This window comes from Medicago sativa, chromosome 4 (assembly GCF_051527215.1).
Source record: "Medicago sativa cultivar Bolivia chromosome 4, Bolivia_mono, whole genome shotgun sequence".
Taxonomy (NCBI): Eukaryota; Viridiplantae; Streptophyta; class Magnoliopsida; order Fabales; family Fabaceae; genus Medicago; species Medicago sativa.
In genome coordinates this window covers 18,201,465-18,307,756 of record NC_140752.1, presented here as the reverse complement: position 1 = coordinate 18,307,756, position 106,292 = coordinate 18,201,465, and the positions used below count along the sequence as shown (strand labels likewise).

Sequence of the window (106,292 nt, the reverse complement as noted above, 5' to 3'; positions counted from 1 at the left end):
AGTGTTGTGTGCGAGCATGATTGGGTGGTCCCCCGAGTTCCCCTCAGTGACCCAACAGTGGTATCAGAGCCTGGTACGACAAAGGGTACGACCGAGGCAGCCGGTCCGTTGCGCATAATGCAGCAATGGCAGTACAAGCTCTTTGCAACGGTCCGTTTGCGAAGAAAGCAGCAACGGCGATACAAGCAAGTAATAGCTTTCGCTTGAAGGAGGAGCATGATGAATTGATGGACTCACACTTGAGGGGAAGTGTTGTGTGCAAGTGTGAGTTATATGTCCCACATCAGATAGAAAAATAACATTCGATAGAGAAATCTATGAAAAAAATTATAAATTTTTAGTTGTCTTGTTGCTCTGTTTTCTACAAACTTTTTTTAAATATATCTCTTATTAATTCGTAATAAGAGAATGTGTTTCTTTTAAATATAAGTTTTGTTCATATATACACCCTCCAGTCACAATTATAAAAAAAAAAATCAACATTTTAGATTCATTCCATTAAATTATGTATGTGGTCTATAATAAAGATCATATACATCATTAATTGAATGAATCTAAAATGTTGATTTTTGCTTATAATAGTTACCAGAGGGTGTACTCCATCTGTCTCACAATAAATGTTCTCTTTTCTATTTTTTCTCAAATTATTTGTTCTTTTTATAATATCAGTACAACATTTACTATATTTTTCCACCAACATACTCTTGTTTATTGTTTTTCAATCATTTATAACCACTCCACTAATTATAATTAATAAGGCTTTTTTAATAAATGATACATACATATTTTGCCATTAATTAACATTATTAATCATTTTTTTAATAATCATGTAAAACTCAAATGAGACATCTAATGTGATAGGAGTGAGTAATAATATTTGTTGAAATAAACACACTTTCATGTGTTTTTCATGATAATTATCATAAGAATTTTTGTACAATGATTTCAAAAGCTACTTTAGAATAAGTCCATATGGATTTTAAGGAGAATAAAAAAGTAATTTCTTTATCTGTTTAAAGCTTTTTATTATGATCACGATTAAAGCAACCGAATATACAAATGCTTATGTGGAGAAGCTGCTATATTTTTAATGCTTCTAACTTTAGTTTCTTGTGGGGTTCAAGTCACTTTAGTTGATGTTAAGCAAGTGCACGCAATAAAGTAAGGAAAAGAGATTGCAATTACATGTTACATCTTCTTCACTTATGTCCACATAATTTCGTAGAACATTACCATCATAACACATGGTCAATATTCAACTCCTTGAATATTTCAATATACATTTACATTGTAGAATATTAGTGGAAAAATGAGATTTTACGACCGTTTTTTATGTTGATTCGTTTCCCAAGTGATGTAAAGTAAAATATTGTGGCATATATTTGTATATTTGTTGGGTCAGATAGCGATTATTATTATTTTTTAAAATATTTGACAATATTTTTCACATCGGTTGCCAATTTAACCTTTCACATCGGTTGCCAATTTAACCAATTTGAAAAGGAACTAATTTTCTTAGGATCTTCGACCCCTAAGTACCTAAGATACCAATATAACTTAGGACCTTTAGGCTCGTTATGAGGTTAAATCTCAATGGGGAACATCTGATTTTTACTTTTTAATCAGAGATCAGTTATCTTCTAAATGAACGACTTTAAAAATTGAATCAAGATTCTTTTTTTTAATGGAGAGTTTTGTTATCAATTCTCCAGACACCATGTTAGTTAGGTGTAAAAGCGATATTTTACATATGTTATAAATCTATGCAGTGAAATTAAATGTAACAACATTAAACTTTTTAATTAAGTTGTTAATGTGATCTAACCGACTTAAAATATTAATCTTTATAATTGTGCGTGAAAGTTGATACTTTTTTCTTATGTCTTAAACTCCATTTTTTAGAGGTGACTTTGATTTTCTAGAGTTCAAATTTGCCTGAATTATTACAACTCGGATCCAAATTGAAATTTTCTTTTGAAAGATCTAGTCATTAACTAAAATTAATTATTTATTTAAGCTAAATCACTTGATTGATTCTATTTTGATACTTGACTAAAAAAATATTAATACTAATTGTAGCATGCCCCTATAATAAATAGAACATAGAAGTAACTTTCTCTTTCAACACAAGTGGAAGCCACCTATGTGTTGACAAGGTGGAACAACAATCTTAAACAAAAATAACAATCTTTTTAAAATATTTTAAACTATACATATATATGATTTAATATACCCTTTTGCGTGTAGAACTTCTACAATGCCAAAAAAAAAAAAGTGTTGTGAAATGAATAAAGGATGCTATACAAAACCAAGTCGTATACAGCTCAATATAACATGAAATGAACTTGGTTAAAATGTATACTCATTATTTTTGGATTTTTCGTCAAAATGGTTACATGGCAATGATTTTTTGGGATATTTTTATCTAAAGAAAAATATTGTACTGGTTCCATGAATCATGATATTCGTTAACGTTAAGGACACATGTACGTATATATGCAGGCCAGGCCAAGATCTATGTCACTAGAGTAAGTTTTTCTTATGCCACAAATTTTTATTTACTATTATTGAACGTCATTTTTTCTAAAAAAATAAAAAGAAATATTCTCTTGCAGCAATGAAATCTATCATAAACTTGCATTTAGAGAAAAATGAACTTTTCTTAAAATATGTTTCAACTATTTGCATAATACGGGGTTAACTATCCATTTTGAATCGGTTGTAAAAAACCACTTTAAAAAAGTAAACACATTGTTCTTTTTGCTACAACTAAGCTAAAATATCACAATGATGTTGATATATTACTATGTAAATTGGTTATTCTCACAATTGATCTAAAAACACTAATTCTAAATGATTTTTTAGGACAGACAGTTCAAAATGTTTTTTTTACCTATGACGACTAAAATATTATCCAGAATCAGAGTGATAACATGTGGTTGCTAAATCAAACAATTACTTTAAAAAAATGAAGAAGATAATTGTGGTTGCTAAATCAAACAATTAATTTCAATATGGACGAAGAGATAACATGTTGATAAGGGCAATAATCACACCATAGGAGAAAATATTTCATCACTTAATCATAAACATTTTGAAGAAATGTTTCACACATTCAAAAATACATATTCTTTAATTATTTCAAAAATACATATTATTTTTCTATCACTTAATCATAAACATTTTGAAGAAATGTTTAATACATATTATTTTTCTATCACTTAATCATCAACATTTTGAAGAAATGTTTAACATTCCAACATGATTTACATACATATACAAAAATACATATCAATTAATTATTTTAAAAATAAATATTATTTAATTCATTTCTATTTAATTCATTTCTCTTATATATGTGTGTGTGTGTGTGTGTGTGTGTGTGTGAGTGTGTGAAAATCATTTTTATTTAGAATTATGACCATACAAATATTTCTCTAAAAGATAAAAGCACAAGAGCGACCACATAAAAAAAAAAAGAAAAAGAGCGACCACATAAACAACAATGGCAGCCAATTATATATTTATTTATTACTATGATATTGATACGATGTTTCATTGTCGCTTAGCAGTGACTACTCTTTGTCGTAGAACTTGTGGGACATATAAGGTGAGTTTTCACCTTTCAACTGAATTTTTTCATACGTATGAGTCAGAAATCGAACCCTTGACCACACACTTAAGGGGTCTAAAAACCTTTACCCCTTGGATCAAACGATAGCCTTTCCGAAACCAAATATAATTTTTAACGGGTTTAAACATGAACCAAAAATAAATGTCAGCAATATTTACATTATGAGACTTACATAAAATAATAAAGAAAATATTTTAAGAGTTAATCTAATACAGTAAAATAATTTAAAATATCGTAGAGCATGTTTTCCTTTTCTTTAAAAAAATTATGATAAAGATCAATTTTTCATCTAACCATTTTGTTGTTTTCTGAATACGTGATACGTCTACAATAAATGCCATGGGAATGCTTGTATGGTTGGTCCATGCAAGAGGACTATTGACAAACAGATTACAGCTAATATTAGCTCCACTTTTGATATCCTAAAGGACAAAAGTTACTTACTAATAGTGATGATCTTTTGTATTTTTCGTAGTACAAAAGATGTACTATATTAAACAGAAACCATGCACATGCCTTAATGTGTTTTTTTAATCTTGGTACACCTTTTGTGACTAGATTAAAAAAAAAAATATAGGGCAGGTAAATTTTGTTAATTCCCCGATTGTAACGATCAAGATTCATGCATGGGCCATATGATTAGATTTTGGTTTTCAAACGGTTTCATGATCCTTCTAAGAAACATACCTAGTCATTGGAGGCTTTAATTATTTGATGTAATTAATTATTTGATTTTGATCTTTGAATCATAGTTTCGAATGTTCTTGAACATTACTTAGTGTAAGTTATCTATGTCTCATTTTTTTTTAAGGAAGTAAGGTATCTATGTCATTACCATCTGCAATTGTTTCTTTGGCCGAAATTAGTTAGACACATTTTAGGCAATTAGGCATTTGTCGTGTAGATATAAAATGCAAGAAAATTGTTAGATACTCATGACAAAAATGTGAATCGGTATGCATAAGAAGAGATAATGCAAAATGACTAACCGGAGTTAGATCTGCACCTGACAACCGATCAATTCAAGAGGATGTCTATTTATATTAGTAGCTACTTTTGATTAAGAAGGCCTATCCTTGAACTGTCATTCTCTTGAGTTAATATGTTGTTAGACGTTTAGATCCAACTCCGGTTAGTAATTTTATATAAATCTTATCTTATACATATCGATCGATTGACATTTTTTCATGAGTATTTTCCTCTATTTTTTTCATGTAAAAACAATTTATTACTTATTGACTCAATCAGAGTAGTCTATCCGTGTTCATCATTCGTATATTATTTGGAAAAATGTTGTGCTTCTTAAAGTATTATTATTTGTGTAAAAATTATTGAATACGGGAATTCCGATGAAAGACAACTTATTTAATCATTAATCATCTTTTCTTTTAATGTGATTTTCTAGGCGCAACGACGTGTTGAGGAGGGCGTGGAAGGGAGAAATCTAGTAATCATCTTTTCTTTGAATGTGATTTTCGAGTAGAATTTGACTTTGTGTTTCGCAATGGTTGGAAATTTGTAGTGTGTTACCTTCTGATGTTTTGCAATTTGGTGGTTCACATTTATCTCGGAAAGACATTTGTCATTAAGTGATTTGATCGTCATGTATTTGAGTTATCTAGAAGAAGCGTCATTCTTAAATTTTTTTTCAACATTAATTTATTATTATTATTATTATTATTATTATTATTATTATTATTATTATTATCATTATCATTATTATTATTATTATTATTATTATTATTATTATTATTATTATTATTATTATTATTATTATTATTATTATTATTATTATTATTATTATTTTGGGTGGTAGCTAGGGAGGGAGAGTTGGAGCAGATCAAATTATGAATCTCCAACTGTCTTGTTAGTGGTATTTCACAAAACTTCCAAACTCGAAAAGATTAGTGTCATCTACTACCATATATATAACTTCTTTTTTACTCAACCATATATATAATTTGAGCAACCATTATTTGTGTAACAAGCCCCACAATGCAGTGCATACACGTATACAATACAAAAGCCAAAACCATAAAATAATTGTTGTAACTATCCAATATAATTCTGCCAAGCAATTATAACAGGATGTCATCAGCAATCTAATTGATTGCATAATTATCCTTAGAATTTTAGATTAAGCTAGGCCTGATCTATCATTGAAGGATTGTGAATGTTGATATGAACATAATAACGGCGTTTTCAATCAATAATTGAGAGTTCTTTTATTATGAAACACCTTTTCTATATTGACCATAGGAATAGCTATCCTAAGTTTCTAAATCAAGATATGCCGTATTACTTCCACCCATTGAATATATGATCCAACAAATTCCCCCCACACAATATTGTGAATGCCTGATTTAGTTGTTATTATAATTGTTACGAACGGATAATTTAGTTATAAAAAATCTTAAATGTACCAACAAAGATGAGTCTTAATGGAAGGAGTGAGACTCTCAAAACGCGGCGAATCAAAATTTGAATCTTTAAGTAAGAGGTAATCAATACCCTTCAAATATGATTACCTCTAGTTAAAAAAAAATCGATAAAATTTTTTAAATGAACTTTCGATCCTTTATTTGGATCATCTCCTTTTCCTTTAGCCTTTTCTTTATCATGTTACAAGAGAAATAAAGATAACAATCAATTTTAATTTTTGTGTAGGGTTTATCAAAATTGAAATAAATATGATTGTGTTTCTATATCTCTCCTAACATGAAGAAGGAAGGAGAATGAAATGGAAGAGGATTCAAATTCATACTTTAGTCACATAAAAATAAAATAATCTACATATGTATTGTTGCATCCTTTGACATGTAGTCTAATTATTCAACTAGACACTTCTAAAAAAATAAAGTTCAAATTCAGTGCCAGAGAAAATTTCTTAAGTTTTTAAAATGTGAATTATACTTTTGATTTTAGAAATGGGTAATCAATGTAAATAGAAGATCAAAAGTACAATTAAGTATTTTCAAAATTATGAAATTTTAAAATAATTCCTAAACTTGAAACTTCTTGATTATGTTTGTCTATTTTGATTGACCAAGTGATCATTATGCGTAATGGTTGATGCATTTAAGATAAAATCAAATAAGTTCATACAAAAAACAAAGAATTTAATCCATTTGCACATTTATTAAATCAAATAAGTTCATACAAAAAACAAAGAATTTAATCCATTTGCACAAAATTGACGAACTAAAAGAACTAATGTGAACAAAACTTTAAATTTAATCCTCCAAAAAAAAACTTTAAATTTAAGTATTTATTTTAAAATTCTGTTAATTATATAAAATAAAATAATAATTATTTATAAAAAAAATTAAGAATGTTGGTATATCAAGTGTAAGTATGAGTCTCACATTCGACGGAAAAGTGGATAACAATGTGCGTGTGAAATGAACTCATATGTTTAATGTCTTAAGATTTTAGGTTAAGATGTGATGTTCAATTTCACTTGTTTGGTTGTACTAAGTCCAAATATGAAATCTCATGAGCTCCCTTCACAACCCCACCAACGGTATCAGGGTCGATGGCTAGACCGACTTCTTGTATCGTAAGTCTTCTTAACAATGTGGTGGGCGGGCGGTGTGCTCTACTAACGACGAGTGTCAGTCAACAGTGGTGCAAATGTATGTGCACAAAAAAAAATTATTTGCTTGAGGGGCAACATGTCAGATGAATGACTCACATGAGATGAGAGTGGGTGATATTGGAGTCTCATATTGAATGAAACATCTGATGTTGAGTAATATGTAAGTAAGTAAACGCTTATATCTAATGGTTAATTTTTTTTTTTGATTAAAATATGATGTTCTATTTTATTTGTGCGGTTGCACTAAATTCAATATGATGATCCATCATGTGTCTTCACAATCCAAAAAAGAGTTGGATATCACATAATAGCTCACTAGAAAATGACTTATAGATTACTCATCAACTATGACCTCACATCAACAATGGAATTTAAACCACACTTTATAGAATATAAATCAACTCCCTATCAATTAAACGAGTTTCCTTTGGTTATGTAATCAAATTATACAATTCTTATATTTGAAGAACTAAATATTGATTAAAGTCGTAGTTTTCCTAAGTTAGGGGGTGGTTGAGAACTTGGACCCTATGACAGCTATGGACATGTAATAAAATAAACAAAGACTGTGCCGTTAATAATTGGTGAAAATGACCATGTAGATCTTGTGTGCTTCTGCTTCCATTATCTAATTCATTCATTGGAATCAAATACTTGGAACCAAAAATTACATGCCATGGAAAAGTACAACCAACCCAAGTAGATGAAAAAAGCTGGAAAGTGAGAAATAGGGTTTTTGTTTATTGATTATTTCTGTGTCACACAATGCATAAAATAAAGAGAGGATGGTTACGTATTTGTCAAAACCTTAGCAATTGAGGTGTCTATAATGTGCTACTCTTCTTTGTTGTGTGTCTTTGAAAGCTACTTTTCATACCCCCAATAATTCCAACCACCTGGGCTGGCTTTGATTGTGACATTTCATTTAAATTTTCTCATTATTGTTACTTAAATATAGATTATTAATTTTGCTAAGTTTGTTTGTGTTCAATATATTCATTTGTTACATTTTTGTAGCAGCCTACATTTTTTTAGGGAACTTAATAAAATAATTATATACTATTGATGTCAGTTTTTATTTATTTATTAAACACAAATTCAACAACAACTTGAAATGATGCATATACAAATACGAAAATGGCGACATTATAAGTCATAGAAAAATTGGTGACATGTATATCACGCTAGTAGGACAATTGGATCCTGTATTTTGTTTCACTTCAATAGAATTTGATTTCACCTTTTGACAAGAAAAAAAGTTTGATTTCACCTAGGTGCGAAACGATTATGTCTTGTTCCACTCTTAAAGGATCAAAATTGATTTTTGAGATGTATAATTGATTCCGATATGTTTGATTGCTTTTAAGTAGATTGAATTTTTCCATTAAATTTGAGTGTATGGTTCCACTTCTAAAGATGCGAAATTCATTCTAAAGGTGTATATTTGATTACGACAAGTTTGGTTGATTTTGAGTAAAATTAATTTTGTTTTTAGAATTGATTCTATTTAAAGTTAGGATTTGTAGCTTTTGATTCTGGAATTGAATTTGTACACATAAATTTAAAGTCCATCTCACTTTTACATGAATGTATTTAAACATAAATCACTGTCTTCAATTCATTTTTAGTTATAATCAATTCATTCAGAATCATTTTTGTCACCACATAACCAAACATACACTGATTCTTTGTTTTTTTTTTTTTTGAAGAAACTAAAATGAAATTATATAACCAAACCAAAAAGCGGTTCCCAAGCACAAGGTGTGCCTAGGAAACCACTACAGAGTTACATAGTTTGTACACAAAAGCAGAGAACAGAAAAGTTAGCCAATGCCCGGACAAGCTAAAGGGCTTGACCACCACCTCTGAGTACCAAACACAAACATGGCATTTTTTGCTTTCAGCCTAGAGATAACAATTTGACCTTATCTAACAGACGGGGAACAAAAGTTACAACATTATTGAACAGACGGTTGTTACGTTCATTCCACACAACCTCAAGTACACAATAGCCAAATAAGTTGCATGAACGAGCGTTTAACTTTACCGCCACCTGTCATGTACATAAACTGCACCAAATGATCGGAAATATTATTACAGTCCACCCCAACGAATCCAATCCACTCGCGCACCTGCTACCATAATGATGCAAACACTGTGCACGAAAGAAAAAGATGCTCTGCTGTCTCCACGTTACCGCAACCTGAAACACACAAAAAGTCATCCGCTGCAATAATGCCACGCATAGCCAGATTAGCTTTTGTAGGTAAGCGGTCTCGAATGAGTCTCCAAGCAAATATTGTGACCTTCAACGGAACCTGTTTATGCCACACTAATTCCAAAGCCTTGTCCATCTGAGAAGTATCACAATTGAGTAACAAATCATAGGCACCTCGCACAGAATATCAGTCAGCAATGTCTGGAAGCCAAACCCATTTATCTGCAACATACACTGATTCTACTTAAAGCTAGTATTTGTAATGTTTGATTCTAAAATTAATATATTCGAAGCAAAAATTAAAGCCACTTTTCAATTTTTAAAGATTTTAAAAATAAAATTATAAGCTTGAACTTTAGATATAAATTTTTAGAGATTTTATTTTTTAAAATATATGCCCTATTTTATGGTTCTTTACTATAATTAAAACCACTTCTTTTTAATCAATTACTACATAAAAAATGATTTTATTGAGAAACTATTCGAAACAACATCTTAATTAAAACAACATTTAGATATTTTTTTCTCCATATTTTTTTTTAAGAAACTAAATTAACCCACCCAAATTAACCCCAGAGGGAATCGAACCTGAGACTTTATTGAGAAACTATTCGAAACAACATTTTAATTAAAACAACATTTAGATATTTTTTTCTCCATAAATTTTTTTAAGAAACTAAATTAACCCACCCAAATTAACCCCAGAGGGAATCGAACCTGAGACCTTAAGGAACAACACACTCCCAAGTCCTAAGCCAATACCACTAGGTCAATCCAAATGAGTTTTTTTCCCTCCATATTCTACTTTTTAATTTTAAATATAAAACAACCAGATGAAGAATTTTAAAAGTTGTTATTATACTTTTATAAAATCGATTTTTTTTCTTCACAAAAATGTGTTTTAAATGTTGAATTTCATCTAATGGTTGAGATGGTGATGAATAAAGATGTATATGGTAGAAAATCCATTTTCCACTTTTTTTATCCACAAAAAATGTGATCAAATTTGCCAACTCCATTAGCCATTAAGCTCAATCATTTTCCACTTCAACATAGTTATATGTGCATATAATTGGAGCTTTTCATCTTCCATTAGGGATTCTTAGTTAGAAAGAATAATAAAAGTTAAAAGGGGGTGTAGGTGAAGTTTGTTGACTAAGAAAGCTACAACATGTGATGTGGAAAGAAATTAAGTATAGACACATAATAGAAAAAGCCATAAACCCAAAAATATTTTATTTTGCTTTTGGCTTTGAGCATGGGAAGTTCTTAGATTTTGATAGATTACACCTCGATCGAGCATAGGATTCTGTGGATTTTGTTTCTAACTTTATTGTGCATAATTCATATTAATCGGATCAAGATTCTCACCATTAAAAAAACATGATAAAACAATTTGGTAAAGATTAATAGTAAATCTCAACCATTGATGATATGGGTATTAGTGGTTAAGATATCCACATTAATTTTTTTTTAAAAGAGAAAGTATATTTTCATACTCATCAGTTATCACCTTCTTCCCCTTCTCTTCGCTTCCCCTTCATTAAAATATCGTCTCTTCCTTTCTCTTTGTCAAACCAAACAGATCATTAGTTAATATACAATAATTTTTTTATTAAAGATTAAACTTGCATTTGGTTCCAATACATAAAAACAAAATCTACATTGTGTGGAAGTAAATGCTAAATTTATTAAAGATTGCAATAGTGGAGCTAAAGTAAATTAATTAATACAAATTCAATTTTAATCAAAATCAAACATAAAAATTGATAAATGCAACGGTGACGTGCGATATTCCGGCATGGTGGAGTGAAAGGTGCCTGCAAGCACGTTAGCACTCCAACACTCATGTTAGTATAGGAAATGAGGTTGACGCTTAGTCGTCACCCTTATATAGGAGAAGGAAGCGCTAACGACTTTCGTGAAATACAATGCCTTATCAGGGAACCGTTGGAGACCATGTGTACAGTGCAGGAAGCGCAGGGGCATGTTTCAGTGTGATGGTTTGTACCATGTTTCGCTGTTATGGTTTGTACCGAAACTAGCGTGCTCACTCAGGTCGTTATGTCTTATTTCAAGGATTAATCCACGTGGCTTTATGGGATTGGACGTTGTAACTGGTCTAGAACAAAAATAAATCAACTTTAATCCATAATCACGTTTCAAGTACCAAAAGTGGTTTAACGTTTTCAATTTCCGTAGTACCAAAGAGATGTGGCTAGTCTAGACACTAAAACTTCATTAGGTGATATATCCAGACATTGATACTTCATTAGGTGATAGGAACACTCAAAAATATAACTAAAGTTAAAAAAGCATTTTGCTTTTTTACTTTCTATATCTTTAAGTAAATTAATAGTAGCTTTCAACACACTACCAAAAAAAAAATAGTAGCTTTCAACAGTTATAGTATACATAAAATAATAATCATTTGACACAGAGAGCACTTTCAACCGTGCTCATTCCTTGCCAAGCCAACCCTAAAAAAAGTGACATGTTGTAATTATAAATAAAAAATATAAATAGATATTGATTTATTGTTCTAAGAAAAATATATAAGGTTGACACACTAGTGATAGTGACACATGTTTTTTATGACTAGAAATAATTCAACTTCGTTTCTAATTTGTTATTTAAATAATGTGCTCGAATCAAAATTGATATAATATAATTGGGTACTTTTCTATGGTAGAAGAGTTGTGTGTCCTACGACAAAATATTCTACCGAGAATAAATTTTAAAAGAGAGCAATTATTTTAACTATTTTAAAAACTTTTTTTGTTGTATGTTTGTAAGAGGTATTACTTCTAGTTTAGTGTTCAATGTGTTATGGAAGACTTACTTCAAATAGGAATTTTTTTGTCAAAAATCTAACTTTAAAAATATGTTTTTTTTATTAAAACACAATAAAATATGTTTTTTTTTTATTAAAACACAATAATTGAAATTTTAGTTGAACATTACAATTTTTTAAAATGATTGTTCACGAACTATCTTGAATTAAATTAAAAATGATTACATCATGGAAAATACTATGGATATTAAGATGTAAGCATACAATAATTTGTATAATTTATGTTTGTAAAATAAATAATTATGGATATTTTCAAACGAAGATAATGATTCTAGGAAATTCGGAAGGATGCAAACTCTTCAAATAAGGTGACATCGAAGATACTCTCAAGTATCCAAAACTCTTGAGAATATCTTTATGTGATCCAAGCAACGTAGCATTCATCTTGATCCTCGGGAACATGCTCTGTTGACCAAATATCGAGAACATGCTCCTCACTTCGTCGTCGTTCGTGAGCATCATCCAGTTGTAACTGAGTCAAAGGATGGACGTTCATACCAAACATCTTCCACCATTCTTGTGTCTCTGTGATTGAGTCGTTAGTTGATTTCATTCAGTTGATTCTTTAGATCTTTTAATGTGATATCGTTCCGAACCCTTAAAAAATTGACTTTCCACCGTTGAGGCATACTTCAGCGTTGAACATTGTGTTCGGATCTTCTAGATAATTGTCCATTGCTTCAGATCTACACCTTAAGAAATTAATAACAATCAACGAAAAACTCATTCAAATATTTCATCAAACACTTGGAGTGCAAATTATACATAAAGCCTAAAACTAAAACATAAACATGCAAACGTCTAAACATTTAATCAACTTAAATATAGTCTAACAAGGATTCATAAATACTTTACATGTAAACATTGAACCATTTCTTACAAAAAAAAAATCAAAATTTAAATAAACCCTAAAACTAAAATTATATAAAAAAAAACACTGTACATATTACATTGTATGTTAATAACACTAGGATTACTTGTAATTTTGTTGCAGAAATTTGGATAAATTTCGTGAAAATGAGATTGATTTTGGTTTAGATTTTGAGAGTTTGAAAATTGAGAGTATGATTTTTCTTTCGGCAATTGTACCAAAATCGTAACGGTAGTTAACTACCGTCGAAAAATAAGAGAACGGTAGTTAACTACCTCCAATTTATCCCAATGGTAGTTAACTACTATTGAGGGTATTTGCGTCATTTCAATGTGTTTTTAAGAATTTTTGAATATGAGAAAAGCAATTTTTGTACCTCACAATACAACGTTTCTACATCATACAAGTGGGCCTAAATTGAAATAAATAGGCCCATGAGAAAGTGTGGCCTGCAGAACAAAGTATCAACAACAAAATAAGCTTAAATATTTGAAAAATACAGTAATGTAAAATGTTGCATTTTAGGGAGGTTGGATTCACAGTCATCAATTATTTATTTTGTTGTTAAGTAGTCTAGAGACTAGACTCACTATAAGTGTGGAGAAGTGAGAAATTTAGGATTCGAACCCTGACCCTTTAGAAGGATAAGTATGCCTCGGTATCATCCAATGGGGGTGATTAAGGATTGGATGGAAAACAAACATCAGTAATGTATGGATGAAGCTATTCAACCTATCTTTGTATCTTTCTTGTCAATTGTATATAATGTTAATGTTAATGTTTTAGAACATTCATTGAGCATATTTGGAAATGCTTGACATGTTAAAGAGTTACTCATGTAACAAGCAACCAAGTACACCACAATCTCTTATTTGTAAGTTATAGTTTACCTTTAATGAGCTGACACTTTCTAAAATAAAAATAATAGATATCCTAACTAGCATCAGCAAGTATTTAAACAAGTTCTTGTTACCGAGTGCCCTAAGTGTACTCTTTAAGCATTTCAAATTAAAAAAACTATTCATTAGTCAAATACTTCAATTTTCATGCATCAGCAATGAGACTAACAAAATCACAGTTACCCACCACATTTTTGACAAAAGCCACACTTAATTTCATTTTCCACCAAATTCAAATCTAAATATGCCTCATTTTGTGATATAAATACAGTCAAGGGATTAAAAACCAATTCATTTTCTTCTCACGTGGCACAAACTAGATGACAAAAATTACAAAGAATAACAGCACAACTCTTTTCTTCTATTTTTTGACAGAATAATAGCACTACTATCAACAATAGAAATTGTAATATAACTATGTTAATATTTCATCCAATTACAAGATACATAAAATACAGTTCTAAAATACAACTTTTCACAATGGTTAAGCAAAATCCCTTGACAGCACATTTCATCCAATTACAAGATACATAAAATACAGTTCTAAGATACAACTTTTCACAATGGTTAAGCAATCCCTTTACAGCACCTTGATGAGCCGTTTTTCTTTTTGTACATTAGGTTTATAAACAGAACTCTACAGCTGTAACCCCACATCATCCAAAACCTAACAAGACTGGAAGATGGGGAAAGGATGAAAAGAAGCCTAATCTATGTCTAACAAATGGGTTAAAAAAAAGGAGAAAGAAAAACTTGTATGTTATACACTAGTGTGTTGCCCGTGCGATGCACGGGTAGAATTAACGTTGGTTACAGATGGGTGGGTGAAATTACAATCGGACACAGATTACACGATGACGAACATGTATAATTACAGTCGGCCACAGACATATGGTTGGAATTACAATCGGTCAATGATTACACGACGACGCACAAGTGGAATTACAGTCGGCCACAGACGACACGACACCACCACAACACAACAACAAAAACTAAAACTATAATAGTTATAATTTTATTCAATAAATTTCTTGAGTAATTCTTTTGGAATAACAATTACATTCTCTTAAATATATAAAAATTATAAACTTCTTTAATAATTTCTATTCCCGATTCTTATGGAAATAAATAACAATCGGTGGGGTGTAAATATCATCTCTTTGATTAGTTTATTGTGGCAAATTATTTAATTATTTTTTTTTTTGAAAAATTATTTGGCACTCTAATTTTGTTGAAAATAAATTATACTTTTTTTATTTTAAAATAAATTATTTTGATTTTTGTCAAGTAGCTTAGCGTTAGAATTTCACCTATTGAATGTTTGGGGTTTAATGCATCTGTTACCAAACACTATAATTCAAGTAAAACGAAAAAAAATATCAAAAAGTTCAAATTAATTTACTAAAAGAAGGCACAACATGATTAAATTGTTATCAACTATCGATTCTTACCAAGATAGCACATGCTGATCGTTTAATGTATTTCATGGCGAAAAACAAAATCAAATAAAAAAATAGATAAACACAAGATAGAAAATGTTTGACGACATCAACATCAGAAATTCGCGTCATCGCAATCAATAAAAATAAAATGATTAAAAAATTGAATTATAAATAAGCAAAATTAGATTCGTATTCGGTGCGTTCATCCATGCCATGTCCAATTTTTTTCTACTCACGAATGCAAGATTCGAATACAACAATTTAAGATGTCACAAATACCATAGCATAATATTATACAAATCAAACATAAACATGAACGCCTTTTTTTTTTTATCAATAGTAGCTCTTATTATACAAAAATTGACATTTCAAACTATGTAATAGACATAATATATAAATACATACTCTATCTGCAATATATCTATTTAACTACGTGAGCACATATAACATTTATTCCAATAATAGTGGCGACGGTCTAGACAGAGATAAATCTAAAGTACAATTTCAAAAACATGAACCAATTGTCTGTTATCAACAGAAGCAAACTTAAAACGAATGAAATCACCACAATGGTAATCATTATCAACACAAAAATTAAACTACCCATATTCAATACAAATGCAAGGACTAGTAAAGTAATCATTCTCTAATTAATAAATAGTCTTTGATCCATTATAACTCGAGAAACTCAAAATCTTTCCTTATGATATAATCCGCAAAAGCATCTAAAAATCTACCAAAACACCAAAAGAAAACCATTTTGAGTCCATCTACTGGGATGATAACATCAAAATACTTTGTCATTTCAATCATAGTACTACAACTATGAAAGAAATGGATTTAATCGCCATAATAAATACAGTTTCTAAATTTTAGGTAAAAATATCATTTTCAAATTAGATAAGATGAATTTCAATAAAAACCAACAATATTGTAAAACTTCTAAGTTTCTCCTATCTATCCTTCATCCAGGGATGACTATAATCATCACTAAATATAGCGCTGTGAACATTTCCATGACCATCCACGAAAGCCCATTTAGTCCCAATTTTGAAATCAAACTTGTGCATAAATTTGAGCAACACACTCAACCCTCATACATAGAACAACACGTTCAAGCATTTCCACGAGTGTATATATGTTTAAAGTTTGAGCCAATTTTTTTAAATCACACAAAACGGTGTAAACATCATTAGATACCAAAAGGAATATAAAAAAAAACATAACTTTATTTATTGCACAAATCAAACCATGTTTGAGCACCGTATCATGATTGAACAAATCAAACAATATTTGAGCAGATGTATTCAAATCATTTAAAACAACTTAAACGCTATTACAGACTAAAATACTCGGCCAAAACAAAACACACTGACAAACTTTAAGAAAATGACTATACATGTGGTGAAAAAAATACAACTCATGCACTATAATATTTATAAATAAAAATATAGTTAATAATTGTTTTATTTCAAAAAAAAATTATAAATAGAATATTTTTTAATATTATATATTAAAATTTTGAAAAAAGTTATTCAAATATAGTTGAATTACAACGATATGTATAACAAACTTTAGAAAAGTGACAACACATGTAGTTTATTTTGTAATAACTTTTTAATTTGTTTTTAATAACCTATAAGAAACAATAATATGAAGTAATATCAGAAGTGTAATTAATAAACAATACAATTAAATTACGATCAGGCAAAAATCGAATGAAGTATGAGCAAGTTAAAATTCAAAAATAAATTGAACTTCAATAATAACAATCGGTATTCAATTATTTTTATTATTTTGAATTTGAAAAAAAATTTGAACAATTTTTTGGAGATGAATTTGAGGATGCATTGACTTTGAAATTTAAATAATATAGAATTTGAAAAAAAATTTGAACAATTTTTTGGAGATGAATTTGAGGATGCATTGACTTTGAAATTTAAATAATATAAAATCTAGGTTTTTTTTTTGGTTTTTTTTTGTGATGGTCGGGGTTTGAACCCCGAACCTTACATATATTATGCATTGTCTCTACCAACTGGCTAAGCTCACGAGGACATAAGATCTAGGTTTGAATGTATATTTGTTTTTTAATTACTTTAAGTTCAATTTTATACATACTTTTATTCACACCACAATTTTATACATACACCTCCCCTAGTAAACAGAATTGAGGTAAGCCCAATTAAGAAAAAATTCTACCCTCATTTTTCATTCTCATCCTTACTCTGACACGTTTCCATTATGAAACTATAACACAAAAGTGGTTCCACCTCTCCCACACCACCGGCCGCCAGCTATTTCTCCACCCCCATCTGACCTTTCTTGACTCAAACGACCTTGTATTCTTCATCTTCTCAACCTCATCTACCTTTCTCACCAAACAAAATCTCCAAAAATCATAGATAAAAAATGGGTCCTTTTTCGATGGTGTTTTCAACCAACTACGGCATCTTTTCATCAGCTAAGCCTTTCTCGGTTACAAAATCCATGGAAAAATCGAACCAAAATGGGTATTCAATTCTGTTTCAATTTTATTGCAATAGACAGTTCTGCATGTCTTCTATTTTTGTTTTATTGTTTCTTCTCATATATGTTCTAGGTTATTATTCTTCTGTATATGTTGAATTTGGTTATGATTTCAGTTTTTTACCTCTTTCATTTCATAGCAATGTTTTAACTATCATTTTTGATCTATAGTGTGAGTTACTTTGCTACTGTAGATCTGTAAACAAATTTGTTTTTCAAAATTTTGTTTATACTTGGTTTATAATTTCGATTATTGGGTTATTTCAGAGACATTAGAAAAATTTATTTAATCTTTAATTTTTTTTTTTATTTTTAATTTTAATAAATCTGTGTAATAAAAATAACCGTAGGTGGAAAATTGAGTTAATTTCTTAATGCATATCATACTTCTCGTCTTTTTTGTTGAGGAAATGTTCTTGGTTATACTTGATTCAAATCTAGTCATGTAGTTAGTGTTGAATTTTATACTCAACTAACTGGCTTGTGATCATTTTTGAATCCCTTGGATATATATATCAGGGTGAGTGGCTTCCACACGCCAGTTTGCAAGCTTGGAAACATATCGGAATGTGCCATCTCTCTTTGCTAGGAAGTTCATCAATTTGTAAACCGTGTCATTCATGTAGCGTGTGAGGCATGATGGATTAATTTATAAATATGGACGTGGTGGCTCTGTTCATGTATAGGAGGATATGATCTCAGGCTCTCAGCTTGCTAGCTCATTTGTGTTTGTTCTAAATTGTAAGTACCATACAATATTTTAATAGTCATAACTGTTAGTTATTGCATTGTAGCTTGCAGTAGAACACCATTTGCTAGATGGGCTTGTCATGCTATTTTTTTTTTTTTTTGACCTTGACAATTTAAGTCAAGTACTTTCTTGAGGTAAAAATCATGTTGTTATTTTCAATTATTTTTAGCTAAAAAATTTACAAAAACTTGTCCAAGAGTATTTCTAAATTGTCTTTTGTGAAACTTTTGGAAGGTTTGCAAGCAACAAATACACATGAAGACAAATAATAAGATAAGGTTATCAAAGTTAAAGAGGTGTGTGTCTTTGTGGAAGTAGTCCTGGGAGGAAGGGTAGCTATCAAAATGTAAATGCTGCCATTGAACTTGGAAATGAATTTGGTATATATTTATAATTCAATACTATTGAATTTACTTTTTTTAACTGTTTCTTGTGGATGAGGTGGAAATGGTTAATCTTTATGATATGACATATTGAAACCTTTTAGGCTTAGAAATAGTGTACTTCTCTTTTTTGCATTAACATGTGTATCTAAGTTGTACATGATTTAAGTAAAAATTGTTTTATCAATTGAGTTTTTTGGACTTCAAGAAAATTATAAAGACAAAAATGGAACATGTGAGTAGAGCTCTCATCATTTTTTTTTTTTTTAAAAGTCTTGTTAATACTTTGAGTGTTGTTAGTGCATGGCCAGATGTAGCAAATCATCCCTTTACAACACTGCTTCCGAATCTGGTTGTTGTTTCCTTTGACTATGACTCAAATTCTTGGTTTTACGTGACTTGTTCTCATTGAATACAATTTTAACTAACATACTCACTTGTTATGATCCTTTTCATAATCACAAGTTTTCAAAAGATGGTTAAGTAGAATATTTGCTAGTGAAACACATGCAATACAAATGTGATTAACAATTATAATGGAATTGCAAGTCAATAATTCTTTTGTCATGCCTTTTAATCGGCTCTCCTAGTCAAATTGTGGACATGAATTCCATTGCATACCTCAAGGACTCATAATAATGTTAATAATAATAATATAGGAATAAATTACTGAAACAAAAATTAGTAAATGACAACATCAAATGTTTTAATTCCTTGTTGAAGATTATATCTTATTGCTCATGCTGCTTTCTTAATCTACACAAATATGCAGGTGATTATGTTCCTGTTGACGTGCTTGCTCGACTTCTATCCAAACACTTTGAGAAACTGTGGGACGAAGGAGCTGTCAAAGTGTCTAATGAGGACTTGTTTACATGCTTGCTTGCTGCTGTCCAAATGCAAATTATCACTGTAAGTTAAAAAACATGAAAACAATTGTGTAGAACTTGTTTTAATGAATCTCTTGTTTATATAAACAAAGCATTGGCCTTCCACTTTTGAGTTCTTTCTCATTCATTCACTTTATTATTCAACTGTAAGCTGTTACGAATTTGAAGAAAGTTTATTATTTTTAGCTTACATCTGGTTTTTGATTGTTTTTGTGCAGTACATGACTATGCATATCATGTTTTTGCACTTAATAATATACACACACACACACACACATTTAGGCATATAACTCTGTTTGTACCAAGAATGTTATGAATGATGAGACTCTGCATGAGACAATAAAGGGTTAAAAGTATAATTATAAATATAATTGTTAGGGATAAAATAAATGTAGCTGTCCATGTAGAAAAGATGGTAGAGTGTTCTCTTTGGTGATTTGGTTAATGCGGGGGGAGGAAATTTGTCGAAGAAAATAGAGAAATGAGAAAACAAATCATTAAGAGACTTAACAGTATCAGGCCAAAAAGAAGGAGTCAAGAGTTAAAGTCTACCCTTATACTTTATATGTGACAGAACATTGTGCTTATGTTTGATTCAACAAAAATAACATTTTTTTAATAAAGCCTTACACGTGCCTCTTCATCAAGATGTTATACCTTAAACTTGTCTATTTAGAGAAGATCTATCATTTGCTTTCATATTAAGGGCTTTCAACTGAAAAATAAAGAGGATAATAGAAATTTACTGAGTACCAAGAAAAGATGTATCACTGAAATTTGATGAATACCTATGAATATGTGAAAATCATTAAAATGGAGATGTTAAATAGTGTAGTTGGCTAGTAAACAATCTCACCATGAGTTTTGTGAACTAAAAATCAATTTTTCTTCCACACACTAGTATTTCCTTTCAAAATAAAATCTAACTTTTGTGAAAAATTCTAATTATTGTGTTCTTTTGACTTGTCTTCATGTTGTGTTGCTGGTGTGGTTCCTTCAAGAATTCCATGAGTTGGCTGTCGAAACCAATGGATGGGAGACAAAGAAGAGGCAAAAAGTTGCATGTTGAATATACAAATGGAGAATGATAAAAAGACGGCCATGTACTACTTGTTTTAAAAAGAAAGAATAAAAAAGAATGCATATCAATGAGATAAGCTGCTGGTTTTATCATCTAATATACCACCTGCATCATCAATTGTAGAGTATGTTAATGTAAATTTATCAAACATATGAAAATGCATAATATAGTACAACACGAAGGAAAAAGGAAAGCATAGATTTACTTGGCTATCAAAATTTATGAAGGATTTTAGCATGTTAGAGATGAGTAAATGAGATGGCAATGCAATGGTTTAAATACTACTTGACGCAAGAGAAAGGGGAGAGGAGCGTGAGAGAGAGAAAGAAAAGAAGGATGAATGAAAAGTGCAAGTGGAGGAAGAGAAAGAAATAAGTTGCGTGGAAGAGAGAAAGAAGGGGGAATTTTGACACTGACGCCTGCGCTGCTTTTTCTGATACTGGCACAACTGCACTGCATTTGACGCTGCACTGCATTTTTCTGACAACTACTGGAAAATTCCGCCAAACCCGGAGAAGTACAGATAAAGTCTCTCAAGTAGTATTTCTCCAATATTAATATATTAATTAATATATTAAACAAAATAAAATAAGCAATGAACAGTAGCTGAGGGTAGAAACCATCACATCGACATTTAATGCAAGCATCTATAAGCAATTTGAGCATTTGTGAACAGTGCTCCAAAAGTTAGAAAATATATAATTACAAGAAAATATTAGAGAATGTAACACTAGAAACTTGAATTTGATGGAAATTAATTGCATGCAACTTAGTTTTGATTAATTTTGTTTACATTAAGTCATTAACACACCTGAACATGGTAATTGGTATCTGAATGAACATGTGAGTCCTATCTTAATTCGTACAAAACCAAACTCAATCAAGGTGAACCCCTACGTGTATAACAATTCATTCTTATAATTCACTGCATGAACTTAGTATCGTCTGCTACTTTAGTCTTGCCAACTTTGAATGGTAAGCCACTTTTCTTTTGTCATTTGATTTAGGACTTGTATATGATATATTAGCTTATATTTTTGCTATGTCGCTTGCTTTTACATGACATATTTTTATTGATTGTGTATCTTATAATCCATAATAATAGGTCTTCTGATTTATAATCCATAATATTTTTATTAATTGTGTGTCTTCTAAATATTTAGAATATTGATGTGTCATTTGCTTGTAGAATTCTTTATTCCTTTGTAGATATTAATCCATTGTCTTGTTTTTCGTTGAAACTTTTGCAGGGCCTCCAGAAACCAAACTGTCCATGGCTGGAATCCTTGGTGAGCTGGTTTTGGACAATGACGTTAAAGTCCTTGTTGCCAGAACTGTGGGCTCATCTTTGATCGATATCATGAAAAGTGGCAATATGCAGTCAAGAGAAGCTGCACTAAAGGCACTAAACCAGATATCATCGTGTGAGCCAAGCGCAAAGGTTTTAATAGAGGCTGGAATACTTTCCCCACTTGTCAACGACCTTTTTGCGGTGGGCCCTCATCTGCTTCCCACACGACTAAAAGAGGTCTCTGCTACAATTCTTGCCAGTGTTGTGAATTCGGGAGAAGACTTCGATTCAATTCCACTTGGACCTGATCACCAAACTCTGGTCTCAGAGGATATAGTTCATAAGCTACTCCATCTTATAAGCAACACTGGTCCAGCAATTGAGTGCAAACTTCTCCAAGTTCTTGTTGGACTTGCTAGTTCTCCAACTACAGTGCTGAGTCTGGTTTCTGCTATCAAAAGCTCTGGTGCCACTATCAGTCTAGTTCAATTCATTGAGGCACCGCAGAAAGATCTTCGTTTAGCTTCCATAAAACTTCTTCAAAATTTGTCTCCACACATGGGCCCGGAATTAGCCGATGCGCTTCGTGGTTCGGTGGGACAGCTTAGTAGTCTAGTTAAAGTCATATCAGAAAATATCGGAATCACTGAAGAGCAGGCGCCTGCTGTTGGCCTCTTAGCAGATCTACCCGAGAGAGATTTAGGCCTCACGAGACAGCTACTGGATGAAGGCGCTTTTTTTATGGCGATATCGAAAGTGATTGCCATCAGGCAAGGAGAGATTAGAGGCACTCGGTTTGTGACACCATTTCTTGAAGGGCTTATGAAGATTGTTGCAAGGATTACATATGTCTTGGCTGATGAGCCTGATGCTGTCGCGCTTTGCCGTGATCAAAATCTTGCTGCACTCTTCATTGAACTGCTTCAGACCAATGGACTTGATAATGTACAGATGGTTTCTGCTATAGCTTTGGAGAATTTATCACTAGAATCAAAGAATTTAACCAAATTGCCTGAGATGCCAGAACCGGCTTTTTGTGCTTCATTCTTTTCGTGTTTCAGCAAACCACCGGTGATTACCGGATTATGTAGGATCCACCGAGGGAAGTGTTCTTTAAAAGAAACATTTTGTCTCTACGAAGGACAGGCAGTCCTTAAATTAGTAGCTCTACTGGACCACACAAATGTGAATGTGGTCGAGGCAGCACTTGCAGCCTTATGTACTGTAATAGATGATGGAGTAGATATTGAGCAAGGTGTAATGGTTTTGTGTGAGGCCGAAGGAGTGAAGCCAATACTTGATGTGTTGCTCGAGAAACGGACAGACAATTTGAGGAGGAGGGCAGTTTGGGCAGTGGAGAGACTGTTGCGAACAGACGATATAGCCTACGAAGTTTCTGGAGATCAAAATGTGAGTACTGCACTTGTGGACGCTTTCCAACACGGTGATTATCGAACTAGGCAGATTGCTGAGCGTGCCCTCAAGCATGTTGATAAGATACCAAACTTCTCAGGAATCTTTCCAAACATGGGATGAGTGTAGGTTTGTTGTAAATGCTTCACTGTGATGTTTATGATAACAAAAATTTGTATGTAATTTGTATGCTTTTAAAAATCAGTTTTGGATTGTATCTATATTGTATGCTATTGTCTTGTATGCATTTATTTATCCAACTGTAGCCCCTGGGATTATTGTATACAAAATTACCCATTCTTTTAGGAGGTCTTCATTTGCTTTTATTGCTTTTTTAATTCTATTAAATGATCAGATTTTTGTTTCCTATAATCCAGCTATTTGACCTCTTGTTTGTACCTTTAGTTTCTTATTTGACTTCACAGGGACCGGAACTTTTTTCTATTCAGAGAAACATTTTATACCGAAAAATAAAATGTAATAAATTTGTAACAAATGTAAGAATAACATATTTTCTATCATTTTGTTTTCATGAATCTATAAAGATAATTTGAAACAAAAATCAGTGACTTTCCGCCAATAAAGTCATTCGATCTAGATCATTTTTCGTAGTACTTTTCTCTTACCAAATAAATAAATAAAATCGTCTCAATTTATTATTATTATTCTTTTTAATTTTACTTCCTTAGATTGATAGGCAACAGTGTGATTAAAAAAAAAAAAGGAAAGGAAAGAGGGAGAGAATAAGTTTTAGCTTTAATTTTAGATTTGATCTCATTTTTATTTTGGTGATTCACAAGTATAAATAAGGAGAAGAAATTATTGTGATTGAATACTGTCTGTGTAACGCCCAAGTACTATAAAAAAGACCAAACAACAATCAAAAGATCGATCATCTAATTCAGGTCGGTCAAAGTTTGCAATGTTGTTTCTCTTCTCTTCTAGTACATTATTTATCACACCTTCCCCCCAACACTTTTATTTTCTTACAGAATTCTTGTATCTGTGCATTGGATTTATGCATATGCTCTAGCTCTACTAATCGTTACATTATTGATGATTCATGCCTTGGTTGTATACTTCGTTGTAGTAAAGCTTTTTAGAATAGATCATTTTGTTAACATTCAACAAAATTTATGTTTTTTTAGGATCATAAAAAAATTGAGGTTGATAAACATTTGCATTTGACACTTTTCCTACAGGAAGATGGAAGAAGGAAAAAGGAGCCGTACGAGTTTCCAGAAAGAATGGCCATTGCTTAAGAAAGGTGTGAACAAATTCATAGACCTAATAGAAAGAGGTGTTGAGATTGACAACTCAAGTTTCACCGTTCAGGATTACATGTCCATTTACACGTATCCTTAATTGCAAATCTCACCAATTTTGATTTACGGTAGTCGGAGATCTTATACATTCACACTATCATCACATAATGTTCTTTAGATCAAGATTGGATATAGTCTTACATTAGTGCAAATTTTGATTATTTTTATGTATGAACTGTCTGGACTGTTTGAACTCGATTCAACGGTCACCAATGTGGTGCTCATGAATGTGTGGAATATGATTGCAAAATTCATATCTCATATGTTAAACATCTACAACCATTTCCTTTTCCATACGATTTTATTATGTATTATATGGTCTTAACTTGTATCTAGATCTGTTTATAAGTTGAGGGCAGATGTGGATGACATAAATTCTGAGCTACTATGTGACAATTATAAGAAGGTCTTTGCTAAATACATTAATTCCAAGGTACGTCTAATTTCTTACACAAATGTAAGTATAAAATCTCAGTAGTTGTTAATTTAATCACATGCGTAAAATTAACTAAAACATTTTCTCGTCATGAATTAGGTTTTGCCATCTCTGCAAGCAAAGGAAAATGAAGTTTTGTTGAGAGAATTACTCAAAAGATGGTCAAATTACAAAATAATCACCTTGTGCCTCTCAAGACTCTTTCGATCTCTTGAAACATATGACATGAGAAAATCCATGGATCATTCCCTTGAAGAAATTGGCTTCTTATCCTTTTATGATTTGGTTGGTCATGAGAATATTCCTTTGAAAACTTACACTGCTTTTTCAAATTTTCCTCTCATAATGGTAATCATGTTTTGTGTATTATAGTCATTATGATGTTATATATGTGTCCTAGGTATATTTGGAAGTGAATACTCAAGTAATGAATGCTATATTAGCTATGGTACGATATTCTCTGATTTTCTTCTACTATTCATCTGTGATTTTATCATTCCACTCTTGTTTATGATTTTTTTTTCTTTCTATAATGTTGATTTTTTATTTTCTACTTTCAGATTGTTGAGGATCATGCTGGAAAGCAAATTGATCGAAAATTGATTAACAATGTTTTGACTTTCTACTCGGAGATTGGGGATAAGACTGGAAAACTTGATCCAAAATATGTTGCAGAAAAAATGATTGAAGAGAATGTAACATTATACTCTAATGACGAGGCTTCAAAGTGGATGGCGAATCTTTCCCTCACAGAGAACACTCTAAAGGTGAATTTCAGCTAGTTTTCAAACAAAAGTGATTGCTGCTATATTTTATTGATTTAATTAAATTGATCCATATTTTTATTTGAAACATGATTTTGGTGAGTATTGTTAAATATGATCACTTTTTTTTTTATATATCATGCACATCAAATGTGTAACCCTGAAGAAATAATGCATCCAATTAATATAAAAAAATGTTAAAGTTGCAGGAAGAGAAATTGAAGGACTCGTCAAAGAAAATCAAGTTGAAGAGTATTGATGGTGATGTGTTTGAAGTTGACTATGATGTAGCAGTTATGTCAAAAACAATACAAGATGTTATTGAGACTTATCCTAATATCGGTCATACGGAAGATTGCATTCCTCTGTCTGCCTCTGTCGTAGGAAGCAAAATCCTGGCTAAGATCATTGAATATTGCAAGAAGCACAATGAGGAATTTGACATGTCTGAATCAGATGATGAATATCTTATCGAGGATTGGGATGCTGAATTCGTTGAGTTAGACCGTGAAACTCTCTATGATCTTCTTTTGTCTTCAATGTACTTGAACATCAAGAGCCTGCAGGACCTGGTATGTGATAAAATTGCAAACATGATCAAAGGCAAGAATGTTGGGGAAATACACCAGATCTTTGGATTACCTGAGATCTATAGTTAAAAAAATGTTTTATTTGGATTTTTCTATGTCATTTTGCTTCTTCGAGATATTGTATTTGTTTGGATTAAAGTTTCCAAACACACTTTTGATTAACAAGACTTCAGATTCTTCTTAGTTTCATCATGTTTAGTTTATAATTTCAATTTTTATGTCACTTTGCTTCTTAGCAAGAATCTGCCTTATAAAATTATTAGTATCTATTCTAAGACCTATACTTTAAAAAAATGTTTCATTTGGACTTTTCTATGTCACTTTGATTCTTGAAGATATTCTGTGTTTGGATTAAAGTTTGCAACACACTTTTTATGTCAAACTGAGTTAGTGAGACTCCTCTCGTTGACAATCTAATCCTTATTTTTCTCATCATTCCACACTTTTAAGCCAAAAAGATTGGAGGGAGTACTAATTAGAGTCAAATGCATTTCTTTATCTATATTGGAGGGAGCACATTTAATTCGTAACTCATCAAACAAGAAGTCAAAGAAACAATATTTGTCATTACTATCAATTTATTACCAAGTGGAATTCTAAGTTGTAACTCCTCAAATTTATGAATTCATTACTATCAATTTTTTTCCTTCACACTCTTTAATTATGGTCAATATTACATTGACTCCTTAATTAAATTTGCGGTTTTTTTTTTTATGGGATGCGGTTTCATTTATTTTGTTGCTATCTCTTTCTCTTAAAGTATTGAAGAGGGAATAACAAAAAAAATTGTAGAAGAAAAGAGAAATATGTAATTCAAGTTAAATGTAAGGGTGAGGGTACATATGTCGGGGTAGAGGAAAATTTCCCAACCGCTTATGATCACTACATCCGGTAGCGCCGATGAGGATTATCTATGTAGAGTTAAGGTTTAAATTCTTTCAACCCTTCAAAAAAATTATTTGTTTTTAGTTTAATTCTTCCAAATTTAAAATTCTAAAATGTTTTTCATGTTTCCAATTTTTTATGTATTGAATCATCAATGGAAGGGCTGACAAGCAACTCCTAATTTTGTGGAAATGAGGTCCTATGGTTCTATTTTTTTTCTTCTTCTCTTTAGTCTTTATTTATAGTAATTTAACTTGTATTTTTTTTATATTATGTGATTATCCTCTAAAAAAATTACAAAAACGAAAATAAATAAAGTTTTTTTTATGTGAAAAGAGATGATGCTTTAATTGGATCACATAAAAAGGGCTCTAGATAAATTTATTAAAACGAACCAAAAAAAAAAAGTAAATATGAAATTGAAAATAAAGATGATTGTTTTTTGTAAAATGAAAATATATAGTCAATATTTTTTGAACAAGCATATATAGTCAATATCATTAACAAAGAAACAATAATGTTATTATTATCAAACGAAATTGTAACTCGTCAAATTTATTAACTCATTATTACTATCAATTCTTTCCTTCACAGTTATGGTCAATATTGCATTGACTCCCTAGTTAAATTTGCTGTTTCTTTTATTTGCTGTTGCTATCTCTTTCTCTCAAATATATTGAAGAGGGAATAACAAAATTTTGTATAAGAAAAGAGAAAGATACTCCTTAACTCATTCTCTCTCTCCAATCTCAATATCTCTTTTAGATCTCTCTTAAAATATAAGATTGAATAGTAACAAAATTTTGCATTGAAATTCACTCGCTGAGCTTCACCACATGCCATTGAAGGACTCGAAGCCTCATTCACGCCTATGAAAATAAAATACGGCTTCAGCACACCAAAGTGAAGGTAAAAAATACGCATATCTCATAACTTATTTTTAGTGATATTAATATTTTGAAAGCTAATTGAAATGTTTATTTTTTTGTACCAAAAAAAAAAAAGAAATGTTTATTTTTAGGAACAAATATATAGGCTATTTTATCAAGCAAAAAAATATACAGACAAAACACATACGCTCTTCTAATATTATGTTCTCTCATCCAAAATATTTATTTCCATCTCCTGTTATCCGAAATTATAATTCATCCAAATTATTTTTCATGTTTCCAATTTTTTAGGTATTGAATCATCAAATTAAGGGCAGACAAGCAACACCTAATTTTGTGGAAATCAGGTCCTATTGTTCTAAACTATTCTCTTAAGTCTTTATTTTTTATAGTAATTTAATTTCTATGTTTTAAATTTACTTATCGTAATTTTTTTTTTGGGTAAAGAATTTATATTAATTTAACTTCTATTTTTTATATATTGTAAATTATTATGTGAAAAAAAGATATACCGTGATTTATTTATTTTTTTGGTTTTTGTAATGTCAACCCGAAAACGTGAATCAAGTTATTCAAACGTCAAAACTACCAAAAAAAAAAAAACAGAGAGAAATGAAGCTTTAATTGCATCACATAAAATGGTTCTTCATAAATTTATTAAAACAAAAAAAAAAACTAAATATGAAATTGAAAATAGAGGTGATTGTTTTTTTTATTTAAAAAAAAATAGAGGTATTTGTTTATTGAATGAACAAAATTCACTACGTAAACATGGATGAAAATAGTTTTAATTAACAAAATTATACTGATTCTCATAGTCACAATGAAACAAAAATAGAGAATCTACGGTTAAAAATATATATGATCAAGTCAATAGCCAATATTGATACATGTTTGTAGGATTTATTCATAGAAAAAAGATCTCTTAAAATGACTGATTTAGATTTTTGGGTTAAGTATGTTTTTAGCCCTACAAAATTACAAGCTTTTAAATTTATAGTCCCTACAAAAATTTTATTCACTTTTAGTCCTTATTTGTATTTTATAGAGACTTTTTTGAAAGGACTAAAAATATCCATTTTTCTAAAAAGATTTTAAAATAGGGATTATTCTTACAAACTAGTACAATATTATGGAGGATTAAAATTACCATCAAAATTTTATATTGACTAAACTTAAAAACTCCTGATTTTGTTAGATAAAAACATATTTAACTCTAAATTTTCCTAATGATGAATTGTCAAGACTATTTGAGATGAGGTGTTGTTTGCAATAAATTCATTTAAGTAAAAATTTACAATCTTTTTTTGGTAGTGGTCGGGGTTCGAACCCCGGACCTTGCATTGTGCCATAGAACAATTGAATTATCTAGTTTCTTTCATTATTTTTTTTATTATTTTTTTTGGTGGTGTCTGGGATTCGAACCCCAGACCTTGCATATGTTATGCATTGTCCTTACCAACTGAGCTAAACTCACGGGACAATTTCTTTCGTTATTTTTAAATACAGGAAACATGCTTTAAAACTCCATTAATTTATACTAAAGAAATTGCTTTTAAAAAAGAAATAAAATTCGAAATCCGTGAAAAATAAACTATTTGTAAAAAGAAACAATTTGATGAGGTTATTGTTAATGGGGTTGTTCTAACATCTTCTGAAAAATTATTTGAAATTGATTATATTTTATATATAATAGATAAGAAATTACTTCATTTTCAAATAGGTCTGAACAATTTAAAATGTATAGTAATATTTTTAGATTTCTATTTAGCATTGAAAAATTAGGGTCATAAGATGAAAAAAAAAAGTTAAAAGAATAGTATATTAATCTTAAACGTTCAGTAACACATAAACATCTTAAGAGAAATTATGCAAGATATTCAAGTGATAGATTTTAAATCTTTGTAGTATAGTTAAGATGTAGGTAAAAAGTTGTTATAATAAAAAATTACGATCTTTGAGATAGGGTTGTAAATAAATAAAATGAATAACAATGTTGTTCCGTATTCACTGATCTCATCCTATCTACTATATATACTAAAGTAAAGTTATTTTTATCATGACAATTTACAAGTGACACCATCTTATGAATCCAATTTCTCTTCTATTTTATTTTGCATATATATATATATCTACTATCTACTATATATATTAAAGTAAGGTTATTTTTACTAGGACAATTTACACTTGACATCATCTTATGAATTCAATTTCCCTCCTATTTTATTTTACATATATATCTCAACAAACCAAATCTAATTTTTATTTTATTTTATTTTTGCATAAATATCTCAACAAATTCATCCAATTAACTATTCAAATCATTTTTTGTTTAAAAAAAAACTATTCAAATCTTTTTCATATTAACATAATTCACCAAATTACATATTAGTGTTATGCTTTAATATATATAAGATTTATTTTTTAATAATCATCGTAATGATATATCATCATTTCTTTGTTGCCCTCTGGTCTGCATGATGCTGAGCCACCTTGACAATTAGCTCATTTCTTGTCAGCTTCAATTTCTCTGCTTTCTTCTTTCCATCCTCCTTCGATGTGCTTTTTTCATTCATCATATGTTCATTTTCTTTTGTTTCTCTTTCGATCACATGCAACTTCACTCCAACGTTAATGTTTGACATATTCCCTTTATTTTTCTTCTTCGCTTTGATTTTTTTTATGTTATACTTATAGGTACATCCACAATGAAGTTTTTAATTCTTTGATATTTCTTGCGCATATTGTACCTCCTATTTTGTTATTTTCTTCATTACACACATAATTCATTTGATACAGATAATAAAAATAATATCATATCTTTTATTTTTCAAACCCGTATCAAATGAATTATATGTGTAATGAAGAAAATAACAAAATAAGAGGTACAATATGCGCAAGAAATATCAAAGAATAAAAAACTTCATTGTGGATGTACCTATAAGTATAACATAAAAAAATCAAAGCAAAGAAGAAAAATAATGGGAATATGTCAAACATTAACGTTGGAGTGAAGTTGCATGTGATCGAAAGAGAAACAAAAGAAAATGAACATATGATGAATGAAAAAAGCATATCGAAGGAGGATGGAAAGAAGAAAGAAGAGAAATTGAAGCTGACAAATGGAAGCTACATTGCGGATGTATCGATAAATATAACGTAAAAAAGTTATCAAAGAGAAGAAAAAACAAATAAAGAGAAGATATCAAACATTAACATTGGAGTGAAGTTGTATGAGAATGAAAGAGGGACGGAAGAAAATGAACGTAAGAACAATGAACAAAAAACACCTTAAAGGAGGATGGAAAGAAAATAAAATGTCAATTGAAACTCACAAGAAATAAGTTGATTGTTAAGGTGACTCAACATGATGCAGACCAAAGGGCAGCAAAGAAACGATGCTATAAAACATTATGATGGTTATTATGAAATAAGTGTTCATATTTTGACATATATAACGCCCATATTATTTTTTAATATAATAATACTAATAATGATAAATATATAACACTTATTTCATAATAACCATCATAATGTTTTATAGCATCGTTTCTTTGCTGCCCTTTGGTCTGCATCATGTTGAGTCACCTTAACAATCAACTTATTTCTTGTGAGTTTCAATTGACATTTTATTTTCTTTCCATCCTCCTTTAAGGTGTTTTTTGTTCATTGTTCTTACGTTCATTTTCTTCCGTCCCTCTTTCATTCTCATACAACTTCACTCCAATGTTAATGTTTGATATCTTCTCTTTATTTGTTTTTTCTTCTCTTTGATAACTTTTTTACGTTATATTTATCGATACATCCGCAATGTAGCTTCCATTTGTCAGCTTCAATTTCTCTTCTTTCTTCTTTCCATCCTCCTTCGATATGCTTTTTTCATTCATCATATGTTCATTTTCTTTTGTTTCTCTTTCGATCACATGCAACTTCACTCCAACGTTAATGTTTGACATATTCCCATTATTTTTCTTCTTTGCTTTGATTTTTTTATGTTATACTTATAGGTACATCCACAATGAAGTTTTTTATTCTTTGATATTTCTTGCGCATATTGTACCTCTTATTTTGTTATTTTCTTCATTACACATATAATTCATTTGATACGGGTTTGAAAAATAAAAGATATGATATTATTTTTATTATCTGTATCAAATGAATTATGTGTGTAATGAAGAAAATAACAAAATAGGAGGTACAATATGCGCAAGAAATATCAAAGAATTAAAAACTTCATTGTGGATGTACCTATAAGTATAACATAAAAAAATCAAAGCGAAGAAGAAAAATAAAGGGAATATGTCAAACATTAACGTTGGAGTGAAGTTGCATGTGATCGAAAGAGAAACAAAAGAAAATGAACATATGATGAATGAAAAAAGCACATCGAAGGAGGATGGAAAGAAGAAAGCAGAGAAATTGAAGCTGACAAGAAATGAGCTAATTGTCAAGGTGGCTCAGCATCATGCAGACCAGAGGGCAACAAAGAAATGATGATATATCATTACGATGATTATTAAAAAATAAATCTTATATATATTAAAGCATAACACTAATATGTAATTTGGTGAATTATGTTAATATGAAAAAGATTTGAATAGTTTTTTTTTAAACAAAAAATGATTTGAATAGTTAATTGGATGAATTTGTTGAGATATTTATGCAAAAATAAAATAAAATAAAAATTAGATTTGGTTTGTTGAGATATATATGTAAAATAAAATAGGAGGGAAATTGAATTCATAAGATGATGTCAAGTGTAAATTGTCCTAGTAAAAATAACCTTACTTTAATATATATAGTAGATAGTAGATATATATATATGCAAAATAAAATAGAAGAGAAATTGGATTCATAAGATGGTGTCACTTGTAAATTGTCATGATAAAAATAACTTTACTTTAGTATATATAGTAGATAGGATGAGATCAGTGAATACGGAACAACATTGTTATTCATTTTATTTATTTACAACCCTATCTCAAAGATCGTAATTTTTTATTATAACAACTTTTTACCTACATCTTAACTATACTACAAAGATTTAAAATCTATCACTTGAATATCTTGCATAATTTCTCTTAAGATGTTTATGTGTTACTGAACGTTTAAGATTAATATACTATTCTTTTAACTTTTTTTTTTTCATCTTATGACCCTAATTTTTCAATGCTAAATAGAAATCTAAAAATATTACTATACATTTTAAATTGTTCAGACCTATTTGAAAATGAAGTAATTTCTTATCTATTATATATAAAATATAATCAATTTCAAATAATTTTTCAGAAGATGTTAGAACAACCCCATTAACAATAACCTCATCAAATTGTTTCTTTTTACAAATAGTTTATTTTTCACGGATTTCGAATTTTATTTCTTTTTTAAAAGCAATTTCTTTAGTATAAATTAATGGAGTTTTAAAGCATGTTTCCTGTATTTAAAAATAACGAAAGAAATTGTCCCGTGAGTTTAGCTCAGTTGGTAAGGACAATGCATAACATATGCAAGGTCTGGGGTTCGAATCCCAGACACCACCAAAAAAAATAATAAAAAAAATAATGAAAGAAACTAGATAATTCAATTGTTCTATGGCACAATGCAAGGTCCGGGGTTCGAACCCCGACCACTACCAAAAAAAAATTGTTCTATGGCACAATGCAAGGTCCGGGGTTCGAACCCCGACCACTACCAAAAAAAGATTGTAAATTTTTACTTAAATGAATTTATTGCAAACAACACCTCATCTCAAATAGTCTTGACAATTCATCATTAGGAAAATTTAGAGTTAAATATGTTTTTATCTAACAAAATCAGGAGTTTTTAAGTTTAGTCAATATAAAATTTTGATGGTAATTTTAATCCTCCATAATATTGTACTAGTTTGTAAGAATAATCCCTATTTTAAAATCTTTTTAGAAAAATGGATATTTTTAGTCCTTTCAAAAAAGTCTCTATAAAATACAAATAAGGACTAAAAGTGAATAAAATTTTTGTAGGGACTATAAATTTAAAAGCTTGTAATTTTGTAGGGCTAAAAACATACTTAACCCAAAAATCTAAATCAGTCATTTTAAGAGATCTTTTTTCTATGAATAAATCCTACAAACATGTATCAATATTGGCTATTGACTTGATCATATATATTTTTAACCGTAGATTCTCTATTTTTGTTTCATTGTGACTATGAGAATCAGTATAATTTTGTTAATTAAAACTATTTTCATCCATGTTTACGTAGTGAATTTTGTTCATTCAATAAACAAATACCTCTATTTTTTTTTAAATAAAAAAAACAATCACCTCTATTTTCAATTTCATATTTAGTTTTTTTTTTTGTTTTAATAAATTTATGAAGAACCATTTTATGTGATGCAATTAAAGCTTCATTTCTCTCTGTTTTTTTTTTTGGTAGTTTTGACGTTTGAATAACTTGATTCACGTTTTCGGGTTGACATTACAAAAACCAAAAAAATAAATAAATCACGGTATATCTTTTTTTCACATAATAATTTACAATATATAAAAAATAGAAGTTAAATTAATATAAATTCTTTACCCAAAAAAAAAATTACGATAAGTAAATTTAAAACATAGAAATTAAATTACTATAAAAAATAAAGACTTAAGAGAATAGTTTAGAACAATAGGACCTGATTTCCACAAAATTAGGTGTTGCTTGTCTGCCCTTAATTTGATGATTCAATACCTAAAAAATTGGAAACATGAAAAATAATTTGGATGAATTATAATTTCGGATAACAGGAGATGGAAATAAATATTTTGGATGAGAGAACATAATATTAGAAGAGCGTGTGTGTTTTGTCTGTATATTTTTTTGCTTGATAAAATAGCCTATATATTTGTTCCTAAAAATAAACATTTCTTTTTTTTTTTTGGTACAAAAAAATAAACATTTCAATTAGCTTTCAAAATATTAATATCACTAAAAATAAGTTATGAGATATGCGTATTTTTTACCTTCACTTTGGTGTGCTGAAGCCGTATTTTATTTTCATAGGCGTGAATGAGGCTTCGAGTCCTTCAATGGCATGTGGTGAAGCTCAGCGAGTGAATTTCAATGCAAAATTTTGTTACTATTCAATCTTATATTTTAAGAGAGATCTAAAAGAGATATTGAGATTGGAGAGAGAGAATGAGTTAAGGAGTATCTTTCTCTTTTCTTATACAAAATTTTGTTATTCCCTCTTCAATATATTTGAGAGAAAGAGATAGCAACAGCAAATAAAAGAAACAGCAAATTTAACTAGGGAGTCAATGCAATATTGACCATAACTGTGAAGGAAAGAATTGATAGTAATAATGAGTTAATAAATTTGACGAGTTACAATTTCGTTTGATAATAATAACATTATTGTTTCTTTGTTAATGATATTGACTATATATGCTTGTTCAAAAAATATTGACTATATATTTTCATTTTACAAAAAACAATCATCTTTATTTTCAATTTCATATTTACTTTTTTTTTTTGGTTCGTTTTAATAAATTTATCTAGAGCCCTTTTTATGTGATCCAATTAAAGCATCATCTCTTTTCACATAAAAAAAACTTTATTTATTTTCGTTTTTGTAATTTTTTTAGAGGATAATCACATAATATAAAAAAAATACAAGTTAAATTACTATAAATAAAGACTAAAGAGAAGAAGAAAAAAAATAGAACCATAGGACCTCATTTCCACAAAATTAGGAGTTGCTTGTCAGCCCTTCCATTGATGATTCAATACATAAAAAATTGGAAACATGAAAAACATTTTAGAATTTTAAATTTGGAAGAATTAAACTAAAAACAAATAATTTTTTTGAAGGGTTGAAAGAATTTAAACCTTAACTCTACATAGATAATCCTCATCGGCGCTACCGGATGTAGTGATCATAAGCGGTTGGGAAATTTTCCTCTACCCCGACATATGTACCCTCACCCTTACATTTAACTTGAATTACATATTTCTCTTTTCTTCTACAATTTTTTTTGTTATTCCCTCTTCAATACTTTAAGAGAAAGAGATAGCAACAAAATAAATGAAACCGCATCCCATAAAAAAAAAACCGCAAATTTAATTAAGGAGTCAATGTAATATTGACCATAATTAAAGAGTGTGAAGGAAAAAAATTGATAGTAATGAATTCATAAATTTGAGGAGTTACAACTTAGAATTCCACTTGGTAATAAATTGATAGTAATGACAAATATTGTTTCTTTGACTTCTTGTTTGATGAGTTACGAATTAAGTGTGCTCCCTCCAATATAGATAAAGAAATGCATTTGACTCTAATTAGTACTCCCTCCAATCTTTTTGGCTTAAAAGTGTGGAATGATGAGAAAAATAAGGATTAGATTGTCAACGAGAGGAGTCTCACTAACTCAGTTTGACATAAAAAGTGTGTTGCAAACTTTAATCCAAACACAGAATATCTTCAAGAATCAAAGTGACATAGAAAAGTCCAAATGAAACATTTTTTTAAAGTATAGGTCTTAGAATAGATACTAATAATTTTATAAGGCAGATTCTTGCTAAGAAGCAAAGTGACATAAAAATTGAAATTATAAACTAAACATGATGAAACTAAGAAGAATCTGAAGTCTTGTTAATCAAAAGTGTGTTTGGAAACTTTAATCCAAACAAATACAATATCTCGAAGAAGCAAAATGACATAGAAAAATCCAAATAAAACATTTTTTTAACTATAGATCTCAGGTAATCCAAAGATCTGGTGTATTTCCCCAACATTCTTGCCTTTGATCATGTTTGCAATTTTATCACATACCAGGTCCTGCAGGCTCTTGATGTTCAAGTACATTGAAGACAAAAGAAGATCATAGAGAGTTTCACGGTCTAACTCAACGAATTCAGCATCCCAATCCTCGATAAGATATTCATCATCTGATTCAGACATGTCAAATTCCTCATTGTGCTTCTTGCAATATTCAATGATCTTAGCCAGGATTTTGCTTCCTACGACAGAGGCAGACAGAGGAATGCAATCTTCCGTATGACCGATATTAGGATAAGTCTCAATAACATCTTGTATTGTTTTTGACATAACTGCTACATCATAGTCAACTTCAAACACATCACCATCAATACTCTTCAACTTGATTTTCTTTGACGAGTCCTTCAATTTCTCTTCCTGCAACTTTAACATTTTTTTATATTAATTGGATGCATTATTTCTTCAGGGTTACACATTTGATGTGCATGATATATAAAAAAAAAAGTGATCATATTTAACAATACTCACCAAAATCATGTTTCAAATAAAAATATGGATCAATTTAATTAAATCAATAAAATATAGCAGCAATCACTTTTGTTTGAAAACTAGCTGAAATTCACCTTTAGAGTGTTCTCTGTGAGGGAAAGATTCGCCATCCACTTTGAAGCCTCGTCATTAGAGTATAATGTTACATTCTCTTCAATCATTTTTTCTGCAACATATTTTGGATCAAGTTTTCCAGTCTTATCCCCAATCTCCGAGTAGAAAGTCAAAACATTGTTAATCAAGCTGATATAATCAAGTTTTGACTTTCTACTCGGAGATTGGGGATAAGACTGGAAAACTTGATCCAAAATATGTTGCAGAAAAAATGATTGAAGAGAATGTAACATTATACTCTAATGACGAGGCTTCAAAGTGGATGGCGAATCTTTCCCTCACAGAGAACACTCTAAAGGTGAATTTCAGCTAGTTTTCAAACAAAAGTGATTGCTGCTATATTTTATTGATTTAATTAAATTGATCCATATTTTTATTTGAAACATGATTTTGGTGAGTATTGTTAAATATGATCACTTTTTTTTTTATATATCATGCACATCAAATGTGTAACCCTGAAGAAATAATGCATCCAATTAATATAAAAAAATGTTAAAGTTGCAGGAAGAGAAATTGAAGGACTCGTCAAAGAAAATCAAGTTGAAGAGTATTGATGGTGATGTGTTTGAAGTTGACTATGATGTAGCAGTTATGTCAAAAACAATACAAGATGTTATTGAGACTTATCCTAATATCGGTCATACGGAAGATTGCATTCCTCTGTCTGCCTCTGTCGTAGGAAGCAAAATCCTGGCTAAGATCATTGAATATTGCAAGAAGCACAATGAGGAATTTGACATGTCTGAATCAGATGATGAATATCTTATCGAGGATTGGGATGCTGAATTCGTTGAGTTAGACCGTGAAACTCTCTATGATCTTCTTTTGTCTTCAATGTACTTGAACATCAAGAGCCTGCAGGACCTGGTATGTGATAAAATTGCAAACATGATCAAAGGCAAGAATGTTGGGGAAATACACCAGATCTTTGGATTACCTGAGATCTATAGTTAAAAAAATGTTTTATTTGGATTTTTCTATGTCATTTTGCTTCTTCGAGATATTGTATTTGTTTGGATTAAAGTTTCCAAACACACTTTTGATTAACAAGACTTCAGATTCTTCTTAGTTTCATCATGTTTAGTTTATAATTTCAATTTTTATGTCACTTTGCTTCTTAGCAAGAATCTGCCTTATAAAATTATTAGTATCTATTCTAAGACCTATACTTTAAAAAAATGTTTCATTTGGACTTTTCTATGTCACTTTGATTCTTGAAGATATTCTGTGTTTGGATTAAAGTTTGCAACACACTTTTTATGTCAAACTGAGTTAGTGAGACTCCTCTCGTTGACAATCTAATCCTTATTTTTCTCATCATTCCACACTTTTAAGCCAAAAAGATTGGAGGGAGTACTAATTAGAGTCAAATGCATTTCTTTATCTATATTGGAGGGAGCACATTTAATTCGTAACTCATCAAACAAGAAGTCAAAGAAACAATATTTGTCATTACTATCAATTTATTACCAAGTGGAATTCTAAGTTGTAACTCCTCAAATTTATGAATTCATTACTATCAATTTTTTTCCTTCACACTCTTTAATTATGGTCAATATTACATTGACTCCTTAATTAAATTTGCGGTTTTTTTTTTATGGGATGCGGTTTCATTTATTTTGTTGCTATCTCTTTCTCTTAAAGTATTGAAGAGGGAATAACAAAAAAAATTGTAGAAGAAAAGAGAAATATGTAATTCAAGTTAAATGTAAGGGTGAGGGTACATATGTCGGGGTAGAGGAAAATTTCCCAACCGCTTATGATCACTACATCCGGTAGCGCCGATGAGGATTATCTATGTAGAGTTAAGGTTTAAATTCTTTCAACCCTTCAAAAAAATTATTTGTTTTTAGTTTAATTCTTCCAAATTTAAAATTCTAAAATGTTTTTCATGTTTCCAATTTTTTATGTATTGAATCATCAATGGAAGGGCTGACAAGCAACTCCTAATTTTGTGGAAATGAGGTCCTATGGTTCTATTTTTTTTCTTCTTCTCTTTAGTCTTTATTTATAGTAATTTAACTTGTATTTTTTTTATATTATGTGATTATCCTCTAAAAAAATTACAAAAACGAAAATAAATAAAGTTTTTTTTATGTGAAAAGAGATGATGCTTTAATTGGATCACATAAAAAGGGCTCTAGATAAATTTATTAAAACGAACCAAAAAAAAAAGTAAATATGAAATTGAAAATAAAGATGATTGTTTTTTGTAAAATGAAAATATATAGTCAATATTTTTTGAACAAGCATATATAGTCAATATCATTAACAAAGAAACAATAATGTTATTATTATCAAACGAAATTGTAACTCGTCAAATTTATTAACTCATTATTACTATCAATTCTTTCCTTCACAGTTATGGTCAATATTGCATTGACTCCCTAGTTAAATTTGCTGTTTCTTTTATTTGCTGTTGCTATCTCTTTCTCTCAAATATATTGAAGAGGGAATAACAAAATTTTGTATAAGAAAAGAGAAAGATACTCCTTAACTCATTCTCTCTCTCCAATCTCAATATCTCTTTTAGATCTCTCTTAAAATATAAGATTGAATAGTAACAAAATTTTGCATTGAAATTCACTCGCTGAGCTTCACCACATGCCATTGAAGGACTCGAAGCCTCATTCACGCCTATGAAAATAAAATACGGCTTCAGCACACCAAAGTGAAGGTAAAAAATACGCATATCTCATAACTTATTTTTAGTGATATTAATATTTTGAAAGCTAATTGAAATGTTTATTTTTTTGTACCAAAAAAAAAAAGAAATGTTTATTTTTAGGAACAAATATATAGGCTATTTTATCAAGCAAAAAAATATACAGACAAAACACACACGCTCTTCTAATATTATGTTCTCTCATCCAAAATATTTATTTCCATCTCCTGTTATCCGAAATTATAATTCATCCAAATTATTTTTCATGTTTCCAATTTTTTAGGTATTGAATCATCAAATTAAGGGCAGACAAGCAACACCTAATTTTGTGGAAATCAGGTCCTATTGTTCTAAACTATTCTCTTAAGTCTTTATTTTTTATAGTAATTTAATTTCTATGTTTTAAATTTACTTATCGTAATTTTTTTTTTGGGTAAAGAATTTATATTAATTTAACTTCTATTTTTTATATATTGTAAATTATTATGTGAAAAAAAGATATACCGTGATTTATTTATTTTTTTGGTTTTTGTAATGTCAACCCGAAAACGTGAATCAAGTTATTCAAACGTCAAAACTACCAAAAAAAAAAAACAGAGAGAAATGAAGCTTTAATTGCATCACATAAAATGGTTCTTCATAAATTTATTAAAACAAAAAAAAAACTAAATATGAAATTGAAAATAGAGGTGATTGTTTTTTTTATTTAAAAAAAAATAGAGGTATTTGTTTATTGAATGAACAAAATTCACTACGTAAACATGGATGAAAATAGTTTTAATTAACAAAATTATACTGATTCTCATAGTCACAATGAAACAAAAATAGAGAATCTACGGTTAAAAATATATATGATCAAGTCAATAGCCAATATTGATACATGTTTGTAGGATTTATTCATAGAAAAAAGATCTCTTAAAATGACTGATTTAGATTTTTGGGTTAAGTATGTTTTTAGCCCTACAAAATTACAAGCTTTTAAATTTATAGTCCCTACAAAAATTTTATTCACTTTTAGTCCTTATTTGTATTTTATAGAGACTTTTTTGAAAGGACTAAAAATATCCATTTTTCTAAAAAGATTTTAAAATAGGGATTATTCTTACAAACTAGTACAATATTATGGAGGATTAAAATTACCATCAAAATTTTATATTGACTAAACTTAAAAACTCCTGATTTTGTTAGATAAAAACATATTTAACTCTAAATTTTCCTAATGATGAATTGTCAAGACTATTTGAGATGAGGTGTTGTTTGCAATAAATTCATTTAAGTAAAAATTTACAATCTTTTTTTGGTAGTGGTCGGGGTTCGAACCCCGGACCTTGCATTGTGCCATAGAACAATTGAATTATCTAGTTTCTTTCATTATTTTTTTTATTATTTTTTTTGGTGGTGTCTGGGATTCGAACCCCAGACCTTGCATATGTTATGCATTGTCCTTACCAACTGAGCTAAACTCACGGGACAATTTCTTTCGTTATTTTTAAATACAGGAAACATGCTTTAAAACTCCATTAATTTATACTAAAGAAATTGCTTTTAAAAAAGAAATAAAATTCGAAATCCGTGAAAAATAAACTATTTGTAAAAAGAAACAATTTGATGAGGTTATTGTTAATGGGGTTGTTCTAACATCTTCTGAAAAATTATTTGAAATTGATTATATTTTATATATAATAGATAAGAAATTACTTCATTTTCAAATAGGTCTGAACAATTTAAAATGTATAGTAATATTTTTAGATTTCTATTTAGCATTGAAAAATTAGGGTCATAAGATGAAAAAAAAAAGTTAAAAGAATAGTATATTAATCTTAAACGTTCAGTAACACATAAACATCTTAAGAGAAATTATGCAAGATATTCAAGTGATAGATTTTAAATCTTTGTAGTATAGTTAAGATGTAGGTAAAAAGTTGTTATAATAAAAAATTTCGATCTTTGAGATAGGGTTGTAAATAAATAAAATGAATAACAATGTTGTTCCGTATTCACTGATCTCATCCTATCTACTATATATACTAAAGTAAAGTTATTTTTATCATGACAATTTACAAGTGACACCATCTTATGAATCCAATTTCTCTTCTATTTTATTTTGCATATATATATATATCTACTATCTACTATATATATTAAAGTAAGGTTATTTTTACTAGGACAATTTACACTTGACATCATCTTATGAATTCAATTTCCCTCCTATTTTATTTTACATATATATCTCAACAAACCAAATCTAATTTTTATTTTATTTTATTTTTGCATAAATATCTCAACAAATTCATCCAATTAACTATTCAAATCATTTTTTGTTTAAAAAAAAACTATTCAAATCTTTTTCATATTAACATAATTCACCAAATTACATATTAGTGTTATGCTTTAATATATATAAGATTTATTTTTTAATAATCATCGTAATGATATATCATCATTTCTTTGTTGCCCTCTGGTCTGCATGATGCTGAGCCACCTTGACAATTAGCTCATTTCTTGTCAGCTTCAATTTCTCTGCTTTCTTCTTTCCATCCTCCTTCGATGTGCTTTTTTCATTCATCATATGTTCATTTTCTTTTGTTTCTCTTTCGATCACATGCAACTTCACTCCAACGTTAATGTTTGACATATTCCCTTTATTTTTCTTCTTCGCTTTGATTTTTTTATGTTATACTTATAGGTACATCCACAATGAAGTTTTTAATTCTTTGATATTTCTTGCGCATATTGTACCTCCTATTTTGTTATTTTCTTCATTACACACATAATTCATTTGATACAGATAATAAAAATAATATCATATCTTTTATTTTTCAAACCCGTATCAAATGAATTATATGTGTAATGAAGAAAATAACAAAATAAGAGGTACAATATGCGCAAGAAATATCAAAGAATAAAAAACTTCATTGTGGATGTACCTATAAGTATAACATAAAAAAATCAAAGCAAAGAAGAAAAATAATGGGAATATGTCAAACATTAACGTTGGAGTGAAGTTGCATGTGATCGAAAGAGAAACAAAAGAAAATGAACATATGATGAATGAAAAAAGCATATCGAAGGAGGATGGAAAGAAGAAAGAAGAGAAATTGAAGCTGACAAATGGAAGCTACATTGCGGATGTATCGATAAATATAACGTAAAAAAGTTATCAAAGAGAAGAAAAAACAAATAAAGAGAAGATATCAAACATTAACATTGGAGTGAAGTTGTATGAGAATGAAAGAGGGACGGAAGAAAATGAACGTAAGAACAATGAACAAAAAACACCTTAAAGGAGGATGGAAAGAAAATAAAATGTCAATTGAAACTCACAAGAAATAAGTTGATTGTTAAGGTGACTCAACATGATGCAGACCAAAGGGCAGCAAAGAAACGATGCTATAAAACATTATGATGGTTATTATGAAATAAGTGTTATATATTTATCATTATTAGTATTATTATATTAAAAAATAATATGGGCGTTATATATGTCAAAATATGAACACTTATTTCATAATAACCATCATAATGTTTTATAGCATCGTTTCTTTGCTGCCCTTTGGTCTGCATCATGTTGAGTCACCTTAACAATCAACTTATTTCTTGTGAGTTTCAATTGACATTTTATTTTCTTTCCATCCTCCTTTAAGGTGTTTTTTGTTCATTGTTCTTACGTTCATTTTCTTCCGTCCCTCTTTCATTCTCATACAACTTCACTCCAATGTTAATGTTTGATATCTTCTCTTTATTTGTTTTTTCTTCTCTTTGATAACTTTTTTACGTTATATTTATCGATACATCCGCAATGTAGCTTCCATTTGTCAGCTTCAATTTCTCTTCTTTCTTCTTTCCATCCTCCTTCGATATGCTTTTTTCATTCATCATATGTTCATTTTCTTTTGTTTCTCTTTCGATCACATGCAACTTCACTCCAACGTTAATGTTTGACATATTCCCATTATTTTTCTTCTTTGCTTTGATTTTTTTATGTTATACTTATAGGTACATCCACAATGAAGTTTTTTATTCTTTGATATTTCTTGCGCATATTGTACCTCTTATTTTGTTATTTTCTTCATTACACATATAATTCATTTGATACGGGTTTGAAAAATAAAAGATATGATATTATTTTTATTATCTGTATCAAATGAATTATGTGTGTAATGAAGAAAATAACAAAATAGGAGGTACAATATGCGCAAGAAATATCAAAGAATTAAAAACTTCATTGTGGATGTACCTATAAGTATAACATAAAAAAATCAAAGCGAAGAAGAAAAATAAAGGGAATATGTCAAACATTAACGTTGGAGTGAAGTTGCATGTGATCGAAAGAGAAACAAAAGAAAATGAACATATGATGAATGAAAAAAGCACATCGAAGGAGGATGGAAAGAAGAAAGCAGAGAAATTGAAGCTGACAAGAAATGAGCTAATTGTCAAGGTGGCTCAGCATCATGCAGACCAGAGGGCAACAAAGAAATGATGATATATCATTACGATGATTATTAAAAAATAAATCTTATATATATTAAAGCATAACACTAATATGTAATTTGGTGAATTATGTTAATATGAAAAAGATTTGAATAGTTTTTTTTTAAACAAAAAATGATTTGAATAGTTAATTGGATGAATTTGTTGAGATATTTATGCAAAAATAAAATAAAATAAAAATTAGATTTGGTTTGTTGAGATATATATGTAAAATAAAATAGGAGGGAAATTGAATTCATAAGATGATGTCAAGTGTAAATTGTCCTAGTAAAAATAACCTTACTTTAATATATATAGTAGATAGTAGATATATATATATGCAAAATAAAATAGAAGAGAAATTGGATTCATAAGATGGTGTCACTTGTAAATTGTCATGATAAAAATAACTTTACTTTAGTATATATAGTAGATAGGATGAGATCAGTGAATACGGAACAACATTGTTATTCATTTTATTTATTTACAACCCTATCTCAAAGATCGTAATTTTTTATTATAACAACTTTTTACCTACATCTTAACTATACTACAAAGATTTAAAATCTATCACTTGAATATCTTGCATAATTTCTCTTAAGATGTTTATGTGTTACTGAACGTTTAAGATTAATATACTATTCTTTTAACTTTTTTTTTTCATCTTATGACCCTAATTTTTCAATGCTAAATAGAAATCTAAAAATATTACTATACATTTTAAATTGTTCAGACCTATTTGAAAATGAAGTAATTTCTTATCTATTATATATAAAATATAATCAATTTCAAATAATTTTTCAGAAGATGTTAGAACAACCCCATTAACAATAACCTCATCAAATTGTTTCTTTTTACAAATAGTTTATTTTTCACGGATTTCGAATTTTATTTCTTTTTTAAAAGCAATTTCTTTAGTATAAATTAATGGAGTTTTAAAGCATGTTTCCTGTATTTAAAAATAACGAAAGAAATTGTCCCGTGAGTTTAGCTCAGTTGGTAAGGACAATGCATAACATATGCAAGGTCTGGGGTTCGAATCCCAGACACCACCAAAAAAAATAATAAAAAAAATAATGAAAGAAACTAGATAATTCAATTGTTCTATGGCACAATGCAAGGTCCGGGGTTCGAACCCCGACCACTACCAAAAAAAGATTGTAAATTTTTACTTAAATGAATTTATTGCAAACAACACCTCATCTCAAATAGTCTTGACAATTCATCATTAGGAAAATTTAGAGTTAAATATGTTTTTATCTAACAAAATCAGGAGTTTTTAAGTTTAGTCAATATAAAATTTTGATGGTAATTTTAATCCTCCATAATATTGTACTAGTTTGTAAGAATAATCCCTATTTTAAAATCTTTTTAGAAAAATGGATATTTTTAGTCCTTTCAAAAAAGTCTCTATAAAATACAAATAAGGACTAAAAGTGAATAAAATTTTTGTAGGGACTATAAATTTAAAAGCTTGTAATTTTGTAGGGCTAAAAACATACTTAACCCAAAAATCTAAATCAGTCATTTTAAGAGATCTTTTTTCTATGAATAAATCCTACAAACATGTATCAATATTGGCTATTGACTTGATCATATATATTTTTAACCGTAGATTCTCTATTTTTGTTTCATTGTGACTATGAGAATCAGTATAATTTTGTTAATTAAAACTATTTTCATCCATGTTTACGTAGTGAATTTTGTTCATTCAATAAACAAATACCTCTATTTTTTTTTAAATAAAAAAAACAATCACCTCTATTTTCAATTTCATATTTAGTTTTTTTTTTTGTTTTAATAAATTTATGAAGAACCATTTTATGTGATGCAATTAAAGCTTCATTTCTCTCTGTTTTTTTTTTTGGTAGTTTTGACGTTTGAATAACTTGATTCACGTTTTCGGGTTGACATTACAAAAACCAAAAAAATAAATAAATCACGGTATATCTTTTTTTCACATAATAATTTACAATATATAAAAAATAGAAGTTAAATTAATATAAATTCTTTACCCAAAAAAAAAATTACGATAAGTAAATTTAAAACATAGAAATTAAATTACTATAAAAAATAAAGACTTAAGAGAATAGTTTAGAACAATAGGACCTGATTTCCACAAAATTAGGTGTTGCTTGTCTGCCCTTAATTTGATGATTCAATACCTAAAAAATTGGAAACATGAAAAATAATTTGGATGAATTATAATTTCGGATAACAGGAGATGGAAATAAATATTTTGGATGAGAGAACATAATATTAGAAGAGCGTGTGTGTTTTGTCTGTATATTTTTTTGCTTGATAAAATAGCCTATATATTTGTTCCTAAAAATAAACATTTCTTTTTTTTTTTTGGTACAAAAAAATAAACATTTCAATTAGCTTTCAAAATATTAATATCACTAAAAATAAGTTATGAGATATGCGTATTTTTTACCTTCACTTTGGTGTGCTGAAGCCGTATTTTATTTTCATAGGCGTGAATGAGGCTTCGAGTCCTTCAATGGCATGTGGTGAAGCTCAGCGAGTGAATTTCAATGCAAAATTTTGTTACTATTCAATCTTATATTTTAAGAGAGATCTAAAAGAGATATTGAGATTGGAGAGAGAGAATGAGTTAAGGAGTATCTTTCTCTTTTCTTATACAAAATTTTGTTATTCCCTCTTCAATATATTTGAGAGAAAGAGATAGCAACAGCAAATAAAAGAAACAGCAAATTTAACTAGGGAGTCAATGCAATATTGACCATAACTGTGAAGGAAAGAATTGATAGTAATAATGAGTTAATAAATTTGACGAGTTACAATTTCGTTTGATAATAATAACATTATTGTTTCTTTGTTAATGATATTGACTATATATGCTTGTTCAAAAAATATTGACTATATATTTTCATTTTACAAAAAACAATCATCTTTATTTTCAATTTCATATTTACTTTTTTTTTTTGGTTCGTTTTAATAAATTTATCTAGAGCCCTTTTTATGTGATCCAATTAAAGCATCATCTCTTTTCACATAAAAAAAACTTTATTTATTTTCGTTTTTGTAATTTTTTTAGAGGATAATCACATAATATAAAAAAAATACAAGTTAAATTACTATAAATAAAGACTAAAGAGAAGAAGAAAAAAAATAGAACCATAGGACCTCATTTCCACAAAATTAGGAGTTGCTTGTCAGCCCTTCCATTGATGATTCAATACATAAAAAATTGGAAACATGAAAAACATTTTAGAATTTTAAATTTGGAAGAATTAAACTAAAAACAAATAATTTTTTTGAAGGGTTGAAAGAATTTAAACCTTAACTCTACATAGATAATCCTCATCGGCGCTACCGGATGTAGTGATCATAAGCGGTTGGGAAATTTTCCTCTACCCCGACATATGTACCCTCACCCTTACATTTAACTTGAATTACATATTTCTCTTTTCTTCTACAATTTTTTTTGTTATTCCCTCTTCAATACTTTAAGAGAAAGAGATAGCAACAAAATAAATGAAACCGCATCCCATAAAAAAAAAACCGCAAATTTAATTAAGGAGTCAATGTAATATTGACCATAATTAAAGAGTGTGAAGGAAAAAAATTGATAGTAATGAATTCATAAATTTGAGGAGTTACAACTTAGAATTCCACTTGGTAATAAATTGATAGTAATGACAAATATTGTTTCTTTGACTTCTTGTTTGATGAGTTACGAATTAAATGTGCTCCCTCCAATATAGATAAAGAAATGCATTTGACTCTAATTAGTACTCCCTCCAATCTTTTTGGCTTAAAAGTGTGGAATGATGAGAAAAATAAGGATTAGATTGTCAACGAGAGGAGTCTCACTAACTCAGTTTGACATAAAAAGTGTGTTGCAAACTTTAATCCAAACACAGAATATCTTCAAGAATCAAAGTGACATAGAAAAGTCCAAATGAAACATTTTTTTAAAGTATAGGTCTTAGAATAGATACTAATAATTTTATAAGGCAGATTCTTGCTAAGAAGCAAAGTGACATAAAAATTGAAATTATAAACTAAACATGATGAAACTAAGAAGAATCTGAAGTCTTGTTAATCAAAAGTGTGTTTGGAAACTTTAATCCAAACAAATACAATATCTCGAAGAAGCAAAATGACATAGAAAAATCCAAATAAAACATTTTTTTAACTATAGATCTCAGGTAATCCAAAGATCTGGTGTATTTCCCCAACATTCTTGCCTTTGATCATGTTTGCAATTTTATCACATACCAGGTCCTGCAGGCTCTTGATGTTCAAGTACATTGAAGACAAAAGAAGATCATAGAGAGTTTCACGGTCTAACTCAACGAATTCAGCATCCCAATCCTCGATAAGATATTCATCATCTGATTCAGACATGTCAAATTCCTCATTGTGCTTCTTGCAATATTCAATGATCTTAGCCAGGATTTTGCTTCCTACGACAGAGGCAGACAGAGGAATGCAATCTTCCGTATGACCGATATTAGGATAAGTCTCAATAACATCTTGTATTGTTTTTGACATAACTGCTACATCATAGTCAACTTCAAACACATCACCATCAATACTCTTCAACTTGATTTTCTTTGACGAGTCCTTCAATTTCTCTTCCTGCAACTTTAACATTTTTTTATATTAATTGGATGCATTATTTCTTCAGGGTTACACATTTGATGTGCATGATATATAAAAAAAAAAGTGATCATATTTAACAATACTCACCAAAATCATGTTTCAAATAAAAATATGGATCAATTTAATTAAATCAATAAAATATAGCAGCAATCACTTTTGTTTGAAAACTAGCTGAAATTCACCTTTAGAGTGTTCTCTGTGAGGGAAAGATTCGCCATCCACTTTGAAGCCTCGTCATTAGAGTATAATGTTACATTCTCTTCAATCATTTTTTCTGCAACATATTTTGGATCAAGTTTTCCAGTCTTATCCCCAATCTCCGAGTAGAAAGTCAAAACATTGTTAATCAATTTTCGATCAATTTGCTTTCCAGCATGATCCTCAACAATCTGAAAGTAGAAAATAAAAAATCAACATTATAGAAAGAAAAAAAAATCATAAACAAGAGTGGAATGATAAAATCACAGATGAATAGTAGAAGAAAATCAGAGAATATCGTACCATAGCTAATATAGCATTCATTACTTGAGTATTCACTTCCAAATATACCTAGGACACATATATAACATCATAATGACTATAATACACAAAACATGATTACCATTATGAGAGGAAAATTTGAAAAAGCAGTGTAAGTTTTCAAAGGAATATTCTCATGACCAACCAAATCATAAAAGGATAAGAAGCCAATTTCTTCAAGGGAATGATCCATGGATTTTCTCATGTCATATGTTTCAAGAGATCGAAAGAGTCTTGAGAGGCACAAGGTGATTATTTTGTAATTTGACCATCTTTTGAGTAATTCTCTCAACAAAACTTCATTTTCCTTTGCTTGCAGAGATGGCAAAACCTAATTCATGACGAGAAAATGTTTTAGTTAATTTTACGCATGTGATTAAATTAACAACTACTGAGATTTTATACTTACATTTGTGTAAGAAATTAGACGTACCTTGGAATTAATGTATTTAGCAAAGACCTTCTTATAATTGTCACATAGTAGCTCAGAATTTATGTCATCCACATCTGCCCTCAACTTATAAACAGATCTAGATACAAGTTAAGACCATATAATACATAATAAAATCGTATGGAAAAGGAAATGGTTGTAGATGTTTAACATATGAGATATGAATTTTGCAATCATATTCCACACATTCATGAGCACCACATTGGTGACCGTTGAATCGAGTTCAAACAGTCCAGACAGTTCATACATAAAAATAATCAAAATTTGCACTAATGTAAGACTATATCCAATCTTGATCTAAAGAACATTATGTGATGATAGTGTGAATGTATAAGATCTCCGACTACCGTAAATCAAAATTGGTGAGATTTGCAATTAAGGATACGTGTAAATGGACATGTAATCCTGAACGGTGAAACTTGAGTTGTCAATCTCAACACCTCTTTCTATTAGGTCTATGAATTTGTTCACACCTTTCTTAAGCAATGGCCATTCTTTCTGGAAACTCGTACGGCTCCTTTTTCCTTCTTCCATCTTCCTGTAGGAAAAGTGTCAAATGCAAATGTTTATCAACCTCAATTTTTTTATGATCCTAAAAAAACATAAATTTTGTTGAATGTTAACAAAATGATCTATTCTAAAAAGCTTTACTACAACGAAGTATACAACCAAGGCATGAATCATCAATAATGTAACGATTAGTAGAGCTAGAGCATATGCATAAATCCAATGCACAGATACAAGAATTCTGTAAGAAAATAAAAGTGTTGGGGGGAAGGTGTGATAAATAATGTACTAGAAGAGAAGAGAAACAACATTGCAAACTTTGACCGACCTGAATTAGATGATCGATCTTTTGATTGTTGTTTGGTCTTTTTTATAGTACTTGGGCGTTACACAGACAGTATTCAATCACAATAATTTCTTCTCCTTATTTATACTTGTGAATCACCAAAATAAAAATGAGATCAAATCTAAAATTAAAGCTAAAACTTATTCTCTCCCTCTTTCCTTTCCTTTTTTTTTTTTAATCACACTGTTGCCTATCAATCTAAGGAAGTAAAATTAAAAAGAATAATAATAATAAATTGAGACGATTTTATTTATTTATTTGGTAAGAGAAAAGTACTACGAAAAATGATCTAGATCGAATGACTTTATTGGCGGAAAGTCACTGATTTTTGTTTCAAATTATCTTTATAGATTCATGAAAACAAAATGATAGAAAATATGTTATTCTTACATTTGTTACAAATTTATTACATTTTATTTTTCGGTATAAAATGTTTCTCTGAATAGAAAAAAGTTCCGGTCCCTGTGAAGTCAAATAAGAAACTAAAGGTACAAACAAGAGGTCAAATAGCTGGATTATAGGAAACAAAAATCTGATCATTTAATAGAATTAAAAAAGCAATAAAAGCAAATGAAGACCTCCTAAAAGAATGGGTAATTTTGTATACAATAATCCCAGGGGCTACAGTTGGATAAATAAATGCATACAAGACAATAGCATACAATATAGATACAATCCAAAACTGATTTTTAAAAGCATACAAATTACATACAAATTTTTGTTATCATAAACATCACAGTGAAGCATTTACAACAAACCTACACTCATCCCATGTTTGGAAAGATTCCTGAGAAGTTTGGTATCTTATCAACATGCTTGAGGGCACGCTCAGCAATCTGCCTAGTTCGATAATCACCGTGTTGGAAAGCGTCCACAAGTGCAGTACTCACATTTTGATCTCCAGAAACTTCGTAGGCTATATCGTCTGTTCGCAACAGTCTCTCCACTGCCCAAACTGCCCTCCTCCTCAAATTGTCTGTCCGTTTCTCGAGCAACACATCAAGTATTGGCTTCACTCCTTCGGCCTCACACAAAACCATTACACCTTGCTCAATATCTACTCCATCATCTATTACAGTACATAAGGCTGCAAGTGCTGCCTCGACCACATTCACATTTGTGTGGTCCAGTAGAGCTACTAATTTAAGGACTGCCTGTCCTTCGTAGAGACAAAATGTTTCTTTTAAAGAACACTTCCCTCGGTGGATCCTACATAATCCGGTAATCACCGGTGGTTTGCTGAAACACGAAAAGAATGAAGCACAAAAAGCCGGTTCTGGCATCTCAGGCAATTTGGTTAAATTCTTTGATTCTAGTGATAAATTCTCCAAAGCTATAGCAGAAACCATCTGTACATTATCAAGTCCATTGGTCTGAAGCAGTTCAATGAAGAGTGCAGCAAGATTTTGATCACGGCAAAGCGCGACAGCATCAGGCTCATCAGCCAAGACATATGTAATCCTTGCAACAATCTTCATAAGCCCTTCAAGAAATGGTGTCACAAACCGAGTGCCTCTAATCTCTCCTTGCCTGATGGCAATCACTTTCGATATCGCCATAAAAAAAGCGCCTTCATCCAGTAGCTGTCTCGTGAGGCCTAAATCTCTCTCGGGTAGATCTGCTAAGAGGCCAACAGCAGGCGCCTGCTCTTCAGTGATTCCGATATTTTCTGATATGACTTTAACTAGACTACTAAGCTGTCCCACCGAACCACGAAGCGCATCGGCTAATTCCGGGCCCATGTGTGGAGACAAATTTTGAAGAAGTTTTATGGAAGCTAAACGAAGATCTTTCTGCGGTGCCTCAATGAATTGAACTAGACTGATAGTGGCACCAGAGCTTTTGATAGCAGAAACCAGACTCAGCACTGTAGTTGGAGAACTAGCAAGTCCAACAAGAACTTGGAGAAGTTTGCACTCAATTGCTGGACCAGTGTTGCTTATAAGATGGAGTAGCTTATGAACTATATCCTCTGAGACCAGAGTTTGGTGATCAGGTCCAAGTGGAATTGAATCGAAGTCTTCTCCCGAATTCACAACACTGGCAAGAATTGTAGCAGAGACCTCTTTTAGTCGTGTGGGAAGCAGATGAGGGCCCACCGCAAAAAGGTCGTTGACAAGTGGGGAAAGTATTCCAGCCTCTATTAAAACCTTTGCGCTTGGCTCACACGATGATATCTGGTTTAGTGCCTTTAGTGCAGCTTCTCTTGACTGCATATTGCCACTTTTCATGATATCGATCAAAGATGAGCCCACAGTTCTGGCAACAAGGACTTTAACGTCATTGTCCAAAACCAGCTCACCAAGGATTCCAGCCATGGACAGTTTGGTTTCTGGAGGCCCTGCAAAAGTTTCAACGAAAAACAAGACAATGGATTAATATCTACAAAGGAATAAAGAATTCTACAAGCAAATGACACATCAATATTCTAAATATTTAGAAGACACACAATTAATAAAAATATTATGGATTATAAATCAGAAGACCTATTATTATGGATTATAAGATACACAATCAATAAAAATATGTCATGTAAAAGCAAGCGACATAGCAAAAATATAAGCTAATATATCATATACAAGTCCTAAATCAAATGACAAAAGAAAAGTGGCTTACCATTCAAAGTTGGCAAGACTAAAGTAGCAGACGATACTAAGTTCATGCAGTGAATTATAAGAATGAATTGTTATACACGTAGGGGTTCACCTTGATTGAGTTTGGTTTTGTACGAATTAAGATAGGACTCACATGTTCATTCAGATACCAATTACCATGTTCAGGTGTGTTAATGACTTAATGTAAACAAAATTAATCAAAACTAAGTTGCATGCAATTAATTTCCATCAAATTCAAGTTTCTAGTGTTACATTCTCTAATATTTTCTTGTAATTATATATTTTCTAACTTTTGGTGATCGTATATTTTCTAATTGCTTGTGATATCAACTATTTCTGATTTTTAGGGACGAAGATATTTTCCAGATAACACTTCTATATTGGTTGCAACAGGGAAATGTGTTGATCTGTTTTATGTGGTAATTGTTTAAAAAAATAATTTCTACCAATTATTTATTTTGTTGTTAAGTAGTCTAGAGACTAGACTCACTATAAGTGTGGAGAAGTGAGAAATTTAGGATTCGAACCCTGACCCTTTAGAAGGATAAGTATGCCTCAGTATCATCCAATGGGGGTGATTAAGGATTGGATGGAAAACAAACATCAGTAATGTATGGATGAAGCTATTCAACCTATCTTTGTATCTTTCTTGTCAATTGTATATAATGTTAATGTTAATGTTTTAGAACATTCATTGAGCATATTTGGAAATGCTTGACATGTTAAAGAGTTACTCATGTAACAAGCAACCAAGTACACCACAATCTCTTATTTGTAAGTTATAGTTTACCTTTAATGAGCTGACACTTTCTAAAATAAAAATAATAGATATCCTAACTAGCATCAGCAAGTATTTAAACAAGTTCTTGTTACCGAGTGCCCTAAGTGTACTCTTTAAGCATTTCAAATTAAAAAAACTATTCATTAGTCAAATACTTCAATTTTCATGCATCAGCAATGAGACTAACAAAATCACAGTTACCCACCACATTTTTGACAAAAGCCACACTTAATTTCATTTTCCACCAAATTCAAATCTAAATATGCCTCATTTTGTGATATAAATACAGTCAAGGGATTAAAAACCAATTCATTTTCTTCTCACGTGGCACAAACTAGATGACAAAAATTACAAAGAATAACAGCACAACTCTTTTCTTCTATTTTTTGACAGAATAATAGCACTACTATCAACAATAGAAATTGTAATATAACTATGTTAATATTTCATCCAATTACAAGATACATAAAATACAGTTCTAAAATACAACTTTTCACAATGGTTAAGCAAAATCCCTTGACAGCACATTTCATCCAATTACAAGATACATAAAATACAGTTCTAAGATACAACTTTTCACAATGGTTAAGCAATCCCTTTACAGCACCTTGATGAGCCGTTTTTCTTTTTGTACATTAGGTTTATAAACAGAACTCTACAGCTGTAACCCCACATCATCCAAAACCTAACAAGACTGGAAGATGGGGAAAGGATGAAAAGAAGCCTAATCTATGTCTAACAAATGGGTTAAAAAAAAGGAGAAAGAAAAACTTGTATGTTATACATTACATAATTGCCTCGGGTATATGCAGCAAACAGGTCTTGAACACCTACACTTCAGCAATTGTTGGTGATTTACGTTAAAAAGGCATTGAATTTGGGCAGTCATTTAGCATTGTCAGTACTCAATTATTCTTCTCAACAAATGTTAATATGAAATATATTACCAAAGTCCACTGCAAAGCACCGTGAAAACTTCACTTAGATGTTGATGCACCTTTAGTGAGATCATAGACGGTTCGGAACCTAAGTCCAGAACCTATATGGCTTGCTGTTGGCCACAGCCAGCTAAGGATATTTGGTCCCAAAACCTGCAAAAAAATAAACAAAACAGAAGCTTAAACTCACATTTTGTAGATGTAGCTTCTATGTTTGCTTCAGTAATAAAAAAGAAGTTGAAGAAAAGGGAGACCATTGAAAATTCTAATGATTGAATAGTTCAATCACAAAAACAAGCAAAACGTATATTTACATACATATGTTCCATCTGTCACCTTCACATCTGATTATAGTATCAGTAAGTCAAAATACGTAGTTTCACATAATCAGTTAAGCGGCGTAGATTTTAATACTATAGTAATGTGCTATTTGATTGGATGCACATGTAAAAAAATTACATCGTTGGTACATAGTAATTAATCTCAAATAATATGTTTCTTTATGCAAACATAAATGGCTTAACATTCTAATACTATACAGAGTAATCAATATATGAATATGTAGTTACAATGCTCTCCTGATTTCAGAATACAAAAGAACAACCGTCAATTATCACATCAATAAGATGGACCTCAGTTGAGTTGAATTATGTTTAACGCTTTCAAATAATAGCTAGGCTGATCAGTGAAAAAGTCATGGCTAAACTCAATCATTAAAGATGCCATATGATATGATCATGATGAACCAAATGTTTATTCAAAAAAGATGAACCAAATGAAAGAAGAAAGAAAAATGACCAAATGATTGCAGAAAGGAAAAAAGACCAAATGAATGAAGTTCAATGAGAAAAAAGCAGGGTGGGAGAAAAAACAGGAAAGATACAGAAAAAAAAGAAGCAGCAGCATAATCTTCAATACTTACAGATGTCAAATTCTCATACGGGCCAAGGTCATATGGATGTTTATAGATACTCCCACCCTTCTCTTGAAGCCACAAAGCTCTCACTCCTTCATAATACTGCCAACACAACTTCCTAATTGAGTAAATCGAAATCATTCTGGTCAAATAAAAGAACAGTTTTGAATTAAAAGCATGTCATAACCTCTATCGTGGTATTGTTATGTAGAATGAGATAGATATGCCATCCTAAAAGAACACATAATGATATAGTTAAAGGGACCAGTAAGAGCCCAGAAACAACCTGCAAAAAAGTTTATTTCATGAGAAAATAAAATTGTTTACTTTACTGAAGGGAGATGCATATTTGTATTTAGTAGAACTTACATATACAGTTCTGAAAGAGCCGCCATTTTTGTCTTCATCGTGTATACCATCATAAGCTAGACTACCAACAAGTAAAACCTACAAAGTTAAGCAACATTGAACGAAAAAGATTGTCAAACAAAAGAACCATCAAATCTAGCACAGACCATGAAAAATATCAAAAGGAAGAGAAAACTAAATCAGGCCACAGATTTCATTCACGCAAATACAACGTGGTAGGAAATTCATAACTATTATAAAAACTAAGTCATGCATATAATAAAATAAACAAACATACCATGGAGTAAATGCAGGCAATCACAGCATATGTGACAAAAATGAAGAAGATCTTGTAGTTTGCGTGACCGACACAGTTATTTATCCAAATGCAATGGTGATCCTTACAACCAATAAACAACACTTTTTGTCATTATCCAAAAAGCCCAAGATAAAACTTGATTGATGATTTAGATCATGCATACCATTCGTAGAACACATCTTTTACAACCCCGGCAATGATGTGCACGGGGAGGCTTATAGTGAGAGCACTTTTGGCAATACCTCAAATCTCCACCCTGCTCACAGTTCCAAAAAAAAAACATCACTGGAAAGTTAATTTTCATGGTATTCAGAATTGATACACAATCACATGTTTATGGGAATCTTTGCAAGATCAGAAATATTTCCTTTTTCTGCCACGTGAATGGTTCAACGAAGTAGAATGTTATATTAAGTGAGCCATTGGATTAATTTTACTTGTTAAATTTTATCTTAATCTTTAAATTGAAATTATAATTATATTTTAATAAATAAATAAATATTGTGTACTAGGTATCCATACCACATCAAATGCGGGTTAGTATTACCTTATAGCCAGACTCGTATACAACATTGTCATTATTAGTAAAGATGACCTCTTTCAAGGGAAGACAACCGCATATACGACAGTCCACTTTAAAAGCCAGCATATGAGCATTAATTAGGAATATGGGCTTAATTAACTAGGATTTATAATAAAAAGTAAAACCTTAGTCTGTGGAAAAATATCAGCTTCTAGGGGAATAATACAAAATTTAAATCCCAGTCAAACCAAACATATTGAAATCATTTTCATTCCAACACATTAGTCATACTCATAGGTAATTAGGAATATGGGTCATGCTAACTAGTGCCCCCGGGGCACTAGTGAAGGAAAACAAAAAGGAAAAATTTGCATTGAAAAGAACATTTTTTTATACTTTTAAGAGTTTGACTACACACCTTTCAAGAAAGTTTTACCATATTTGATTCCTTAACTAGTGCCCCAGGGAAACTAGTTAGCATTTTCTTAGGAATATAACGCAACAGAAGGCCAAACACATCAACACATGACATAACACTGCTTATAAAAAACAAAATGACAAAACATGAACCTTTCTCAAATACAAACACAACAAAAAGAAGGTTAAAATTAATCTGCATGATCAACAGTGGCACTTAGGCGCTACATGAAACCCCATTGTGCTGCGTTTGTTTAGTAGTGACTGTATTGGCTAGTATGGCCACTACAATGAAACTCCGGTAAAAACCCCAAATATGCCCTCAACTTATAGCCATTACCTCAGTTTATTTTGGATCAGTTCTAATCACATTTTTAATTTTGTATGTTCTTCTATTCTCGTATTGTTTCCTTAATCTTCGGTGTAGCGGCCGTACGGCCACCCGCTATACCGCAACAATATTTTGGGGGTTGGCAGATACTCTGTGGCTGCAACGTCAAGGTTTTCAATATCTTCACGATTGCATCGCAACCACAAATGTGCGCGCATCAGTTGTACTCAACTGGAATTTTCTACAATATTAAGAATTAGAGGTATGCTATTTTGAGCGAAGACTAACACCTAGGAAACGCAAGAATTACACTTTAAAAAAAAAACATCATGATAGTGGGAGGTGGCGGAAATCAGGTTGCGGTTGGAGATAAATCTAATAATGAAGAATTATTTTTGCGTTTCATTAAACAGTGATATGTAACAAGAAGCACTTTCCTAAGAATTATGAAGTAACCGCAACACTGCCAAGCTCCCAAAACCTTGATCAAGACTACATTAACAGATTCCTACTATTGCTTAACCTATCCAGCTAAAAGGGAAGCATTCCACCGCAGATTAACAACAAAAACAAAATGTCACTTTTTTCTAAAACTCATAGTGAAGCTAAATCAACAACAAAACAAAATGTCACTTTTTTCTAATCATTATGAAAATTTCAGCTAAACTTCTACAACAAGAAACACAAACTTCCAAAAACTCACCACATAACAAATCACACATAAATAATCAATAAAAACTAAAATAAAAAACAAAACAAAAATTTATAACTACAAAACAATCAAATTAGTTCATGAGCTGTCAGCTCAGTGGTAAGTAAAAAATCAAAAAGCGATTTTTAACTAAAACACGTCGGAATTATTGAATATCGGTCAATCAATCATAACCAATGGATCATTAATCATATCTACTTTAAAAGTTATACAACAGATTTTTTGTTGACAATGTAAAAGTTTACACTTGACAGTGTATCAAACTTAATCTAACAATGTTTTACACGTGCATCAATGAAGTGTTGCCACGTGATTTGTCGTAGCTCATTAATTGATATGACAACACATTAAGCTCGTATAAAACTTGGTGTATATAAATTAAACTAATTTTCTAAACCCCAATTTAAACAAGAAAAATCCAAATTAAAACAAAAAAGACAATAAGAAGACAAAAATAACAAAATAGTCAAAAACCCAATATTCATAACAATGCAAAATTCAATTTTTATCACCTTGCGTTTGATTTCATGAATAGGAATAGTATTATCTTCAACATCAGGCGTATACGTAGACGGAACCCGACCCGGATCCGTGAAAATAGCTAAACGGTAACAAAAAACACACATGAAAGCGATGACGGTGAAAACGACGGCGTTTATGATTCCAGGTGAAGAGAAAAGACCAAACCATCTATCAATGAAGACGAAGACGGTGGAGATGTAAATGTAAGCGATTGATGAAATGACGACGGTTACCGGAAACGAGAACGCGAAGCCGCCGCCGCCGCGTTGCTGCTTCGCTTTCTCGATCATGGTGGTGGCGTCGCCGGTGACGACGGTGGTTTGGGAAATGGATGGAAAGGGAAGGTTGTTGGGTTTGGTGTGAGTTGTGTTTTTTTTCAACAAACAATGAATTAAATTTAAGATAGTAAAGTTTTCTTTGATTTTACTCTATTGAAATTTTTGATTATTGATTGCTTGATTCTTAGATTGATATAATGTAAGAGGAAGGTGATTATTTTATTTTATTTTATATTTTTGTTCATCTTAGGTGGGTAGTTGGATTTCTCTTTTGAATTCTTTTTTGTTGTTTTTGTATTTATAGTAAGTAATAATTAAATTAAAACCTTTCCAAAAAATAAGTTACTGTAATTAAAATAAAATAAAGAAATAAATAAATAATCTTTTAATATAGTTTGACTATTTTTTTTTTGGATAGAAAGTGACTTTTGACTTTAAATAAGAAAACTAGAAGTTTCTCTCGTCTCATATCATTTTTTTTTTTTGACAAAATAAAAGATATTCATTCATTCAAATTGAAAGAGTACATCGATATAATGCAAATTCGCTAAAAACAAAAAGGATGAATTTATGAACAGGCTCACAACATCCATGTTAATAGCATAAAACGGCAAAGTACAAATGCCTACGCATATGACTATATTTAAATCACCGGAATAACCATGTTTCCGGATCTGCAACGTGGATGACGCCAAAGTCATTGATTGGATCTGCACTGGATCGAAGCTGATCTGACAATCTGAAGCGATCAAATACCTGGGAGAAACAAGAAAAACAAACAAAGTCGCACAAAGACGACAAACAACCAACGTCGCACGAAGACGGCGAAATCACAAAATAAAACGAAATAGATGTGAAAATCACTTATTTCAATAAAAGGGAAATAGAAAAACGAGTTAGAGGGGTGATTTTGGGTCAAAAATTGACCCTAAATCACCCCTCTTTGGTGGATGAAGGAGAAGAAACTAGGGTTTTTGCGACGGCTCACAAGAGAGAAAGGAAAAAGAGAGAGAGATGTAGGGGTTGGAGTTGAAACCTTCTCGTCTCATATCATTTGAAAATATGTATTGTAAAAAGAATGATTTGGATCATTTGTGGTTGACTTTTTTGTAATAAAAAGAAAATGATATATTCTCTTAAACTCTTTTTATTGGATAAAAGAAAACAAAATTAAAATTCAGCAGTTTAAAATATAAATAAATGATAAAACGTACGACATAATTTGTCGTCAAATTTGTACGAATATTTATAGATGTTATTTAGTTTTTTTCTCTTAACTTTGATTTGACCCAAAATGATAAATGTCACCCGTCCTAGATTTTTCTTATGATAAATCACATAAAACACCTTTTCATGTGGTGATGATTATCCATATAAATTTTGCATGTGTATTATAACTGAGACGGTGTATTATCTCAATATTTCTTTGGTAACAATATTTTTTTAATATAATCTTTAAATGAACATGTCGTGCCGTTTCGTGTGTTGAATCTGTCGTACTGTATAGTAGCACTCAAAAATTAGTAAGAAAAAGAGTTTGATTTCTATGTATGGACAATTTTGTTATTTTAATTATCACAACACATCATTAAATGTAGTTAACTATGAAATAATCTATATAATATAAATTTAGGACCTATTTCATGTCCCATTATGGAAGTAATTTTCTCTTCTCTTGGTGTTGACATGTGGCATCATAAACCAAACATACATTTGTTTTTTTAACGTGACATGTGGCATCATAAACCAAACCAAGCATTTTCATGCATTTGACAATTAATGAAAAAAGGAATAATAAAGGAATATTGGATTAATGAAATGAACTAATTATTATCTTTATTTTTATTTCATAATAATTATAGTAACGTGACACTATTTGTTTGGTTAAGACTATTTCAAATATATTTCTCTTTCAAAAAAATGTCAAATATATTTTATTGAAATGTAAATATGAACTAATGAATTTATGAAATTAATGATTTCATGAAACAAACTAATTTTTATTTTTATTTTAATAATAATAATATTGTGAATTGTGAGATAATTTAATAACATATATTTTATTGAAGGCCAAACAATTATGAGAAAAAATTAATATCTTAATTTTTATTTGTATTTTTATTTTAGTAATAATATAATAATGATGATGTGAGACAATGTTTTTTTTAACAATGTGAGACAATATTTTTTGACAAAAAATATGTGAAACAATTTATTTGGTTGAAATCATGTCAGAGATATTTTATTCAAAGTGACATTAAAACACTTGAATACAATATTATTTGATTTCCTTATGAATAGGGAAAAATCATATGTAAGATAATAGTTGTAACCAAGGACCGTTAATTTATATGGAAGTCAACCAAAAAAAAGGAAATCAAATCAAATATGAAATGAAAAGAAGGGAAAAAAAACAGAGAACAAGGAATTAAACTTATTTTTACGGAATAGTTGCAACTGAAGAAAATGTGATTGCAAAACACAGGCCGCGTGTAATTAATCTCATTCCAAATTAGATCATGTTAATTTACCAAATTACTCTATAAAAAATTCTATAAATTAGACTTGTGGCTTAACAATTTGTTCACATCATAGCCTCTACTGTCTTTCTATTTTATTTGTTTAATTTTTTCTTTTTCTATTGTTTTTTCTTCTCATCTCTTCAGAATTTAAATGACACCGAAAATCGATTCCGTTTCTAATGTTTCCCATTCGAAAAAAATTGAAATATCAGGTTTGAATCTTTTGGTTGTGGTTTGTGAGAGATATGAACAATGTTGTTTTTTATGTTACAATGAATAAAGGTTGTTTATTTGTTTTGTTATGTTTTTCTGTTTTTTTATATTATTTTATTTACAAAAGATTTTTTATAGTAGATAGTTTTTTTTGTTCATCTATTTTTTTTATTTTATAATTTTTTTGGTTCAATCGAATATGACACCTATTGAGTTTGTTCCAGATGTGATACCAAGGTATTTTCGAGGGAAATGATGTGTCGTGTGTTCCTAAAGAAATCCTTGATATGGTTGAGAAATCTTACATGTTCAAAGTAGAGTCAAATGATGTGTAGGAGAAGACATATCGGATGAAGAAAGTTCCTTGATAAGTTTAGGACAAAATATAAAGAAAGATTTGATTGTATTATTATAAGATACATCGATACATTTCTTAATATGAATTTAAATATACGATGTAAGATTCTATGCTGATTTATTTTACCTCTTATTGTAGGAGAATGTCCCAGGAATAACCTTGGAATGGACTTGCATCTTAAGAAATGATACAATACGATGTATCAACCATCTCAGCCATGTCTGTTTGTACCCATAACAAACAGGCCTCCAGCAGCAAGAAAAGAGAAATCAAGCTTCAGACTAGAAACAATATTGCAACTGCATTGACTAAAGAGACTTCGATGGTTGTCATCAGTAAATATTTAAACTGATTAATAGAGTCTTTTTTATTCAATATAGCCTTCATATTACCTCTATACGTTATAGGTGTTGGTGTTGATTGCGGAAAAATAAATAAAGTCGTGTATGAACACTGAAAAACTGAGACACATTTCTATTTGAGCAAACTAAAAAAGAAATCCTTCGCTTGATCGTTATTGCTTTAGTAATTTCATTAACATGGTTTATTGGTATATAGCATAAAATAGGTAAATTCTATTATAAATGGAATGTAGTTGAACGGGCGAGATTCGATTTATAAATACATGTGATGCAGAAAATGAAAATAGACACTTCACTAATAGTGGTCATTGAATATGATAGTAATATAATGTCAGTGGTCATTGAATATGATAGTAATATAATGTCATTAAAGCTTTACTCCATCTGTGACAATAATAAATTAGTATGATTCCCGTAAAAAAATTATATTGTTATTGATGGAGCCTATGAAATGAAATACCTTAATTCAAAATTTTTTGACAAAATCTTAATTCAAATTTTAATATTTTAAATGTTGTCATATATAAAGTTGGGCAAAACAAATTTGACGTAATTAAGTTTCCAACTAATTTGGCCAAATAGAATACAAAAATTTGCAATATAAAATTGTCCAATTACAAATTTGGCCTAATAATTCAATAATTTTCCAAATAAACTAAACCCTAAACCTACAACATGCTCCTAAAAAAAAGTGTACAGTTGTATATCTTACAAAATTGATTAAAGTTGTATATTCTTATTTGTGCAAAATTTTATATTTTAATGAATCTTTACATTTTTTTTGAGAGAATGAATTTTTACATTTGTAGAGTTGTATATGTATTAATGTACGAGATATGTATTAATTCAAATTTTATCATTTTTTGTGGTCAATCACCTTCAAATCAACATAAAAACAATTCTCTTTTCCTTTTTATAAAATAAAATACATTCTTTAATTGCATTAAATGTAAAAAACAAAATTAGAAACTTTGTCATGCTCCAATCAAGACTATCTTAAAAAAAATTATGATATGCTATAAATAATAATATATTGTAAGTTTCCCTTTTTTTTCATAGTCAATCACTCTTGAATAACCTTTAAACCATCGTAAAAAAGCTCTCTTTTATTTTTTTTAAAAATAAAACTCATAAATTAATTGCAGTAAAGGTAAACAAATTGTAGAAACATTGAAATGCTCCAATCACAAAAAAAATCACGGAATATAAAAATCATAAATTAATTACATTAAAGGTAAACAAATTGTAGAAACATTTAAATGCTCCAATCTCAAAAAAAATCACGAAATATTCTAAATTATTCAAGAATATATAGTTAGGTGTCATTCTCTTATTTGTGTCTTAATCTTGATCCTCATGCCATCCATTAGGATTAGTATTACATTGTTGAACAACCCAAACTCCAGAATCTTAAATTGTTTTTATTACACACACACACACACACGTTAATTGCATTATAAACTATTTATGATTGAAGAAAAAACAGTGATTTGTGTTCAGTTAGATCTCATCATTTGTAGCTCTTTTTCATATTTCTTTATTGACTTGCTACATGTGTTCATCACATCCTTTAATTCAGGTTTCTACTATTCTTGATAACTAATAAATAATCAAACCATCCTTAAAAAAATTCATCAATTAGATCTCATCATTTGTAGCTCTTTTTCATATTTCTTCAATACATGTGTTCATCACATTCTTTAATTCAGGTTTCTACTATTCTTAATAACCAATAAATAATCAAACCATCCTTAAAAAAACTCATCAAACCAAGCAAGTTCTTGGTAATCAAGAGCATAAATCAAAGTTTCTTAAAAAAAAAGAATAAATCAAAGTATGGTCGAATAACTTTTTGATACTATGTTGTTGCGAATTTAAAATTGAACGGAAAAAAAATTGTCAACCTCAAATATTAAATGAAAGTTTTTTTTTGAAGGATATTAAATGAAAGTTAAAAATAAGCTAATTATTATTGTGAAAATTTCTATTATACTTACAAATAATTATTATTGTTTTTTATTTACATGAATATCCATTTTTAGTGTTTTTATTATGAAATTTTTCATTAAGGAAATCATTAAAAATATTAATTGATTTCTATAATCATTGTGTGCATTAAATCATAATTAAAAAAGACGTTTTATCAAAAGAAAATGGAATGATGATTGAATATTTTAATTTTAATAAGCAAAATGATACATAATTAGAGAGTACAACGGGGTACTCTAACATATATTATGCCAAGCAAACAATGCCCTTTTTATGAAAAAAAAATTACTACACCTGTTTTTTCAGGAATAGATGGAAGAGTGGATTCAACATGTTTATTGTTTTTTTTTAACCGAAAAAGTTCAATTGACGAGGGGAGTATGATCAATCAACAACAACTGACCAATAACACTGTAAATACAATCATTCAATCCTTTCGTAAAAAAAAAATAATGATTCAAGCCCATTAATTGCTTCATTTTGACACTTGAAAAAACAAGAGAGCAAATAAAGTTGATTAGGATCATGAAGGAGTGTCGGACCTCTAATGACGAATAGTTTATTGCTAGGGTTTCAAATTTGAGACTTTATGGATTCAGATTTATTTATAAAAAAAAAAATAAAAAAATCATGCCCACATGATATGAGCTTGGTCTAGAACATTCTTAAACAATTGTCTTAAAAAGTGAGGGAATCCTCTCTTTTGTAAACTATTTTCATGTCTTATTTCTTTTCAGCATGAGACATACGTTTTTCCCAATACAATGTTGATGCCAAGACATTATTGGGCTTGGTGGGTGAAAATGTTGATTTATGGTCAGATTACAATCAAGATCTCTATATTATAGCGACAATCAGAGCAATGTATACAAGATAACAACATAATAGAAATAAAGGAAAGTAGATTAGGGAAATATCTCAACCTCAAACAACAAAACGTAGGATGGAGTTTATAGCAATTATATTATTTTTCAAATGGTCTTGAGTTTGATTAAATATTGGCTGCTATAATCACAATCTTGAGAAAAATCCTAATGAAATATTGGCTGCTATAATCACAATCTTGAGAAAAATCCTAAGGTCATTTATTTTTCAAATGTGAAGAAATGAAGGGCTTAAAGCATCTTTCATGGAAAATTAATGAAAGATTCAAGAACATAGAATTAATAATTGTGGGAGAAAAGTGAAAGAACAAAGTTGAAACAACGATGGAAGAATTTGAAGATACAAATAAAAGCAAGAAAATGAAGAAAAAATGGGGCAAGTTGATGCTTAAAAAGTAAGTAACAGTGGAAACAAAATCAAAGGAAGCAGAAAATGAACAAAGTGATTAGATTAGTGTTTATCAAACCTTACTCAATCGAGGGATGTAAGAGATAAACATAACATATATACATTAGAAATATTTGTTCAAACTTTACTTCAAGTCCATATTACTGGTTCATATCCCCTCAAAATCGGAGAGTTAATACCAAAATCAAAGGAACCTGGATTCAGACATTAAATAATGTTGAATTTGATCCATTGATTTACATATTTAGTATGAGGATAATTGTTTATTAAGGGCAAACCTGAATTCAGGCATAATAGTCCAGTTGCAATATTTATCGATATGTATCACAAGCAATGGCAAGAAATCTAGCTGCAAGCATATAACACTTTTTTCTAATCTTTCTCTCCAATTGAAAACTTTCCATTTCATAAATTCTAAACTAATAAGCATTTTTACTAAACACTAAAAACACCAACAACTGATAAATTCAAAATATGAGAAAATAATACCTTTTTACCATGGTCGATGATGATAAGGCAGTCATAAAAAGTAATATAAAGATGATTTTTGATAGGAATGTTGGTGACGGAAGGAAGCAATGAGATTATAGATTCAATGAATTGGGAGTCAAAAGGGAGAAAGATTTTTGATACGATATCAGAATCAATGGCAGAAAGGAAAGTCTTGGAAATGAGGGAGATCCTGCAAGCATCGACGGGAGATCCTCAAACCTTGCCATTCTTTTGCGACGGAAAATGTTCGAGGATCAAAACTTGAGTTTTGAAGGCTTATTTATTTTGTTATGGTATAAAATTCTCCTAATGTGGGAAAATTAAAAAATTGGGTGTTGGATGAGAAGTGTTGGAGACTTGGATAAATTCTTCAAATTTAATTTAATTTATAACTTTTTTTGTACCAAAAAAAAATATGTTAACATTTATTTATCATTCTCTATTAAAAAAAAAAACACTCTCCGAAAGAGTGTGCGAGATTTCTCAATTTTTTCAGCTAACATATTACAACTAACATGAAGACATTGCTTCATTCCCTTAACAAACAAAATTTTTTTTTTTGCTTCAAATAGTCACTAATTTGCAACCTACTAACACCCGATCTTATTTTGGCATCAAGTTTCTTTTTTTGTTCCCTTGATAGTTCATGTTTTTTTTATCTTAATCATTAGCAGCTTCATGTAACCCAAACAAAAAAATCATTAGCAACTTCATCTATATTGATTCTTTCAGATTTTTGCCAATATTGATATCCCCTTAGGTATTTGGTGTCCATAGTAAGAATTGATATGAATATTTTAGCTGCAAGAGTGGCCCGAGCAAGAAGGAAGCTCATACAGCAACAGAAACATCGTAATTCCAGGTAGATTTCGACAAGTACCTTATTTATTATCTTAATTTTGATTTTTGAAGGGGTCTTTGGTTGTTTGGATATATACATTCTTGCTTTCGATTTTTGTAATTATTTAGGTTTTTAAATTAAACAAATTATAATCAACCCATTAGTTAATATAATCTTTTAGAAAAATTGCAAATAACTGAACATCGATAGACCCAAAAGGAGGACTATAATATTATTATAAGTTAAATTTGATGCACCATTGGAGTAAAAATCAAATGAGTTGCTTCAAGATGATGTGGCTTGATGCAGCCCACAAAATACTCTTATATGAAGTCCACCCTTAGGGTTGCTCTAATATATACAAAACTGACACACCAAACAACCAACTCACAATAGCAACGGCAAGTGCAAAACGATCGCCTATGCAGAATGAAAAAATCATGTAGTTTGAATTCGACCCATAGGACATCGACATAGACTTGCTGCTAAACACGTCCACTTTTTATATTTACGCATCCTTCGAGATCCCAAACTCAAAACCTAATGATTGGGCATCCTGATTGGTTCAGCTTTTCTTGATTGTGTAAGAGTTTCCTCATGATTCCTCTTCAATCTAATATCGATCCATACAATTTGGTTGATATTATAATGTTATTCTTAAATGGCAGTATTTTGCGTCACTAACTTTATTGGAAGTTCTGAAAAAATTATTAGTTGGAACTATCTGATTGTATATTTGGATGGGCATGAATTATACACTTTTCTATCTATCAAGACCAAAATCAATTTTGCAGCTAATTCAACTTATGTGATGGTTGAGTCTTTGTATTTAAACAATAATTTGTAATTGAGTTTGTGTAACATGTGCAATATTGCACATGTTAAAACAACTAAGAGTAGTAATTTTTTTATTGAAAAACATCAATTATTTATTGAAAAGTTATATATTTAACATAAAACACGGAAGTTCTAAGACAAAATTAACATTTTAAATTTCTTAACATGTGCAAATTTGCACATAATATAAAAACCCTTTATAATTATTTCAACATAATCTTGGTGGTTCTAATTTACATTCTTAGTTATTATTAATAATTTACATTTTATATTCTTTATGTTCAGATTTGACCACGGCGGAAGCACGTTTTGAGAGACATACATCAAAGGATCCTAAAAGTAACTTAACATGCACACCTAAACGTGATAGAGACATCGATGTTGAGGACCCATTGTATTTTCGTCGTAAAAGAAATAAAACCAAAACTCATCCTACAACGTCGTGCAATACCCCTGCTACGGAACGATATATACGTTCGATGTATTTTTTTTATTTTTAACATTGACTCATTTTTATTACTTGTTTTGAATAAGTACGTTTACGTATTATATATAAATACTTATTGACAAATATAAAATGCATACCTTATTCAAGGAAAAATATATATAACATGTTTACCATCCGACATAACTATATCAAATATATTGAAAAATATTTTGTATTGATTCTTATAAATATACAATTTGTTTGTGCATAAAAAAAACATATAGAAATATGTATTATGAGGTCATTGTTGGAAGCAGTGACAATGCTACATATAACAGACATTTTACTCGCATGTCCAGTCAAGGGGATTTATTAAGATCGATGGTTCTTGATATCAACAATATATCTTATGATGAATTACTAGATATTTTTCCAACCACTCAAGGTATATCATAGTAAAATTAGCGTATCAACACAAGGACTAAGTAAGGTTATATGTTGTGATTCTTGGATGGAAATTTCAACTCTAAATGTTAGAGATTTTCCCTACTTACAAACTAATTTCTTATCATATGCATTTTTATTACATCAGGTGGATCTACCATCCACACAAAATCGCTCCTGTACGAAATGGTTTAGTGTGAATGTATGATTTTCAATTGCTATTATTTTAGATATAGTTATTATTTTCATAGAAGCGATTAGTGACATCGAATTTTCACAATTGTACAATATTGTTTGATGCTGAAGACCCTATTATGTGTTGTTGTTGGTGTGGTGCAAAGATGTTGTTGGGTGAACGTTTTGAATGAAGCGGAAGTGAAGGTAATGTTAAATTTTCGTTATGTTGCATGAAGGGAAAGGTGCACCTTCCCCACCTTCAGAAACCTCTGAAACTTTTATTTAATTTGTTATGCGGCGATTATCCAAAGAGTAAGCACTATTTGGATAATATTAGAGCTTACAATAGTATATTTTCATTCACATAAATGTGAGGTAAGATTGATCGTACAACAAATGACGGAGATGGACCTGCATATTTTGTCCTTAGAGGTCAAAACTATCATCATATGGGTAGTATGATGCCGGAGTCGGATTCTATGCCGAAATTTGCACAAATTTATATATACGACACGCAAAACGAGTCTAATAATCAATATAAGCATTTCCTGTACGATATTGTTTAAATTTATTTTCATATTTTTGTTATATACCAAACAAATATTTTTAGCGTGTTTATATATATATATATATATATATATATATATATATTTCATTATACAGTGCGAGTAATGATGGTCAATCACTTAATGAGTCCTTGGTTAAGACAGTTCCCACTAACTATGTGTTTCGACAAGTGAAGGATCATATGAAAGAGGTGGTTCACCAAGTAAGTCTCCTTATGTGGAACGAGGAGACAGTTTCCGCCGACTTTATGTTTCGCAATCACGATAAATAAAAGTCAAGGTCAGTCGTCATCTATTGTTGGAAACTATCTTTCCAAACCGTTTTTCACTCAAGTCACTTCCAAAATGGGATTGAAAATACTTATACCGGATGAAGAAGACCGTGTGTCCACTAAGACCACTAATGTTGTGTACCGTGGTGTATTTCAGAACGTTTAACTGGTCGTTCTAGATGATATAGGTTTTTTATATGTCGAACTTTAATATTATGTTTTATTGAGTATTATTTTAACCCCTTTTTGACGATATTTTGTTGGTCTTAAATAGTTGGTGTCTTTATTATTATTTGTTATACTTATTTTTTACACGATTGAATAATTACTAATTCACGTTAGATGTTAAGTGAATCCAGTATATGCGTGAAAGAGATCATGGAATTTGAAAGAAACTACACCCTCCGGTCACTAATATAAGCAAAACTTTGCATTTTAGATTCATTCAATTAATAACTAATAACGTATATGATCTTTATTATAGACCACATACATCATTTAATGAATGAATTTAAAATATTAATTTTTGCTTATAATGGTGACCGGAGGGTGTATATATATAAGGGTATCTGGTATGGAGACCAATTGACAAAAAATATAGAATGTTGCTTTCATTTTTTTTAACGAAAAAGTTTATTAATTTTCTGTGAGCTTTACTTAATTGGTAGAGATAATTCATTGTATATGCGTGGTTGAGTTTGAGACCCTAACCCCCAAATTATAGGAAGAACACAAAAAAAACTCATCTCCATAATCAATTTTGCTTTGTTTTTGGATAAATCCATTTATTATCGATATCCATATTAAAAATACCGACTTGATTTTAGTTATCCGCGTGAGATCTTCCCGCGTTAAAGATTATTATTTCAGCGTTACATGGGTTAATATTAATATACAATGTTTAATTAATAACACAATGACAATACATGCTATTATCACTTAGCTCAGTTGGTAGGGATATTGCATATTATATGCAGAGGCCGGAGTTCGAACCCCGAACACTCCACTTCTCCACAATTAAATTGTGTGAGCTTTAGACACTAGGCTACTTGACAAAAAAAAAACAATACGTGCTACTAATATATTATGTATAAAAACAATGAATTTGCCATTTAATTAATGTTTATATAATAAAAATAAATAGTGGACAATCTAACCCGTGCTTGGCACGGGTGTCCAAACTAGTTTTATATAAATATTTAACGAAAATATAAATTTTACACACTTAATATAGGTTCCTGGATACGTCACTAATGGTGAAACTTGATGCTGAAGCTTGAGCAGAGAATAGAGGAAAAACATGATGCAAAATATGAACCGAACCAAATAATGAAGAATACGTAGATTTAGTTCGGTATATCTGATTAACATTTATTAAAATTAAGTAATATTTTATTTTACAATATCTAAAATATGTATATTTTGACAAAAGGTAAAATAATTAAAATATGAAGAAACAAAATAAAGTTCATTTTTATTTGTTTTGATTATTTTAAATCATTTTAATATATTGAGTTATGCTAACAAGTGCACTTGTTAAAGATTCAAAAGATGAAACTATTTACAAATTTTATGTAGAATAAGTTCCTTTTTGAAGTTTCTATGTGTTGAATACACAATTTACAAGGAATTTTTTTTTCTTTTGACTTCTAAACAAGTACCCAAAGACACTTGTTAGCATTTCCTTAATATATTTTTTATATACTTTGAAATCATGGAAACCGGTCATCAATAAACGATAACAAGAAAAAAGGCAACTCAACGCTTGTCTAACATCGGGATCTATCATGAACCCAACTCACTTAAAAAGCTATATAAACTTTCCCTTTCACAAAGCATGAATGCCTCTATCAATTATAGCATATACAAAAAGAAAATGATATTTGTACAATCATTTTATGATAATTTTTGGATAACACTCTTTCTTACACTCTTATTATGTAATTACTCTTTTTCTCTCCTTTTATTGTTTTCTCTCCTTTTATTGTTTTGATCGATATTAACATGCAATTCTTGATGTTCTCACACTTGTTGATGAAATTAGAATTAAATATACTACAAAAAATTGAAATCAGACAAATATCTCGACACAAACTAAATGACTCCCATGAGTCCCATGATATAACCTTAAAACTATTAGCCCCACTATGTAACCTGCAAAATTTATCAGAACTTACATAGTCAAAGACCAAAACCAACATAGGTATGAAACATTCTAGGCAAAAAATATTGTATTTTTCACCAGACCAGACCGAATAATATCGATCCCCAACGTGCCTCTAACCACATCTACACAGATGCAATGAATTCCAGCTCCAATTTGACCACAAGGCTGAAACGCACCAGCTTCCATCTGAACACGATATGCAACCACAGCCGATCGAGCAAATGCAGCAGACACAAATTGCAATTGTCTATGAACGGATCCAAAAACATTAGCGACAACAGGTCCTCTACAACAGATTTTTCAGTACAGAACCACTTACACCAACACAAACACTCATCCACACCAGCTTTTGCAGTTTTGAATGAAATTATTCTTCTCGCCAGTCCACACTCCTACTCAATACTTACTACTCCCAAACAAACCAAAAGATTCACAAACCATTGACTTATTGCACAATTATATCCTATCTTGAAAGATCATCGAACTCCACACATCCGATCCGATAGCCACCCTGCCTCCTCACTATCTTCCGCATTCAACAAGAAATATGTCTCCTTAACTGTGTAGCTCGGATCACTCCCCCACCTCACTCCCACTCCCACTCTCACCATCCTTCTCTCCTTAAAAAAAACGCTCCCAAGAACCACTCCATTACAAACATCCACCAATTCTTCTTCGCATTGAAAGACCAAGCCTAATTTCTAAGTTATGAATCTTATGGATTCTAATTTCTAAGTTAAAGACCAAACCTCACCTAGAGCATCACCATCAATCTTTTGTTAGATTCTCTGCAAGTGACAGCAAATATATTGCTAAATATTTAGATCGAGAATTATTTGTAAGAAATAAACAAAAGATGAGATGACTTTATTAAATAAACTATTCAAGATTATCTTACTTATTAGAAGATAGTTGATTCCGGCTAGAAAGTTTCAATGACTGAAACCAATATAAGTAACAAAGAAATTATTGATCCAAGCTTAACGAAGTGAATTCTCATGAGCAATGGTGATAAAATTATTGATCCAAACATGAAACAACACTGTAAATGGCTATTTAAAATTCACTGTTATACCTCAACATATTTTCTTTCGTTATTTCCTCCTCTGCAGCCATCCATTGAAAGGCAGCATCCCTTACACATTGGTCTCTGAAGTGAACAGACTGAAAGAACGAGATTCAAGCCGGTTGTAGTAATAATAGTAGCAATATATTAACAGCTAGTATTGGTAATTTAGTAATTTACACGTCAAAGAGCCTGAGTTTCCAAAGTTATAATACCATATTACTAGATAACTTTCCTTAATTGACTACAACAAAGGAAGTGATTTCGCCAGACAGTTTTGGTAAGAATCACATTAATGAATATTTCAGACTCTATTGGACTGTCCTGCTACAATGTGATGTGGTATTGTTAGGCTATGTCAGCAAGGTGATAAAAAATTGTTAGTAAATCATCATTAATTAATTATACTTGTCTGCATAAAGAAGTCACCACTGTAATATTGATATATAACTGCGTTTTCTGTAATATCTTTATGAAATCTGATGAACAAAATCACTCAACCATCAATTAAGAGTACACTTTGCAGAATGGAAAATATCGCTATAGAAATGCAATCAAAATAAAGTTTTCATTGATTCACCAACAAGAGTACATTAAGGCAAGGTAAAACTAATCATAAAAATAAAAAACTAAGAATTCTTTAATTAAACGGCATCTAGGCCATAAGGTTGTGAAGGTAGGATCCCGCCCCACAGTCAATCCATTCAGCTAGAAAGTCATCGTTCCGATTTTGATCAATCCATTCAGCTTGAGAGCTATCACTCCACTTAGTTTTTTTCTTCCCGTGTTTTGTTTCATCAGCCGATCTCTTCAAATGAATCCTATATTTCTGCAAACGACATTGCAATCACAATTTTAACAATAGTACTCTATAAGTTTCAATTTAAAATCACTCAAAATACATGTAGTATATTATTAATAATTTAATTAGACTCCTTCGGAAAACAAACCTGTAAATGACTAGCAACATGTCCTACACCCAAACCAGGAACATCCATAATTTTGAGAATCATTTTGGGTCTTGCTTCTGAAAGATAAGTGAGATAAAAATGGACATAAGTTGAGTTGTTAAATAATACAAACAAAGCAAAGAAAAGAATTAGGAAAGAAGCATACTATCAAGGCCTAGTTGATTGACTGCCCATAGAAATCGTTGATGCAATTCTGGCGACCAAGACAAACGGGCCTTCTTTGCAAGTGTTTCTTTTGAGACATTAGAATCTTCTCTACCCCGTTTTCTATTTTCTTGATCAACCAAGCTTCCAACAATTTCATATTCTTTATTTTCAGTCAAACCTTTTCTTATAACATGTTGCCACATGGTCTTGAACTGTTTTTCAACAAAAGGCTTAGTCCAATATTCGCAAGCCCCACATTCAATAGACTTCATAATAGAACTTTCTGTGGAATCAACAGCCATCACTACAAAAGAGAAATAATAATAATGTCAGTTCACACTTCTTAAGTACATATATATGAATAAATTATGTGAAATGTGTAACTAGTTTAAAAGTTGAAGAAATTCTTACTAATGACAGGAATGTTGAGTTGTAGGGTAACATTTTGGACAAAGTCATAAACATCCATGTTTGGCATATGAGCATCAATCAACATTACATCGAAACAGTCCATTCTTTCCAACAAATTAAAGGCATCAGAAGCTGTGTTACATTTGGTAACTGAAATAAAGAAAAATATAAAAATATGCATAAGAATGAAGAAAGAAACAAACAAACATGAAAATACATAAAAGTAAGAACATAGATAGAAAATTCAGAATTGAATAAGGTGAAATTAACAAAGTGACTAACCTTGATAATGGAATCGATTTCACATATCCTCAATAGAGTTGAGGAAAGTGATGTCATGATCAATGGCAATAACCTTGAGACCAGCAGGGAATGATGGGTTGTCAACGGAAACAGCAATTACAATTTATGAAAAAGAAGACTGGAAACACAAACGAAAAACAGTTCTTGAGAGTGTGTTGTTGATCGAAGAGTAATTCTTCAACAAGAAAGTGAGAAACACATATATATTTATAGTATGTAGGGTTAGGGTTTTGACTGCAATTCTTGAACAGCGAGTGAATGTGATCTTTCTAGAAAGTGACAGTGAGTGAGTGATATATTTATAGGTTTAGGGTTTTGTGATTCCAACGGTCATAAAAGAAACCGACCATGTTTGTGGGAAGTTTCCTAATACGCGGGAGACAGACAGCGGGAATAATAATAATAGACATTAATTGTCTCATTGCTTCCTTAATTTCTACAGCTGTACTATGTTTACGGAACTTACACATTATTGGGTGTCAAATTTTTATTTACAATTCCTTTTCTTTTATTTTTTACACGTAAATTTTTTACTAATTTAATTCCATTCTATTTTATTTTTTATAAAGTCATTAATAATTTAATTATCTAGTGTAACTGTACCTTCAAAAAAAAAATTGTACCTTGTATTTCTATGGTCTTTGCATTTGACTTATTGTCATACTTTCGTTAATGAAATTATTTTTAACGTAATTTTTTTTTTTGTAGGGAACTTCACATTACCGGGTGTCAAATTTTTATTTACAATTTATTTTATTTTTGACACATAATGACACATAAACAATTTGATACTTTAATTCCACTATTATTTATAGGGTTATTAATAATTCAAGGTTAAATTGCATTTTTGGTCCCTTAACTATTTAGGTAGTATCGCTTTGGTCCCTTAACTTCTCTCGATTATACATTTTGGTCCTTTCTGTTAGTTTTAATTCAAAAACGTTAAGTTTTCTTCATCTTCTTCTCCTCTTTTTCATCTTCATATCATCTCCATCAACCTTCAACAACGAGAATCCCAAAAAATTTCCAGAAGAAAATGAAGAAAACCTAACGTTTTTGAATTAAAACTAACAGAAAGGACCAAAATGTGTAACGGAGAGAAGTTAAGGGACCAAAATAAATCGAATTTTAGTTAAGGGACCAAAACGATACTACCTAAATGTAAAACAAAAATCATATAACTTCACTTGACACTTGATCAGCTGACAACTCTTAACTCACTGGGAGATCTAGGATCAACCGTACTCTGATACCATAATGTAACACCTCAATTTTTTACATTGTAAATATATTTTGAAAGGTAAATATTTTTCATAAATAAGTGTAATAAAGATTTTCTTTTGCGGAAAATACCACAATTTTTTTTGATAAGAGATTTTCCAAATTAAATAATAGTTAAGTGTTCAATTTTGATTGTTATGTATTTACCTCAGCCATTGACGAACCATTTCGCTCTATCATCTTCAAATCTCTATTTACAACAAGATTCCAATCAACTTTACTAGGAATGTTATGGCTGCTTAATATCAATGTTGGATGAGCTTGCTTTAAAAACTTCACAATGGAAGAAGAAACCTGCATAACAAAGATGCTTAGTTAATCCCTCAACTAAATCCATTAATAATGTTTGATCATCCATTTAAAATTGGTGAAATAAATCAATGGTTCATGTTAAATGTTATGTGCAATACAGAGAATAACTTATAGATATGTTGAATTGCTTACAAATGATATTTTCGATATCTCTCTTTTTTTCAACCGGTAAAAAAGTTGATAATCTTAGATTTTGTGGGGTTTTAATGGGGAATTAGTCATCAATCATTAATAGAACTCCAAACTCTAAGTAGAAACAAGAGAGATGATTGAACCGGAAAAATGCAGGTACAACATGCTTAGATGTTGTTATATAATCAAAGGGATTCGATTAAAGTTATTACAATACAATAAGCAGGCTCAAAATTCGCATGTTATATAGAAGTAATTGAAAAGACTACAATATGGTTGATGTGGAAACTAAAATACTAACAAAGAAAACTTATCACCTTGAATTTCCACACCGACCAAATAAGGTTGATGTGGTCCCTGTTCAACAACAGGAAGAACACGAGCAATTTGCGGTACAATGCTTAATTGAAGATTAGGATGATTATGTTGAATGGTGTAAGTGAAATATTCAATGGTCCAATCCTCTGACCAATGGAATTTCGTTTTTGCTTGACAATTTGAATGTGTACATTCGTAATAACACCTTTATTATTCACTCTTAATTTTTTTCTCACCATATTTTTTCCACTTATAGCCATCTTTTCTAACATTTTCATGTATAAAGAGAGAATGTACTCACTAGAATGCATATGAGATAATTCATGTGAAGGAGTATTAGGGCCCTGCAAGTGTTTCCTGAGTGGTGAAGAGTGTGACGATACATCATCGGTCTCTCGTTACAATGTGATCTTCCTCTGAGGACTCACTCGATGTTGTAATTTAGAAGGAGAATCATTGTGATCAACATTTTCTTGTGACGAAACCATGTTATCTTATATTTAAAAAGGAAACACATATATTTTATTGAAGACTTTTGCAATGTAAGATAGAAGTTAACATGGTTTTGTCACAAGAAAATGTTGATCACAACAATTCTCTTACTGAACTACAAAATCGAGTGAGTCCTCAAAGGAAGATCACGTTGTCACAAGAGACTGACGATGTATCGTCACACTCCTCACCACTCAGGCAACACTTGAAGAGCCCTAATACTCCTTCACATGAATTATCTCTGATGCAATCTAGTAAGTACACTCTCTCTATCATACGTGAAAAGGTAAGAAAAGATGGCTATATGAGGAAAAAATATGGCGAGAATTTTTTTTAATAAGAATGAACATAAAAGGGGCTATTACACATTCATATTGTCAAGCAAAAAAGAAATTTCATTGGTCAGATGATGGGACCATCAAATATTTCACATACACAAATCCACATAATAATCCTAATCCACAATTAAGAATTGTACCGCTAGTTGCTATAGTTCATCCTATTGTTGAACAAGGACCACATCAACCCTATTTAGCCGGTGTCGAAGTTCAAGGAGATAAGTACTCTTTGTTAGCATTTTAGCTTCCATGTTACATGAAAACTCACTAAGTGTTTTAGAATTTCTCTTAACCAAAGTTCAAGTTTTTCATATGTTATAACATCCACTTAACTTCTTGCCTAAACTTATTCAATTTGATTATCCCAACAATATTCAAGCTATCGTGTGTAATTGAAAAAACTACAAGTTGTTGAAAAATAAATGTACTTACTAAGATAGAAAGGTTAATATATATGCAAATATCACAAACGACAGTTAGTATCTGATATAAACATCATAGACTCATGTAATTAGATTTTCTTTTGAAATTTTGATTCCCAAAATGAACTTTTGGTACTTTATTGATTCAATTTTAAGTTTTATGATTCAAGAACAATAATTTCATCATCGTCGTCATCATTATCTATTTTTTTGTCAAATTTTATAAAAATAATGAAAAAAGGTACGAGATTGGTCTGTCAGATTTGTTAGACCAACAATTAAACATATAGTAGATCTGATCAACTTACTGAATATTAGATTTTTTAAAATAAAGTTTTGATACCGTAAATTGGCTTTTAATTAATAGGATCTAACTAGTATAGTTTACTAAGATCTAGTAACATGATCAGATCTATTATGTGTTCGATTTTCATCTAACTAATATGGCATGCCAATTTCGTACAATTTTTATAAATCTTGAAGAAAAAGATGATGATGATTAAGATTATACCTCTCATACTAGAAATTTATTCCCTTTGTTGATCACTGAGTATGACGGCCAAATCAATGAAACTCCTCTTGAAACTTCAAACTAAGCAATTTATATGTTGCTACAATCAATAACTTGTTGCAACAAGTTGAGAGGTTAAAAATTATGGCACTCCCTTAGAAAGTGAGCCTTAGTAGGCAATGTGAAGTTTATCGCATCCATGATCACTAGCATCACACACCAAAAAAATTATTGATGCTAATTCTAAACACACAAAATAATAAACAACATTATACATGACTATTATTCATATTTGTAAAATGGAAGATACATAGTTCAAACCCAACCATTGTATTTATAGATAGAAGAAAGATAATTTAATGGAAATCGTTTCCTTAGATTATAAAATGGTTTGATTTCTATTTTACAATTAAATTGAATAAAAATAATATTTTTAATATTAATGTTACGGTGGTCAAAGATGATTTAATGTATTCATACAATGGTCAAAGATGATTTAATATATTTATTCAAAAAAATATGATTTAATATATATTATGATAAAAAAAATCTAATTTAATAAATTCATATAAATAGTTTTTTTTTATAAACTCTTATATATTAAAAAAAATAATATATTGCAATTGCTAAAAAGCTATATAACATTTGCATGAATAATCATTAATACAGTCATACTAAAAAAAACCATTAATATTATTTTTGACCACTGTATGAATGCTTTAAATCATCTTTGACCACTATATGATCAAATATGATATATATATATATATATATATATATATATATATATATATATATATATATATATATGTATGTATGTATGGGGTAGCTAATTTACACCCACCTAAAAACACTAAGATGCAAGTTAGCAAGCTGCACTCACTTATAATTTACTAAAGCATCCTTTTGTTTATATTCAAATTAATTTTAAATAGAAGAACAATTTTGTAACTAGCTTAAAACAGATCCTTAAAAAAAGAAACAAAAAAGACAATGACATGCTTAAGGTACAAAACATGTAATAAAGACAAACTTTTAAGGAAACAATATTTAGAATGATGAAAGTGGGTGTAAATTAGTGAAGGTTGCTAACTTGCACCTTAATAATACTTATAAAAATGAGTGTAAATAATCAAGTGGGTGTAGGTTGCTAACTTGCACCTTAATAATTTTAGGTGGGTATAACTTGCTAACTTGCACCTTAGTGTTTTTAGGTGAGTGTAAGTTAGCAGCCCCATATATATATATATATATATATATATATATATATAAAGAAAACGAGCACCCATCTATACTTTTTTGTTTATTTATAAATTGATGTGTCTATGAGGATAAAATCATAATCATAAAGAAAAGTGGAGTACAGCCTTAATTGCTTATGGAATTGAACAACCTCATTGCTTTGCTTGCCCTCAAAGCTGGTGTACAATCCATAGAGATAGGGTTTTAATAATTTTTTCCATTACTTTTTCCATCTTATAAGTTTCTCGCGCGCCTTATTCGTATTTTAAAATCCGAAACATTTCAACATGTTTTTGGAGGTTTTATAGAGTTTTTATGCATATTCTAAAATATGAATTGTATAGGACGCGTGAAAAATTCATAGCATGAGAAAAGAAATATTCTAATTTTTTTTTTATAATTATCAAATAAACATATAAAAAGTGCACAATAAAAATCAAAGTTGAAATGTCCTTCCCTGTGCTTCGTTTGAATAAGTTACCTTCTTGATGTTATAAACATTATTATTGATGACATACAATCCAGTACAAAAAGAACCAATATAATGGAATATCATCCACATGAAGATCCTTCAATGTAATGATAGGAATGAAAAACTCATCAGTGAGGATAAATATTAGGGATTGATGTATTTTAGAGGGAATTTGTTAGGTTAAATTGGTACGCTGCATTTTAGATGAAATTTGTTAGGTTAAATTGCTGCTAACCTAATGCAACATTTTAGAGGGAAATTATTAGGTTAAGTTGCTGCAGACCTAATAAAATTAATAAATAAGGATTTCCTTCAAAAAAAATGTACAAAATATTGTAAAAAAAGGCATGAAATTGGTGCGATGCATTTTTTTAGATGGAATTTGGTAGGTTAAATTACTGGTAACCTAATACAGCAAATGAACGGGAAAATATTAGGTTAAATTGTTGTAGACCTAACAAAATTAATAAATAAGGATATTTTTGGCACTCAATATAATATATTTTGGTACTCAGTTTAAGATATTTTTGAATTTGATCTAACATGTGAATTACTTGTTCCCAAATTAATATAATTACCGTAACAAAAAAAAATATAATAGAGAGCTCATATAGAACATACTATACATACACCGAAAAGTATTTTGAAACTTCAAACCATTTTCTTCTCTCTCTCCTTATTCCATTTGAATTTTCAAACTCTTTAACAAACTCGTTGAGAGCGTTTTCGAAAATGAAGACGGAACTTCATTCAAAAGAAGAAACTGCTACTTATCAACAATGGTTCAATTTAGCAGATTCAGGTAACGATTCATTTCATAGATACATTTCAATTTCTAATTCAGAAAACGATTTGTTTCATTTGATTCGGTGTTTTTGATTGTAGATGGTGATGGACGCATAAGTGGAAATGAACCTAGATTACCCTCTCAGTGATAAAAACTATCCTAGTTCATTCTTGCCATGGCATTCTTTGCTTCGCACTCGATCAAAATTACGCTCTTTTGTGGAACCCTTCCATTAGGAAATTTACAAAATCGTCCTATCTAGAAGTTCCTCCAACTCGAACGCCTAGTTATTTCACAATGCATGGCTTTGGATATGATCATTCCAGTGATACTTACAAGGTGGTTGCGATTTCCCTTCTCTCTCACTTGTGTTGACAAAACTTTCTTCTCGTATTCTCTTTTTCATGTCCCTTCAGAATTAAGAGTGTCTGTAAGACCATAAACATTTATATATATATAATGTCCATTCGGAATGGTCTTAAGAGCATAGTCATTTGATAATTTATGTCCCTTCGACATAAATAGTATTTTTAAGACCGTAGTCCCTTTTGAGGTATAATGTCCCTTTGAAAATTGAGAATGATCTTAAGAATGTATTCTTCTTCAATTCATGTAGATGTTAAATGTTAGAACGGTGGTAACAACATATTTGAGTGGTCACGATATCATTCCTAGATTGAGGGTAGGTGTTTTTGAAAATATAGGAAGAGTTGGGTAACTTTCAAGATCCAACAAAGAGTTCAACCCACCAAGGACAATAGACGGATAAAATATATAAAACATCCTTATATCTCCAAAAAAAAAGCAATAAAAATAAACAATAGTATCAAACCATATTTAACGGGGCTCGTCTAAACTAAGGATTTTAGACGAGCCCCACCCATGGTTAGAGTGGAGAAGATGTTTTAGGACATTCAGTCAAAACTTTCCGGGGCTCCTAAATTCCTTTTATGTTAGCTTTCTGATCAGAAAAACTGTGATATTTATGGTTGATAAATTGATGGTATTGTATCTTATGCCTAAGCAATTTTCCGATGTTGATTTTGGAATTAAGCAATTTCCAATGTTGATTTTGGAATTATTCTTTTGCAACCAAGGGTCATCGAAAAAAGATGAATGTTGCTGATTTTGGAACATTAATAGGTACATGTCGAAGATTAAGAGTCAATGACCAGTATTTGAGTAAATATTATGTCAAAGATAAACGATAAGGTATATAATTACGATTCGATATTAATGGTAAAATGTTGTTTGGTTATATTATATCGAATAGAGACTAAGGTCTTAAGAACACTCTTAATTCCGAAAGGACATAAAGAAGAAAAAAAGATGAGGAGAAGAATAGTTCGTTAATACAAGCTGAAGGGAGAAGAGAGAAAGGGTTACCGACAACTCAATAAAACTCTGGTGTGTGGAATGCACTACGTGAGTTCTCTATTTATTGAGAAAATTCACAACTAATAAGTGAGAAACTTTGGGAACAAGTAATAAATTATTTTGGGATTAAGTAATTCAAATATTAGATCTAGTACAAAAACATCTCAATTGAGTACCAAAATATATTATGTTGAGTAAAAAATATATTACATTATGTACCAAAATATATTTTAGATTGTGCACCAAAATATATTAGATTGCATACAAAAATATTTCAGATTGTGTTCCAAAATATTTTAGATTGCATTCCAAAATATTTTAGCAAAACTCAGGGATTTAGAAAACACTGATCAAATTAATTATTTAATTTATCATTTCCAAATAATAAATATATAAATTTACATTTTCTTTTGTGCTTACTTCATTCACATAACTATGCACCCCTTTAGAGGTACACCCCAATTATATAAACACTACTAATGTGTGTATTACATCCGATGTGAGACATCCACTTTTTTCAGTTCACACAACACTAATTCTACCTAACGTGGGAATTTATGTTTAGTCTTTTTACTCAATTTCCACGCATCTTCCAACAATAACAGTAGTAATAAATTATATACTACCTATATAATTTGGAAAGCTTTCTAGACGATTTTCTTACAAAGAGATCGATGAAGAGCTACTAACATTTTTTATTTTTTTGCTGAAGGTGGATTTGATGTGGTTCATAAAGGAAGTACTTAAAGATGGCCAAGCTATCACAATGAAACAATTAAAATCTAGTGGCGCTCAAGCAAATCTTGGTTTGACACTAATTTTTTTAGTCAACCTTTATGATTTCATATTGCTTCACTTTTGGTCTTTGGTGGGACCTGAAAAGGGAAAAATATAGATGTGTTATGCTGTATTGACAAAAAAACATGCTTATTAAACATTTCAAGCGAAGATGTGGTGTCAATCTCACTTATGTGATTGCTCTTACCATAATATGATGTTCCGACCCAATGTACGCTTCCTCTGTAGTCCCAACATTATGACAAACTATTTTGCTACCGTTTGGATATAAATATCGACAATTTCATTTTTAGTCCATATAAAAATAAAACGTACATTTTAGTTCTTGTAAAAAATTTCGTCAGTATTTTTAGTCTTGTCAAGTTTTTTTATTAGCATTCTTAGTCCTTGTGTAATTAAGTCTAATTTTTTTGGTAATAATTACCCAAAAATCTTCAACTTCCTCAACAAAACCTCATAATTACCGATAATTCAATCCATTTTCCATACTCTCATGGACAAAACACACTACATATTTTTCACATTAATGTTTCTCTCATGTTCAATTTTTTTTTCATATTTACTTTATTTTTCTTTCTAGGTTCCCTTTTCTATTCTCGTGGATGAAAGGAATATAAATCTTCTCTCATGAAATCACCACCAATCAGCCCTTTTCAACATGTTGTGCCTAATTTTAACCTTATTTGACTACGTCACATATTCACGGACACAAATAGTAGTAGCACAAGTGAGATGACCAAAATACCTAATGTCTTAAGGTTTTATGTGAAGATGTGGTGTCAATCTCACTTGTATGGTTTCTATTGACGTAATACGATCATCCAACCTGGTGTAGACTCACCCAAAAATCCCAACATTATGATAATATATTTTGTTAGTTTTTGGTTGTCAAATGTTTAATTTTTTTTATCTTAAACTTTAGTTATTGGATGTCATTATCTTTCATGCTATATATATTTTTTATTCAACCTCAACTACTTCAAATCCCTTCACTTTTATTCTTTGGTAAAATTTGACAATTGAAAAAAGCATATGCGTATTGTTGAGTTGACAAAATAAATGCTTATTAGAAATTTTTAAATAACGTGACTTTTTTTAGTTAGTCTAATTTTTTGGTAATATTTACTAAAAAATCTCCAACTCCTCAATCAAATCAGTAAAATTATCGGCAATTCACTCTATTTCCTATACGCTCACAAAAAAGCACACACTCCTTTTTTTTTCCTTATGATTCCTCTCATGTTCAAATTATTTTTTTATCTTCTTGTCTTTTCTAATTTATTTCGTAACTTCTCATGAAAGAAAAGAACATAAACCTCCCTCCATTAAATCACCACCAACCCACCTTTTTTACCATGATATGTCTTCATCCAATTTTATTTGACTTTGTTACCAAATCACAGTTGCAGAGAGTCTCACACTTAAAGGAAGAGATGTTAATATGTCTCACTCCTTTTTTCCTCATACGAGTTAAAGTTCCAGATTGGATGCAAGAGAATATTGGGACAAACATATAAGTGAGATAGCCCATATATCCAATGCCTTTAGGATTTTGATGATGTGATGTTAATCTCGGTTGAGTAGGGTCTCTTAGTCTAATGTGATTATCCAACTCAATTTACGCTCTCGTGAAAGTCCTAACATTACGATGAACAGTTTTCTTCGTTTTTGGATGTCATCTTGTTAATCCTTTATTTCTCATGAAAGAAAGGGGAAAAAACTCTTTGTCTAAAACCACTGTCAAACCACCAGTTTTAGCATGTCGTGCATCAGTCTAATACGATAAGCATAACAATCACTCATGATAACTAGGGAAGGCAAATATTCAAAGACATGGTTAATCATAAACATATTATATACTTACCTATGGAATATGAGTGGAAATTGAGTTAAAAGACTAAACACAAATTCATATACTGGGTAGAACTAGTATTGTCTGAATTAAAAAAAGTGGAAGTCCTACATTAGATGGATCACACTTAGTAGTGTTTATATAGTGGGAGTGTCCCTCTAAGGGGGCTACATAATTATGTGAATAAAGTAAATATTAGCGAAAAATATATATTTATATATTTTATTGTTTTAAATTGTTAAATTAAATAATATTTAAACATTATTAGAAAATGTTTTCTTAGTCCCCGAGTTTTGCTAAAATATTCTGGTATGCAATCAATGTAGTTTGGTGTATGATTTGAAATATATTTTGATACATAATATAATGTATATTCTTTTCACTCAATATAATATACTTTGATACTCAATTTAAGATATTTTTGAATTTGATCTAAGATGTGAATTACTTGTTCCTAAAATAATATAATTAACAGTTCTCAAAGTTTCTCACATATTAATTTGTAAATTTTCTCTATTAGTTGTGAATTTTTTCTATAAATAGAGAGCTCACATAGTACATTCTATACACCGAAAAATATTTCAAAACTTCAAATCATTTTCTTCTCTCTCTCTCCCTCACCGACTTGTGTTGACGAGTCTTTCTTCTCGTATTCTTTTTTTTCCTTTTTTGTCCCTTCATAATTAAGAGTGTTCGTAAGACCATTTGATAATTTATGTCCCTTCGGCATAAATAATATTTTTAAGATCATAGTCTCTTTTAAGGTATAATCTTAAGAATGTATTCTTATTCAATTATTGTAGAAGTTAGATGTTAGAATGGTGGTAACACCATATTTGAGTGGTCACAATATCATTCATAGAATGAGGGTTGGTGTTTTTGAACCAATAGGAAGAGATGGAGAACTTTCAACATCTAGCAAAGAGTTCAACCCACCAAGGACAATAGACAGATAAAATATATAAAACATCCTACCAATGACAATAGACGGATAAAATATATAAAACATCATGATATCACAAAAAACGCAATAAAAATAAACAATAGTATTAAACAATATTTATTCAAGTAGACGGGGAACAAATATGGAATAAATCACATATGACAATGATATTGCACAATACATGTAGAAAGTCACCACACAACTTTTTATCATTAATATCGAACCGTAACTATGCACATCAGCGTTTATCTTCAACATGATATTACCCAAATACTAATCATTGACTCTTAAGGATACATGCACTAATTAACAATTCCAAAATCAGCAAAAAATTTCTTCTTCTTCCATGGCCTTCGAATGTCGAAGACTAATTCCAAAATCAGCACTGGAAAATTACTTATCCATATATACATAAGATACAAACATTCAATTTACCAACCATAAATATCACAGTTTTTTTCCATCATGAAGTTGACAGTGAAGGAATTGAGGAGCCCCAGGAGGTTTAGACTGAATTCCTCAAACATCTTCTCCACTCTAAGCATTGGTGGGACTCGTCTAAACTAAGGATTTTAGACGAGCCCTACCTATGGTTAGAGTGGAGAAGATGTTTAAGGACATTCAGTCTAAACTACCAGGGGCTCCTAAATTCCTTCTCTGTTAGCTTCCTAATAAGAAAGACTGTGATATTTATGGTTGGTAAATTGATGGTATTGTATCTTATGCCTAAACAATTTTCTAATGTTGATTTTGGAATTAAGCAACTTTTCAGTGTTGATTTTGGAATAATTTTTTTGCAACCAAGGGTTATGCAAAAAAGATGAATCTTGCTGAGTCAATGACCAGTATTTAAATAAATATTATGTCGAAGATAAACGCCAAGGTATATAGTTACGATTCGATATTAATGGTAAAAAGTTGTGTGGTTACATATACCGAATAGGGACTAAGGTCTTAAGAACACTCTTAATTTCGAAGGGACAAAAAAAAAGATGAGGAGAAGAATAGTTTGTTAACACAAACTGAAGGGAGAAGAGAGAAAGAGAGTTGTTACATTATACCGAATAGGGATTAAGGTCTTAAGAACACTATTAATTTTGAAGGGACATGAAAAAAAGAGATGAGGAGAAGAATAACTTGTTAACACAAATTGAAGGGAGAAGAAAGAAAGAGTTCTCGACAACTCAATAGAACTCTTTGGTGTGTGGAATGTGAGTTCTCTATTTATTTATAGAGAAAATTCACAACTAATAAGTGAGAAACTTTGGGAACAAGTAATACAAGTAATTCACATATTAGATCTAGTACAAAAATATATCCATTGAGTACCAAAATATATTATGTTGAGTAAAAAAATATATTATATTATGTACCAAAATATATTTCAGATTGTGCACCAAAATATATTAGATTGTGTAACATCCCAGACTGCTTACAGGATTGCCGACTAACCCCACAAACCAACACGAGTCTTTTCAGCATGCTTTGTCCTCACTCACATGCTTACCGGGAACCTTCCCGGTAGGTCACCCATCCTAGTACTACTCCAAGCCAAGCACGCTTAACTGTGGAGTTCCTATGGATTGAGCTCCCGAAAAGAAGATGCATCTTGTTGATATGGGTAGTACCTAACAATTCTTATAAGCCTTCCTTCAACCATGTAGTCCCATACCTACACGGTCTCCGGATCCCTCTCATTCCGATGTGTTTCGGTTCCTACTATTGTCGTGGGGGTCCCTTGCGGCTTAAACCGTTCCCCTTAGGTCGGGAACCTTTCGTATCCACCTAGCGGGATATCGAAAGCCACGACGTGGGTGTTACATGCCCACCAGCTTCCGCCTGGTTCGTCCCCGAACCACACCGTACTGGGAGAGGTCTGCTCTGATACCAAGTGTAACATCCCAGACTGCTTACAGGATTGCCGACTAACCCCACAAACCAACACGAGTCTTTTCAGCATGCTTTGTCCTCACTCACATGCTTACCGGGAACCTTCCCGGTAGGTCACCCATCCTAGTACTACTCCAAGCCAAGCACGCTTAACTGTGGAGTTCCTATGGATTGAGCTCCCGAAAAGAAGATGCATCTTGTTGATATGGGTAGTACCTAACAATTCTTATAAGCCTTCCTTCAACCATGTAGTCCCATACCTACACGGTCTCCGGATCCCTCTCATTCCGATGTGTTTCGGTTCCTACTATTGTCGTGGGGGTCCCTTGCGGCTTAAACCGTTCCCCTTAGGTCGGGAACCTTTCGTATCCACCTAGCGGGATATCGAAAGCCACGACGTGGGTGTTACATGTGGTATCAGAGCCTGGTTGATTCAGACCGTGCCCTGGGTCATTAAATTACAACTAAGGTAGTGGGACCATTGGGTTCCGGGTAAATGTTCTAATTGTTGTTGTTAGATGAGCCTGATCAACTCAATTTAGCATTCGACGACTAGAATAGATGCCTGAGAACTGAATAGGACCCAGGAGGGATGAAGTATGTGATGAAGTAGTTGATCGTGCCAAAAGGTGGCCGGTGAACTAAACAAGTGGAAGTGTGAATCCTTCGAAAATGTAAGATATGTTAAGAAGGAACGTTCCGACAGTATAGGTTAAGATATTATGGAATGTCAGAATAAGGCTACAAGATAGTGAGAAGTTGACATATGATGACAGAGTCAGCAGGTTCTCAGGAATAACAATATGTGAAGGAAGTTGAGAATTCAAGAGAAAAGTTTATGTTATCAGGATTAAGGCATTGATTTCAGACGTGCCAAGAATTGTATCGAAAAGGTTGATGTTGCCATGCATATGTTATAAAATATTTTACTATGATAGGAATGAATGATGTGCATTGGGTACTTGAGAATAAGAATTTTATGCAATAAATGTTTTATGAAAATAGAGTTGGAGAAGCTCACCAATAGCAAGCGTGGGACGAAACTTTCCGTTTTTATGAAATCTTCTATTTCGTTCCTATGGTTTGCGATAACTATTGGGGAGATGTCTTCACCGTAATATTTTATGTGATCAAGAATCTTTTACGATATCAAGTAATGAATGCATATCATATCCTAAGATTTTCAAGGAAGAAGGCATGGGCAATCATCAACGAAGTCGATACGGTTTAAGGTAGCTTTGGAGGTTGATGTGTCAAGAGCCAAGATCGAAAGTATAGAAGTTCCGGTATTGAGAAGGAAAGTAACAGATGATTATGCATGAGGTGTGAAGTAAGAAATCACAAAGATCTCAGATTAAGAGTTTGGAGGTTCCGGTATTTTAAATATACGTCATGGATGTGAGTACATGAAGAAAATTTAAAGCAGTGCAAAATTATGAGAGATCATAAGGTTTCAGATTTTGAGGAATTGTGACGTATTTCTCGAACCTATGTTTTGCTTAATAGATTTGCTAAGGCTCGATATGATGTTGAGTTATAAAGTTTAAAGAATTTTTAAAATATTTACACGTATGGGTGGTTGAGGTTGATATTTTGAAAGAAATTCACGAGATTTTCTAGGAACCGGTAATGCTATTACACTTGTAGAGCGGGCTAGACTTATTAGAGTCTAGATTTGATGGCGCGTATGTGTTATCAACTCGTTCTATGATTTTAGAGCAACGACCGAGGCCTAAACTCAATATATTATAAAGTAGAAAATCACCAACGTCAATGACCCGTGCGCTAGTTTACGAAGTTTTCTTTAAAAGAAAAATCGACGAGCAAGCATTGGTATGATTAAGCAAAATATAGAATGCGAGGATGCAAGGATTAGATGTTCAAGAAAGATATGTCCAAGTACTAGATGAGTTTGTTAAAGGAATTCAAGTTTGATCGGAACCAAGTTCAAGTATGTTATGTATACCTCCACAGGTAAATGCAACCAGCAATAATGTAAGGTTTACCCCCAAGTCATAGTTTTATAACTTTTAAAGTTAAAATTGGTATTATGGAACTTGGAAACGATGATTATTTTTCTAACCTCATGGGATTATATATTTTCAAAGCTGATAAGATACGTTTTAAGTAACTCGCTTAAGACGTATGAACTTCAGGACCAACTTGTTGACAAGTTAGGAGCGAGATGTTAAACTTTTTTTTCAAAATATAGAAACTCGTTCGATGGTTCTGTGGTACCATTACAAAATCAGTTTCGGAAATGATAAAAATCTTTTTCAGTCATGTATCTATACGTTCCAAGGACCCTAATACCAGAGTTTAAGAAGATTTCTTTAAGAAAGATTCTAGAACACGTATCGTTATCATTTAATAGGAGGCGGTATTTGAAAGTATGCACATGTTTATGGAGACGACGATGTTGTATGAATCCAATACTATACGGAATACACGGATTCGTGGTTAAGAGTGCGCAATGTAAGTGCACATGGAATTACTAGAAAGTTTCAAGAGCCAGTGAACCATAACGTTGGTTATTAGATTCTCAGATGGGGTGGCAAGTTGATTTCACTCCTCTAAGTCAAGTTATATGATTTACCCATTAGTTCGGGTGTGGTAAAATGCATTGAGATTGTAATGAAATCGGAAGATTTCCTAAGGCTCTGAAAAGAGATAAGAGATTCGTGGAAACGTTTATATGAGTAATGCAGGTAAGAGGCATGTGTCTCAAGGTACAGTAAATAAATTGATGTATGAAGTATATGTTTACCCAATAAGAATATGTATGCATGGAAAGATGTTTTAAAGTTACAAGTAAGCACTGCAGGGCAAACCTGGTTTCCGGTAGGATTCCAGTTAAAAGGCAAATCCTGAGTGTTAATGTTTATGATAAGATATGTGTAAGAATGAATCCATGCACGTTTATGTTTAAGAAGTGGTTTTTCATGATCAAGATGATGTCTAAAGGTTGGGTTGAAGAGTTAGAGGGTGGATTGTGATTTTGGGAGTTTTGGAATCAAGGAGGCAAGTTGGGGTTTGTTTCATGAAGTGTATGGAAAACTAGGGTTTGATGTATGGTGAAGAGGGATTCAAATTGGTACAAGGCATGGTTTCTACATGATCAAGGTAAGAATGTTAAGGTTGAATGGGTTAATATCTTTATCCTTCCTCACCAAGAATTCCTTTTGACATTATGTTTTGAATATGTGTTTTGAGGGTAATATTGAAGAATGGTTTTGAGCTTGAAATGGTGTCTTGATTTGCAAGAAAAGGATGATGGGTTTGAATGGTATGAGCAAGGAAGCAAAGGGAGCAAAACTAAGGTTTTGGGCATGTTGATGCTTGGAGCTTGGAGTTGCTTCAAGATAGTGATTAGGTGAGTTCCATAGTTAGTTTTCCCACCCTTTGGGATTATGTTTATGCCATGCTAGGATGTTATGAAAATTATGAAATTCTAGGGTTTATGTATTATGTTACTTGCCCCTTTTCTTGCCATGCTTGCTAAACGTGTTTATACTTGCCAAATGAATGTTTTACAAGTTTCCTATGATCAAATATGTACCAATATGCTTAGAGACACTTGGTTTGAGGTTTTTGGGTCAAAAATACCATTTTTAAGTGTTCTGGACTGTCCTAACTCGCCACGGCGAGCTATAACTCGCCACGGCGAGCTAGAACTGCGAATGGGGGGTTTTGCTCGCCCCCAACTCGCCATGGCGAGCTACCACTCGCCTCCCCAGCAAATCTACTCGCCTAGGCGAGTAAGACAGGGAGAAATCCCATTGTTTTGCTCGCTTCAGGCAGGCGTGGGGATTCGCGGCACGGTTTTCTCTGTGGTGACTTTTAACGAATGTAAACCCCTCAAACCAAGGTCCTAAATGATGATCAATGAAAGCATGATTTCTATGATATGAGGCAAGTATTAAGCATGTTAGTAAGGCATGGCATACGAGAGAATTAAGTCAGGAATCGGGCAGTAAGTTACTCATTAAGCAAGGGAAAACTAGAGCCTCGACATAGTCGTCGAGAACTAGATAGTTAGTAAGAATCCCTAGATGATAAGACGCGAAGCATGTTATCTTCGCACATGATTAAGGATAAGATAGTAAGCATGTTAAGATGTGGTTTGATTAGTTAATCACACCACCAGGTTTAAGAATGTGCAAGCATGAACAAGTATGAACATTTACCATTAATCGGATCGATTCAAGGATTCGAGGTAAACATGAATGAATGATTAGGTTTAACCTAAATGAATGTTAAGACTATGATTAATGAATGTGTAGGTGCCATGTCTCTTGTAATCCATGAAGGTATGGATTCAAGGGGTTCTCATGACGAGAACGGGGAAGGCTCCGTAAGGGGATCACATGGTACTGAGTAATTAAGGATGTAGGTGGCATGTCTCTTGCAATCCATGAAGGTATGGATTCAAGGGGTTCTCATTATGAGAACGATTTAAGCCGTAAGGGACCCGCATGTCACTGAGGGAGTCCGATGTACGTACATCGGTCATGATGGGATTGTACTCGGGGTTACTCCACCCGGGACTTTCCGTAAAATGAACCAAGATGATAATGTTTGTTCAACGCTAACTTAATAAATGAACTTATGTACGACATGTATGTTATGAGTATGTCCCTATGCACGATTATGTTACGCTCATGAAGAGCCTATGTATGATTATGTTTTAGAACAAGATGCTTTTAGGCAAGAGCAAGATATGAGTAGAGCAAGTAAAGAATATGAAACCGATGACGATTTTAGATTTCCCCTAATCGTTCGGTTTAGAATCGTGCCATGAATATGTTATGTTTAGGCCTCGATACATTGAGTGTATCCTTGACAATGCGGTTCTAGGTTCCCCTCGACCGCCATGACACGTTTAGGAAGTGAAGCCTATAACAAGTGAGATAAGACTATGACGGCTCTAGTATGCACTACCGTCTAAGTATGCAAGTCCCCACACACGTATAATCAACCGTCAGGTTGTAATGTAGACACGTGGTGACCGTAGGTTTCCCCTTGAGGTTGCCTATAGCCTAGGATTTAGGGGAACTCACTGAGACATTATGTCTCATCCCAATCCTTATTTGTTTCAGATAAGCAGGATGTTTTTGCACGTTCGGAGCCGGATGGATATTACTTCAAGGGTTCGTTCGTAAAGTTGCAGGACGTTATGGATATCAAGGATGTAATTTTATGTATGAATGAGTTGTGATGTATTATTATTCATAAATCTAGGGTTTTGGTAAGTTGGGATTTGAAGAATCAAACAAATACAAGCTTCCAATAACTTAGAAGATCATATATAGAATACACAAATAGAAGCTTGTCTTGAGAGGAAGAAGATTTGGAAGGCTTAGTGGTGAGGAAGAGAAAAAGAGGCGTGAGAGAGAAGAGAGAAGGAGGAGAAATGTTTGCCAACACTTGAAGAGAGAGAAAGGAAACAAGAAATGAGATATTTTTGGGATAAAATCAAATAAATATCCTTCCCACATGAAATTACCATATTACCCTTGGTTATTGCGTGTTTAAAACGACTCTGATACTTGTCCCGTAAATAGCTGACATGTCATTTAAAATATTTCCAATAACTTACTTTCCATGAATTAAATTCATCTGACACGGTCAACGGGTAATATACCGACACTGTCAGGCGGGATATTACAGATTGCATTCCAAAATATTGCAGATTGTGTTCCAAAATATTTTTGACTGCGTTCCAAAATATTTTAGCAAAGCTTGGGGACTTAGAAAACATTTTCTAATAATGATTAATAATGATTAAATTAATTATTTAATTTATCATTTCCAAATAATAAAATATATTAATTATTTAATTTATCATTTCCAAATAATAAAATATATTCTAAATTAATTATTTAATTTATCATTTTCCAAATAATAAAATATATAAATATACATTTTCTTTAGTGCTTACTTCATTCACATGATTATGCACCCCATTAGAGGTACACCCCAATTATATAAACACTACTAATGTGTGTGTTCCATTCGATGTGGGGCTTTCACTTTTTTCAATTAACACAACACTAGTTCTACCCAACATGAGAATTTGTGTTTAGTGTTTTAATTCAATTTCCACACATCTTCCAACAATAATAATAACAAGTCATCGAAACATAAAGAATCGTAGAGTTTCATGTGATCTATTACATATGTGATCATGTGTCAGGATTTCGCACCTATATAATTTGGAAATTTATCTAGACGATTTTCTTACAAAGAGATCGAAGAAGAACTACTAACATGTTTTCACCTTTGTATTTTTGTTTTGTTTTGCGGAAGGTGGATTTGATGTGGTTCACAAAGGAATTACTTAAAGATGGCCAAGCTATCGCAATGAAACAATTAAAATCTAGTGGCACTCAAGCAGATCTTGATTTCTTAAGGGAAGTTCACGTTTTGAGTTGTGCACATTACATAAATGTTGTGTTTGTTGATAGGATTTTGTTCAACGCGTAATGTGAGTATATGTATATTAGTCTATGAATATATATGTAATGGATCATTGAATCTCTTCTTACTTGATATGGGATTCTCTGAAAGCACATACGCCTCTAGAATTAGCAGGGACGAAAACCAGGAAATTTCATTAAGGGGGGCGAAAATTTAAACTTTTTCACTAATGCCTCTGAGGCACTAATTAACAAAGTAAAAAATATAATATTTTTTTATTGAAAAAAACAATTTTTTTACTTTCAAAAAGTTGAACCTACTACCTTTTATCACTTTTCAATGCAAAACTTCTATATTAATTTTTCTAACTATTGTCTCAGAGGCACTAGTTAGCATTTTCATACATATATAAGGGGAATAAACCACAATCATCAAATCTAATTCAATGGCTCATATTAAAATGTTGCATACTTGCATTACAATAAGTGGTGATGTTGTAATTAAAACCCAACGATATGGCCATTAAATCCAACCGCATGAATTTTTGAATAATGATTAACTATCAACAAGTGTATTCTCTTCGGTCACATTTATAAGCAAAAAATGACTTAATAAATTCATCAAATACCTAATATATTTGGTATATAATATAGGTCAAATACATTAGGTATTCAATGAACCTAAAAAATAATTTTTTTGCTTATAAATATAATCGGAGGGAATATACGATATACCCCTAAAAAAAGAGCATATACAAAACTTAAAGGTGGAACATATATATTTCAATCTTGAGGGTGAGGGGGCGATTATGTAGCCTTTAAGTATACAACATCATATGCTTTTGTTCCATGAGAATTGTCGCGCCCCGTGTCCCCATATCTGATATGCATCGATATCCGATACACATACGACATGTGTATGATAATATGCTTAATTAATGGAAATATTTTAACACAATACAAAATCTACTATAGTGTTAGCAATAATTCAAAAGTTATTCTGTAACACCCACACTAAACGTATCTAGAAAGTTTAGCATGTGCATTAGTTTAGTACTGGATACATTAAAATTTACAACATTAAAACTTCGAATAAATATCTTATACAACAATATGCGTTCGCACAATGATAATACAACTCAACTTTTCTAAAGAATAATGAATATGTCCTTGAATATCCATATCTTCCTGCAACGGGTATGAACGAATACTTGCTGAAACATCCATTCGGCTACTAGCTTGCCATCCAACCTGTTTATCTGAAACAAATAAGGATTGGTATGAGACATAATGTCTCAGTGAGTTCTACCTAATCCTAGGCTATAGGTGTTATACCCTAATTTTGGACACATAAAATACTAATTCAATTCCTCTTTTCTTGTATTTTAAGTCATTTGATATGTCTCTGATCAATTGCATCTTTCTCTGCATTTTATTTCAATATTGTTTGCAAAATTCACACAGAAGGGTATTTTAGTCATTTCCTGCATTCAACTCATTTTAATCCTTGAAAATTGTTTGAGTCTTTTAAATTGGTTTGTATAGGTCCTTGTTTCAATCTCATGTCAAATTTCATTTCAAAAATATCAGTTGAGTCATTTTTTTTCAGTTTAGCCCCTAAGGGCATTTTAGTCATTTCCTATGTCAAAAGTTCTTTCAGTCTTTTAAAAGTTTGTTTGAAGTCTTTTTACTTGGTTTGAATAAGTCTCTGTTTCATTCTATATCAAAAACCATTTTAAAATCGCATTTGAAGTCATTTTGAGTCAGTTTTGCCCCTAGGGGCATTTTAGTCTTTTCATGTGTTAAAACCCTGTTTAAATTCTAAAAAAATACCTCTGAGTCCTTTAATTCGCTTGTATGAATTCTTGCTTTAATTTCTTGTTAAAAAATCCATTTTAAAATTGCATTTGAGTCATTTCGAGTCATTTTAGTCCCTAGGGGCATTTTGGTCATTTCACGTAAAATCTCTTATCTGTTTTATTGTTTTTAATCGTCTCGCTTTACGTTAATTTTCAATTTACTTTTTCAATTCAATTTTAGTTTTAATTTTCATTTCGGTCCTTGTACTTTTGTTATTTACATTGTAATCCCTTTTAAGTTTGTTAGAGTCCAAGTGCCACGTGTCCAAGTGCTATTGGTCCTTAAGAGTTTGTTACAAGTCCAAGTACACATGGCATTGTCTCATTGGTCCAAGCTTACCACATCACCTATATAAGTCAAACCTATGGTCAATTTTCATGATTCAATCACTTTTTTACAAAATTCCACAAAAATTCATATTTATTTTCTCTCATTTTTTCCCTCCCTTCTAACAAACTATAACCACTTCTCTCCACCACTTCCACCACCATAACAACTTTCTCTCTCCACCATAACAACCTCCTCCTCCACCTATAACCACCCTAACTAACTCTCAACCTCCATTTTCAACCTCCAAAAATTACCACAACAACCTTTCTTCCACCTTCATCATCATCAACACTCATCACCAAAATTCATCACAAATTGCCATTGTCCAAACTCAATTTCAATCGTTCCAAACCTCCAAATTCCATCATCTTCGAATTCCAATTCGGTGACACAGACCAAAACGTAACCGTTCCAATCATCAACAAATCGGAACCTGTTTCGAAGAGGAAGAAGGCTAGCTGGACCGAACAAAATGTGGGCGAATTGAAGCTTCCAGCCTCGAAGGTTCAAACCGCAGAGAAGGAAGAAGAAAGACGTTCGTTTCGGAGCCATAAACGATCCAGATAGAAGAAGCACAGAACAAATCCAGAATCAACATCAAAGAAGAGGAAGAAGCTTGAAACCGCAACAACACCTTCAAATCAGAATCCAGCAACATGTCTGATTCAAACCACGATTCTTTTCAGTTATAGCAGCAGCGAATTCGAATCCAGAATTGAGAAGGAGGAACGGATCAAACAGAATCAAGGAAACAGAAACAGAACAATCTCCGCCGCGAACCGCCACCTCTCGAATCGCCGATCTCGTCTCCAAAACTGCCAAGAAATCCAAAGAACTCGCCGCCGAAGCTTTCAAGAAAGTAGATGAGATCAAATCCGCCGCTCTCCGTCAAGCCGATCAGATCAAGTCTTTTTCCGATAACATCCCCATTCCTCCTCAATTCTCCGCCATTGCAGCCGCTACAACAAGCTCTAAGGTACCACCACTTCAGCTTTTGTTTCAATCCGTGTTGTTGCTGGTTCATATGCGAGTTCGACGTTCCCTTTTCCTTGCATCAAATTAAGCTGTGAATTATGTGTGTTATCGTTTGATTAGAGGGAAAGAATGATTTGGGAGAGATGAAGTTTAGTTGTATGTTTGTATGTTTCACGCGTTTGAGAAAATGAAGAAGAAAAGATCCTAACTAATTTCAAATACTACCCACAAACCCATGGTTTTGACCCGTTTTTTCCACCCATGAACCCATACCATAATTGGACTTTGCAAGGCCCAGGCTGCGTTTATACTTCTGTTATTTCACTATGTTTTTGCTAGTTCACCCCCCAGTAGGCTTGCTGTACCCCCTGTGTACTTGTTGTTTATATAAAAAATTCCCCAAAAATCTCCATGAGTTTTTTCTATGTTCTTGCGAATATTCCTAATCTTTTACTCGTTGTTTTACCTCTGAAAAAGCATAAAAAGAATATGTTTGTTAGGTTTTTTTTTGTTTCTTGAATATTTGTTCTTAATTGTTGATTAAAAATGTAGAGATGAATACGTTGAGTATGCTCATGTGAATTATTACGAGTATTGTGATATATTGATCCTTTTGATCCTTGTATCATGACTTAGGAAATTTGTTATGATACTAGGACCATTGGATCAACATTTTACAATATTCATGATGATTTAGTTTAAGCATGTGGATATACTCATTTTTTTTTACATTTTAATCTTCCTTGCCTTTGATAATTTTCTTGCCTATAAAAAACGCTCCAAAAAAATAGGCGCCATGCCTTGTAAATTTGTTCTATCTTTTACTTGTGATTTGGTTAATTTTTCTTGCACTTGAAAATGATTCTAAATGAATGTTATGATGGAATTTTTCTACCCTATGTTTTGATACTTTTCTTGCCTTAAAAAATACTTCAAATATGTGCTTAATTACAATTTTCTTGTTCTATGACTTGGCTGAAATTCTTGCTTCCAAGATGTGTGAAATGCCATATGTGAATTTGCCTCTTGTATTTTCAATGTTTCTATGCTCTTTACCATTTCTTTTACGCCACATTTCTATCATTTCATGCATTTTGGTTCACTAACCCTTTTGTTTCCATCTTGTGGCTATAGCTTTAATTTCTTGCACTTTAATTTTTACCAAGAGTTAGAATGTAAAAAAACTTAGGATTTTTTGTACTTTACCTTTATGCAATTTTAAGTTTCTTGCAAGACCATAGAATGTAACTAGGGCATGATGTAATAAGGACAATGGACTCTAATAATGTACACCGACACAAGCACCGACACATGCACACACATCACGTAGATATTTTAGATGTATGCTTAGACTATGCATGTTTAGATGTATGTTTAGGATTGAATGTTTAGATGTATGCTTAGGATTTACACTTAGAAAAATCAATTTTCCAAAAAAACTTGAACAAACTTCACTCAAACCATTTTCCAAATAAACCTTGGGATCAAAATCCCATTGTAATTTTCCCTTTCTTTTTCTTAATCAAATTTTAATGAAAATTAATCATACTTAGACCATATTTTGCAAAATGACTAATCAAACCTCACTCTTTTCTTAAATTCTCATGCCTTTAAGGCCTCTCAATCTCCATTCTTCAAAATTCCAATTTTCAAACTTAAAATCAATCAACAAAAACAAAAACATTTTTGGAAGAGAACTACGGTTGATTTGATCCCTTAAACGGGTACGTAGGCAAGGAACAAAATTCCTTCAATTCAACTAAAATAAAAATCCAAAAACATTCTTCTCCCTCCAATTCTTCATTTAGCAAACTTTAGGTGTAAATAACATTCCAAAATAGCATATAAAAATAAAGCGCGCGCGTAGAAATTAAAGACGGTTCCTATAGGATACTATAGTCGTTATGGGTGCCTAACACCTTCCCGTAGCGAAAACAACTCCCGGACCTCGATTCTCAAGGGTTTTGCTTACTTTTTCCCTTCCCAAGAAAAAATAAGATATCACCGGTTTAAAAGGTTCAAACGTAATCAATGTTTGACACCCGAAAACCAAGATAAAACAATAGGTAACCTCGGGGGAAACCTACGGTCACCACATGTCTACAATACAACCTGTCGGTTGATTATACGTGTGTGGGGACTTACATTCTAGACGGTCGTGCATACTAGGACCGTCATAGGATTCTTCTTACCTTGTTATAGGCTTCACTTCTTATACGTGTGATAAGTGCTAGAAAGTGTTAATTTAATGCTATATTTTAAAACACTTTTGATACTTGGTTTACAAGTTATCAAGGAAAAGCCGAGAAATAAATGATAAATTGCCTTATTACGCTTTAGCTACCTTACTCTACCCTTTTATGCAGAAACAAAGAAGAAAAACCAGAAAAAGCACAAAAAGGCAGAATGATGGAGTTACTCGCCACCAACTCGCCATGGCAAGCAAGAAAGGCAAGCAAAGAGGCAGGGAGCATGTCTTACACGCCTACCAACTCGCCTCAGCAAGCAACTGCTCGCCTACGCGAGTAAGTTAACTCGCCTCGGCGAGGTACCAAGAAAAGAGAAGATCAGGAAGCAGTGTTTGCTCGCCATGGCAAGTGAACCTACTCGCCTAGGCAAGTAAGGAAAGATGACCCAGCAATATGACCTGTCATGCACCTGAAGAAGTGGAGAAGAACTTTCAGCATGCTTGTAATATTTTTATGGCAATAGAGGACAGACAAGGAGCTGTTGCACATGGACTAGAGAATAATGAGTTGTTCTCTAGAAGTGGAATGATGTTGGTGAAGCATGGGCCACATGGTATTCTTGGGAAAATATTCTATATAAGTGGCAAGAATTATGCATTGAAGGCATCCCATAACTTATTCAATTTCCATATCAGTTTTAGATAGTAGTGTTTACATTCTGTACTTTTATTTCTGCAAGAGTGATAAGGCTAGTTTTTATAGAGTGAGAGTGATAGAAAAGTTGTTCTTCATCTCCTTTGGTGAGACATCACAAAGTTGTATGAATCCTTCTCTTTCAATTCATCCTTGCAAGGCTTCTATGACAATGAGGAGCTAATCATCTTTTGTTGGGATTAGAGGTACTTGATCCTAGCTAAACATGTAATCTTTGATCTTTAAATATATGGTTCTAGCATTTGATTTGATATTGATTTTATTCTTGCACTTTAATTACTTATGTTGATTTATTAGTGATTGAGAAATACTTTTGAATCTAAGGTTAGAATAAACATCAGTCAAAACATAGATGCTAGACATAGATGTATGTTTTGATATCACATTTTGTATCCAAACTTAATGCTTTCTTATAATTTAATAGAGTGAGACATCATCGATTAAATCATAAGAACGACTCTTGTATAATTCAATAGTGTGAGACATCAACGATTGAATAATACAAGAGGTTTCACGATATTGTTTGGACACGAATAATGTTGTTGAGGGATACGTGATTATATCAAAGAAAAGCTAGAATCCATATATGATCATTAGGTTACATGTGATAGTAGGACAAGGAACTCTAATCCTAACAATTCTCTTGCCTTATTAATCTCAATTTTATTTATTGCAAATTAGTTAACTTGGTTACAAACAAACAAACAAACTATCTTATACACTTAGAATGATATTTGTAGTCAAACTGTTCTTGATATCACACTAGTCCCTGAGGAGACGATATATAAATACTTACTTTTGTTTGATGCAAAAATACTACATCAAAATGGCGCCGTTGCCGGGGACTGGCGTTTAGATATCATAGATAGTATGACTAGATTATCATTTTAAGCAAATTTTGCACATACTCACATTCTTACACTTATCTACACATACTTGTTTATACACATATAGTTAGAATTCATTGATCCATACTCCTTTTGTATTACTAATCTTGTGGTTAGATTCTTGAATTTTCTTTTCTATGCGAAGCACAGTTCCAAAAGTAAAACTTGAATTTGATCCTGAAGTTGAAAGGTCAGCTCGAAGGAACAATAGCTTGAGGAGAAAGTGAAGGAAAATCGAATGATATCATACACAGCGGAAGAAGAAGAAGAAGAAGAAGAAGAAGAATTTCGATTTTCATTCCTTGGATCATTACGAAATTCAAACATGAATCAGTGATTCGATTGTTACCTTGAACTGTGGAATCTGAAAGCTGGAACTGGAAACTGGAATCTCGATCACAGCCAAGCAAGCAGCAAGCAGCAAAGCCTCTAGCAAGTCCACACGAACAGTGCTCCTCCAAAACTCGGTGCTAGCCAATGAATTGGAAGTGCAGAGAAGAAAGGGGTTTGCTTCAAAACGTGTAACCAAAAACTTCAGCACTAGAGTTCTATTTATAGAACTTCTAGTGTGCTTTGCAAGTCAGAAGTCACTATTGGGCTTCAGTAAGCCCAACAACGAGTTTAGTAATTTTGCTAACTAATTAGCGTTATTTACTAAACGCACCCCTTATATAAGTCATACTTATATATTTCTCTTTTGACTGTTCTTTGTGTGTGACCCTATAGGTTCTAGTCACGTTGGCAATAATATTAAATCTAATATTTAATATTATAAACAATGAGCGGTATCTAGCAACACATCATTGCTACCCAAGTGACAAGAATGTCAAGTGATCTGACGAAACCTTTCCATGATAATACTTATGTGTACAATTACTCCTTTGTCTCGATATCTCTATTGATCCCAAGGCATAGATATTGTCACCCTTGTATAGATCAATGTTTATATTTCTTGATTCCAAAATATACTGAATAACGAATAAGTTCAATATCTTATATTGACTTAGTTCGGCATGGCCATGCAGTTTTACAGTCATATTTCATCAAGAGGCCTAAAGATATATCTCCTGTTTATGAGGAGGGACAAATCCCATCTAGGACACTCATGTCCCTCAGCATGCTTCATCAAGTACCCATCAACCAACGTTATGGTTATCCTTTTACAGACAACGTTAGAATGGCAACAAAGCACTTGAGTCCACATCTAGGGATCATAGTGGTTTCAGGTCTAAGAGCGATATACACTATTATCATTGTGAGAATATCTTATGACAATTGCATAACTTACTATGTAGTATTCTCACGGCGGGTCAATCCAATATAAATATTACTCCTAATATTTATATCTATGTGAAGACTTGATAACTCTTTATCCATGATCTGTGAGATGTGATCATCAAGCTACCCACATAATAGTCTCTATGCTTTAATGATATCCCACTTCTCAATAAAGCTTGACTACGGATACTTTTAGAATAGTTTTCTTATGTTTAACGGGGTCTCACAATTAAGTTATACTTAATGTTCCATTAAACGGACTAACTATTCTAGGGACTTCATTATTTTGAAACAAAACAAAATCAATAAAGAAATGCCTTTTTATTATATATATTCACAATATATATTTATATCAATATCATGATACAAAGCCAAACCCAATCAATTTTGATTGGATATTAGGGCTTACTCCAACAATCTCCCACTAGCACTAAAAGCCAATCAAATATTAACTCAATATATATTGATCAAGTGTTAGCATCAAGCACACCCTGGGCATGATACTATTCTAGTAGATAAGGAACTCTTTCCTATGTTGGTAGGTTACACTTCTTTCAATTTCCACTTTCGATCTTCCATCGAAAAGAAATTGAAGTGTCAAAGTATACATTTGGATTATTGGTGAGATCAAGTATTCATTGCTCGCAAGATTAAACCAATTTCACCTCAGACGGGATCAATGGAATCCGCAACGCAAGAGACACATGGTTTCACTCAGTTATGAGCTAAACAATCCAAGTCAAATATATTTGACATCTGTAATAGAAACAACAACTATTTGAAGCTTGTACTTTTACAAATTTCATAGTTGATATCCAAGCATAGAATTTATTCCAAATTGCGATTTGGATATACTGTACACCGATATTAAAGTCAACATCATTGTAACTTCTTTACAATGTTCCTTTAATCCGTGTTCAAGAAACAATCCTTAGTCCTTTAAGACATCCATGGATATTCTTGAAAGTATTCTAGTGTCGAACACTACAATCAATTTTGGTACATATTGAAAATAATTTTCTAACCATGTCTCATATGTGTAGATAAATTGTTTTGGTGACTAGTATGTCATCCACATACTCCACCAAACTAATATCAATGCTCCCACTATTCTCCTTGTGTGCACAAGATTTTTATTAATCAAAGTTTTTCATAAAACTTCACTAATAAAACAAATAATTCAACTTCAAGAAGCTTGCTCCAATTCATACATGAATTTTGTAATATATATACCTTTCTAGCATCCTTTGGATTAACGAAACCCTACATATATGTCAAATACATATACAAGGTCATTCTAATTAAAGAATGCAACATCGTTGTCCATCTCCTAGAATTTGGATTATACAATAATGACAAGTGGGATCGTTAGATTTAAGCATTATGATGATGTAATAGTTTCGTCATGATTTGCATCACGAGTTGCATGAAACCTTCTACAATCAATCACATACCATCCATGTCAGCTTTCTACAAGAAAACTCACATTCATCTCATGAGTCATACTCATTTGGATGATGTAACCAATATCCATATATGGTTTGTGTACATGGATTCTTTATAAGATCCCATGGCATTTAGCCATTTCTCAAAGTTCAGGCCATTTACGACCTTCAAGTAAGTTTGGGGCTCATCTACCATGAAAATCATAACACCTTGTTGAGCCATGACAAAATCATGTTACTCATTGTAGTGATATGACATATCAAACTCATCTAGATCTTGTGCTACTCGAACTGGTGATTTAACAACAACCCTTTGTTGAACTAGTTCATGTTCCATTCTTAAAGATACATGTATTTTGTGGTACTTGACTTAATTCAAGTTCTACAACACTCCCACTGGCTCCTGCAGAGACATACTCCTTTAATAGGAATACTCCAGATCTAGAGACAAACGACTATTGTCATGAAAGGTGATGTATAATCAGTATCCCTTAGTTTCCTTAGGGTACCTCCACAAATGTACATTCATTTAATTTGTAGTTTAGTTTATCTAATAAACCATATAACCTCAAATTATCATAAAGTCAAAAACTAGGTACTCTTACCTCCATATCTAATATGGTGTCTTTATGATTACTCTATTGGAACTTGTAGTGGGTGAAGAATAACTGTAATTTAATTTAACATCAAGAGTCAATGAGTTATAACCAAACTATTTTAGATCGATTC

The 106,292-nt window shown here is 31.1% G+C and overlaps 7 protein-coding genes and 2 pseudogenes across 18 annotated transcripts; 4 read left to right on the top strand and 5 right to left on the bottom strand.

The window, feature by feature from the left end:
• Nucleotides 1–17,735: 17,735 nt before the first annotated feature.
• LOC146926899 (U-box domain-containing protein 43-like) lies at nt 17,736–24,159 on the top strand. Of its 7 annotated transcripts, none has more exons than XM_085700343.1 (6): nt 17,736–18,029; nt 18,565–18,786; nt 19,031–19,176; nt 19,952–20,091; nt 21,071–21,667; nt 22,401–24,159. In XM_085700343.1, the coding sequence occupies exon 6, from the start codon at nt 22,424–22,426 to the stop codon at nt 23,975–23,977; it is 1,554 nt and encodes a 517-aa protein (XP_085556469.1). In that variant the 5' UTR covers nt 17,736–18,029; nt 18,565–18,786; nt 19,031–19,176; nt 19,952–20,091; nt 21,071–21,667; nt 22,401–22,423; the 3' UTR covers nt 23,978–24,159. The 7 variants fall into 7 exon arrangements, with proteins under 7 accessions (XP_085556469.1, XP_085556468.1, XP_085556471.1 ...); XM_085700342.1 differs by having other exon boundaries at nt 21,071–21,687; XM_085700345.1 differs by lacking the exon at nt 19,031–19,176.
• A 782-nt stretch (nt 24,160–24,941) lies between these two features.
• Nucleotides 24,942–27,150, top strand: LOC146926898 (cullin-like protein 3). Of its 2 annotated transcripts, none has more exons than XM_085700337.1 (6): nt 24,942–25,209; nt 25,516–25,612; nt 25,715–25,900; nt 26,016–26,063; nt 26,176–26,382; nt 26,589–27,150. In XM_085700337.1, the coding sequence occupies exons 1-6, from the start codon at nt 25,061–25,063 to the stop codon at nt 27,036–27,038; spliced, it is 1,137 nt and encodes a 378-aa protein (XP_085556463.1). In that variant the 5' UTR covers nt 24,942–25,060; the 3' UTR covers nt 27,039–27,150. The 2 variants fall into 2 exon arrangements, with proteins under 2 accessions (XP_085556463.1, XP_085556462.1); XM_085700336.1 differs by having other exon boundaries at nt 26,583–27,150.
• Nucleotides 27,151–37,329: 10,179 nt separating this feature from the next.
• LOC146926897 (SKP1-like protein 11) lies at nt 37,330–38,255 on the bottom strand. Its single transcript, XM_085708111.1, has 2 exons — nt 38,106–38,255; nt 37,330–37,899 (listed from the first exon to the last, which is right to left on the bottom strand). Exons 1-2 carry the CDS (start codon nt 38,190–38,192, stop codon nt 37,450–37,452), a joined length of 537 nt encoding a protein of 178 aa, XP_085564237.1. The 5' UTR covers nt 38,193–38,255; the 3' UTR covers nt 37,330–37,449.
• A 40-nt stretch (nt 38,256–38,295) lies between these two features.
• Nucleotides 38,296–39,219, top strand: LOC146926896 (SKP1-like protein 11). The gene is made up of 2 exons (XM_085708112.1): nt 38,296–38,443; nt 38,650–39,219. The coding sequence occupies exons 1-2, from the start codon at nt 38,357–38,359 to the stop codon at nt 39,097–39,099; spliced, it is 537 nt and encodes a 178-aa protein (XP_085564238.1). The 5' UTR covers nt 38,296–38,356; the 3' UTR covers nt 39,100–39,219.
• A 10,113-nt stretch (nt 39,220–49,332) lies between these two features.
• Nucleotides 49,333–52,098, bottom strand: LOC146926895 (cullin-like protein 3). Of its 2 annotated transcripts, none has more exons than XM_085700332.1 (6): nt 51,274–52,098; nt 50,871–50,967; nt 50,583–50,768; nt 50,420–50,467; nt 50,101–50,307; nt 49,333–49,894 (listed from the first exon to the last, which is right to left on the bottom strand). In XM_085700332.1, the coding sequence occupies exons 1-6, from the start codon at nt 51,420–51,422 to the stop codon at nt 49,445–49,447; spliced, it is 1,137 nt and encodes a 378-aa protein (XP_085556458.1). In that variant the 5' UTR covers nt 51,423–52,098; the 3' UTR covers nt 49,333–49,444. The 2 variants fall into 2 exon arrangements, with proteins under 2 accessions (XP_085556458.1, XP_085556457.1); XM_085700331.1 differs by having other exon boundaries at nt 49,333–49,900; nt 51,274–51,541.
• Nucleotides 52,099–52,323: 225 nt separating this feature from the next.
• Nucleotides 52,324–54,850, bottom strand: LOC146926894 (U-box domain-containing protein 43 pseudogene; annotated as a pseudogene). The gene has a single exon (XR_015005543.1). The product of XR_015005543.1 is annotated as a U-box domain-containing protein 43 pseudogene (transcript).
• Nucleotides 54,851–55,544: 694 nt separating this feature from the next.
• Nucleotides 55,545–60,526, bottom strand: LOC146926893 (DHHC-type zinc finger family protein). Of its 3 annotated transcripts, none has more exons than XM_085700334.1 (8): nt 60,154–60,526; nt 57,822–57,914; nt 57,638–57,739; nt 57,361–57,438; nt 57,179–57,277; nt 56,998–57,093; nt 56,085–56,228; nt 55,545–55,967 (listed from the first exon to the last, which is right to left on the bottom strand). In XM_085700334.1, the coding sequence occupies exons 1-7, from the start codon at nt 60,451–60,453 to the stop codon at nt 56,115–56,117; spliced, it is 882 nt and encodes a 293-aa protein (XP_085556460.1). In that variant the 5' UTR covers nt 60,454–60,526; the 3' UTR covers nt 55,545–55,967; nt 56,085–56,114. The 3 variants fall into 3 exon arrangements, with proteins under 3 accessions (XP_085556460.1, XP_085556459.1, XP_085556461.1); XM_085700335.1 differs by having other exon boundaries at nt 55,735–55,972; XM_085700333.1 differs by having other exon boundaries at nt 55,545–56,228.
• Nucleotides 60,527–75,012: 14,486 nt separating this feature from the next.
• LOC146926892 (two-component response regulator ORR21-like) lies at nt 75,013–75,887 on the bottom strand. The gene is made up of 3 exons (XM_085706987.1): nt 75,584–75,887; nt 75,418–75,494; nt 75,013–75,296 (listed from the first exon to the last, which is right to left on the bottom strand). The coding sequence occupies exons 1-3, from the start codon at nt 75,885–75,887 to the stop codon at nt 75,123–75,125; spliced, it is 555 nt and encodes a 184-aa protein (XP_085563113.1). The 3' UTR covers nt 75,013–75,122.
• A 3,014-nt stretch (nt 75,888–78,901) lies between these two features.
• LOC146926891 (WRKY transcription factor 1-like) lies at nt 78,902–79,493 on the top strand (annotated as a pseudogene).
• The last annotated feature ends 26,799 nt before the right edge of the window (nt 79,494–106,292 follow it).

Bases quoted from the DNA above. Each gene is read 5' to 3' on its own strand.
- LOC146926899 (XM_085700340.1), top strand. From the start codon at position 20,055: ATGCTTGCTTGCTGCTGTCCAAATGCAAATTATCACT. The intron at 20,092-22,400 runs GTAAGTTAAAAA...AAACTTTTGCAG, and splicing joins TCCAAATGCAAATTATCACT to GGCCTCCAGAAACCAAACTG.
- LOC146926898 (XM_085700336.1), top strand. From the start codon at position 25,061: ATGGAAGAAGGAAAAAGGAGCCGTACGAGTTTCCAGAAAGAATGGCCA. The intron at 25,901-26,015 runs GTTGGTCATGAG...TATGTGTCCTAG, and splicing joins TCTTATCCTTTTATGATTTG to GTATATTTGGAAGTGAATAC. The intron at 26,383-26,582 runs GTGAATTTCAGC...AAAATGTTAAAG, and splicing joins TCACAGAGAACACTCTAAAG to TTGCAGGAAGAGAAATTGAA.
- LOC146926897 (XM_085708111.1), bottom strand. From the start codon at position 38,192: ATGATTGAAGAGAATGTAACATTATACTCTAATGACGAGGCTTCAAAG. The intron at 37,900-38,105 runs GTGAATTTCAGC...TTAAAGTTGCAG, and splicing joins TCACAGAGAACACTCTAAAG to GAAGAGAAATTGAAGGACTC.
- LOC146926896 (XM_085708112.1), top strand. From the start codon at position 38,357: ATGATTGAAGAGAATGTAACATTATACTCTAATGACGAGGCTTCAAAG. The intron at 38,444-38,649 runs GTGAATTTCAGC...TTAAAGTTGCAG, and splicing joins TCACAGAGAACACTCTAAAG to GAAGAGAAATTGAAGGACTC.
- LOC146926895 (XM_085700331.1), bottom strand. From the start codon at position 51,422: ATGGAAGAAGGAAAAAGGAGCCGTACGAGTTTCCAGAAAGAATGGCCA. The intron at 50,769-50,870 runs GTACGTCTAATT...GTCATGAATTAG, and splicing joins CTAAATACATTAATTCCAAG to GTTTTGCCATCTCTGCAAGC. The intron at 50,468-50,582 runs GTTGGTCATGAG...TATGTGTCCTAG, and splicing joins TCTTATCCTTTTATGATTTG to GTATATTTGGAAGTGAATAC.
- LOC146926893 (XM_085700333.1), bottom strand. From the start codon at position 60,453: ATGATCGAGAAAGCGAAGCAGCAACGCGGCGGCGGCGGCTTCGCGTTC. The intron at 57,915-60,153 runs GTGATAAAAATT...AACTGTGAGCAG, and splicing joins TTCATGAAATCAAACGCAAG to GGTGGAGATTTGAGGTATTG. The intron at 57,740-57,821 runs GTATGCATGATC...ATTGGTTGTAAG, and splicing joins AAAGATGTGTTCTACGAATG to GATCACCATTGCATTTGGAT.
- LOC146926892 (XM_085706987.1), bottom strand. From the start codon at position 75,887: ATGGCTGTTGATTCCACAGAAAGTTCTATTATGAAGTCTATTGAATGT. The intron at 75,495-75,583 runs GTATGCTTCTTT...CTTATCTTTCAG, and splicing joins CAATCAACTAGGCCTTGATA to AAGCAAGACCCAAAATGATT. The intron at 75,297-75,417 runs GTTTGTTTTCCG...TGTCGTTTGCAG, and splicing joins ATGTTGCTAGTCATTTACAG to AAATATAGGATTCATTTGAA.